The sequence below is a fragment of the Glandiceps talaboti genome, chromosome 9 (assembly GCF_964340395.1).
Source record: "Glandiceps talaboti chromosome 9, keGlaTala1.1, whole genome shotgun sequence".
In the NCBI taxonomy this organism is placed as follows: Eukaryota; Metazoa; Hemichordata; class Enteropneusta; family Spengelidae; genus Glandiceps; species Glandiceps talaboti.
Genome location: NC_135557.1, coordinates 7,604,408 through 7,734,208, shown reverse-complemented (window position 1 = coordinate 7,734,208; position 129,801 = coordinate 7,604,408). Strand labels below are relative to the sequence as shown.

Here is a 129,801-nt window from a genome sequence, read left to right as displayed (position 1 = left end):
TTGGGTTAAGATGTTATTACATATTGGGTTAGTATTACATATTGGGTTAAGGTGTTATTACATATTGGGTTAGTATTACATATTGGGTTAAGGCGTTATTACATATTGGGTTAGTATTACATATTGGGTTAAGGTGTTATTACATATTGGGTTAGTATTACATATTTGGTTAACGTGTTATTGCATATTGGGTTAGTATTACATATTGGGTTAAGGCGTTATTACATATTGGGTTAGTGAAATAAATTGACTTAAGTGTCAAAACATATTGGGTTAGTATTTCATACTAGTATAAGGTATTATTACATATTGGGTTAGTGAAACATATTGTCTTAAGTGATAAAACATATTGGTTTAGGTTTATTACATATTGGGTTAAGATGTTATTACATATTGGGTTAGTATTACATATTGGGTTAAGGCGTTATTACATATTGGGTTAGTATTACATATTGGGTTAAGGTGTTATTACATATTGGGTTAGTATTACATATTGGGTTAAGGCGTTATTACATATTGGGTTAGTATTACATATTGGGTTAAGGCGTTATTACATATTGGGTTAGTATTACATATTGGGTTAAGGTGTTATTACATATTGGGTTAGTATTACATATTGGGTTAAGGTGTTATTACATATTGGGTTAGTGAAATAAATTGACTTAAGTGTCAAAACATATTGGGTTAGTATTTCATACTAGTATAAGGTATTATTAGATATTGGGTTAGTGAAACGTACTGTGTTAAGTGATAAAACATATTGGTTTAGGTTTATTACATATTGGGTTAAGATGTTATTACATATTGGGTTAGTATTACATATTGGGTTAAGGCGTTATTACATATTGGGTTAGTATTACATATTGGGTTAAGGTGTTATTACATATTGGGTTAGTATTACATATTGGGTTAAGGTGTTATTACATATTGGGTTAGTATTACATATTGGGTTAAGGTGTTATTACATATTGGGTTAGTATTACATATTGGGTTAAGGCGTTATTACATATTGGGTTAGTATTACATATTGGGTTAAGATGTTATTACATATTGGGTTAGTGAAATAAATTGACTTAAGTGTCAAAACATATCGGGTTAGTATTTCATACTAGCATAAGGTATTATTACATATTGGGTTAGTGAAACATATTGTGTTAAGTGATAAAACATATTGGTTTAGGTTTATTACATATTGGGTTAAGATGTTATTACATATTGGGTTAGTATTACATATTGGGTTAAGGCGTTATTACATATTGGGTTAGTATTACATATTGGGTTAAGGTGTTATTACATATTGGGTTAGTATTACATATTGGGTTAAGGCGTTATTACATATTGGGTTAGTATTACATATTGGGTTAAGGCGTTATTACATATTGGGTTAGTATTACATATTGGGTTAAGGTGTTATTACATATTGGGTTAGTATTACATATTGGGTTAAGGTGTTATTACATATTGGGTTAGTGAAATAAATTGACTTAAGTGTCAAAACATATTGGGTTAGTATTTCATACTAGTATAAGGTATTATTACATATTGGGTTAGTGAAACATACTGTGTTAAGTGATAAAACATATTGGTTTAGGTTTATTACATATTGGGTTAAGATGTTATTACATATTGGGTTAGTATTACATATTGGGTTAAGGCGTTATTACATATTGGGTTAGTATTACATATTGGGTTAAGGTGTTATTACATATTGGGTTAGTGAAATAAATTGACTTAAGTGTCAAAACATATTGGGTTAGTATTTCATACTAGTATAAGGTATTATTGCATATTGGGTTAGTGAAACATACTGTGTTAAGTGATAAAACATATTGGTTTAGGTTTATTACATATTGGGTTAAGATGTTATTACATATTGGGTTAGTATTACATATTGGGTTAAGGCGTTATTACATATTGGGTTAGTATTACATATTGGGTTAAGGTGTTATTACATATTGGGTTAGTATTACATATTGGGTTAAGGTGTTATTACATATTGGGTTAGTATTACATATTGGGTTAAGGCGTTATTACATATTGGGTTAGTATTACATATTGGGTTGATTATTACATATTGGGGTGATACAGTGACCCCAGCACATGGTTATGAAAGAAAGCCTGCAACTAGATACTTGGCTAGCCGCGTCCGGTCCAGTTTCTCAGGGTTTGTTTTGAAGTTAGAGACGTTATTTCTGTACGACTTGAAGAATTTTACAATATATCTGATTGATAAATATGGATTACATCAACACGTGGATAAATTTAACCCGACACGAATGTGCGCTGTGCTCTCCCGATTCCATACGTACATTGTACATACACTGCTTCAGCTTTGATCGGCGGAACTATCCTAGTATAAGCTTACTGCCGCGGCCGCGGTGACTGCACAAAACTTGACAACACTACCCCTCTACCGATATATAATAATCACCTGTATACCGTGATAAAAACAAGCAATAATTCGAGTCCCCAACAAGTCGATGAGACCTACTTCTGTTCTGTCCGATCCGAATGCGAGTTTCTTAGGTTTTATATGGGTTTCAGACTCGGACTAGAGTATTACGCCCTAGACAATAATAGACGTAAACTTGTGTTCACAAGCCAAACATGTGACAATACAAGACCACAACGAAAACTGTGAAAAATTTACAGGTCAGTCTCATTTTATACATGGACAACAAAATTAGGTCGGTCACAGTTCCATTTACATGATGCAATGACTCGGAGCGTACTTCCATATGCTCGGAGCAAATCGAATCAATTAGTGTATTATGGGACGAACAAATATATTGTGGCACATGTCCCGATACACCTTCTTGAAGTTTCCCATTGGTATTCTAATAGCTAGTATATTTATTAGAGATTAAATATGTTTACTTTGTTGTTAAATGCACTGTTCAAAAGGCGACGCGAGTACGATTGGGCTAAAATATGCTGTCCTTGGCCCGGGGATGCCGTCAAATGTCACGACGGTATCGTAATGCTTCTTGTCGGCAAATAATAAAAATTAGATAAATAAAAGTCAATGAATGTGAAACACGCGACATTACAAGAGTTTATATATATCTAGTCTAGCCGTTTTGATTTATTTTGCCATAATATGGGGAGATCATATTTTAGCATTTATACCCACAGACACTGCCAATTAGTGACAAAGTGTGAGTAAATATCAGTAAATGTTGGTTAATAAGACATGTAGAGTGTAGTTTTTGTTTACTGATGTCTATTACAACCACCAGCAATGCAATGTATTTTTTCACAATACTGTTGAGTTTTATTCACCTGTTGACTACGCTCGTCATAGTCTACGTGCTAACCATGTCTCCTTATGACGTCATAAAATCCCGTGGTCTAGGTGGGACCGGAAATACCCGAAAACCCTCGAAGTAAATCCAAAGGGAAGTGACTGAAAAAAGGTCATTTTAAGGTGTTTGCAGACGCTTTTGAAAAGTTTTAAAACCAGAATGCATTTCACAAACATGTAGTCTAGCAAATTAGCGATAGTGAATGTGAGCATTTTGAATCACCTTTAAACCTAACTTGTAAATTTATCATACATCATAATGTTATGTGTGTGTTGTTTAATTACTTCCATCAACCGAAAGTTGGATGATGGACACATTTTATGTCTTCAACCCATGTTTATCTGTCTGTTGTTAGCAGGATGTCCATTTTGCAAGCACTACCAAGGAGAACCCGACTTAATGAATTTTGAGTAATTTATCTATTTACTATTGCAACCAAAATGTGAAGAATTGGAAAATTGAATAAAAGTGAAAACTGTTTGTAAATAACATACTAAATGAAAGGTGATATTTATGTGAACAGTCGGTCTGAACTTGCAGTCAGGATGAGTAAGATGTCAATTATCGTCACCGATTTCGAAGATCAGAGAGAGGTGGTCGACGCGTGTTTGCCCATTCTGATTGGGTTTGGTCGTTATCCAAGACACAGAGAATATCTGTACTCCATTTGCTCATAACTTGGTTTCAAGCAAAGAAGACGGCTAGAATTGACGTCAATGACAAATTTACTTTTTGTAATCGTGTACATGTATATGGCACACTATCGTGTTTTCAGCTATTGTGTTTATTTTGGAGATGTAAGCATCATTAGGATTAGTTCGTTTGGTGTACTAAATGTTGATTGACAGCTGCGTAAAGTTATAAACGGCAAAGTCGGCGTAACTTTTCTGACGTCTGACCGAAAGTAATTTCGAGAAAAGTACCTCAGATTTCCATTCTTATTGAAAACGAATGTGGTATATTGGTAATTACATACGTCATATATTCATAATGACTTGGTCACAGTACGGTAGATGTCAATGGTCGGAACACGTGCAAAACTGCAGTTTAGCGGTAGCTATCGCTAGGTTGTTACCACTTCCCTATTGTTTAGCAAAATTACCACAAATAAAAGGGCCTTCAACGTGTAGATATGGGATAATATATGCGCTATCAATGGGGATACTGCTATGGGATGATGGTGTTGCCTACGCTGGTAATGTTAGCTGTATCGAGAACGATCAGAGCGACTTCATAGCCCGGGCTTCATAGGCTATGGACTTGCCACTTCCTGTCAGTACACTAACGAAAACATCTCTCCCAGAGACATTAGCATCTATAATTCTTCTCTGATAGTTTTTCAAGTGTTAGAATCCAAGTTTCTTCAAAGCGTCTGGATATGTTGACTCGCTTGGTGACTCCGGCGACACCATGTTAATTTTGATTGACAAGCTTTGTGAACTATGACCTAAATGTCAAATAGTCAACAATAAAAAATGTCCCTATTGTTATCGTATGAGGGCGCGGCAAGGAACAACAGCCTTCGGCACTAATTATCAGTAAGCATATGCGATTATAGTGGTGTTGCGCCGGATCGGAGCGCGGCAACGACTTAAGTTTATGATAAAACGTAGGAAAAAAAGGCGCGAGCGACTGTCGACAGTTTAACATTGTATAGATGAGTACATATACATTGTATAGATAGGGACACATACATTGTATAAATAGGTACACGTGCATTGTGTATATATGTAAACATATATTGTATATATACGTACACTATATATAGCACATATACACTGTATATATATATATATATATATATATATATATATATATATATATATATATACGTATACATAGATCGCATCGGTGGGTATACATACATTATATATATAGGTACAATACATTATATAGTTAAGTATACAGACACTTTATAGCTTGTCGAGGCAGACATTTTGAGCTTAGCAAGGCAAATGTAAATATCACGCAGCTTCGCATGCATAAATTGAAAATTTGTCATATTTACTCAAACTGTGTTCTGACAGTAGTTAAAGGTGGTGTCAAAGGAACAAAGGTTTTAATTCGTATGAAATGCTGTCCTGCTGAGACTCGTTTAATGAGAATGTATGTCTATTTGTAGCTACATATACAGAATGATTATGAATATGTAAGAACTGGAGGATGTTACTGACATAATATAGTCATAATGTCCGTTGATTTTAGCTGGAATATAATGAAGTTATTCAAAGTGGTATAATTATTTTACAAATATAAACATACATTATATTTTGTTAAAATGGATGACAATGATGTAACTGGATCGTGGTGTAACTTTTTTGAAATTTTTTAATCGAAGTTTTCATTTTCTTTTTTTTAATTGCTTCGCTACCCCATTGTTTACATTTTCTCGTTTTGAATGGTATGTAAGTTTTTTGACATTTTTTTTATTGTTACTAATCAAGGGAAAATGTACATTTCACACCACTAACTAATCTCGTACAGTTCACGAAAATCTTCCAGAAATATCCCAATACTTACTATGAAGATCATTTCCCATCATATTCTTGTGTATAAACTAATTATCTTACGGTGACACACATTCGAGCGAATTCAAAAATATATATTTAATAATAATAATAATAATAATAATAATAATAATAATGGTTTATTAATCCCAGCCATTGTGGCCAAAAGGCCAAATTACACTGAGTTACAAAAAAAACATATACAACTGAATCCAATTTAAAAAGGAATCTCTACAAGGTAAAACCACAACAGCATAAAAATTTACACAGAACCCAAAACACAAATTACAGAAATACACAAAACCAATTTAAAAAGGAATCTCTCACATGGTAAAACCACAACAGCATAAAATTGACACAGAACTCCAAAACACAATTTACAGAAATACACAAAACACGAGAACGCAAGGAAAAGCATGTAGTTTAGCGAAACCAGTGGTGGCAAGTCCCTTGGTGAAAGCCTTTGGTACAACTAGTACTTAAATAGTGAAAACAAATAGCAGAAATGAAAATAAAGATAAATATCGCTATCTGATAGCCAGAAATGAAAATAAAGATAAATATTGCTATCTGATAGCCATTCAAGAACTGTCATTTTCACGATTTCCGAGTCATTGCTCCTGCCCAGAAAAAAAAATGTCGAGTGTCGGTATTAAATCCAAGCTACGATTACACTCGCACATTCTTCGAGATGATCGGAACTATTGCTGGATGAATCGGGAATGACATAACTAGTGATATCAGAAATAAACTTAGCTAAAAGACATATATTTATATTTTGATTGATGATGACATCGATATAGATATGCAGCAGTGTTTAGTTATCTACATGCGACGAGTACTCACACTAACTTGTAAACTTGTGAATTCAGAAGGACAGAAGAAAATTCAACATGCACATGCCGATATGGTGTTGTTAGTGCGACATAAACTATACGAAGACAAAGTTCTTATAGGATTTGGAGCAGATGTTACGTCTGACAATCTCGATCAAAACAAGAATGAATACATTTTATTCGGGGAAGAAGTAGGGCAATAAGAATGTATAACTTCACCGCATTACAGTTGTTAAGCTTTTACGATGCTTACCATGAAGTATGTAAACTTTCTGATGCGTATTGTCAATGTTATAAGCGTTTGAATTTATTGTATTATTAGCCGTTGAAACGTGTGAATATTCCGGGTATGTAGGGGATAGCGAAAGTGGAGTGAAGTCGAGGATAGCAAGTTTACCTGTGTTGAGAATAGGAATCGGGCATTTGAACAACATTGTTGACAATTAACTTTGACTGGGACTTGAAAAAATCACAGATGTATATCTAGCGTTAGTTAAATTTCTGGCATAAATCATGAAATTGCAAGACCACCCTTACGGAAAACATTCAGTTGATATCTGGTGAAATTTTGGTCTTTGATTTAAGAAATGATTAAAACCCATCAGTTTTGATAACACCCACGATTCTACCAAACAAATTACACCAAACTATTGAAAATACACATGAAATTCAACTCACAACGTTTTGCTGCTAAACCATGAATATTCCAGAAGATACAATGGAATTGATACTCCTTCCTTTCTGTTGAACTTTGTTCGATATAGTTATGTGCATTATTTACAGTTTTACTATCTATATCGTGTTTGCTATGGCCTCTGTCGTCATACTAGCTTCTGCTGGTCCATGTTCTATGTAAAGGTCGAATATCATAACATACACTATCATACACAAATATGGCATCTAACATCCGTTTTTCTTGGCCTCGTGACACTTCTCGATGACGTTCAACTTTACGCCTGGCATCCTTTCCTCTACTCGTGAAATATCCTGTTATTTTGACGCTCTTAACCTTTCAATTCTTTGCCAATTCAAACGTGTATTTATGTTGCTGATAACGAGCAAAAATACCGATAATCGGTTAAGGACGAGAGTGTTCATTTGTAAACCGGTGTACACGTTTGAATGAATTTAATGGTATCACACTACAGATATATTGTAAAAAAAAAACAGGGACACATACATTATATAGATAGGTAGGTAAACACACTGTATAGATAGGCAGACACAAATAGGTAGGTACAAATACACTGTATAGATAGGTACACATACATAGTTTCACATACATACATACATACATACATACATACATACATACATACCCACCTACATACATACATACATACATACATACATACATACATACATACATACATACATACATACATAGTATACATTACATAGTATATATGGGTACACGTAAATTGTATAGCTAGGCATGTACACGTTGTATATAGATAAGTACACACATTGTACAGATAGGTAGCCACACACTACATGGATAAAAAATAAGTACACATCTGTTATATATACATAGGTAAATGTACACTGTTTACATAGGTACACACACACTGTATAGGTCGCTACATATACGTTTTATAGATAGGTACACACACTATATAGGTAAGTACACATACACGGTATAACTATGTACACATACATAGTATAGATTGGCATAAGTATATAATTTAGATAAGTACAAATACGTTGTATACATTGGTACACATACATTGCATATATAGGTACCTATACACTGCATAGTTACGTATGCATAGATATTGTAACATGTGAAGTCAGACATGTTCAGTTTAGCACCTCAAATATATCTCGCAGTCTGGCATGTAGAAGTATACGTAGACATTTAAAACGTTAAAGTGTATGTAAATAGGTTTCCAATTTTTCCGACTTTTTGCCTCCAAATGATGTAGTTTTCATGGGTGATTAAAGATTTGTATGACATTTTTGACAAAACTACGATATTAATAATGAAAAATTGTTTTTTTTTGGAAATCTGCGATGAGCATTTTGCTTCGGGAGTCTTCGGAAAATTGCGTCACAACCAGAACACGATCGCTGTGTCCATGTTTTTTTTTACCATGCTTAAACGTTGCGTGGTAGAGGGGGCCGTCAACGATTGAGTCTACACTGATTTTCTCACAAAAGATTTGGGAGTTCTAATCAGCAGCCTGCTTCTTTTCAACATACAGAGGATAAGTTTCCAAACGTTTTCAATGATGTCTTAGTACTGCACAGCTCTCAAACTCACGAAAAACGATCATGAATTATAACATGTTGTGTCCTCGTGCATGGTGTACTACATACATATTACGGCACTAGCAATGATGAAGTTTCTTTTGTTGGCTGTGATTACGAGTCCTAATATTGAATTGAAAGTTATTTTACCAGATAAGAAACATAAATTACACTTTCAAAGAACATACTAGTATAACATTACGAGCTGGTACCACATAATGGGAATTTTTACTTGCAGTAGTCAACGTCTTCGTAACGGCCCACTGCTCGGATGAACAACACAAACGAAACATGCTACGGTACTTTTCACACGTACAGTGCACTTCCTTTTAGACATATTCATGGCCTTATTGTATGACTTTGATTTCCTTGTCAGTGAATGAAGACCAGTCATTTATAAATGCAAAATTTAATGCATTGTTCGCAAGATTGAGAGCAGTTGAATGTGACTGAGAGTGAGATCAGAGCCAGAGGTTCGTCGGGCTGTCTAGCGTGTTCTCCAGTCCGGAGCGTGTCTAGTCACACGTTGAGCGGCTGTACTGGGTGCTGTAGCGGTAGACCTCCGTGTCGCCCTGCTACCCTGGCACGCAGTGTATCCTCAGTGCTCACCGTCAATAAATTATTTGGCCGTTCCTGAACTGTTCTGATTTTTTCTGGTAATGATGATTTCACAAAATCCTTTAAAGATTGACAACCGATCATACCTTCAATTTTACATAGACGTTCACATGAAATATACGAATGGCGGTTCAAACCACAGGCATTTGTTTCCCGAGTTATGTCTCAGAATATGTCTATCAGAATACAATAAAATGTCGATAATATCGTTAATATTGACGTATTTAGCCAAGTATATATGGAAGGGGTAAAATTACACTTGTTTCTGTGATCGCACAGGTTCACTCACCGCGAAAGGGACAGAAGGTAAAATGTTCGAAATGTTTGCCCTCTACAACGGCCGGTTGAAAGTTCATGTACTTACGGTAATATACTAATGGCACTATATACTAATGGCGGCCTGTCTTCTTTCGCGGCGAGTGAACCTGCGCGATCACAGAAACAAGTGTAATGTTACCCCTTTCATATATAGTTGGCTAAATACGTCAATATTAACGATATTATCGACATTTTATTGCATTCTGATAGAAACATTCTGAGACATAACTCGGGAAACAAATGCCTGTGGTTCAAACACATGTCAGTGTACACAATCATATTGTGTAGTCAGTAAGTCGATTATAATCCAACTAAACTAAATAGTACTACTGTTACGGTGTTACGATCTCAATGGGACAACTACTTTCGAAATTTCGACCCAATATTTTCCTTCATCTGCTGATTTTAAATATCTACTTTTTATTATCATAACTTACCAGTCAGTATTATTTAGTCTGTCGACAATAACATCGTCAACAACCATTATGAATGTCTGCAGCTGGGGATTGCTGTTTGGCTGTAGTCGTGGTTTTGGTAGTGGACCATATAGAAACGGTACAATACCAATCTGATTAAAATCCGATGTAGATGTCGGCTAATCGTTCATTGCTATTTTACCTTCGTTATTTTGCCTGAATTGACCTTCTTGGTACATGTTTACATTTTCAGAGGAGGCGATCAGGCTAAAAACGTAAACATCTACTACAGAGTCAATTCAAGCTAAATAACGATGGTAAGATAGCAATGCACGATTAGCCGACATCTTCATCGGATTTTTAATCAGATTGGGTACAATAAAAGCATCCCCCACTACCGCATCATCTTCGTCATCACTAGTACTCCATTTATTGTTGTCATTGTCAATTTTGACTTCTAAATAGTGGAACGTGGTTCCACTAGAATGGCTATCCCATGTTATGCAATCGGACATATTTGAAGTTGGTTCTGGTTGTGACGTCATGAAATACATAAACAACTTCGGCAATTTCCGGAATTTTTCCAAAAAAATCAATTTTTCGTTATTAATATGGTACTTTTGTCAAAAATGTCATACAAATCTATAATCACCTATAAAAACTTTGTCATTTGCAGGCAAAAAGTCGGAAACTTTGGAAACCTATTTACATACACTTTAACATTTTTTTTAGATTAATCAAACTGTGTACTCACGATAGTGAAATGTGGTGTCAAAAGAACAAAGGGCTCAATTTCTATCTAATGCTGTCTTGGTTAGACACGTTTACAATGAATGTATGACTATTTGTAGCTACATATAAATAATGGTGATGAATATGTAAGAAGTGATGGATGTTCCCGACATGATATAGCCGTAAGGTCAGTTCATTTCACCTGGCATATTAGAGAGCTATTAAATTTTTTTTTTCCGGCCGGGGATGGGGGTGGGGGTGTGGGTAGGGGGTGGTGGATTGGTGGGGAGGTCACCCGGTTTTTGAAATCGGCAGTAGGGGGTCATGGTATTTCGAAAATTGTGGATGGGGGGTGTCATTTTGTTTTGGATTGTGAGGGAAAACAAACTTTTCTGCAGTGGCATATACCCTTATTTTAAATGTGGTACGTATAAATATTTGTTCTTGTCAGTTTCTTATGCATACACACAGACTCGGACACAGACACAGACACAGACAGACACACAAAAAATATGCACATATATCCCATGTTATGCAATCGCGTTATTTGTAATTCACTATGAAATAATGTGAACAAGGTTGAAGATTGTACATACATTTGAAATAAACGTAGTAATATATACACATTGTGGTTTAATGATGGCATCACTACAAAATGAGCGACTTCATTCATCTTTTTTTAGTCATGTTGGGACTCGATTAGAAAAAATGCATGTCTAAACAGGCATAGTGGATTATAATGGGATCGAAATGTGCCTGTTACACCATAGGCTTTTTTAGATGAACTATTACGAAGCAATTCAAAGCAGTATTGTTATCCCTCTGTACTGAACAAGAACAATCTAATACCAACGATCGTAATTATTATGTCAGGTGAATTAGTATTTTTATCAATAATGCTAAGCATTGCTAAGAAATGAGAAGAGAAACTATGTTCATTAAATGTTTTGTCTTTGAATTTGTTGTTCATAAAATCATTTACAAGTGTCTTCATTCCAAAGTGTCCAGGGTGTTATTTAAAAGATGGAACAGCACTTTACTTCTATAACATGTCGAACGGGATGATGGGAATATAAACTATAAATGCCCTGGCACAGCAAAAAGTTTACTCAGACCCGACTTGTTTGTAGATAGGAAACTCTGAAACAGCAGGTAAGTCACTCTAAATAATATATTTCGTTTTTTTAAATGTTTTAAATCTCGATTATGATGTTCGTACATTAAGAGACAGGTTGAAAGTAGAAGAAAATCAGCGTGAAGTAGCAGTCACAAGAGACTATCATAGTCTAGATTTTGTAGAGTGCAGTGATGCATTTTCATTAAACTGAGTATCAAATCATTGGGCTTTGCTTACTCTTGCTTGCCACCTTAAAAAGGGACAGTTTACACATTTGTGTTCGAATCCCATATTTCTGCGTTGAAGATTACACAAAATTGGGCATCAGTCTATACGTATACAACAATACAAACACCGAAACAAAATAATCCAGCTGTTGTCATCTAATGAATTTCTAATTGATAAAAAAATTCGGTATCTGCATCGCTTCATTGACTGTACGCAATGTGTAACGTGGGAAGCGTTTTTTTTTAATTGCCGCTATCGATGGACTTTTTGCTCTAAATGTGCAACTGAACTATATGGAAGGCAATGGTTCCATGTTAAAGATAATGCTAGAAATAGAGACATAAAAACATTCGGACCCCGTCACTACCAAGAGTGAATCTTCTGTACTATCAAACGTGACGACAAATTGGTAGGAGAGAAATTACAAATATACACTCCAGCTTAATTTTGTTAAACTATGAAAGCATCAAGATTTAGAATTCGTCTTCATTGAAAGGACGTCACTGCTACACCCTTCGTACACACAGCTAATATTACAATACATTTTGCAATACATCACCCACAATTACCACTACCACCACCACCACCACCACCACCACCACCACCACCACCACCAATACCTCTACCATCGATCGTCATCATCAGTAGCAGCACCGTAAACCGTATTATGTAATAGGTATACTAACACAGCAGGTAGTGTATTCTAATTGCCCAGATGCTCCGTTAATCCAATATATATTTTTAATTCAAACTTACTTCGTTGTGGGTTTCTTTCATTTGTAGGAAATCTATATAATTGGTTTGACATGAAAACATATAGTTAGTGGAGATCAATAGTTTCAATGTATTCTAAAAACGAAATTGAATTTCATTTTCTTTTGGGTGTGGTGGGTTTGTTGAGATATTTTAGTTGTGATGCTACAAAATCGATTTTACTTTAAATGGATGTGCTGTACCCAAAAATACAAATTTTTCTTTAAAAAATGACAAATTGAGAAATGGTAGATCTTTTACTATAATAAATGCATGGCACTAAAATAAACTGTAAGTAAAGTGTCAACAAAAGACCTATTCTTTACTCACTACATACTGGCTTTATATTCACAGCACTGTATTTTAATACATACTACTTTGAAATCTATTCACGGTTTGAAGCAATTTTCAATTTTTCAATTTTATTTAGAAGGGGGGGGGGACGTCTGGGGTCTAAGTATAATAATTTAGTTTGTTATCATACAGTTAACTGTTGATCTCGCCCTTATCAACTTGTCGGACTGATTCATTGACAAGTTAGGCCAGTAGGTTTTTTTTCTGGTAGTTTCACTGTATTAACTACCCAGTTTGATTAAAATTTATATATCACTTGTTTACCTTAATTAAGACACGTTGAGTCTGCAAGGGTTTCAGCAAGTAAAGCTGTCGACCACATTTAGACAATATGGATATAACGTATAGTAATGTTCCTTGTGTACCTATACGGTTTGGTAAAAGTCTCGTCTTTATCATATTCCCTTTAATACTAGGATTTATGGTAAGCTGTTCGCGACTACCCAGCTTGCCATCAATGGTATAAGTGGCTTGTCTGTCGACGCCCTTCGCGTTACACGTTCCACGTCTAGTCCTTCATTTTTTTTGTAATCTTCAACTTCTAAACCAGTTGTCAGATTTTTATGTTATTTGGAGTACATTCCTATTGAAGAGTCCTCTTAGAGGATTTATGTTTTCTATTTTTTTTTCAAATAATGTTATATAGTCAAACATTAATTGCATATTTGGCCAAAAGTTTCACATCGATATAACCACTTACCATTTCAATATATTTACTGTGTATGTTCATTAGACTGATACTGATCCCAATACCGTAGCCTGAGGGAGGGAGGGAGGGAGGGGGTGACAGCTCCCCTCCTTTTGATTTTGGGAGATTTGTTTTTAAAAATGCAATTTTTCTAATACGTAGCCATATTATTGAATTTGTTATTTACGTGAGGATTCCTATCGCGCGCGCTTTGAGTTGATGATTTAATAAAGTCATAAGTGACTGTTTTTACACTGACTACTCACTAATATGTCTCTCTAGTGTATGCTGGCTTAACTTTGAATAAAAAATTTGTCCAGATAATTCTTTTTTAAATATATGCAGTGTGGCTAATTAAAATCTTTTGTGAGGAAAATTGCAAAAAGCGAGTACATTCACTGTGCATTTACTGCGAGTAACTGTAGTCTTGGACGTCTCCTTTATTTGAAGACCTACTTTCTATTGACAATAGTTCGTCGTTGTCTTTGGCTGAAATGTTGTTTGATATAATTATCTCACTGCACTGACACTAGTACTAGCGTTATTGAGCAATTTGTTTTTTGAAGAATGACTCTGATTTAGTAAACACAGCTGTACCATCGACATCAAAATCCAAGGTTCAATTTTCATTATAATTATGATGACAGTGAGAATCCACTGAGTTCACCTTGTATTTCGACATTAAGTATGGCCGTAAAAATGTTGGGAATGACAGAAAAAAAATATGTTCAAAATGTTAGTTTACTTCTATCCAGTTACAAAGAAAGACACCTGTGTTTAGCAATGGCAACTAAGGAGGAAATAAGCAACAAACAATCTTCTTGACAAATCCAATATGGCGTCAGTCAAAGCGCCCTCACACATCGAAAATTAGAAATACAGTTGGCTTTCTTCAGTGACAACTGAGTACTAGAAGGCTTGATATCCTTCTTTTATTTTGTTGTTGATACTTTTTCATTGTATATTACTCCATAAGTATTTAAGGACATTAACTCATCAGTGTGAAAAGTGTAAACAAATGTGAGAAATGGTGGTAAAAGTAGACCAGGAGCCACATTTTAATGAAATAAATATGAAAATATTGATTTGTTGTAATTCAATTAAATATACAAAAATGAGTTAAAGTATAGTTATTTTGTTATACAGGATAAAATGCACAATTATAAAATCCACTCTCCCACCTCTGACCCATTTGAAAAAATCTTTACCTGTTGCTTCCAGAATACCTTTTGTCTATAGCAATGCCGTATATTGAACGCATTCATGGAAAATCCAACTGCTTGACATATGATTTGTTAATTTTAATTTGAAACATTTCTCACACATTTATATAAACTCAGAGTGATTTATTTAACAATTTCTTTATAAACAATATTTATATTTTAGTCTTGCTGATAGTGAGTATAGATGTAGAGGCCAAAATCAGGGATTATGGGTAATCCATGGATTACAAATTTGACAAGATATTGAACAAAGGTTATGGCTGGATTTTGACAAAATATTGGTGGAAAGACTGTATATGACAGTGATTAAAAAAAGTTCAATGTAAACCCGTCCATTATATTATAGGAGCTGACATCTGGTCGCATTATTTATTTTTTTATCAGCGTTATTGATAATCATATCTCGATTGAAAAGTTCTCTTTTCATTTAACTTCTTCCCACATTTTTTCCCACACATTTATAAATAACTTTTGCCATCTGAATATATGAACAGGTTTACTATATTTTATTTATCATTATAACAACATACTGCCTTATAGCCAGAACCACAATCAGTACGTCTTTGATACTTATCAATATATGATTTTCATTAATTGATCATTCTTATCCCTTATATTCCACCACGGGTTATACAATTTACATTTGCAATAATCTGATATGTTTATACCCAATTAGTGGTCCATTAACCTGAATAGTTACACCGTTAGTACTTTGATTGACATGAAATAAATTTACATAAATTGTCATCATGATACTGTATCCATATAAATAATAGTTATATAATGACTTCATAATAAGATTTACAGATATAACTACAAAATTATAGATTGGGTGATATGCAAAATATTGATATAACAGAAGTAAACACTAATACAAACCACAATACAGATCATGTGCTGTAACGGTCATTTCTTTTATTTATGTTAGTTGCAGTTCAAGATCATGCACATTCTAATAATCATGTTAATTTAGATGATGTGGATGAAACAGTTGTAGAAATACAACAAACACATAACGTACCATTTGTTTATTTATGAAATAATGTTTCGCAAAAGTAAACTGTATCAGATATTAGATATTATCATATACCTATGCTCGTATCAATCACTCCTTGTGATGTTTAACGCAAACTATTACTTCTGATATCGGCCGTTAAACGTTATTATATTCACGTTATGTATCATGATATTCATGATAAACATCATCAACCACCTGTGTTTAGCAATGGCAACTAAGGAGGAAATAAGCAACAAATTATCTCGTTGACAATCCAATATGGCGTCAGTGAAAGCGCCCTCACAAAGCGAAAATTAGAAATACAGTTGGCTTTCTTCAGTGACAACTGAGTACTAGAAGGCTTGATATCCTTCTTCTATTTTGTTGTTGATACTTTTTCATTCTTTATTACTCCATAAATATTTAAGGACATTAACTCATTAGTGTGAAAAGTTTAAACAATTGAAAAATGGTGGTAAAAATAGACCAGGAGCCACATTTTAATGCAAAAAATATGAAAATATTGATTGTTGTAATTCAATTAAATATACAAATTCAAAAATGAGTTATAGAGTATAGTTATTTTGTTATACAGGATAAAATGCACAATTATAAAATCCACTCTCCCACCTCTGACTCAATTGAAAAAAATCTTTACCTGTTGCTTCCAGAGTACCTTTCATCTATAGCAATGCCGTATATTGAACACATTCATGGAAAATCCAACTGCTTGACATATGATTTGTTAATTTTAATTTTAAACATTTCTCACACATTTATATAAACTCAGAGTGATTTATTTAATATTTTCTCTATAAACAATATTTATATTTTAGTCTTGCTGATAGTGAGTATAGATGTAGTGGTCAAAATCAGGGATTATGGGTAATCCATGGATTACAATTTTGACAAGATATTGAACAAGGGTTATGGCTGGATTTTGACAGAATATTGGTGGAAAGACTGTATATGACAGTGATTAAAAAAAGTTCAATGTAACCCCCATCCATTATATTGTAGGTGACACTAATGTTTATATTTGTAAATTTCACCAATATTTTTGTTGCCATGGAAACATATCTTCCGGGAAATGCAATGAGTTGGCAATGTATAGCTGAACATGGCAACCATTCATTATGATTTATCACGAAAATCTAATGAAATAGTCCTTGTGTCATAATATTTTGCACAACAATCCAACTATTATGAATTTTTAATATTTTTAATGACAATTTATTTTTAAATATTACCAATTTTGTTGCCATGGTAACCACAAATGTTCAACAAATTCTAATAAGTTGTTTGTGTGTCATAGATAATCTAGCCACAAAACTGTCAAAAAAGAGAATAATTGCATATTTTTAAAGATGTCCTGTCAAATTTGTAATCAGTGGATTGTTCTGATTTCTATTTTAGAGAACACATACATGCACTTGTATATTAGAAATAGTATTAAAATCATCCTCATGATATAGAGAAGGTAACATTTGATTACTGTTTTGATTAACTGTAATGTGTTGTTGGTAAATATACAATGTACAACTTCAAATGAGAAAAAGAAACAATTTCAAATAATAATGAAAATCCACCATGATAATTATATAATTTATTAATAAATAATTATTGCTGTAAATAAAAAAGAGAGCTAAATTTCTCAAGAAATGTTCACTGGATAAATAAAAATGAGAAAATCTATTTTAAAATACAATATGGAGGTAAATACAATATCATACAAGAATATACCAACCATGCAAATATTGTGTGCATGCATTCACATGTTATCACTAAAAATTATATTTTATGTTATGATGTAACAACTGAAAGTTAAATTCAAACTTGCACAGCTCACATTTGTATCATAAACAGTGTGAATGGGAAGTTGGACAATTTTTTTTCTTCATATTTTCATGAATTCATTGGAGGTGGATGTATGAGGAATCATGTAGTTTTCTATTATTTACCAAAAAATAATATGTAAATGTAACTGTACAATTTTTAATATGATACAGCTTGATTTATCAAGAAGTTGCTAACATTTATTGGTGTATTTTGACTAAAAGATTACTCACCTAGCCTTTAGTTTTAAGTTACATAAAACTTCACTTTCATTATTTACTTTTGCCCTAACATGCTAAGTTGCCTATTCTTCATAGTTTGAAATCTTAAAACATCTCTGGCATATGCTGCAAAATGACTTCAGCAGCTTTATCTGGACAAATGCATTGTTGCTCAGCTCTACCAATGACTCACAGCATATTGACTTGTGATAAAGGCTGGGTTGATTGAGAGGGTAAGAAGTGATTGAATAATATACATGTGATTAGCTTGTACTTTCACTCTTCTCTTCATGATACTTCAAATTGTGCATGGGTACAGTCAAAGTACAACCTCCACTTGCAGTCACAGCTAACCTCTATGTTACATAAGAAGATTGGTGAATATACTAGTAACAGTAACAAACACACAACTGCACCACAAGTGATAACATCACACCATTGTACAGGACAGTGACATAATCTGTCAATTACAAAACCATTAAGAACAAAATGTGTGACATCCATCATAGATGATTGGAACTGCTCAGTCTGTACTTTCTTTGTAGAAAGGACATGCCAGTTTACTGCATTGTAGCTTCACCAACTAAATTTGTATACATGAAATATAAATCACATATCAGCTTCATCACTGTTCTTTCTTTATCTTTGACAATAATAATTAATAGATGTTGATGCTGAAGTACTTCCTCTATCTTTAAAGATTTATTTCAATAAGTGCTTTCCTCGTTTCTCAGTGTTTTGACCACTCTGGTATATGTGTCCCTAGTATGTATGATACCATGACTTTGACTATCTGTGATTTTTTTTCAAAGTAGAAATAATGATCTTACAACATAAACAGAATCTACATATATTGGATGACTATCTTGTGTATCTTCACTGACATCTGACAAAACAATGTTGAACTTGAAGCTTGTCAACAATATTAAAACAGTTGTAGCCTGTACCATGGAAGTGGTTGATGTACTTCTATGCCTGTACTGAATACTTTCCTAGCACAAACACGGCATTTTTTAAAAACGAGTTCCATGAAATTCATATGACATTTCCCTTCTGGCTCAGCATACCATAAATCAAAACCACAAGAGTGTCACTGACACCATATGTTAGGAAGAGGCGCCAAATTTGGAGACGATGTCGGTCGACGTGTAAAAATAATGTGTAGTGACGATATACGAAAATCGTCCATACACACGTAACACCACCCATTACAAGAAAAAAAACTCAAACGACAGAAAAAATACTCAAGACATATAACACCACAAACTATGATGATAAAATCACAAGGAATACATCTAAATCGGTTTCAATAACTTTAAAATTGATTATCACGTCAAAAATTGACGACAAAATTACATTTCAGGGTCACAAAGCTAACTTACTGAGTTGTGTTGTAAACAGCTGAAGACGCCTACACGTCGAAGTTCTTTGTTGTACTGTCAAACATTGCGCGGCGGAATCGCGTTTATCATCTTGTCGGAGTAAGATAGGACTATGGTTTATTAAAAGAGTTAGTTGAATCGATAATTTATAGCGTTTTAAATACAAATTTCGGCAATTATAAATGACGATCGCGCTCCGCCACTTACGTCGGCGGCAGCCATGTTGTTTTTGACAGAGTGAGAGTTGTTTGATTGTTCGAAATTATTTCCTCAACCTAAGTTGCCGCAAAGGTCGTATGCGAAACACAGGTGAAGACACTATGACTTCATTGTTTACTTGCATAGTTAAATAGAAGATTCTATGTCTTCATTGTTTACTTGTATTCAGTAAGACACTGTGACTACATTGTTTACTAGCATCAAGTTACATATACAAAACACTATGATTTCATTGACTAATAATATAAAAAACACATAATGTAAACATTGATTTTAAAGTAAACGTTATAGAAAGTCGAGAACGGAGAACGGTCCGGGAAAGTTGAGATAAAGGTACCATCTCAATCTTGGAGAGAAATTAGCAAACTACATGTCTAGATCTCGGTCTGGTGAACTATGCCCAAGTGCTCACAGTGGTTTAAATTGTTAACGTGATATGCGATAATAACCATTTATTGTTTCTGACTACAACTAATGTATATGTTATGGGGTGATTAAGTTATTAGCTAATACATATGTTAACTTATAACTAGCGACCTATACCATCCATAAGCAGTGACGACCCATGTTGAAACTGCGATCGTCGTTGAGGGCGCTGAATTGTACCTGAGAGAGGACACAAGCCCTGGGACACATGTCACATAATAGTCTATGGCTTTGATGTTTACATTAATTTAGAATGTCGCTGACGATCACATTTTGTGTTAATTATCATAATTATTTATCATATGTTCTTTGTTTACTGGCATACAGTTACATAGATGACACTATGACTTCATTGTTTACTTGCATCCATGTCAGTTACATCGGAGACACTATGTCTTCATTGTTTACTTGCATACAGTTAAATAGTAGACACTATGTCTTCATTGTTTACTTGCATACAGTTAAATAGTAGACACTATGTCTTCATTGTTTTCTTCCATCCAATGCCACTATGGCGTCATTGTTTACTTGCATCCACTTACCTTCAAGACACTATGATTTCATTGGCTAATAATAAGAGAAAAAACATGTAATGATAACACTGATTTTAAAGTAAAGTTATAGAAAGTCCAGGAAAGGTCCCGGGAAGTTGAGATACAGGTACCATCTCAAACTTGGAGGCAAACTGCATATCTAGATCTTGGTCTGTTGAACTCTTCCTAAGTGCTCGTAGTGGTTTAAATTGTTAACATGATATGCGATTATAACCATTTATTATGTTTCTGACTACAACTAAGGGATATTGAGGGATGATTTAGTTATTAGCTTATACATAGCTTTCACATTTTTTTTCAAAACACTTTTGAATACATACTCACTGTTACTCACTAGGTACTAAGATAGTCACCATTTATTCAATATATTACTTTGGATTGTAGTTTATTTACACGTTTATGTTACTCATTATACAGTTAGTTACTTTTGATTAGTAAACTTTTATACTTGGCTTTATTATTTTTAGCATAGTAGTTATAAATCAGACTGTTATAATATGTTATTTAATAGTTTATTATATTTACAACTGTATTTGTTTGCATTATGTATTGTACCCCAGTCTGTATTTTAACAACTTATACGTGTGTTTTTGTCGCTTTAATTTTGGGAGCTGTTTATTTGAGAACAAGATATTTAATTGTTTTCTTTATTAACAGTTTTGTTATTAGTTGAATACAATTAGAGGTTTTCGAGATTGTCATTGTTTGACTATTTACTCCGAACATAAAACTATTTTTATAGATATATTACTAAATTACTGATTGATAGCTCTCAATATTTTCATATTGTTTATATCTTATTTCTTGGTTTATCTGCACTCTTGTCGAGAAATGACTTTCATTCGTCACAAAAACATGTTATACCCCCCCCCCCTTTCCTAATTAGTTACCAGGGGCAACTTTTCCTAATGGAGGGGAATATGTTACGGACCAATATTTGAATGTTTATTATTTCGACAATTTTCGTCCACTTCTCTAAGCTTTCAGACAAATAGTTTTAACTCTGGTTATTATTATTAGTTGAATGACGATAAAGCTAGACATTGACATATTGTGATCAGTTGATGGTAAAAATAACCGCATTGCTTTGTTACAAAATTGTTTAATGGAAGTATATGACTTTATTGTTAACATATAAGTTACATTTTAAGTTAATTATGATAAACAGCGTGATGACACCATCATTTACTATGACGTCATCATTTACTTGAATGCAATCGCATAGAGCGGGACACTATGACGTCATCATTTACTTGAATGCAATCACATAGAGGACAATAAACTACATCGACAAGCCATGAATGGGCGCTACATTAAACACTGACACAAAAACAGTTTTGTATTCTGTGAAATTAGAGGATATATCATCACTAATAGCTCAGAATGTCCTCAAAACTTCTTCCAGATGTAACAAGGCAAGCTTGTTTGTGCAGCTTACCCAATGATATTGAAACATTGAAACCCTAAACACATTATTATCACAAGAATATTCCTTTCATTTTCAGTTTATGTGGTCAATGAAGTTGGTTTATTTTCACCTTCATCTAGTTTCCATGAGAAGTATACTTGCACAGATCATTTATTTAGTTTAGACGGTGATGTACATTCGAGAGCCCAGGGTCTTTTCAGTATCCACTACCCTTTGATCATACTTTGTAATGAGCTCTCGTGTATTCATCCACTAGCTAGTGTCATTTTGGTCACTCGATACCCACTGTGCCCAAACTTTCATCATATGAGCATTTAGGCTGTATGTAATAATGGAAGATTATGCCAATGGCATTGTAGAACAATTGTACGATTTGTGTTAATATTTATCCATATGGGTATCCACCCGTGTTCTTTATTTACGTGTATTACATGCATATACATAATTTTACTTATGCTGTGACCTGTATGCTCGTGATTGTGTATATTAAATGTACTGTATGTCTATTAGCTTGCCTAGCAACCCCTGTTGTCATCTTTGCAATATACATCATGATTTCACTGTTACCGTGGACTTGGTCTTATTACTAGGCATGTATATGTCCATCATTTGAATGGTTATCTATTTTCCCACCCATCCCTGTTGTTATGTTTACAACATACATTGCTAAGGACGTCGTCTTGTCGCTAGAAATATTTGAATACATTTGTTGAATGATTCATTATATGCACAGGCAATAATATTATCTTTGCCAACTATATTATGTCTGGTATTTGACAGTTGCCAAGGGCATGCCCAGGGTTGCTAGGACTACTTGTGTCAATGTGTCTTGTACAAAATCTAAATATCTTCACCAAGTGTTAGCCCCATCCATTAATAAGTTTTTGAGATATAAGCAACTGATCAAACTTCAGTTTCAGCCCCAAAATGAGCATATGTCCCCATGTATATGCACTAGGTAGTTCCTCCATCGTCACCTCTGGTGTTGAAAAAAGGGACTGGGATTTCTGGGGTGCACACGTATTTGTACGGGAAGGGTCACTATTGTTTGTGCAATGTTATTGTTATCACAAATATTCAAGGACAGATAGAGGAGAGACGAGGTCAGTGAGTTTTGTGCAAGTAAGGTCTCGGGGAGGCAACCATTTTTACTCGCTGGAATTCTAGAAAACACTGCCCCCAACCTAATGATTTATGTCCAAACCTAAACATGCTAAAATAACCACTGATGTGTTTGAGTGGTCGTGGTATGCAGGAATAAGAGAACATTAATTCAAAGCCATACAATGTAATTAGTGTCAAGAACTTGTCAAAGCATAGACATCATGTACAGGAGCCAGGATCAACAACAGTCTTTACTGACAGTGTGCTATTATTATGTTATAATTAGTACAGCTGATAGTTTTACATTAAATCTTCCCCAGCTATACAAAGATTGAGAAAAGTGACCCGAGCCTACACCTGGGCTGCTCCTTGTTGTTTTTGTTATCCAATGTGTTGCTATTTTATGTAACTTCGTCCATTCACGGTCTTTCCTTAGCTCACTTCATGCAAGCAAACAAACAAACTGGTGTTTTTGTCATTTTTTTACAGGTGGAAACTAGTGTGTTGTTAAAACATGTTTCCATTTCGATTGATCGGATCGTTGCTTGCTCTCATCTTTGTATTCCGAGTAGAAACGGCACCAGTCGAATCTACAAAACCTGGAATGCAACATGATTTCAGTAAGTTGAAATTACTGCTAACACATGTAGGATACACCAAAACTTCCATTAGAAATAGAACACAAAGATATATACACACGTACATGTATATATATATATATATATATATATATATATATATATATATATATATATATATATATATATATATATATATATATATAATATATCATACCACACGCGCGCACACGCGCACATACATACATACATACTTTACTCTGTGGTTCGAAATCTTAATTTAGACTGAGGTTTATTAACAAAATATGGAAAACCATGAATGCAATATTTACCGTAAGTTAAAGACGTGTTGCTCTCCTGCTGCCCCACAAGATCTCTCCGTATCAGTCGGCCTTTCAGCATACACCCTACATTCACATTTTTTTTAAATTCAAAGCATTATTCCGTAATACAAATATGGTTAGTAAATAACATGTTTACAGTAAACTTAAATTCTTTTCCTTATTTAGGAAGTGTGTATGAACTACAGTTAATTTAACACATAGATAAACAGTTTTGAAAATACCCTTTTCTACTATAGTTGAATTCATTAAAAGTTGTGATTTATCACTTATAGTGACACTTGCAACATTCACTTAATAACATATAATAACATGGCCTAGCTCGTGTTACTATCTCATTAATCAATTAGACTTCACACAGTCAGGTAGCCTAGATACAATTACTGTTTTTTATAATACAATTATATACTGCTGACTTGTTCTGTTTGCCACGACCACACATTAACCAATAAAGAGCAGTATATTCTACACTAAGATAGAAAGACAGCAACGTCCGCAATTTCTTTAATCCTGGATCAATTAAACACCTAAAACGTACTGCTATAAGACACAGGCATATGGGCACCAACGTGTTGATGTCTGCATTTGAGGTCTGTATGGTTGCAAGTTAGTTCATTTCATTTACACAGCATGCAGCAGTAAATTGCTTTCCTTCAATCTTGTTGCTGTGAAGTGTAACATGCGTGATTGCATCCGCAACCGATGAAAAGTAACTTTCAACACTATGTCTGTAAGAAGATCAATATGTTTAGGGAAACTACTGTCTGGGCAAAATGACCTCCAACCAAATGTGTACGTTCAAACTATCCTTAGTACCAATGCCAACATGAGCATTCAAAACTAATGTTTACTCCTAAGCACTATTGCTTATTTACAGAAATTCCAGATCACGTACACGACCATTTTGTCGGGGCTTCCTCGCAGACCTCTAGTGTTGCAGATGAGAATGATGAGACATACCAACCTGTACACAAACAGACACGTGAAGCACCCAAATCTAACATGGATATGGTTGGCAAAATGGCAGTTGCATTAATAGGTGAAATTGGCGGAGACGGAGGTGGAGACTCTGGGTATCGGCAAAGTAAGGTAAGTTTGTTTATTATCGCACGTTTTTTAGTTTTCATTAGCTCCGTTTGATATCAAATGCAGACATCAATACATTGTTGTCAATGTGTCTGCGTCTCTTGCAGTATGTTTAATAGTTTGTTTCATTTACACACAATGTAGCAAAATATTATGATCTAGTTATCTTGAAGTGTAGGGTGTGCTGTTTATTACTGGTTTCTGTCAACCCCAACATGTTTTATTAACATTTTTCATATCATTTTTCATATCCATAAGCTAGAGATCACCAAGTAAATATCGTTTATCATCGGAACAGCTCAGTAATACTTTGTTAATTTCATAACTGCCTAACTGATAGTTCATACTTCTAATTGTTTTCATGATGTGATGCATCTATGCACTATCAACTAATGCATCTTACTAATTCCTATGGTGTATTTGCTTTTTCATAGCATTCTTGCTAATACATTAAGCTGTCCTGCCATCAATGTTATCATCTTTCATATATGAATGAATGTTGGATCTTAGACTAACAAATTTTACAATTGTACACAAGGTGCGTCATCGTAGAATTTTTCAACAACCGTTTTTCGTATCTGTGAGCAATATATGAAACCCCTCCTCTCATTCCTTTTTCAATAAATTGATGCATATCAACAATATCAGTTAATAGTTCTACGTTTACATCAGTTATCTTTAACATTGCATCCCAACCAAGCCATGGACTTGTCAAATAATGGCAATGATCTAGGATTTAACATTGGTTTTTACAAGTCTTCTGAAATTTTCAAACAAATCGGCCAATTGTAATACATCAATTTTTAGATATAAAAATCATGGTATGCACCCATAAGTTTTTATTTCAAATGTTTTCAATACATGTTCAGCATGTTGGTAATCTTCATTGATTATATTTTTGCCATTCATAAAAATATAAAATCATTTTTGGCTGGCTATTTTTTTTATCTTGAAATGTTTCAAATCTATCGATATAGTCAAAGTAATACGTACTTATTTTCATCAATTGGAATTTATCTTTGAACACATTCTTTGTGTATCTGCATTATTGTCAAGGATATATTATAGACTGGAACTCATAAATTGAAAACTTTCTATAAATAATAATTGTTTACCCGACATAAAATACATACACTTTTCCACATTAATTGGTTTTACATTTTTATCTTAATGATTAAACCTACCAATCCCTTGTTTTATACTATAACTATCATATCCTCTAATCTTATGAAAGATAACTTGTATTTACAGTTACATGATTTATAAGCTAAACTTCTGTACCTACTTGTAATGTGACAAAGGTCTCTTACTTTAATATCTTTATTGGTATATTTTTATTACAAAGCTGACATCTGGTCGCATTATTTATTTTTTTATCAGCGTTATTGATAATCATATCTTGATTGAAAAGTTCTCTTTTCATTTAACTTCTTCCCACATTTTTTCCCACACATTTATAAATAACTTTTGCCATCTGAATATATGAACAGGTTTACTATGTTTTATTTATCATTATAACAACATACTGCCTTATAGCCAGAACCACAATCAGTATGTCTTTGATACTTATCAATATATGATTTTCATTAATTGATCATTCTTATCCCTTATATTCCACCACGGGTTATACAATTTACATTTGCAATAATCTGATATGTTTATACCCAATTAGTGGTCCATTAACCTGAATAGTTACACCGTTAGTACTTTGATTGACATGAACTAAATTTACATAAATTGTCATCATGATACTGTATCCATATAAATAATAGTTATATAATGACTTCATAATAAGATTTACAGATATAACTACAAAATTATAGATTGGGTGATATGCAAAATATTGATATAACAGAAGTAAACACTAATACAAACCACAATACAGATCATGTGCTGTAACGGTCATTTCTTTTATTTATGTTAGTTGCAGTTCAAGATCATGCACATTCTAATAATCATGTTAATTTAGATGATGTGGATGAAACAGTTGTAGAAATACAACAAACACATACCGTACCATTTGTTTATTTATGAAATAATGTTTCGCAAAAGTAAACTGTATCAGATATTAGATATTATCATATACCTATGCTCGTATCAATCACTCCTTGTGATGTTTAACGCAAACTATTACTTCTGATATCGGCCGTTAAACGTTATTATATTCACGTTATGTATCATGATATTCATGATAAACATCATCAACCACCTGTGTTTAGCAATGGCAACTAAGGAGGAAATAAGCAACAAATTATCTCGTTGACAATCCAATATGGCGTCAGTGAAAGCGCCCTCACAAAGCGAAAATTAGAAATACAGTTGGCTTTCTTCAGTGACAACTGAGTACTAGAAGGCTTGATATCCTTCTTCTATTTTGTTGTTGATACTTTTTCATTCTTTATTACTCCATAAATATTTAAGGACATTAACTCATTAGTGTGAAAAGTTTAAACAATTGAAAAATGGTGGTAAAAATAGACCAATAAACAATATTTATATTTTAGTCTTGCTGATAGTGAGTATAGATGTAGAGGTCAAAATCAGGGATTATGGGTAATCCATGGATTACAATTTTGACAAGATATTGAACAAGGGTTATGGCTGGATTTTGACAGAATATTGGTGGAAAGACTGTATATGACAGTGATTAAAAAAAGTTCAATGTAACCCCCATCCATTATATTGTATGTGACACTAATGTTTATATTTGTAAATTTCACCAATATTTTTGTTGCCATGGAAACATATCTTCCGGGAAATGCAATGAGTTGGCAATGTATAGCTGAACATGGCAACCATTCATTATGATTTATCACGAAAATCTAATGAAATAGTCCTTGTGTCATAATATTTTGCACAACACTCCATCTATTATCAATTTTTAATATTTTTAATGACAATTTATTTTTAAATATTACCAATTTTGTTGCCATGGTAACCACAAATGTTCAACAAATTCTAATAAGTTGTTTGTGTGTCATAGATAATCTAGCCACAAAACTGTCAAAAAAGAGAATAATTGCATATTTTTTAAGATGGCCTGTCAAATTTGTAATCAGTGGATTGTTCTGATTTCTATTTTAGAGAACACATACATGCACTTGTATATTAGAAATAGTATTAAAATCATCCTCATGATATAGAGAAGGTAACATTTGATTACTGTTTTGATTAACTGTAATGTGTTGTTGGTAAATATACAATGTACAACTTCAAATGAGAAAAAGAAACAATTTCAAATAATAATGAAAATCCACCATGATAATTATATAATTTATTAATAAATAATTATTGCTGTAAATAAAAAAGAGAGCTAAATTTCTCAAGAAATGTTCACTGGATAAATAAAAATGAGAAAATCTATTTTAAAATATAATATGGAAGTAAATACAATATCATACAAGAATATACCAACCATGCAAATATTGTGTGCATGCATTCACATGTTATCACTGCAAATTCTATTTTATGATCAGGAGTTTATCTAGATTATATGATGTAACAACTGAAAGTTAAATTCAAACTTGCACAGCTCTCATTTGTATAGTAAAGTGTCAATTGGAAGTTTGACATTTTTTTCATATTTTCATGAATCCATTGGAGGTGGATGTCTGAGGAATCATGTAGTTTTCTATTATTTACCAAAAAATAATATGTAAATGTAACTGTAAATTTTTTAATATGATACAGCTTGATTTATCAAGAAGTTGCTAACATTTATTGGTGTATTTTGACTAAAAGATTACTCACCTGGCCTTTAGTTTCACGTTACGTAAAACTTCACTTTCATTATTTACTTTTGCCCTAACAAGCCTTGCCTATTCTTCATAGTGTGAAATCTTAAAACATCTCTGACATATGCTGAAAAGCGACTATAAAGCAGCTCTAACTGGACAAATGCATTGTTGCTCAGCTCTACCAATGACTCACAGCATATTGACTTGTGATAAAGGCTGGGTTGATTGGGAGGGTAAGAAAAGATTGAATAATATACATTTGATTGGCTTGTACTTTCACTCTTCTCTTCATGACATTTCAAATTTTGCATGGGTACAGTTAAAGTACAACCTGCACTTGCAGTCACAGCTACCGGGTAACATCTAGGTTACATAAGAAGATTAGTGAATATACTAGTAACAGTAACAAACACACAACTGCACCACAAGTGATAACATCACACCATTGTACAGGACAGTGACAGAATCTATCAATTACAAAACCATTAAGAACAAAATGTGTGACAGCCATCATAGATGATTTGAACTGCTCAATCTATACGTTCTTTGTAGAAAAGACATGCCATTTTACTACATTTTAGCTTTACCTACTAAATTTGTATGCATGAAATATAAATCACATATCAGCTTCATCACTGATCTTTCTTTATCTTTGACAATAACAATTTATATGTTGATGCTGAAGTATTTCCTCTAGCTTTAAAGATTTATTTCAATAAGTGCTTACCTCGTTTCTCAGTGTTTTGACCACTCTGGTATATGTGTCCCTAATATGTATGATACCATGACTTTGACTATCTGTGATTTTTTTTCAAAGTAGTAATAATGATCTTACAACATAAACATAATCTACATATATTGGATGACTATCTTGTGTATCTTCACTGACATCTGACAAAACAATGTTGAACTTGAAGCTTGCCAACAATATTAAAACAGTTGTAGCCTGTACCATGGAAGTAGTTGATAGATGTACTACTATGCCTGTACTGAATACTTTCCTTGCACAAACATGACATTTTTTAAAAACGAGTTCCATGAAATTCATATGACATTTCCCTTCTGGCTCAGCATACCATAAATCGAAACCACAAGACAGTGTCACTGGCACAATATGTTAGGAAGAGGCGCCAAATGTTGAGATGTTGTCGGTCGACGTGTAAAAATAATGTGTAGTGAAGATACGAAAATCGTCCATACACACGTAACACCACACATTACGAGAAAAAAATCACACGACAGAAAAATACTCAAGACATATAACACCACAAACTATGATGATAAAATCACAAGGAATACATCTAAATCGGTTTCAATAACTTTAACATTCATTAACATGTCAAAAATTGACGACAAATTTACATTTCAGGGTCACAAAGCTAACTTACTGAGTTGAGTTGTAAACAGCTGAAGACGCATACAGGTCGAAGTTCTTTGTTGTACTGTCAAATATTGCGCGGCGGAATCGCATTTATCATCTTGTCGGAGTAAGATAGGAATATGGATTATTAAAATATTTCGTTGAATCGATAATTCATAGCGTTTTAAATAAAAAATTTCGGCAATTATAAATGACGATCGCGCTCAGCCACTTTCGTCGGCGGCAGCCATGTTGTTTTTGACAGAGTGAGACTTGTTTGATTGTTCGAAATTATTTCCTCCACCTAAGCTGCCACAGAGGTCGTATGCGAAACACAGGTGAACAAAACACCTCTCTGATTGGGCATAACGTCGATTCTGAACATAAACAGATTAAAATAAAATGGCGGCCGATCTGAAGTTAGGGATATTGAGTATGCCACAAAATGTGGAATTTTCAAAACAAGGAAATTTTGACCAAAACATCAATGATAAACTATTTAAACACATATCATTAAGGTGTTTGTACTGACAAACTTTGGAAGCTATCCTTAAAAGGTGGCTTTTTGGATACATCTGATGGTAAATAGAATAGAATCCCAAGAATGACATTATTCAAGTTGATAATTATGATGTGGAATATGCTATACATAAAGCGAATGAGAGAGTAAATGTTGCATATGTGCAGGGTTTGTACTCAACATGATACATGCAAGAGGACCAGGCAATTTTCGCATTGAAAGTGAGTGTACATCTCACAAAGTGTTCATCGAATGATTGGACTGATACAATTGCAACACGGCATCAAGACATTCCGCAATTGCTATTAACATCTGTAAAATCAGTAAAGTGGAAACGGGTCTATAATATATTGGTGAATATGTCGTGTAGTGAACGATTCGTTATTTGTCTGAGAAAACAGGATGTGTCCAAAAACTACGAAGGTAAATTGTGGTAGTTGTTGATTTTGAAATGTGAAAGTGCAGTAGAAATGATAATTAAACGTTTGGTTTTGAATTTACATTTGGGGATATCCAACTGCGCTTATCTTTCCAATGCTCACTCCAGTAACAACGGCGAATCCAATTCATTCATACAAAAGTAGAATAAGTTGCAGGGAATATGTAGACTTACTTAACAATGATTCGATATTATATTTCTACCTTTGCACAGGCATCCATTGATGTGCAGCCACAAAACGGCTTTCAATCAGATGGTTCATATGCGCCTCCTGCATGGCACATTGATGTCGAAGTTAAAGAGGAGCATGGAAAAGAAGAATCATCATCCCAGCCAGTCTTTGGCTACCCGATGGGCATTGGTAAGTGGGAAAGTATAGCTTCAATTGTGTTCATTGTACTTGTACATGTACGGCGCTAATATACAAAACAGCAGTTCTCAGTTGTCAAACGTTCGCACGCACGCACGCACCCACACACACTCACACACACACACACACAAATAAACAGAGAGAGAGAGAGAGAGAGAGAGAGAGAGAGAGAGAGAGAGAGAGAGAGAGAGAGAGAGAGAGAGAGAGAGAGAGAGAGAGAGAGAGGGGGGGGGGAGACTCACACATAAATCAATCTTAAGCAGCCTATATTACAAACTATTTGAAAAGCTGCCCGACTTACGATTCTATATAATCTATACATACCATACACACGAGCACATTAGTCCATCCATCCACCTTAAATGTTGTGTAGTCTTATCACCACAATATGAATGTACACCATTTATTTATTTCATTCTTTGTTCAATTTTTAAGGGCCTATGATGTTTAATGGATGCTATGGCTCTGGATACCTGCCTGGAGATCCATGTTATGAAAACAGAGTACCTTCATGGTCAACATGTGGTGTAAGTATGCTTAAGATACAATGGAAACCATTCAAGCTGATATTCAATGTGGCCTGAACATTACATTTTTTTAGCTGCAGCAGGCTAGACGAAAAGCTCGCGTGGAATCATTATGGTATAATTGTTAGAGTGACCTGCTGGGAATCTGATATGATAGAGATTTCAATATGAATGATGTAATCCTATCATTACAGAGTATTTGGTTAGTTTAGGAAGTATAATAGTCATTGTGCCTTAATACATATTATTATTACTATTATGGCAAAGGGCAAAGGGCCACATTTTAGACCAAACAAAATCAAATATAAGTGGACAAAGTGGACCCGTTTTAGACTCCTGATGTCATTCGCCTTGCGCGCACAAAATGTACCAGTCGCCATTTTTCTTGCACTGGACGCCTCACAAGCCTCATGATTGAGAATTTCTGGATAATTTATCAATATTTCTGTAAGAATGGATGTTGCCGTGAGTGCCAGGTGTCCTCAATGACATGTATGATATCCAGTGTCTATTATCGTCTGAATTTGGGACCCAGAATATGTACACACGCATGGACGCACATAGAGTTGTCACTATAAAATGTCAGTTGGAGAGCAGCAGACGATCTTCAAAACGTGTCGGATTTTAAATTTCTATCCACATACAAATGATATACAGTATCGAGTCGCCTATGTCAACTTGTACTCAAATGTATGTGTACACATTTGGATATTTTGTGATGAAAGACAGAACCAAGTTGTATAGATCGAATTCTCAAGGACTGCTGATAGTTTAGGTATTTACAATTTATTCTGGTGATTTTAGAGTTTTAGAATTGCATAAGTTTGATACAGAAAATTTCAAAAATCACGAAACCTTGTTACAACAGATATCACCAACCCATACATTCCAACAGTAATGATGTTTTTCCTAAATTTAAATTTTTAAAAGTGTTTTGTGTCTAATTTTTCAAAAATCCAAATAATGTGGTTATTTTGGTTAGCATGGCAACTAATGTTCATTTAATGATAACTTTTGTGAACTCAGCGCGATAAACTACACTTTGTAGTGTGGGCAATGTGCAAATAAAAATATATTCATCAGATTTGTTATTTGTGAGATGTATGTGTATATAACAAAAACATAGTTTTCGCATCTATCATACATTTCCATGGAAACAGCTATCCAATTTATACAATTTATGTTACATCAGGTAGCACTCATACATGCCAAAAAGAAGGATTTTTTCACTAAATTTGAGAGACATTTCAGAAGAATGGTGCCTTTTGGTCATATCGTCAATAAAATGTTTCCGTTTGAGCATACATTTGCTATGCCAGCTCATATTTGCTAAGCTGGCAGACGTTTGAGGGCGCCCTTTCACACCTTTATCTGTACATACTGCATTCAATTTGAGAGAGTTTAAACTATAATAAAAGTAATTTCAAAATTGTATGTCAGCAGAATAAAGAGGGGTTTAATATTATATAATTACAATAAAAAAAAATATTAGGATGAAGTTTATACGTCCCTGGTCGAACCTCTCATGTTGTCGACATACAGCACACTACTTTCTAAACACTGCTTTCTCAATATAAAATTTCACTGTTGTACTCAGCAAACATTTCATAGATTTTCCATTCCCTCACTTGCCAGTTACCAAATGTAATAACCTTCCGATAAATTGTTGTTACAATCGGACCATATATAAGATATCAACCGAATTCAGACGTCATGTAGAAGAATTCAAAAAGACAATTTTTTTTTCTAAGTACCTTCTGAGAACATGATTGGATAATGACGTTCACATGGTAAACAAAGAGAGTTGCAATCAGCCGTAACATGCAAAATAGGTAGTTAGATTTATCTTTTCTTGCATGAAAATCAAAGCATATTAATTTCCTTTGAAACAATAGCGTTAAAGTGCAATGAAACAAATTTTAAAGCTGATAGAGGCACATTTCTTAGATAAAACTATATTTGATTATGTGTCTGTTTAAATACATAGTTGTATATATTGTGTTATTTAATCTGCATAGCAGGAACGACTTTCTTTAGGATGTTGTTGACATAGACGAGTATTGGTAGAACAAAATGTTACATTTTAGTAGGAATACACTCGATGTCAAGTGCTGGATTTGTGAGTTTACAGTAAGCATTTTACAATGCAAACTGAACCGGACCACTTTAAGATTCAGAGTGGTCTATTATGATCAATACCGGATATATTGTGTATAATCGAAAATATGCAATGGATAAGTTTATTCCTTTGACCTAGATGGGGTTGATGGTGGTGGAGGTAGGTTAGAATTGATGGGGGTCAACCTGTTTTTACCTCCCACAAGGGGGTGTTAAGTTTGCATTTATGTGTGTGTACGTGTGTGAGTGTGTTGTGTCCCTCTATTTGTGGACACGACATATATCTCAAAGACTGCTTCATCAATTCTACCTAAAATTGTTACACATCTGTATTATCATAACTAAAAGAGCTGTTTAGATTTTGATAAACAGTTTAAGAATTATAATGATTAATTAGGCTAATTAACGATTTTTATTAATTAGACAATATCAACATAGTACAAATTTCAAACTCTATATAATTTGGTACATACATTTGTGATATGAAAGTTTGTTTTTTGTAATATTGGTAATTTAGATGGAAATGAATTTCATTTTGATTTTTATGCCGTGTAAATAAAAAAAGAGTTATATATCCCACAATTTTCCTTTCAACCTCCTTCACAATTTAAATTTATATTTCAATGTGAGAACAATTCATGTTCATACTCGGAATAATTCTGCTAAGTTTGTATTTGTTGTTTTCCTTTACGTCAATGTATGATAGCCTAATTTTGGTTTTATCTAAAGTGTACATGCAAAGGTACATACTTTTTTTTCGTAATTATGTTTATTTTGCTATAGAAATAAAGGAAATCGGGTTTGTAATAGTACAATATAATTCTAACACGAGAAATTGCGCGAAAATGAGGCACTCTCGGCTCAGCCACAGAGAACCTTCAGGTAAGTACCTCTCATTTGCATATGGATAGGACAGGATTTGGAACTTTATGACGTCAATGCAGGAACACAAACGCGTTCGTCAGTGTATCTTTACATGCAAAGTCATTATGGTCGAACCTGAAGGTCAACTTCAAAACCCGTTTTCGCCATAACCCGACGTTGAATATTGGTCAGATTCGTCAAGCGTAGAGCAATACACTCCAGCATTAACATCTGATGGTGTGATTTAGCCAAATTCATTCGAACCGACCGCTAGCAGTAATGATAGTTCCTCTGGTAGTGAATGAGTGAGGAAGGTGTGGTCAACCACAGAGACTGAATGACACTGCTTTATAAGTTTTTTTTTCGATGTAAATTTCACAGACAGATGTCGTCATGGCTAGTACACATTATATGTAATAGTATACCGTTTAAATATCCACCATGCAAGTTTAGTGCTTGTTTTCTGACTATGCCTTGCTGTCTTATACTACGTATTGTTTATGTCCTAGTGAAGCAGTTTTGTTTACATAAAGTGAAGGCTGTTATCAGCGTCCTTTGTTGACATAACTATTCAATGGGTGAAAAACAGCTCCTACAGACAATGTGATCGAAACGATAATTATCTAGTATTTCCATACCCATCAAACATACAGAGATCGAATGAGAATGGCTTCAAGAGTTCCCCATAATATTCTCTCAAGTTGTTCAAATGTAGCATATATCCTAACAGTACATTCGATCTATGACCATTCAAAATCTTCGCGAAAGTAGACCCACAAATTCGTTAGAGCAGAACGTTTTGTTGGATAACCATCCCTGAGCCTCTTGAAAGCTATGTGTACACATACTTTATCGCATTTTTTACTGCGTTCATTACCATCCACACAGTGACATGAAGTGGTTTCATTTTTTTTTCAAAGCACAGCCCATGTTCACTGAAGCTGTGGTGTATTGTGTATTGTCTCCGACCATTTTTGTTTGAGTTTTTTATGGATAGACATGTCTTACGTTGTGGAAGTTATTTGACCTGGGAGCGTGAAGCTTAGTGCTGACTGTACTTTGCTGTGTCCATCCACTTTTGACATGTGATTGGCATGACACAGTAATTGTTCAGGTAGACAAAACAATGGAAACAAAAATAGCAACATTATAATGAGCGTTGCGTCTTTTTACTTTGATATGATTCCGACGATGTACATGTGATGTATCACAATGAAAACGATCGACTCCCAGTAACATGGAAATCAAAACATACAATCGGACTACGCATTGTTTAAAAACAAATGCTATCGTAGTGAAAATATTTTATGAAGCTAACTTGCTTTATTGAAAACATCATTTCAAATTATTTCATTTGTCTTCCTTTTTTCGCTTTGATCATGGCTACACCGGTGGCGTGGAGAACCCCGGCCCCGGTAACATTTACCGGCTTTCATTGTATGGCGTCACTGTCCAGTTTTTTACATGATTTCAACTGCCTTCACCAATTATTACCTACTCAGTTATATCACTCGGAAATGTGTGTAGGGTGATCGTTTCACTGCGGGTGCTGCCGACAAAACACCAAGGAACCATTGTTGTCGGAAGACTAAACTGGTACACCCCAATATGTACAGTTACAGATAATACTATATGGCAAGCGTAATTAGTAATTCATAAGTAAACATTACACAAAGGCTTAGAAGGCTTTTGTAACAGGTGGGACCTCGACACCTTTCGTGAGCTGGTTGAGGTGCCGAAGTAAATCGAAGCACAGGGGATTAAGGGGACAAGTATTTTTGCGACTTTCTTGCCAATGCGCGCAATATTTAGAGGTATGAATGCAATTTAATTTATTTTTATGGCAAAATAAACATAATTACGAAAAAAAAATATCAAACTTTGCATGTACATTTTAATATTATCATATGGATTTATGTGTGCCATTGCTGTTTGTTACAACAAACCTCTACATTCACCCGCAATGATAGTATATTAGCAATGATCAGTATACTAGCAATGATCAGTATATTAGACCGATAGCCCTGATACTATAAATACTGCACATTGTTATTATTAAAAAGAGAAATTTCAACCCTATGTAGTTGCTAATTATATGTTGATGCTGTCTTGTAAGGCTTGGTAATTATTGGCTACAAGGTTCTAAATAACCTAAAGTTAGCTTGAAATGAAACAAACAAACCCAGCACTTCTAGGAAGACCTCCTAGGAGAGTGGTGTACCTGTTGATATCTCAGGCCTTTCTCCCTATGTTTCACTGGTAAGATGCATGTACTCATTGTGGAACATATATTACCCTGTTTAGATGCTAACTGTATTGTGGTACTATCTTATAAAGCATTTTCGAGAAATAGTCAAGCAGTTCACCCTGAGCTCCCAGTCACGATACAATAATTCATTTTAATATGATATATAGGGGGGGGGGGAGGGGTAATAATATTTTAGAATTAAGTGATGTGTTGGAGATTTTACATCTTTTTCAGGTCAGTGACCTTTCGACAGGACTATTGAAAAACTATAACCCCCCCCCCGGGCCAGAAAAAATACTGACCGATCCCTTAGAACATTACAGTAATAATGAAATTATGGGATGACATGTATAAATGAATATATTCCAGAATATGCTTGATGCAGCCAACTTTATTGGTGTTGGATTTGATGGACGTGGAGAGTACAGTCCAGATAGCCGTAAAATGAGTCTTATCCAAAGAAAATGTGATGGTTCTTTCAAGTAAGTGATTGCAGTACTTTTTTTAAATAAAGAGGACGAGACTATTGAGCTGCTTATTCCTTTCAATTAGTGGAAGTGATTTAAAAATCCAAAAGGGACGTTTCTGTACGCAAGTCATCGTCATTTCCACTTGCATGAAAAAGTCATTAAAAGCAAACGATTCCAAACCGAATATTGGTATTAATATGATGTATAACTCGGTAAACTGACTTCTGGACAGTGATGATCATGATGACGCCGCCATGTTGGAAGTAGTGTGATCATTTGGAGCAGTTTCCTAATAATAGTGACACAGAGACTTACCTTTTGCCACTTGGTAAGTTCTAGATACTTCAATTTACTATTTCAAAAATGGATTGCAGTGATTTTTGTTGATTCTGATTTAAGTGCACACCGGTTGCGGAGACACACTATGGCCGCCACGGGCTACACAGGCTACACCCGTCTACGTGTGTCACTGTTACCTGGCCTAATAAATAACATGGTATAAAGTGCGAACCACTTGAATGTGTTGCAGTTGAAGTTTACCTTCAAGCAATGGCAGAAATCACAGGACCACATTATAATCTCAGCATCAAGAATAAACGGGTCCATGTTCGTTTACTTCAACTCGATGAAATGGGTAGACACTATTTGAACGAACGAACTACAGTAGTACAGGTGGGCGTAAGGTAATCATATATGCCGGACACACCATTAAACTCTTCTGAGATATCCTCATCGGCAATCAAATTTTTTTCATCGAAAAATGCTTCGACTTCAGTCCTTACTAGAAAGATCTTTCCAAAAGTTTACTAAACTATCGCTCAACTGAAACAATGAGTGTCACACAAAAAGCACGCATTTACAAAATGGTAACTAAAATTTTATTACACATAAAAACAACAGGTAGAGCAACTATCGTCCGAACATTCCACGATCAATGCGTTCAGTACAGCACAGTAACTGTTCACTTACAACTTAAAGGTTTTTCCCCGTTACTACATGTACCGTTTTCACCTATGTATTTGTAATTATAGAATCTTTCGAGACACTATAACCGCACCGTGTACTCCCTGCTTCCCGTGTTTGTATTTGTATCCTGTTTTAATTGTAACAGGGTACAGTTTTTCTTTTCTTTTTTTCTCAGTTGTGTATCATTTCTTTTTGTATATATGAAATAATATGAAAACAGGAATAAACATTCCTTTAAAAGATTATGATGATGATGATGTTGATGATGATGATGATGATGATGATGATGATGATGATGATGATGATGATGACGACGATGTTTATCATTATTTATTAGTATACCCTTGGGTCCATAGACAAGGCTGAACGCCTGTCTATATATGGATAATATGTTTTTCACCGTGTTTGCAATTCTTTAGATATGATGGCTATGATGTGCCTGATTCGATGAAAGTATATGGTATCTATGATACTTCAACCACCATGATGACGTTCTCGAAACGAAGTGAATACACCAAGTACTTAGAAACAGAAGCTGGTATATCTGGTGGTTTTTCGTCCTTCAGTGCTGGAGTAACTGCTGCGTACGGTTCTACACAGACTTCAAAGCAACAACAGTTCATGTCAACACTTGATATTGACATCAAGAAGTGGGTTTATTTCACTTGTTTCACAGAGTTATCCTGAGAGAATGTTTACATCTTGTTGCTTATCACTACCCACACATGTATGTATGTATGTATGTATGTATGTATGTATGTATGTATGTATGTATGTATGTATGTGTGTGTGTGTATGTATGTATGTATGTATGTATGTATGTATGTATGTATGCATGTAAGAAAGCATGTATGCATGTATGTATGTATGTATGTGTGTATTATGTGTGTATGTATGTATGTATGTATGTATGTATGTATGTATGTATGTATGTATGCATGCATGTAAGAATGCATGTATGTATGTATGTATGTATGTATGTATGTATGTATGTATGTATGTCTATCTGTTTGTGCATGTGTCTATGTCTGTGTTTGTCCTGCATATGTGTAATATTGGCAGTTTCACACAGCAGACTTTCCATTTTGACGTTAATTCTCTCTTTACAGATATGAAGTTTCCAAGGACGTGACTACAGCAAATGACCTGTCTACTAGTTTCCTTAAAGAGTATATGAATTTACCTAACAGCTACATAGGATCATCAAATCCACTTAAATATCGTTAGTACATGATATCGTTAGTACATGATATCGTTAGTACATGATATGCCCAAACTTTCACAGATGCATACACTACAATGTTCAATAAGAAACAAATTATTTCTATACCACCAAGTATATTACTTCAAGGGTTGTATCTTAGCAGAATTTACAAGTTTGGCTGTCATCTACAACTCAATTCCCAATTAGGGGCCTCGTTGTGTTTTTATAGTTTTTAAATATGACAACTAATACTATATTTTGGATTATGTGACGCGCCAAGATATCTTAAATAGCGTTGGATCCATTTGGGCAGTAGGCCTGTCACACTAGAGAGGTTTAGATAGACGAATTTACGTGATTTATATACGTGTTGCTTCATAGTCACCTGATTTGAAGCAACTCACACCTTGTGTATCTGACGACACGTCAAAATAGTGATCTACTCGTAACTGTAAATAGATGTTAAGTTTTTGACTTTGTTCTTAAAACTAAAATAATTGTTCTGTTTTTCGTCTGGGTAATTGAGGGGAAAATGCCAAAAATACCACCATGTTTAGAAAAAAAAAATGTGTGTGGCCTTCTGGACAGGCGATGCCAACGCTTATATGCACATTCCACTGTCATTCGTACTTGTGTTCTGAGCGAGGAACAGAAGACAACTTTGTATGCGTCATTACGTCACGTGTACACCTGCAAGATAATGCTCCTGTAGGCGTTCGGACGTATATCAAAATCTCTCAATGTCAGAACACTTTTCGTCCACATTTAAATTAACTGTGGTATTATAGTCGGTAATATATACGAAACACAATTGTCATTGCTGAACGGGATAAATGTTTTGGCACATACTATTAAATAGCTATTCACCGACTATAATTTCTCAATTTTTAGAGCTTATTTTTCATTATCTACATTCCTACTTGGGGTTGTTATTATTGATGACGGGTACATTCTGTGCTTTGTAATATTTGTTGATTTTCAATCTACCATGATTTATACTTACTTCATTTATATGCAATGTAACAATGTAATGACAATAGATTTGGATTTCTACTTGCCTATGACACTCTACAACACATATATAAATGCGCAAAGCTCCGTGTGTGTGGTATTTAATGTTTTCAAGAGAGATATTGCTTGAGCTATTTGGAGTATTTGCAGACGTTTTCAACAGAATATGAAAATATTGGAGTATTTACATTGTTCATTGTTTGTGAAAAGGTGAGATTTGCCATGAAATCTAATATATACTGGTAATAAAAAATGACGGATCGTTGGATCCGAATGTGACTCCAAAAAATAAAATTTTGTTGATAACTGACATTTACCGACCGACAGATTGATACATACATACATACATACATACATACATACATACATACATACATACATATATACATACATACATACATCATCCATCCACACACACACACACACACACACACCCACCACCCACCCATCCATCCATCCATCCATCCGCACGCACGCGCGCGCACACACACACACACACACATAAATAAATAAATAAATAAATACACACATACATACATACATACATACATACATACATGCATGCATGCATGCATGCATGCATGCATACATACATACATACATACATACATACATACATACATACATACATACATGCATGCATGCATGCATGCATGCATGCATGCATGCATGCATGCATGCATACATACATACATACATACATAGTTATGTATGTATGTATGTATGTATGTATGTATGTATGTATGTATGTCAGCATCTTTACAGAAAGAATGTATACTTAGGATAACAGGATACTATATTAATCTGCTCACAACATATCGGAACACAATCAGTTATCGCAGAAATGAGAATTGTATCACTTTCTGTCCACAGAGGATTTCATTCAGCGATGGGGAACACATTATGTTAAATCGGGTGTGTTTGGTGGAAGGCTGGAAATTCAGAAAGTTTCATCAAGTTCAGTTTACAGCTCTGTCGAGGAGTTCGCCGTTGAAGCAAACGTCCACTACCAGTCAATCTTCGCCAGTTTTCACGCTTCGTTATCTACTAAAGGTGGTTCGTCATCTTCACAGGAAACTGGCTATTCATCAACTAATGTAAAAGCACTCGGTGGACATCCAGATATAGCAGCCATTGTAACTGATTTCAATAGCCCGACGATCAAGACAGGTAAGACATTCAGCTGCGAGATGGGGAAGGAGGGGTGTACTTAATGTGAATGAAGTTAATACATTTATCTATGTCATTCATAATTATTCAATATAATTATTGACAAGTATGATAGCCTACACTTTACAAATTGTTTCAAAATTAAAACTGAGTAAACCTATTTGCATTAACCTTTATAACATTATCACATTATCTTCCAAACAATCGACAACAGATCTTTTGAACTGGTTGCACTCTATTCGAGACTATCCCAAAGCATTCAAGTTTGGTTTGGCTCCTATTACCGACCTCTTATACTTCCAAATGGATGAGATATTTCCAAATGCAGAGTTTGAGTCATGTACTGATAGGACAGACTTACAGTTGGATGAACAGACTGGGAAATGGTATTACCTTGTGGAGAAGACAGTTGGAAATCTTACTGTCCATGAAAGGGTGTTCTGTAAATTCATGTCCAAGGAGGAGTTTATGAATGACCTCGCTAAACGAAGAGATTCTTTGGAATATGCAATAAGTATTTACATGTCCGAGGTAAGTAAGAAACATCATCCGGGTCATTAGAGGCGTGTATTGCACGGATGGCTTTTATTTTTTACCCCGGCTAATTGATATTTTGCAAGATGACATGCTGTGATTCAAAATACTCTCATTGACTAAAAATTATATTTTGCTAGATGGGATGCTGTGATTTTAAATACTCACATTGACTAACATTGACATTTGTTTAGATGACATACCGTGATTCTAAGTATATCCGTTGAGTAGTTCTATTTAGGTAGATGACATACTGTGATTCTAAAAAAATAATAATATTAAATTCAATTTCACGACTTGTATTACGAGCTGGTGGCCTAAAGTACGGAATAAAATAAACCCTAATATATATATATATATATATATATATATATATATATATATATATATATATATATATATATATATATATATATATATATATATATATACAATGGAAAATAAATGCCCCTCAAGTTATTTTTTCAGAGTTTCCATTGACATTTTAATAGTATATTCTGCTGTGTATCTGGTGCATATCAGGATTCGGTTTGATGGAAGTTATTTCAATACCAATTGCTGTCTGGTGTCTAACATGACTTAACATGTTTGCTACCTGTTTTTTTTTTTAAATTATTCAACTATCGAGATTCAAAATTTAAGAAATTGAAATGCTATGATCAGTACTGCCTCAAACCAGTAAATGAAGGGTCTGAGGTATTGTCAAATAGTTCAGCATGCCCTTATGAAACCTCTCTCTCTCTCTCTCTCTCTCTCTCTCTCTCTCTCTCTCTCTCTCTCTCTCTCTCTCTCTCTCTCTCTCTCTCTCTCTCTCTCTCTCTCTCTCTCTCTCTCTCTCTCATACAAGTTATGATTTGCTAATTGTACTTACCAGGGACTGGTGTCAAACGATGAAATAAGTGTTAAAGGTGGCAATAAGTATTGTGAGTTGAATGAAAGAGAAGCCGAAGAAGACTCTAAAAGGCCTGATTGGAACTACATTAAGAGCGGAAAATCATTTAGCATAGCTTTTGATATGGACGAGGACATTGAAGGTGGCCGTCGTGGTAGCACAATACCAAAGGACCAAATATTTACGGTCAGTCAAGTTCTATATGCCTTTATGAAAATAACCAATAATAGTCCAGTTGTCATGCCAACCGACATTCCATTGTCTTAGAGAGAATATGGTTGATATGTGTACTCCAGGGTGTCCTGAATAGGAATCTGACGGTTGCCACTTTTTGGCAAATTTTTTTAATTTTATTTGTATAAATTAAAAAAAGAAAGATTTATGTTAATTTGGCTAGCTAGCAGCACATATATATATACAACACTAGCATGTATAAGTGAGATTTATATTGCATACATCTTTACCTTAAAGTTATAAAAATAGCAATGGGCTAAAATAACACGGGGAATAAAATAAATCAATTAAAATATAATTGCAATTAGCATAATGTGCATGAATTACATAGAATAAAAACATTTTGAAACTAACATTTAATATCAGACAGTATTTGTCTGATTCAGGAAATCTAAATCATTTAAATCTAATAAATGTTTTGAAGGAATGAAACAAGAAATAATGTATGTTAATTGGAAATAAGGAAAGGAAACTTATGAGAAATTTGCATAAATTACAGACAAATTATACTTGCAGCATACCTTAATATATATATATAGTATCAGGCAACATTGATCATTGATTCACTAAATCTGAATAATTAATTTGAGTAATTATTGTAAAGGTATGAAATAAATAAAGAATAAAGATAAATATTGAAATAAAAAGAATTAACAATTCATAAAATAATACTAGTAGCTTAATTCATATAATTAACAGATGCAGTCAACGAGCTGCGCTGAAAGCCAGAACAGCTAGAACAGTTGCGTTTATTCCACTGTTTGGTATATGATGTTTTGTGCAATGTGTTGCAACTATGTGGACTTGTAGAGTTACATGGTAGACAGAGTTCTTGTAGTATTCCTTTACAATCTTAGTGGTTTTCCATGGGATTGATTATCACTTTTGAGTTAGTTCATCATGTTGCACTTTACTGACTGGATGTGACTGGATATGTGATACATTGATTTAGGAGTCAAAACGCAAGGTCTTGTGACAACGCAGAGTTAAGGCAGGTGTTTATCAAGTCTCTAGGCTTCCATGTAAAATATCCCCGTTGTTTACTAGGTCTAATAATGATTTCAATTCTATCTGGTCCGACATTTATAAGTACATCCTGTTCCATTTTACACAAATGGCTGATTTCTATAGGTGTATAATAGGAGATACAGCTTTTTGTTGTTATACTCAAGAAACAGTATGCTTGAAGTGTATGTGTTAAGCAATACGCTTTTCTGTATACTCAAAAGTTGTACATGGCATCTACCATACATGCATACTCCGTAGAAAGTGCTCATGTCAATTGTTATTAGACAGGTAACTTCACTTGTAAGAGAACTGAATGCTTTACCCCTTATAAATATGTATATGTGTGTGTTCGATATTTCAATCTTCGGATGTATGATCATGTAGCTATATAATCAGATTAAATTAAGCTTATATGTGGAAAGAGAGCAAATTCAAAATGTATATTTCAGAGAAAGTGCCTGCTTGACAATGAGGCAAATTTCTATCTAATGGATGAACAAGTAGGAAATTTTAATTAGAATATAACTCAACTTTTGTCGATTTTATAAAGTGACAAGATAAGTCAGCCACGTACACATTTCGCTGTGAAGAACACGTGCTTCACAGCATCGATGCAGATTTGAGACCCAACATCATTATGTACAGCCGTGTCACATCTTTATACTAAATTTCAGTTCATTTTTACATTTCATCTCAGGTTTTTAAATGATGCAACAAGTGTTGAATATATCCAAGTATAGCATTTCAAGTATGTTGAAAAATTACGAATATCACACAAAATACCGATTTGAGTTTTATGGAAATTAGCTTGTTTTTATCTTTGGAAGTTGCTAATTATCAAATTAGTACTTACATTGTATTGTATCATTAAAAGTCACTTTTTAAAAATATATATATCAAACTATTGCATTTCATGTACATTGAAAAATGACAAAGAACAAACAAATACCCATTTACGATTTATACAAATTATGTAAATTAGGTTGTTTTTTAACTCTTGAAGTTGCTTACTATCAAATTAGTATTTACACTTTATTGTATCATTAAAAAGTATTTGTTTTCAAAAGAATTGGCCAAAATGGCCGAAATTATCATAAATTTATTATTTTTTGCAAATTAGGCATATATATTACTCAGTGAGTATCAATCTGCTAAGACAGTGCTCTATACCACAGTGGCGGAGCACAATAATTTTGGTAGTTTTGGAACTCTTTCTTGGTTGTAACTTGGAGTTTCACGCATAGTGCGATCATCAGACAACTGTAAGATCAAAGTATATAGTCATTAAAAGTGTAAGATAAAAGTATATGATCACTAAAAGTGTTAGATCAAAGTACATAATCACTAAAAGTGTAAGATCGAAGTACATAATAACTTAAAGTGTAAGTTCAAAGTCCATAATAACTAAAAGTGTAAGATAAAAGTATATACTCACTAAAAGGGTAAGATCAAAGTACATAATCACTAAAAGTGTAAGTTCAAAGTACATAATCACTAATGGTGTAAGATCAGAGTATATAATCATTAAAAATGTAAGATCAAATGTTGGATCCCAATGGCAATTAAAAGTGAATTATATAGTTTCCCCGGTAATTTTAATGTTGCAATATTACGAAGTTAACTGTTTGGCCAAAGTAAATGGTAATGTTACAAAAGGTGCTCTAAGTGACAGATTTAAATATATCATCAGAGATGACTGTTATTGTCACAATGGTAATGAACGAGATAAAATTGAATTAGCAGTATCATAGTTAAACAAAATGACCAAGTAGCGTTTGGTTTCTGAAAGTGTCTGATCAACTGACACTGTTACGTAGAAAGTGAATTACATGCTTAAATTCACAACTCAAATCTGTTTTGACAACTTGGAAAACATGTACAATTTGTTGGGTATGAATACTAATTAATGTAACATAATCAATGCATGATTACCATATGTGTACTGGTTTGCAGATGCACTACTTTGCTAGCAAGTGGTTTGTTGAGAAAGACACTGGCAAGGCACGACTTACTGATGGGTACAGTAACGGGGGCAGTGATATCCCTGTAAACCGTAAGATCTCCGTGAGGGGTTTGGTGTTAACCTTCGAGCCTGAGGCTGGTTATTTTAAGTTAAACGACGAAGATTACGATGCATCCCTCGTTTTTTGGAAATCCATCTTTGATGGTCTAAAAGGCAAGTGTCGAATTAGTTAATCGTACTGCATAATGGCAAACTGTTAGTGCCATCATATTGTGACTACAATTCACATTTTCTCGCAAAGTATGCTGTGTATGAATCTATATTTACACAAATGGAATATATTTCGATAAACACACAAAGACGACACCACCACCACCACCACCAACGACGACAACAACAACAACAACGATAAAAATAATGAAAATGAGACACAATGGAGGTCACCTAATATAACTTGGATCTAAATGAGTTGATGGAGAGTAAATGCTACCTTGATCAGTATTATTCTTGTTATGGATAATGAGAAACTAAATAAGAAAGGTGAGATAACTTTATGTTAAAAACATGCCATTCCACACTGGGAAATAAAACTTACACATCTTCACATTTCAGGTCAATTCATAGCACAGGTATCGTGGCCAATGAGTATTGAGGCTGCTAACACAGAAGACCTAGAGGGGAGGTTTATGGAGGGAACAGTGCAGAGAATTCCTTGTAATATACATTGGTCAAACGTACAACTTCTTGATACGACACGTGAGTTAAAAATGCCTCTTATAACAAAGATTGCGTTTAATAAAATGATGTAGTGTTGTTTATAACAAGTATACATCACACATCCAAAAGAAAATTTCTCGCATAATTACCTTCAGTAGTTACAACAACCACTCTCCCCCTTATTTAAACGCCTCCCAATGCTGGATGTATACAAGCAACGTGATTACTGAATAGGAATTTTTGTTCACGATGTGATCAATGACAGAGTTCCGCCATACTTCTCAAATTTCTTTTCCAAGATAGGTCATTATTACGACACCAGGAAACATAAGCGAAATGATTTAAGCATCCCAAAATACAAAAATAATTACGGTCAATTTAGCACAAAGTTCAGTGGGGCCAAAATTTGGTACTCTATCCCTTCCCGTATAAGAGACACTCGAAGTCGGAGTACGTTCAAAGCTAATTTCAAGAGCCATCTTCTTAGCCAGTATTAGTTGATGTATACCATTTTGTTCTTTCTTTTAAGATTTGTAATTGTTTCCAGATTTAGTTAAATACTTCTCCGGATGTGTGTGATATGTATGTTTTTGTTTTGTTTTGTTTTGTTTTGTTTTGTTTTGTTTTATTTTGTTTTGTTTTGTTTTGTTTTGTTTTGTTTTGTTTTGTTTTGTTTTGTTTTGTTTTGCTTTGTTTTGTTTTTTTCTCTGAAGGACAAAACTCGATTAGTTGTTTCGTCAACTATTTTTGCCCTCATTAAAATAAAGTATTTTTATTATTATTATTATCTACCATTCAACATCTTTATTTTCAGATGGAGGAGTGTGCCTGTTCTTCTCAGCCGTTAGTGAAGGTACCATTTATGCTGTTTTCTCATCAGTTCCGAAGGACACGACAACTTGGTATTTTGTGGAAATATCGCCTGTGTTAGTAGCCATTCACAAGGTATGAGATCATATGTGAAAATATAATATATTAATAATCCTGTTATATAGCTGTATGTTTTTGTTCGAGTATGTGCATTTTAAACATATGTAGCACATATTATGAGTTATTTCGAAATTGGAGAGTACTTATGTAAAATTGTTGCTGTTTGAAATGGAAAGGTAAACTGTGCAAAACCAGATGTAAAGAAAAAGCCTTCAACAAGGTCAAAGATTTTTTTTTAATTGTGTACAGTAATAGTTAAAAGGCAAACATCTGAGATATAGGGATCATACATGATATGCCCCTTCATTGGCAAACTTAATTATACAAAACTCTATACGGAAAGTGATATTTGACCATGTCTTTCCACCGGGGTAAATCTTGGGTAGAGAATGTGTACACTTAGTGGGTATGAGACAGAGTTTCAATTTTGATTTAATTTACCCCGTGATCCCTAACCTTGGGATTGTATACAGTCAAAAGTGGTACGTGTCTCGTACTACCCCTGGACAGAGACGTAGTTAGATGGGTAACATGTAGGATAAAGGTTGGGTAAAGGTGGATACATTTGTCTTTTTGTATAGTGTTAAACTAAATGAAACGTGAAGCTTGCATACTTGCATACGATATTGTCTGAATACCGAATTAATTATGCAAATGAAAAAAATACGCAAAACACGAGAAATTACACTATTCACCAAGACTTAATTCAGAAAGTCCCAACCCTGAATGTCAATATCGCGTCCGAGGTGCTAGATGCTAGATAGAGGTGGACCCGGGTTGTTGACCTTCGCCAAAGTGCATCAAGCATGCAAGCGTTACATTCATAATATACCACAGTGTAGACCTATTACAATTCCGGGAAGATGGTGTAGGCTACCACGTCATGTCAAAACACACTCCAAAACATGCAGATCACAGTCACATCGACCGTGAATTTACGAGTATTTAGGTAGAAAGTGACAGAACAGTAATGTGCAACATGACGAACCAGACGATATAGTCTTGCATTTGCGTTGGTGCATTGCCGCCGGCGATACTAGATCGATGACACATCGAAATGTATGTACAAGATACACATGGATGATATACTGCATGTAAACTCTATCATCCTGAATATTGCCTTTGAGTATGACGAACTGTTTCCATTTTCAACAAAGTCAAACTCCTCGAAGTGAAGAAGCCAAAGCTAGCAAAGGTCAATTGTATTACTAGTATGTAACATAGGACGCGTTACGTCGCCGTCGCTCAAACATTCTTTTTCGATGTGCTACTTTGCTTAGAAAGCACTGGGATGAATTGAATACCGCGGAACACGACCACACAACAACACATTGTAAAGATATACTAGTACCAGACAGGACAGGACACTATAGAAGACAACTTTAGTATCAATTCTTGTTCAAGTCTGTCTTGATCTTGTGTAGGTTGCCTGTTAAGATCATCATCGCAGGAACCACCCGTAAAACTTTCGCATGTACCGTCGGGTTCAAAGGAATAGGGTTCAATGCGGCAAAGATGAAAGCTAGGCTATGATCCTCTTAACTTGAAAAATCTGACGAACATTCGCTGCCCCATTCGAAAGATACAGTTTCTAGAACTTGTAGTTGTGACTTAGGCTACATAGCAATGCATGTTAGGAAGGTGAAGTTCAAGGTTATGTTTTCCTACTATGACGACATAACAAATGCTTTCATGTGCAAATATGAATACTCACTCAGCAGAGATTGTCATGAATGTCGAAGCAGCATAACTGCTAACGAGATTTTCAGTATTCGTGGTCAATTTTTTCTCCTCAACGCTATAGAAATGTGTTAAGTGGCTATTTTTTATTGATTTGATGAAAAGTGAGAAACATTAATTGTGCAAACTACTTAGTAGTTTTTAAGGCTACGTTGACGAGCTTTATAGGACAATTGCACTCTGTTAACATTAATGTTAGACTGCAATATACGTCATGTTGTTCAGCCTTACCATGATCCTTAAGCACGACTGTACTAATCTATCCAATTTCCCACATCAGCAACCAAACTGGGTTGCAGCCAAAGAAATATAATTATCTTCTAATAGGTTCAAGCTGACCATAGTGTTAACCTTTCAATGCTGATCTATGAAACCAGCCACTTAATCGTATGCCAATAGTAAACATATGTTTTCTGGCTAAGATCTAGTATTTCATCAAGCACAAACAATTAACAAGTATTCTCAAAAATGCATTCGTTCATATAATCAGAAGAAGAAACTATCCTGTCTATTTGATTTCCATTGTTCATAATGACATGTGTGTGAACTTCTAATCACAAGTTCAAGGAGTGGCCTAAATACTATTATCAAGAAGGCATAGTCCCATACAATAGTACAGAATACGAGTGATGGCTGATAGTGTGGCAGGAATGCCTGTATCCTACAGCCTACATTAATGAATTTTCCAAAATTACATGACATTTACAGCATGTGGTATTACAATATGGCCAAATTATCCAAGATCGTTGTTATATAAATGATACCGAATTAATATACATATAAAATGTTTTCCAACTCCTGTTCAGTTCCAGTGATCCTGTAATGAATATGTGTAACAAATATCGGCTGAATTGAGCCAGCCGTTCTTGAGAAAATGACAAAGACACTGTCAGGCAGACAGACAGACAGACAGACAGACAGACAGACATACAGACAGACAGACAGACAGAGGGACATAGATAATAGACACGCCATGCGCGTACACACGCACACATATACATGCATGCATACATACACCCCTCCCCACACACCATAGTTTAAATGTCTCTGATATGATAATTACTAATATATTTGTTATCACATTTCTTCACGCATGATTTTTATACCCCTTCAACCATAACTACAATTTTTTTTTAACGTTTGTCAGTTTAACCATGTTTTGGCTGAGACAACCATCAAGAATGCCAGAGGACTTGGTGATGCTGTCCTACACCAGGGTTACTTCATCTGTATTGCTACCTTGACGTCAGAGAAGGAAACCCTTATAGAATACGGAAAATACAGTGGTGATGAGAAGAAAATTACCTATCTCACATACATAGACAAACACTCAAACATTGTACCAAACTTCTACGCCATTGGCAGTGGAAATGAGTAAGTATTGACATTATTGTTGATGACGTCATACGTTGAATTTATTCATCCTGCTTCAATTTCCAATAGATTGATGTTTTTGATTTTCCCTGACTGGGACTATACATTTCTTTCCATTCAAAAGCGTTAAGTAACGAAAGTCATTTTGTCCTTCATATACCTATGTTTTCTTTTTTTTATAAAGAAAGAAAAGAATAGATAAACAATATTACATTTTTGCCAAAGTATAATTAAATCCGTTACATTTATACAGGGATGTTACCCTATATCACTTGAGACTGCCGGATCGTCGCCCACCAGAAAGCACTCAATGTGGCCAAGGAACTCGATTCAATGTTGACAAACAACTTTGTGAGTTGGACTGCGATGAACACTGTCACCCCGATTATGGTAATTTTACATTCTTGTGTTGAGATAAACAATTTTCTTCACCCATTTACATCTTCAAGCTAACTTATTTTGAACAATATATATGATGTTACTTAGATGAATTCGTCAAACGTTTTAAAACTATGCATACCACCTTATTAGGTTTGCACCCCAATAACTTTAATATCGAAATATGTTACAGTCATCTTATGAACATCTTCGTTATTTCACAGGTTGCATGATCCTTGACTCGGGAGTGCCGTCGCCGAGACTCTGCAACGAATGCAAGGATATTAAAGTAATAACAAGAACAGGATTTGAATGTTCATCAACATGCCCGTTTAGTACCACTAACGTTAGTGGAAAGAGGTAAATGACATTGATGTATATATATACATATATATATATATATATATATATATATATATATATATATATATATATATATATATATATATATATATGTGTGTGTGTGTGTGTGTGTGTGTGTGTGTGTGTGTATGTGTGTGTGTGTGTGTGTGTGTGTGTGAATGTAAGTGTCTCGCTGGAGAGAACAGTGCTCGATGCAAATATCAGTAGGTGAGCATTATAGACTTAATTAAAAAGAATAAGGATGTAATAAGTCGTTACTCAGAGTTTCACACTTCGAGCGATCTTCTTGAAACGTGAAACTCTGAGTAACGACTTATACTGAAGTCTATGTATATAATATATATAGGTCGGTATGTACACGTAAATGTATGTGTAACAAGATGGTCGGACTAAACTATTCCTTACGGTGGTTTGCTTCTATATTTGGTTGAAGATCTGTTTTTCAGTGCATCATTGTAGAAAGGTGCAGCTTTTTAAAACCTGTTTTTTCTGCACCTTTCTACAACGACCCACTGAAAAACAGTGGTCATTAGAAATATATAATATTTACGAAGAACACCATACATAGGGAATAGGAGAACATCATATAGTTAAACCGACCATTCAGCTAGGTTGGTAAATCTATAATCAGCTGGATATTTCTCCGTCTTAGAGTCATTTCCCCTCAAACACCAATATATGTAGAAAGGTGCAACTTTATATATATATATATATATATATATTGGTGTTTGAGGGGAAATATATATTGAGGGGAAAGTCAAATCAATTTCGAGCGATCAATTTCGAAGGTAATAAGAACGTGTATTTGACGCCGAAACACGTCGTAATGGAGGATGAAGGACACTCCTGTCAAGAGCACGACCTACTCGTGACAGGCGCCGGGTACGAGCACGACGTGCTCGTGGCCGGCGCCTGTCAGCAGACTCGGCCAAAAAAATAAAAGTTTTTAAAAAAAAAAGTTGAATTTTTTTTTTTAAATTAAAAAATAAAATAACTTTAACAAAAAATATATTTTGACTTTCAATTATATATAATCCTTTAAAAAATTCTGGTTTGACGAAAAATAAAACAATATTCTCAATCAATTAAAATAATGTAACTATGGAATAAAAGTACATAAACCGTTAAAACTAGTTTGTAAGTACGACAAATATAAAATACTATAGCTAAAATAAAAAAATACTTTTGGCCTGAACGGCTTCCCATATATATATATATATATATATATATATATATATATATATATATATATATATATATATATATATATATATATATATATGTTGAGGGTAGAAGAAAATCAAGTCGGGTTTTTCTTCTCTACAAGCCTGTTTCGTGAGTAAATCACTCGTCAGGAGATGTTGATGTACAGTATATATATATATATATATATATATATATATATATATATCCAAATCCAGATCTTCTGGTGTGAAGTGCTCGATACGGATGTACAGCTTGATAAATAAGTAAAAAGGAATGTGACTTGGTTACTCGTTACATTTGATTCTCCACTACAAATTTGTTTCTTTTGTCCAGTATATCTGGTCACACTGGTCAGGCGGTTGAATTGGAAGTGACACAGAAAAAGTGTAGTTATTTATGGGGTTGAACCCAATCAACCCAAGACATTAAACTACTACAAATGTTCTGAGTGTAACAAACTATATATATATATATATATATATATATATATATATATATATATATATATATATATATATATATATATATATATATATGTGTGTGTGTGTGTGTGTGTGTGCGTGCGCATGTGTGTGTGTGGGGGGGGGGGTGAGCATTTTTGATTAACAGCATATTATGTTCAGCCTACACAAATGAACATACTTTTTTTATAGAATTTGTCCGTGTATTTGGTTTGAAAATAATTGCGTCCGGGAATGCCCAAGTGGAATGTATCCTGATCCTGACACAAGACAGTGTGTGGGTAAGTTATGAATGTGTTATATAGCCATCAGAGGATATGGCTACTGGGAAGTGATATAGGTTTTGCAGTACAGGGAATTAGTTTCCTTCAACAAAAAAGTTAACCACTATGTTAATTTTTTTGGAAAAAAAAACATAGTTTAACATAGTGTTCGTTGGTTCGAATCCCATGCAGCCAGCGTATTATTCTTTTAAACCATCAAATCCACATTCCTGCATGCATTTTACATACTGAATGAGCAGGCTGTATTACTCATGATCAGCTATGTCTCATTGCAATATATTGTGTATCCTCCTACAGAAACTTAGTTTAGGTCTACATGTATTCGTCGGCATAAAATGGAAAACCTCATAACCCAGCACACACCCAAAAAAACTAACATTGTTTAATGATATATCAGACATCAGAAGGGACCATAATTATTTGTAAGGACGTGATCTCAGCTGCAACCACATTAATGGTTATAAAGGCATTGGTTGTTTCTTAGCATTACCACCTTAGTGAGTTTGTCGGAAGGCACTGCATTAATTAGTACCCGTGTTTGAATCTACTTGAAGAACGAAAGTCCCAAATATTACATGAGCACACTTCGAATTTTGCCTGCACTCAGCTGGGTCAACATCTCCTCCTTTCACCACATAGTCCTCACTATCATAAATTATCATACTGTTCCCCTTTACTCCTAACATCACACCAGACCACACCACACCACACCACACCACACCAGACCACACCAAAACTAAAAATTGATTCTCAGTACCACGGTGGCAATGTCAGGATGTTCCAGCATTGGGATTGTAAACGAGTGGCAGCGTTGGGGTGACAAATTACAAACAATACAAATATAGGTAATAAGAACTTATAGTGAATCAAAAGCAAAATGTGACTCTCCCCCTATATTTTTCGTTCAGCTTTTTTTTTTTTTTTTTTTTTTTTTTTTTTTTTTCTTCGGTCGGATTGTTTTGATATTTGGTTGTATATACCTTGGGGGTCTATCTAACTTTGTATAGGCCAAGATGGTATATCACTTTCACCTCTCGTAAGAAGGAAAGGTAATATAATGCGGTGACAAATTCTATGTGTATGTTATTTCTGTCTCCATAACTACTCAAGTGATCGTGATGAAACTCTGACAATTATTTGGTAAATTTATGGCGAGAACTGATTAGGTTTTAGAGAAAATCCATGGGCTGGTTAGTGAATGTTTGTTTGCTAACTTATGGTGAGTCACCATTTTCCTACTTAAAACCTGGCTATTGATGGTCCTTTGTTCTCGATCCTTTGTTGAACCTTACCTTAAGTAACTCTGCTCTGATACATCCATGCTCAGATTAAATCTTGCATGTTGTTGAAACAGCTGGTTACCATGGCCTCTTGAGTCCTATTCTTGCCAGAATCTGACTTCAATTTATAGAAATGATGGGATTTCCGGTTCATACTTCTCATTTAGAATTGTGTATACTTCTTCACACATTCCCCCTATCATAGAGGGACTGTGTTCATAGAGGGACTGTGTTCTATCATATCTCCCCGTATTATCCTAAATGCAAGCATAGTTAATTTCAGTGTCGTCAATCTCCCTGGATAAGACATATCTTGAAAACCTGGTAAACTGTGAGTTGCCCTGAGCTGCACATTATCTATACTTTAGATATTTTTTCTGTTTATAAAGACTCCATATAGGACAGGTATAGTCTAAATGACTTCTGACTAGTGACTTGTACAATGTTTACTATTTTATAATACGCTTATCAAATTCAAGTTATGAGTCAATGGTTACCACTATTTCTTTTTCCCCATCGGTTTCAAAGACTTCTCCTCTTTGATCACGAGGTATATGCAAAGCTATCTTTCTTATTACTTCCCAGAGTCACGGATTTACCTCAATCTGATTAAAATCCGATGGAGATGTCGGCTAATCGTTCATTGTTATTTTACCTTCGTTATATTGCCTGAATTGACCTTCTTGGTTCAGTAATAATTTGTCTATTTAGCAAATTTTATTCGATACTTTCGTTCAAAACTGGTATTTTAGAATTCTCCTTTAACACCGGTGACTGGATTGTTTTTTATTTAATATTTAGTTTGTAATTTTCTGTTTTTGGCACATATTTGGTGTAAATTGTAACTTGTAAAAAATATATATATTCTAGCAATATGAATGGCAACTACAGTAGTGAACAATTTTCACCACTCTCAGAAAGACTAAATGTATTTTTATAAGCTAATTAATAAAACCAGCGGAGCTATTTCGACAACTATATGGCGTATCTTTAATATACCCAAAGAATAGATTTGTAAAAAAGCGAGTTCCCTAATCCATATTAGGGAACATTAATGATGTAAAATCGTACACTGTATATGTAAAGACCAACATGTTTATTTAATAGTAAAAGAGTCCGATCCTTGGAGAGCTGACCTTCGATGCGGATCCGCCTATCCCCAAAGTAATGGAAGTCCAACACAATGTAACCCTGATTCAGTATACTATTGTTGCTCAGACGGTGGTTGGTGTGGTAGCAGTCAGTATCACTGCGATTGCAAAAAATGCATTAATTATAAAGGTATTGTATATTTATGGTATTTATGGAAACAAAAGCCGATTTATATCTTTGTTTTCCATCTTCTGTCTTCTATGACACTATATTAGTCTGCTTAATAGTGAAAATTGATTTTTTTGGAAATCAGCGATGAGCATTTTGCTTCGGGAGTCTTCGGAAAATTGCGTCACTGCCGGAACACGATCGCAGCGTCCATTTTTTTCTTCCGTAAGGAAGAGATATATTTAGTGGATAGAAGTCGAAATTCTGAAGACGTATTTTGTAAGGTAGTGGCAAGACTTGATTAGGTTTTGGTAAAAATCCTGTGAATATTAATGAGCAATTTACATAATTAATGGTTTTCGGGAATTAGGCTATATCTCAAGAATGCACGCTTTAAATTCATTATACCTTGGTACACATTATACCTTGGTATTTGCGATACCAAAGCCAACTGAAAATATTACTAATGTAGCTTTTAGCTTTATTAAGTTATTGGCATATTTTTTGTAGGCCACTAAAAGGGAAAAAATAGTTTCTCGTCAGGAAATGTTGTCTAAAGTGGTGAGACAATGTGCTTATTTTCTGTTAATGATGATTTCACAAAACCCTTTAAAGATTGACATAGACGTTCTCATGAAATATATGAATGGTGATTCAAACACAATTAGCATACATACACACACTGTGTAGTCTGGTAGTCAGTAAATTGATAAAACCCCACTAAATAGTACTACTGTTACGGTGTTATGATCTCAATGGGATAACTACTTTCGAAATTTCGACCCATTTTTTTTCATACATCTGCTAATTTAAATATCTTCTTTTTATTATCATAACTTACCGGTCAGTATTATTTAGTCTGTCGACAATAACATATAGTCAATGACCATTTGCAACTGGGGATTGTTGTTTGGCTGTAGTCATGGTTGTGGTTCATACATATATGGTACAATACAAGCAACCGACATTTGTAATAATTGCCGAAATTTGTAATAACGCTGATCTTTGTAATAAAAATCACGTTTTTCATCTAATAAAACCGACATTTGTAATAATTGCCGAAATTTGTAATCAATTCTATGAACGACAAATGTAATAAAAATTGCCGATATTTGTAATAAAAAATGACATTAAGGAGGGTCCTTCCTTCCACACTAAACAATGTGTTATCTAAAGAAATACAAGATCGCAAAAAAATCATGTCAAACGAAAGTAGATTTAACAAGCATTAATTGAATTGATTAATATAATAATTAATTTAACAATTAACCAAGTTATTATTATTTCAATCAATCCGCATATATATATATATATATATATATATATATATATATATATATATATATATATATATATATATACTTTGCAATTCGACATAATATAGTAGAAAATATTTGTTCGCATGACATTTACATGGAGTTTGTGATATTCGCCGCCACTGAATGAATTGATTTGACTTATACCGTCAATGTTTGAGTACAGCAGCCCCCTTTCATATCATTACATTGATTTTCTATTCTTCACCAAGCTATTCAATTTAGTGGCGTTTTCGAGGATATCGATGTTCATGGTTTAGTGAGCAGTGCACTTTAGGCAGTAGTTCATAATTTTGAATCTGATAGGGAAGGGATTTCAGGGATAGTTGACCAGTAGAGCCGAGAATGAGTTCATGAGTTCTGAAAGACAGAAAAAAGGGGAGAATAACGTCTCCGAAACCCTTTCTCTAAAATAATAGAATCTTATCTCCATTTCAATTAAATCATTATATTGCCGACATTTGTAATAAATTGACATTTGTAATAAACTAATGACATTTTTAATAAAATTGCCGATATTTGTAATAAACTGACATTTGTAATAAAATTGCCAACATTTGTAATAAACTAACGACTTTTGTAATAAAATTGCCAACATTTGTAATAAACTAACGACATTTGTAATAAAATTGCCGACATTTGTAATACACTACTGACATGTAATAAAAATGACGACATTTGTAATAAACTAACGACAATTGTAATAAAATTGCCAGCATTTGTAATAAACTAACAACATTTGTAATAAAATTGGCGACATTTGTAATAAACTGACATTTGTAATAAAATTGGCAACATTTGTAATAAACTAACAACACTTGTAATAAAATTGCCAACATTTGTAATAAGCTAATGACAATTGTAATAAAAATGTCGACATTTGTAATAAACTAACGACATTTGAAATAAACTATCGTAATAGAATTGCCTAGATTTGTAATTGACATTTGTAATAAAATTGACATTTGTAATAAGCTAACGACATTTGGAATAAAATTGCCGACGTTTGTAATAAACTAACAACATTAGTAATAAAATTGATGACATTTGTAATAAACTAACAACACTTGTAATAAAATTGCCGACATTTGTAATAAACTAACGACATTTGAAATAAACTATCGTAATAGAATTGCCTAGATTTGTAATTGACATTTGTAATAAAATTGACATTTGTAATAAACTAACGACATTTGTAATAAAAATGACGACATTTGTAATAAACTAACGACAATTGTAATAAAATTGACATTTGTAATAAACTAATGACATTTGTAATAAAATTGCCAGCATTTGTAATAAACTAACAACATTTGTAATAAAATTGGCGACATTTGTAATAAACTAAAAACACCTGTAATAAAATTGCCGACATTTGTAATAAATTAATGACAATTGTAATAAAAATGTCGACATTTGTAATAAACTAACAACATTTGAAATAAACTATCGTAATAGAATTGCCTAGATTTGTAATTGACATTTGTAATAAAATTGACATTTGTAATAAGCTAACGACATTTGGAATAAAATTGCCGACATTTTTAATAAACTAACAACATTTGTAATAAAATTGATGACATTTGTAATAAACTAACGACATTTGTAATCACATTGCCGACATTTGTAATACAATTGCCGACATTTATAACAACATTTGAAGTAAAACTGACAATAACATTTACAATCAATACCTCATCTTCATCAATCCTAGATTTCAACAAATTAAACATCTGAATCTAAGAAACTTTATTAAAATTCCCTGTGTAATAACTTATACTACAAGTTAAGCCAGGGAAGTTTTGCGCCGGTATTTAGCATCAAAAATTGATACAGAACTATACTATTATGCATTTACTTCTATGATTCAAATCCAAAATTCTTTCTTTACATATCAGAGTTTATCGTTGGTTGGCCTGTCATAGGCTTGTCTTAATAAAACCATCAGACAAATATTGGAAAGCGATTACGTTTCTTTTTGTACATAAGTACAATTAGTTCACAGACCAACAATGGTCGAAACTGGAAACTGGTGTGTGTGTGTGTGTGTGTGTGTGTATGTGTATGTGTGTGTGTGTGTGTGCTCTCTAGACTTTGATGAGATATAGCAATATACAGTATCCATAACACCAAGTGTCTGTAATGTATGATGTCTGAAATATTCGCCTTTATGCATATTAATCTCTTCACATGGGCAATAATATGTCGATGTAGACTTATTGATATACTAACTTGTTTTTAAAAATTACTGTTAACAATTACTTCTCAAGCCATTACGAACCTTTTAATTTTTGCCCTCACATGCACCCCAAATGACTTTTGGTTGTGAAATCGCTGTTTCTATGTTTTCTAGAGAAATCAGTTTGTTGGTAGTCAACCAACCAACACTTGTCCACAATGATTAAAATATATGCATTCGATAATACAAGCACGAAGTGTTTATCAAGTGTGAATTGATGATGCTAGTTTGTATATTCACTCATCAATCAGAAGCCTTCACAATCACAAACAACTCATACATTCGCCGCTTGCACACTAGAGGAAGTGGCATTCAATAACTAGATAAATTCAGGTTAGAAAACAGATTGAAATTACTTTTTATCCTTCGTAAGCCCGTCGTTCCATCTGCCGTCAGTCAGTCAGTCAGTCAGTTAATCAGTCAACCAACCAACCAGCCAGCCAACCAACCAACCAACCAGGTATCTTTTGACAAAGTCAATTTAACAACACGTCCGCCAATGATCAAAATTTACAGTCGTTCAATAAAGCACAACATGTTGATCAAGTGATGGAATTATGATTTGAACTGATGGGTTGGTACATGAGTACTGCTGGGTATATCATTAAGGTGCTAGTAGGTAAGTAAGTAGATAGGTAGATAAGTAGACTTATTCATTGATTGTTCATATTCATTATTATTATTATTGATTGATTGGTTGATTGATTGATTGATTGATTGATTGATTGATTGATTGATTGATTGATTGATTGATTGATTGATTGATTGATTGATTGATTGATTGATTGATTGACAAAGACTCAAAGGGCCAAGTGGCTGACATAATTGTTGTAAATTAATTCTAGGAAACCTGTAATGACGATATTTTATATCCCTTCTAAGTTTAGGATGAGTAACTCCATTTCTTTGAAAGTCAGAAAGGAGCCCCCTTAACTTTTTTTAATTACAAATTTTGGCAGGTTTATTACACTTTTTTTCTGAAATTTATTACAAATATCGGCTATTTTTATTACAATTGTCGTTCACAGGATGTATTACAAATTGTTGTCAGTTTATTACAAATATCGGCAATTTAATTACAAATTTTGGTTTATTACAAATTTTGGCAATTATTACAAATGTCGGTTGTACAAAGCATCCCCCACTACCACATCTTCCTCGTCATCACTAGTACTGCATGTATTATTGTCATTGTCAATTTCGACTTCTAAATAGTAGAACATGATTCCACTAGAATTGCTATCACATGTTATGCAATCGTACATATTTGAAGTTTGCTCCGGTTGTGACGTCATGAAATACATAAACTTCGGCAATTTCCGGAATTCCCCCCCCCCCAAAAAAAAAAAAATCAATTTTTCTAATTAATATCGTACTTTTGTCAAAAATGTCACACACATCTTTAATCACCTATGAAAACTACATCATTTCCAGGCAAAAAGTTGCAAACTTTGGAAACCTAATAACAAACACTTTAGGCCAGAAGAGATATAAAATCCTCATGACAATATATACAAGCAGTTTGCATAAAGAATTTTAAAGTTGCCTATATCGTTCGACATAATAAACACACACTTTTTTTTTTACATTTGTCCAACACAGCAGGTGAGACAAACTAACTCAATATTTCTTATACACATAATGTGTTAAGTCATTAGATTAAAACTGATATCTTGGTAGCTGATTTGAGTAAAATGCAAATGTTCATCTAGTTTTAAGCAAGAAAAGATATAAAATCATCATGCTATTATATACAAATAGTTTCCATAAAGAATTTTAAAGTTGCCTATATCTTTCAACATAATAAACACAACATTGTTTTTTTTTACACTTTTCAGATTCTAACACAGCAGGTAAGACAAACTAACTCCAGAAAGACTGCTTTTGTTTCTTCTATTGTCTTCTATGACACTATATTTCTCTGTATTCAGGCATTGTTACACTATTTTTTTTGTAGTAGTAGTGGTTTCCTCAATATTTCTTATACACATAATGTGTTAAGTCATTATATTACAACTTATATCTTGGTAGCTGATTTGAGTAAAATGCAAATGTTCATCTAGTTTTAAGCCAGAAAAGATATAAAATCATCATGCTATTATATACAAATAGTTTCCATAAAGAATTTTAAAGTTGCCTATATCTTTCAACATAATAAACACAATTTTTTTTAACACTTTTCAGATTCTAACACAGCAGGTAAGACAAACTAACTCCAGAAGAACTGCTTTCATTTCTTAAATTGTCTTATATGACACTGTATTTCTCTGTATTCTGGCATTGTTACAATAATTGGTTACTATAGTAATGATTTCTTCAATATTCCGTACATGCCTAATATTGTTACTGAATGTTTGAAGCAGAAAATCTGTCCCCATTTTACCCAGTATCGTCAATACAAAAATATTAATGAGATTTTATTACATTAGTGGGATGTCGAAACTGGTATTAAATGTGCTTTATCCAAATTGAAATCTGATACGATTATTACTGAAATTGAAGTGCTTAGTAGAAATGCCAAGCTTACCAAAAAATCACATTTGACGTAGACAAAATAATCTCAGAAAAAAAAATTAAGGAGTATAATAAACTTGTCCCAAAAATGTTCAACTGCAGGACACATCCAGAGGAGATCATATAAGTCTTCCTTTTTAGCTTACTAGTTGCAGCAAATGATGTCTCTCATTATCCATGTATTAAACGATTTACGATATAGTAAAGTTTTCTTATAGTATTCAAGTCAAAATAAATGTGATCAATCGCAGGAGGAATCCCGTGTCCCCGGTACAGTTGGAGTTTAAAAAACAGTGTAATTACGAATTGTGTACTTCTTTTGTAGTAACATTATCAATTCGTTTTCTCTCAAAAATATTAAAGACAACGGAGATATTTCGACCACCGGATTGCATGTCTAAACTATACCACAACTAACTGATTTATAAAAAAATGAACTCCCTAATCCGACCAGTATTATAACTGAAGACTCCCTAAAACTGCATAAAATTATATTATATTACAAGTTGCATAAATGAGTAATATTAATGATATAAAGCCGTACCTGATTGTGATTGCACAAACAATATGTAAAGTCCAATATCTTTATTTACTAGTAACAGTACCTGATTTATGGAGAAGTGACAAACGTTGTGGACCAGCCTATCCTCTGTCTGATGGAAGTCCAGCACAATGTGACCCTGATTCAGATATGCCATGCTGTGCGCCTTCTGCTTGGTGTGGTATTTCTCAGTATCACTGCGATTGCAGCGAATGCACTGATTATCGAGGTATTGTATGTTATGGTATTTAAAGAGACACAAGCAGATTGTATAGCTTTTTAGTTCTGAGAAACTATTTCTCTCTGTATTCTGGCATTGTTTCAACAGGTGGTTACATAGTAGTGGTTTTCTCAATATACTGGCTACGCCTAAAGTTTTCCAAGAAAGTAAAAAGTACCCCATTAGGGTCAAACAAATCTTTTATGTAAAAATATACCCCAATCATAAAAAAATCGCTTTCCTAGCTGTTGAAACGTTCGCCTAATATTAAGCAAGACAGGAAATATAATCGTTGTGATATTGTATTCAAGTAGTTTGGATCAAGAATTTTAAAAGTCTTGGCGAATAGAAATATATCGCAAAAAATGTCCACACAGTGTTCACATATTAAAAAGCCTTGATAATGCAACTTATTAAGTCTTGATATATTGCTTTGTAAAGATGATTTACAGATATTTGAAGTAGTGAATATAAATTAGATTATATTTGATATAAAGTTGATCTGAAGTTGTAAATTTAAACAGCACTTTTGAAGCAGAAATTAAACGTTTCATATGGCCTTACAGTTTGACACAATTTCAAACGCACACAGATAGTGTATACTTTTTTAAACAAAATATGAATTCACTCTAGGTAATTTTCATCATACTCACCACACCGATAGGTAAGACAGTGGCAACCCCTCGAAAATTAAACTACAGTTTTCAACGTGTGAGAGATCTCAAGAACATGTTGAATTGGTAGAGCAAATTTTAAATTATTATATTGTTATCTGAAGATGATTACATTGAGCTCATTGAAAAAAAATGTTTTGAAATTTCTCTGTATTACTTAGCGTTATAATTTCAACGTAACAACGTATGCAACATAAAGATAATTATTCACACCTCGATCACCAAATCTATACCAATGTATACCTTTAACACACGCTGCATTACAACTCCATGTGGCACTGTTAGTTCGGAGCCAATGAACTCGCAAGACAATTTCAAATATGGCCTGTTCATAGTATCACAGTATCATGTCGAAATATTTAAATTTGAAATTACTTTTATTATATTTTAAACTCACAAATTGAATGCAGAATTAAGTATGTACAGATAAAACTGAAAGGGTGTGCTCAAACGTCAACCACCATAGCAAATTCACACAATGCTTTATTATCATATGATATTAAACTCCTTAACTTCTAATAATGATGATGATGAAGATGTTAATAATAAGAATAATAATAAGAATGCATAATACATAATCATTTTAAATTTACTTTATTTATTATGTTTCTATGCTTCCTAGGCTAAGGAATCACTCGACTTTGTTGTGCAGCTGAAGGTGAAACATGGACACAAAATATCGCCTGGAAAAAAAGAAACAGAAAGTTACGAATTATGCTAAGATAATGTATTCATTATTTCCATAGGATAGGTACTGTATGGATGTAATAAAAGCTAGAGTAGTTATAACTATATATTTTATTTGCTTCAAAGTTAACATTATCACAAACAGGCAGAGCCAGACAGACAGACAGAGACAGACAGATAAACAGATAGACACGCATGCATGCATGCATGCATACATACATACATACATACATACATACATACATACATACATACATACATACATACATACATGTAGATAGACAGCCATACATACATACATACATACATACATACATACATACATACATACACATACATGCAGCTAGCTGCGCACACAGACAGAGAGACATCTTCTTGGGATATAATAAGACTTTGGTATTTTAACTTTCAGTCTGGTATAGAACTTATATCGCAAAATAAAGTTGGTATATTACCTCAATCGTCTTTCGAGTCAGTCCATTACAAATAACCACAATACTTTTGATAAATTTCAAACTACAGCGACACACTATATTTTGCTGTCTTTCTTAGCCTCTATCGCTTCTGAGATCACTACAAGTTTTCTTTCCTCTAATCTGAACAAAATACCATTTTCAGTTGATTTAATTGCATGTTAACAGCGGAAAAAGCGAGTATGTGTATGTATGTATGTATGTATGTATGTATGTGTGTATGTATGTATGTATGTATGCATGTATGTATGCATGCATGCATGCATGTATGTATGTATGTATGTATGTATGCATGTATGTATGTATGTATGTATGTATGTATGTATGTATGTATGCGTGTGTGTATGTATGTATGTATGTATGTATGTATGTATGTATGTATGTAAGACTCTAATGACTACATGTGTGTATGCCCGTGTGTGTGTAATTTATTTGTCTGTATATATAAAATTTTCATACTGAGATTCAATATCCATTGATGCTCGGAAGTTGATTCACACATAATGGTACTTAGAGTTGTTCATATGGTTATGAGCATCAACACACACACACACACACACACACACACACACACACACACACACACACACACATACATACATACATACATACATACATACATACATACATACATACATACATACCGGTGTGTGGAATGACCAGAATTCAGCCATCACCCTTCTGTAAGTTAAAATATAACTAAAACATTATTACACGTTGTGGTTGGCCGTACGATCGCATCTGCAGGTAATCATGCTGGAGAATCCGCCTACATAACTTCATACGATCTCTGCACTAATTTAAAATTGAAAATCATGTCGGTGAAATATGCTCCAATGTCGGTGAATTCTATAAATATCGGCAGGTGACATTCAAAATTTACTGTACAGGTATATAAACAGTGAAATTTCAAATTTACCGACATTTTACAGGTTTGAAGGTCGCACTTGCAAAAAAAAAATATACATCGCAGTGTAGACGAATTATCTTGACTGACACACTCTGATTCCACTGTTAGTATCAAAATATATGAAGACAGACAATGTTGTTGACGTTAGTTTTCATTTACACTTCCATTAGATAACGAGGGACGACCAATCTTTGAGTTCCTGTGCCCCATGTGAATAACAAGATTGTATTTTCCCACCACATGTATATACAGATAAACAAGCCACTTTTTACACCCCGTCAATATTGCCAACTTTGAGTTCCTATTCCCTATGTGAATAACAAGGTTGTATATCTACCTATGAACACATTTTTCCAACCACATGTATATACAGATAAACAAGCCACTTTTTACACCCCGTCAATATTACCAACTTTGAGGTCCTATGCCCCATGTGAATAACAAGATTGTATTTTCCCACAACATGTATATACAGATAAATAAGCCACTTTTTACACCCCGTCAATATTGCCAACTTTGAGTTCCTATTCCCTATGTGAAAAACAAGGTTGTATATCTACCTATGAACACATTTTTCCAACCACATGTATATACAGATAAACAAGCCACTTTTTACACCTCGTCAATATTACCAACTTTGAGGTCCTATGCCCTATGTGAATAACAAGATTGTATTTTCCCACCACACGTATATACAGATAAACAAGCCACTTTTTACACCCCGTCAATATTACCAACTTTGAGTTCCTATGCCCCATGTGAATAACAAGGTTAAATATCTACCTACGTCTTATGGTTATAGGTGTCACTATGGTAGCTACACCATCCTGGTCAAAGGTGATATCAAACATGTTACTGTGAATAAGGACAAAGATGGACAAAGATGGGCAAACATGACACTATTACCACATATTTTACATACTTTACCCACCCTGGTAAATCTGACTTTTCGTATAGTTGTTTGTCAAAAAACTCACACATTTTTGGCTACTAAATCTTAAAGCGTGATACAGACTCCAGTGCAGTGATGTGTCGATGCCCATTTTATTAAAAGTGTTGTTTTTGTTACCATCATGCTGTCTAAACCTTTTTCCCTATAATAAAGGAATTATGAAAATAGAAACAAAAAGACCTAGTCATGTTACAGAATTATAATATGTTTTTTATATACTAGCAAAGCAGATAGATTTGCTGTATAATAGTTTGCAATAGGAGTAATAGGATTTCATTGATTATTCCTTTCAGGCAATCCACAAATTAACCTAAAATAAAGGTAGTGCTGCAGACGTATTCACTGTTGTCTACTTTCGCAACCTACTGAAGTACACAAATGTGACCTGTAAAGTTAAAACTTGATATCGAGCCAATAAATGATTGTATTACCTCTTACACGATGCACAAACATGTTTCATGCTCATGAAAGAATTGGACATGTATTCAGTGGAAGACTGCATAGAATTGCCGGAAGATGTTGATGACAGGTTTGCTTGGTACAAAGAATTATGTCATCATGTCTTGGTCAAGTATTTCATGACAGGACCAGATATGTACTCAACAGTGAGAAAGAGTCTGGATGATGAAACAGAAAATGAACACTCTTGGCAGAAACAACAAAATGAAAACAACAGGTACATATTAATGTAAACAATGTCAGGAACTTCAGTCTCACATGACATCTTGATAATATGAAGCAACATTGCAACTAGACTCACAATTGTACTTTAACAAATATTTATTAATCTATAGGTTTCTTCTTGACAAAATTGGCTTATTTTCATCAATAGCTTGCGATATGCAGGATGGTGACAACAATGTTTCCTTGGCTTTAGAAAAGAAGCTACATTACATGTAAACTTTACTACATTCTAATCTTCCTATTATAATACAATTGACACTGGTTATTTTTCTTCTTCCATTTTCATATGTACAGATACAAGTGTCATCACTGTAACAGGACTTGTGCAAACCTTGCGAGTGCCATTGCACATGAATTGGACATGTAGTCAGTGGATGACCGCATAGAATTCCCGGAAGATGTTGATGAAAGAGTCTAGATGATGAAACAGAAAATGAACATTCATGATGTTATCCAACAAGTACAAAGACTACACAGACCTGTGAATACTGGTGCTAGTGACGACATTTACAATTACCAGTTGCCTTTTTTTTCAAATTGCTCCTATTTCATAGAAATCTTACAACGACAATAGATGCTGGGGATGGAGAAAGAGCAGTCACATCTTCAAAATATGAACTGTCAATTTACAATATGACAAATAAAGTGAAATACATGATAGCTTGTATTCAGTTACAGACTTTGGTACAAGCTAAACTTAGTGCCAGTCAAGCACATAGACTGACGTGGAACAGGACAGTTAATGTCAGGGTGGTCAGAACAATAATGAAGCTATTGATGGCCACATTGAGTTAATAAACAGAGAAGTGAAGAGATTGTGCAAAGGAAATCAAACTAAACAATCTTGCATGAACCAAGCAGCACTGTACAAGGTACAAATGTCAATGGTAAAACACTTGGATGAGATAGCTCATTATCATAGGAGAAAGGACATTCATCATGTTCCACGCTGAGATGCTGACCTTCGAAAGGTGCTTTCCAACTTATGCCAGAACAGAGCTTTAGAACGTATTCATGGGCGGACAATGACATGTACTAAATTAAGGAGTACTGGTATTGTGTGCTGCAGTTCCCACAAAAAAACAACAACTGGTAGACAAGCTTGCTAGGCACAAACAGAAGTTGTATGTATGTCGTTATGTATAGCATGTAGTATATTTAGTGCATGTTAAATGTTAAAGAGGTGAAAAGTATATTTTGCAAAACTTATACTTTCTGCAAAATACAATGTCAGGCTATCAAAGGTACGAATGTTTAATTGTATTTGCAAAGGAGTTATAGACGTCAGACACTGAAAGGGGAACTCGTGTCAAGTTGAGATAAAGAACACATGCTGCAATGATTCTTTCCTCCATTCAGATCTGTTCATGTACAGATTTTGTGTAGTGTAAAAAAAACACAGATTCATGTAATTGAGTATAGAAATAGAGTATACTGTATTTAAATAAAGAACAATTTTTACATTAAAATGCTGTGTGTATATATATACACCTGTGTGTTTGTGTGTGTGTGTGTGTGTGTGTAACTTGATGCATTTTAAGCTGCTCAGTGTTTGATACTGTTGTAGGATAGTAAAGTAATATGGACAAGAAGCAGAACCCTCAGTGTTGAATTGAGCTATCATTCGACAATTTGATGATCACTCAATGTGTGAAATTCAAGTCACAACTAAACAAGAGTCCTCTTCCATACTAATAGTACTACATATAATACACACACACAGATGCACACACAACAATGAACATATCTTTAGTTGTCAATATAAATTAAATTGGCTGAAAAGATTATCTATACACTAAAGTGATTTTCAGTCAGAGCTACTAGAAGAATTATCAATTACTGCATCTGATTCACAACTGTTGTCACTAGAAGTACTCTCACGCTCTGTATCCGCACAGTAGTGTATCATGTTTTTTCTATGTAACTAGCATCTGATACACAATTTCCACAAGTGCAATTCTTTTCACAATTGTCACAACAACTGTGGTGTCCATTCTTCTGCTTTATCCTTAAAATTTCTTCGCTGGTGGCAAAGTTTTCAAATAACTTAACCCTTCTACAAGTTTTTACATTCAAAATGTCATTCTTAAATTTAAGTTTGGGGCAAATGTCACGTAGCATTCTACCACGGTAGAACAATACTGCATGAAATGGGTTTCCATCCCTTCCGACTCTGCCGGATTCTTGAATTGAATGTAGCTTTCTAAATCAAATGACACTCCATAATGAATGACATGATGGGTACCTTTAACATCAACGCCCATGCCAAGAGCTGTTGTACAGAAAATAATTCTTAATTCGGACTTTGATTCTTTCCGTATCTCATGTAAATGTGATTCCTGCACTCTAGAGTCAGTTTCACTGTGGTACATCTCGATATACTTGGCAGATTCTGGAAATTCCTCTTCGAAATAGTGGTAAAGTGAAGCAGTAACATCAATAGATGAACAGTACTCTATTGTTCGAGGAAACAAACCCCTCTCGTCATGCAGTTTGTCCATCATCCAATATAACGTTGAGGGAATATCACTGTTGATTTTCAAGATACCGTACCTAATATTTTTCTTATCTGGACAAACATGTATTATCTTATAATCGTTAATGACAAGAAAGTTCTGTATTTGTAATTGAAGTGTCCTTGATGCTGTGGCTGTCAAAGCCAGGACTCTCACATCTGGGAAAAAAGATCGCATTTCTCCAACATGTGAAAAATAGGCTCTAAATGCGCCCTCCTAGGCATTCCATCTACCCTTGTTAGACACGTCTGGGTTTTCACCCCTGCCAAAAAATAAAAATCCAGGTTAATCTCTACCACAATTATTTCATCAACAGTTTGGAACACTTGAATTTTATATTAAAGATTATTTTAAATAAATCATTGCATGTTTCAAAACTTCCCATGTATATGAGACAAGTGGCAGATCAAGAATATTGCATGAAGACTTGTAGCTACACTCTGTTATAATAGTTACATTTCCACTTATATCCAATGCTCAGCTTTAGCTTGTTAATTATCATTTTGAAAGTTGTACATACCATTTGGTATTGTGTGGACCTCGTCGACCACAAGCAGAACAAGCTTGTCACTCTTGGTTTGCCTTCAATACCTCTAATGTGTTCTGCTTGCCTGACAGGTAATCTTCAGGCGAGCCAGATACGTACATCAGTAATTCTTTATCGTTGAAGATGTCTTTCACTAATTCAGCATGAAATCCATGGGTTGTCAAAATGCTATCTAAATTGATAAAAATAAAGCAAGTCAATAAATAACAATATGACACTTACAATGCACAACTTGTATGATTTAAGGATGCCTTTTTCAACTTGAGGGAACTGTGTTATCAACGTGACACTAATATTATGCTAATTATTCTGGAAGTAATAAAACAATGGTTTAAAGAAGAAAAAAACATCAACACACAGAGCTGCCCTGTATAAAGAGGATTATGGCTAATCTATGCACATGCGGGAAATTGAAACAGTCAGTACAGAGCACTAGCTTCTGAGTCTTGTTTTCAGCATTTTTTCTGTGCTCCGAGAAACACACATATCATAAATCATGTATGTACACATTGTTTGTGAATGTCATAGGATGGTAACTTGATACATTAATTAGTTGAAGATCAATCAGTTTGTATCATAGAATGTAAAAAAAAAATCAAAATGAGACAAATTCTCCTGCAAACAGCTGTTTAGATTGTTTGTCACTCAGGCTTATTAACATATTTGCATGTGAACAACCCAGATAGGGATTGTTTTAATTTTGGTGATTACTTGCCAGCAAGTCACCACAAGTTCTCCACCTCCAAAACATACAGTCAGTCATATGCAAAATAGGGACCAGGGAATTATGCCTTCAACAAAAGATGACATTGATAAGGAACTCACTTGGTCTTTCATCAGTGAAACTAGTGGCGAAACTATCAACACAGATCCGCTTGAATTCAACATGTGGGGTACACATGGTATACCAGGGATTTTCCATACCCTGTTGGTAAGATTGCAAGGATATCGTCCCCTGAAAGAAGGTGCATTAGGGCGTCTTTCTGTGCTGGCTTTAGTTCACTTACACCAAATCATGAGGACTACTTACTGGAAAATCACGTTCTCCGTGGGCACTAGAAGTGATACTGCTGCTGCTTACTTCGGAAGACGCCATGTTTTTTTTGTTGATATGCAATGCGCATGCTCATGAAAATTCCCATAGTACTTCAGTAAGACGCAACCTGGTTGGTTGCGAGGCTCTGTGAGCAGAAATTCGTTTGAATGGGCGCCATCTCAGATGGAGAGGAGGCGATCAGGCTAAAAACGTAAACACGTACTACGAAGGTCAATTCAAGCAAAAAATAACGATGGTAAGATAGCAATGCACGATTAGCCGACATCTACATCGGATTTTAATCAGATTGGTACATGTAGCACCCTCCTTGCGCGTGACATGTTGTAATGTAGTCGGGCCCGGCCCATCGAAATTTGGGATCGTAATTAAACCTTGTAATCAGCACAGATCGTCTGACCTACATGTTAAGCTTTTACGACCAATCAGCTTGTCACTAGTTGCATATTTTATTTGGACTTAGAGTAACAAAATATTTGGTGTTTTAACAGCAAACCCATTCGTTTCTAGGTGTATGTCAGATGTATTTTCTTTTACTAAAACATGACATTTGTAATGTAAGCGTATTTTATGTTTCCATGAAAGCCACTATCTAATTTTAGATAATCTGTTTTCCATTGGATAGCACTAGTGCATATATCCCAAAAGTAAGGAATTTGTTTTTTGTAAAAAAATTTTGTTCTTCTAATTTTACATACATTTTGCCAAATAATGCATAATATGGTAATTTAGATTACCATGGCAACAGATGTTCCTGAAATGATAACTATTTTTTGAACTCAGCATAACAAACTAACCAATATAGGGTGGTCAATATGCAAATAAACTATGTTATAATTAAATTTATCATGTTATTTTAGATATGTTTTATTGTTTAGTCTACTCTGTTTCCTTGGAAACAGCTGTCCTATTTTAGATAATTTGTGTTACAACAGATAGCCCCATCTCATACATGTCAAAAACAAGGACAATTTTTCATTAATTTATATTTTTTACTATGTTTGACGTCAAATTTTAGAAAAAATCATCCACATATTATGGTGATTTTGGTTACCATTGAAACGGATGTTAATCAAAATGTCATGTAAAAAACTATTAAGAGGAATGGAGCTTTCAATAAAATGTATCCGTTCGAGCTTATAGAATATATCTATTTTAAAGGGATCATAAGATATGGACATTTTTCCTTTATAAAGCTCAAAAGCTCAAAATGAATAATAAACAGAAAACGTGTGTGTGTGTGGGGGGGGGGGTGCCAGACCCAAGTTTGTCATTGGAATTCTGCCCTCATCGGCCGGTTCATATTTGGTTGGTTGGTTGACGTTTGAGGGCGCCTTTTAACAATCTCATCTGTGCACATATTAATTATGTAATGCAAGTCTAAAATTGTTATGTAATTTAAAAATTGTTATGTAAATTGTTATGAATAATTACAATTTTACAGTTGATAAATATTATTAGATTGTCTACTGAATCATAACAGTACAGAAAAGAATGACAATTACTCTGTACCTGACATGTTATTTGAAGTTGTTTGGGCAAGAAAAATGGACATGTTTGGAACAGTTTTGCTTCATGGTAGATTGCACAGATTAGTAAATATTACTAGTATATATGGAGTGTGTTCGAAACTTTTCAAAGTCACGTTTCGAGGTTTACGCTACAACAAAATGTATCCGCCTGAGAAAATAACGCCTCGGACCGGAGCCTTAATGTATAATTTTAAAATTGTGTTTGAAAGTTCAGTATCATACCGAGTCCCAATAATGGCAAAATCAATATGTTCAAACAACGAAGAATGTAGAGGAATGGCGAGAAATCAAGCGCCATGTGAGAAATAGTACACAAAAGAATAAAGATATTGTGAACTACAACTGAAAAAAATGAAAAAAATCAACAGACAAACTGTACGACATAAAAGACACGACAACAGCAACACTCACGAAGGAAGAGTAATTATTCGCCTGATATACACCAACCAACGCACATTCCGAGATACCACAGATCCTGAAAAAATCACTTCCACATCCTACACAAATCACAAGGCTGGGTTTTCTCAACTAGCCTCCACCAAATAAACAATGATCTTATGGAGAAATGGCCAAGATCTGGAATCTATCCTTATCTACAAGATACATAACAGACAGCGATGTCTCATTACAAGATGAGTGTTAATTTGAGGATTCTACATAACTCTGTCAAGTAGTCCCAAGCTAAGTTTGTGTAACCTTTCTGCAAAAAATTTGCTTGTGTCTACATGTATCCGTCAACATATATCAGACATGAAAAGGGTCAATAGTCATTAGTAAGGAAATGATTCCACATTGCAGCAACCTCATAATTTAAAGGCATCGGTGGCTTCTTACTGCTACTACTACCACCACCACCACTACCACCACCACCACCACCACCACCACCACCACCACCACCACCACTACAGTGAATTTGTGTGAAGGCACTGCATTAATCAGTACCTGTGATTGAATATTATTGGTAGAGCAGAAGACAGGAACTCCCTAACTTGCTCACACCACCACTACCAATTGATTTTCAGTACCACGGTGGCAAGCGTAGGATGTTCCGGCATTGGGATTTTAAACCAATGGCGGTGTTGGGATGCCAATTTTCATACAATATAAATACAGATAATGTAATGAATCAAAATTAAATGTGACTCTCCCCTAACTGTATTTTTTGTTCAGCTGTCAGCGAAACCTGAGTCAATAGTGTTAGGTTTATTCTCCGTCGTTGTCTAAATTCTTTTGCCTGTTGTATGTCCTTTGTCAACTTTTGTTTTCCATTTACATCTTCTCTGAAACTGGCTGTCAGATTGCCTTGAGATTTAGTGTGCATGTCCCCCCCCCCTCGGGGGGATTGAGTTCTGTTCATTGCAAGTGGATGTGAGCTTTGTATTAGTTAGTGATTTTTTTCGTCAATGTGATAGTACGTAGTTATTGACTGGGTTTTCACAGCATAAGACCCGCGTGTGTGTGTGTGTGTGTGTGTGTGTGTCAAACTGACTTGTCAAGACTGGTTTCGTCCGCATTTCTACCCGTATGTACTATTTCATTGTTTTCTTTATGCCACAGCAAATGTAGGAAAATGTTTTTTGGTTTGCTGTTAGAAATCAACACAAATTTCAGTGTGACCGTGCAGTGTTTTATTATTGGCGAATTAACTATGTTGCAACAAATATAATTGTATTAAAGGCATAATATATTGGGGCGAAAATACAGGTTTCATATCCTTCTTATCATCCCAAAGGAAAAAAATTACGGATCTTTATATTTAATTATATTTACCAATTGTTACACTATACTACCCTCTGTGCGTGGTCTATAGTAATTGATTCAGACTTTTGATATATATACCCATCTGTTGACAGAGTACGTGCAATTTCATTGTTTTCGATATGCTGCAGCAAATATAGGAAAGGGTTTTGTGGTTTGCTGTTAGAAATCAATATAAATTTCAGTGCGATCGCGCAGTGTTTCGTTATTGGCGAACTAACAACGTTACAACAAATATATATTAAAGGTATAAGGTATAGGGGGAAAATACAGGTTTAATATCCTACTTTCTCATCTCAAACGAACAATTTAATTACAGATATTAATTATATTTACCAATTGCTCCACTATACTACCCTCTATGCGTGGTCTATTGTCATTGAATCTGACTTTTGAATTAATCAGAATATTATCAAATAAACTGATGGATTCGGCTACACCACTGTCTTTTGTACTCAATTAAGAAATGGTTACAGATTACCGGGTGGAGGGGGGGGGTGTTTTTTGGAAGGAAAGACTTTTTTCATGCAAGTGTTTAAAAGTAGGGTTACCATTGTTGTGCAATGACATTTTTGATAACTCTATATTCATATTGCAGGATAGGAAGGAGAGGGTCAGAAATGTCTGTCGAATGCCTTGGGGTGTTCTTTCTTTTTTACACACTGAATATCTACATAACACCACCCTTTCTAATTCATGTTCAGTCCCTCACTTTACTTCAGAAGATTCCAAAAGTTTATTTACACTTTTATTGAAAACACTATGTATATATTCTTCTAACAAGATTATTAAAGACACACCTATCGACATCAAATAAAATAAATAAAAGAATCAACAGTATAATGACGTGTTCTACTTTGATGACACTCTCAACTGATACAAAACATGTCTATACCTTGTAGTGCAACTTCGACCTGTGTGGCTGACTGTGACAATATGGTAGATCTTGCTACTATGTCAGCATAGAAAGAGTTATTTGTGTGTGTGTATGCATGCATGCATGTATGTATGTATGTATGTATGTATGTATGTATGTATGTATGTATGTATGTATGTATGTACATACATGTGTATGCGTGTGTGTATGTATGTATGTATGTATGTATGTATGTATGTATGTATGTATGTATGTATGTATGTATGTATGTATGTATATTTGTTGGTAATCATTAAAACAGTCCTGATAAATAAATACAATCCCGACATTTCAAATAAATATTATTTTTCAAAGGATACCAAGGCAAGATAATAGTAGTTTACAACCTGACAAATATCTTTGTGTTATAAAACAGTGTGGAACACAGCAAGAAATGTATGTGAAAGATAATATAAATCCCATGCACCAAAATAACCCCAAAACTCGCCCTGAAAGATAGAATATGCATAGGTACATGTTGGGGAATGTTGTCAAAACCTATTAATCTCTTTAGATTGTAAAATCCTGAGATGAATAGTAATTTCCTCCTCCTTCAACCTCAATTTATCTTCATTTCCACAATCTTACAAATCCCTGAAACAGAGATGTCTGATACAATGTGACCGTTAGTAATGAAGTGCACAGTTACATGATTGTTCAAATTCTTTTGTCTGGTAAGACGAAGATGTTCCACGAAAAGATGACTAAGACGATGTACAGTCGAACCTATTTGTAAACCAGATTTAAACTGAATGCCTTCTGTAAGGGCAAACTTGTTTAGACTTTCGTTCCTGCACACAGTATATTTTGGAATGCAATAGAATATATTAATAGTTATGCTTGCAGTGTGTACCAAATGTATATATTGAGTTTGGTGAGTGCAGTCTTACTAAATAGCCTAATTACTAAAAATCATTAATTGTACAAATTAGTTATTAAACCAAAAGCAACATTACAACTTATAAAACTTTACATGGTATATGTACTTTGTTACCATCAATGTATGTACCAAATTATATTGAATTTGGAGGCTGCATTTTTAAATAAAGCCTACTTCCTGAATATCGTTAATTACGCATTTGTTCATTAAAATCATAGGTACATGTATATTGTATAGACATGTACACATACACTGTGTATATATGCATATACATTGTATAGATGAGTACATATATATACATTGTATAGATAGGGACACATACATTGTATAAATAGGTACACGTGCATTGTGTATATATGTATACATACATTGTATATATACGTACACTATATATAGCACATATACACTGTATATATATATACGTATACATAGATCGCATCGGTGGGTATACATACATTGTATATATAGGTACAATACATTATATAGTTAAGTAAACAGACACTTTATAGCTTGTCGAGGCAGACATTTTGAGCTTAGCAAGGCAACTGTAAATAACTCGCAGCTTCGCATGCATAAATTGAAAAATTGTCATATTTACTCAAACTGTGTTCTGACAGTAGTTAAAGGTGGTGTCAAAAGAGCAAAGGTTTCAATTCGTATGAAATGCTGTCCTGCTGAGACTCGTTTAAAGAGAATGTATGTACGTATATTTGTAGCTACAGATACAGAATGGTGATGAATATGTAAGAAGAACTGGTGGATGTTACTGACATAATATGGTCATAAAATCCGTTGAGTTTAGCTGGAATATAATGAAGCTATTCAAAGTGGTATAGTTATTTTACAAATATAAACATACATTATATTTTGTTAGAATGGATGACAATGGTGTAACTGGATAATAGTGTAACTTGTCTTTTAAAATCGAAGTTTTCATTTTCTGTTTTTTTTTTTATTGCTTCGCTACCCCATTGTTTACATTGTCTCGATTTGAATGGTATGTAAGTTTTTTGACACTTTTTTATTGTACATTTCACACCACTAACTAATCTCGTAAAGTTCACAAAAATCTTCTAAAATACCCCAATACTTACTATGAAGATCATTCCCAATCATATTCTTGTGTAGGTAATCAGATTTTTGCACAATATACAAAAAAAGAATTTAGTATGGTAAGGTTTGGCGTGACTTTCTAAAATAGACAATTAAAGATAAACTTTTTAATCAACAACAGAAAATAATTCAAAGCATTTACTTGAGCCTTCTGATATGGAAAATTGGACTTTGTAGATATACCCAAAAGACCATCTAATGGTGTAAATTATATGGTAATATAGCTACTGTTTTGCAGTTGCATCTCTATTTGTTACCAAAACTCGAGAATATATTCACATTTAAAAACTAATTCATGACAGCTGAGTGTTCATGGTGACGTCGCAAAACATCAAAACTTATATCAGAAAGTTGTATTCTGTCATCCGTAACAATAGCAAAGGGTAGAACATAATACAAATTGTAGTCTAATTTCCTGAAAAAGTAATTCCCAATTGTACTGACACCTCATAGGTTTCAAGTGATCATCTAAGTACAGTTCTAACAAAGCAATATAGCTCTTTTTGCAAGAACCTTTTGCAAGGAAAATATTTGGAGGTAGACAGTTTCCCTCAGACACTCCGACTTGACGAATCTCTCTCAGCCACAGACTTGATATGATGCTGATGAAAAAAAAAGTATTTAAGAATGTTTGGTGTAATATTATAATTATTACAAATATGTGTGAATTGCAAAATAGCACCCGAATCGTCCACTGAGTCGGAGAGGTAAGTAACCTCATTTTGATACCAATGATGATAAAAAAATGTGTCATGTTTAACTTTGAATCCAGGGTTAAACCAGATAACATTTTAACAACCGTAATCCAGTCTAGTGTCTTAACACCAACATTCTCAACGATGAGGATTCCCAACTATTTTGGCACAAATGGGTCAAACAAATTTGCTGGAACATTGGCAAACGAAAGATAAAACAGCTTACACAACAGTATTGTTACCATACACATAACCGTAATAAAATGGAGGAAAAGAATCTTGAAACAGAAGTGGCCCATTTCCCATGTCCACAAAAAAGTCAGTGAGAAAAACCCCACCCTCTCCTTGAATTTGCAGCTTAAACGGTTAAACCCCCATCTCTCTCTCTCTCTCTCTCTCTCTCTAAAAACAATTATAACAGGCAAAGTAACATATTTGCACAAACTATAAATATCTCCAGTGGCTTGAACTCTTAAAAATGTTTTGGGTCTAGGCTTTGAATCATTTTTCGGACCCTGAAAATACTATACCAAGATAACTTTGGGCGGAGGGATACCTTAACTTGCTCACCACTATTTATCATATTTTCTAAGGCTCCCATCCCTTCTAAAAACAATAATGTTGGTCTTCTCAATTTCCACTTACTGCAATACTTATGCAAGTTATTCAGTAGGCGTTCTAGCCTATCCTTGTGGAGCCGACGAGTTCAGTGTTACATTACAAAAGGTTCATTCGCAAATGAGACAGGTAACCGCACCGGTAAATCGATTGGAGCTACTCAGAGTCTCACTCATTTCCTTTAAATATACATTAATACTTCAAAAAAGGGGGAAAGTTCTGAACTTTGTTGGACGCAGCACCTACATTCTGTGATACATCTAGTTGATGAAACACAAGATTTAACTTCCTGGTACATTGTACATAATACACTCTATTCGTTTTAATATTGTCCTGTTCAGACCCATTTTTAAAATGGGTGTATGTCTATTTGTAGCTATACATACAAAATGATGGTAGAGATGAAAGAACTGATGGATGTACCTGCCATACTATGGGTCGTAAAGTCTGTTTAGTTGCATGGTTTATTTAGGCATACATAGATAAATCATCTTTTGTCAAAACGGATGAATTCCGGAATGGTGTAACTGGATGGTGTTCAGTTTTCATGTTCTTGTTTCGTTATTTACGTCGCTAGCCCAATGTTTAAATTGTCTTGTTTAAAACATTGTGTAGCTTTCCTTACTCTTAAAAGACCCAGGTGAAAAAGAAAACAGCTTCTCTCATTTCCCGGCTACCATGTTTAAGAAATAATTTCACTTCTACTATTACTGTTTCTACTACTACTACTACTACTACAACAACAACAACTAGTACTACTACTACTACTACTACTACTACTACTACTACTACTACTACTACTACTACTACTACTACTACTACTATGTAGACGTGGGGTAGTGGAGAGCCCGAAAATCGACGATTATCATCGTTACAACCATCCATCCGCTTCTCTTTTCTACCAATCTTCCTTCGTAAAGGTATTGGTTTCCGGATTGTAAGTCAATTTCTTCTTATTTCTCTGTTGTTTCTCTGAATTTTGAACACTTTTGGATTGCCACAGACTTTGGTTGGTGCAACAAAGATGGCCACCTGGCCATCAAGCCAAACTCGAGACCCCACAGCCAGCTTGTCTCGGAAACATGGGATTAAGTTTTCACCCATAGACGGAATTAAGGTCGAAACATACGTTGAGAAAATAGCAGAGATTACAGGACCCAGGAATATTATTGCTGCGTCCAGAGCAAACGGAAATGTATTGGTTTATTTTGGATCTGTTACATGGGTCGATACGATGGTCTTGCGTGGATTGACTATCGACGGCACATGGGTAAACGTTGAGGCAATAGTTAAACCGGCAACAAAGGTCATATTATCGGGTGTACCCCATTTATACCTAATGATACACTAAAAGGAGAACTTTCCCCGTATGGAAAGATGGTCAGTGAAATGAAAACCATTCCTTTAGGTTGCAAGAAACAAGAATTGAAACACGTACAGTCATTCAGGAGACAAATATACACACTTCTCCATAACAAAGACGAACTCGAAGGCCATTTACATGTTACCCATGACAATAAGGTTTACCGTATATATATTTCAACATATGAATTTAAATGCTTCAAATGTGGAGCACCAGGTCATATACAGCGCAACTGCCCCAAAAATGCTGATACACAAGCAAACGAAACCAACAGTCCGGGTAATAACACTCAAACTCCACAAAATGACCAACAAGGAACAACAAGTGACAGAAACAACACGCAAAATACCACCGACAGAATACAACCAAATAGCATAACACACACCACAGATGACCCTCAACACACTAACGTTACCAATAACAAAACAAACAAAAAAACAACACGTGTTGACACAGGTGACAATGGCCAAACTGTAAACCAAGACATTGCTACTATTCAGGGCACTAAAGACGACGCTCTGTTAAACGACAGCAACGAAACAACATCTGACAGAAACGACAAACACGGAAAAACTACGAAAAATATATCAAACTGTAATGACCAAGACACCAACGCTATAACTGACTCTCAAAACAAAACAGAAAACACACCATCAGATAACTACGAAATGGCAGAAGACACCACCGACTTACACCACGTTACAAATGATAATAAGCGAACCAATGACATCGACAACGAAATTGAAATGATCACTGCAAATACAAACAACGAAGTTACACCCGATGAAGAGAGGGTACGAACCCCTCCTTCAACTTTGCCATCACCTCCATCCCTCTCCACCCCTCCCTCTTCCTTTTCAAGCTCAAATCCTTCCCAACCCCAGTCTTTCTCTCTTGATCTTTCTGACTCTTCAATTCCATGTGCTGCGGAACTCTTTCCAAATGTTGACACCCCATTCGAACGATCGCAAGACCTCTTCATATCTTCCGCACCTCGTACTGACACACAAGATGCTGAACCTACACAGGATGGCGATGACACTGAATCCATCATGTCCGACGTGTCAGAGCTATCAGTGACCGGTGATATAAGCTCACAATACACATTAAGCCCAGAATCGATCAAAACATTCCTACTGGATACCATGCACTCGAAGAAAATTATTGAAAGGTGTGCCGAGTTCTGTCCTGATTTAAAGAAACTCATCTACAGTTTAAAACACTACCGCATGAACGAACCTCTTACAACCGCAGAGAAAGCAAGAGTATATAAGATAAAAAGTAAACTAGTTAAACACGTCAAAGTAAGCAACCTGACAACAAAGAAAACTACTTAAATCTCTTCAAATTCTCTGGGTTATCATGGAACGACAATACATTATATTCTTCTTTACTTTAATCTTAATGGTGAGCGTTACATGCACAACACTCAATATAAGAGGTGGGCGAGACCCACTTAAACGCTACCGGATTTTCGATTACTTGAAGAAAACCCACACAAGTGATGCCTACTTCCTGCAAGAGACACATACAGTAGCAGCTGATGAACCCGCCTGGCGAATTGTATGGAGGGGTGACTGTATTTTTTCCCATGAAAACACATACACTGCTGGTATTGCAATTTTGCTAACACCAAACAGCAATGCTGAAATCTTATCAACAAATGAAGTCATAAATGGTAGACTCTTACACGCTCATGTACGAGTCAACGGTGATCCAATTCATTTTATCAATATATACGCACCTAACAATGGTAACGAAAGACTACAAGTCTTCCTGAAATTAAAACAATTGTTAAATGACTTGAATGATGACCCAATAATTCTTGGAGGTGACTTCAACTGTACTATAGAGCCAAAAATTGACCGTACAAGCCAACAAGAACCAGACATTCGCACTTCACTCAGCCTTGACAAAATTCTGCACACATTTTAGTTAGTTGATGCCTGGAGGTATCACCATGGCAACATAAAACAATACACATGGCACAATGACCACAACACTACAGCTGCTAGACTTGACAAAATTCACATACCTAAACACCTGGCCACACGAATACATACTGCAGAAATTTATACAGGATCACAAGCCTTCACTGATCACTCTTTGGTGAAAATAAAAATCACCTTCACTAAAATAAAAAAACACCTCCCCTATCTGGTGTTTAAACACAGAACTTCTTGAAGACAAAAATTACTGTGAACTCATCGAAGAGTTATGCACCCAATGGAAAAACAAAAAGACAAACTCTCCCAAAATACAAGATTGGTGGAACATAGGAAAGAACAAAATAAAATGGCTCACTCAGCAATATTCAACACAAAAACATCGGTCCTTCAAAAACTCAAAAGAAAACCTTGAACGTGAACTAAAAGAAATCGAACACATGATCTCTGACACAACACACACAGACCCAAACCTCATTAATTATTATAATGACAAAAAACAGATATTGACAACTTATATACGCACTGAAAGTAAAGGAGCCGCAGTACGAGCCCGTCAACAACTCCTCCATGAAAGTGATGCTTCCACAGACTTTTTCTCCAGTCTCGAAAACAAAAGAACAGTCGCAAAATTCTGACACAGCTACGACGTAGTGATCAATCAATAACCACAGACCAAACAGAAATCCGCAAATTAACACACAGTTTCTACCAAAATCTGTTCACACCTGACCCTATTTCCACTTCAGAGCAAAACAAACTACTTGCAAATCTTCCAAAACTTGACAAAGACAAGTCCGACTACTGCGACACTGATATTAGTCTTGAGGAACTAACACATGCTGTCAAACAGCTTTCAAACAACCGCTCGCCTGGTATCGATGGAATCCCTAACGAGTTTTACAAAATGTTCTGGCCTATGATCAACCAAGATTTCTTAGAAGTCTTACAAACATGTATTAAGGATGGCGAACTCCCACAGTCTAGTCGAAGAGCTATAATTAGTCTGATCCCGAAAAAAGGTGACAATACGCTTCTGAAAAATTGGTGCCCAGTCAGTTTGTTATGTAGCGATTATAAAATCTTTACTAAATGTTTATCCCTTCGTCTTCGAAACGTGATAGGGAGCATTATCCACATTGACCAAACGTGCAGCATACATGGGCGCTGTATAGAAGACAATATCAATCTAATTAGAGATTGCATACACTACTCCAATGAAAATGCTTTACAACTAGGTATCGCAATCGATCAGGAAAAAGCCTTCGATCGAGTTAACCACATACACCTCTTCAATACGTTACACTCCTTTGGTTTTGGCGAACAGTTCATTCAATATATCAAACTCATCTACAACAATGCCCAGTGTCTTGTACGTGTAAATAACAACTTAACGGCTCCTATTGAATTCAAACGAGGCATACGCCAAGGTTGCTCGTTATCAGGCCAACTATATATACTCGCAATTGAACCATTTCTACACAAAATCCGCACCGACAGTGAAATAAAAGGACTCTGTTTGCCTAACACAGAACGACAAATACACTTATCAGCCTATGCTGATGACGTGGACTTCCTTGTTACACATGATGGGGATTTCACAAAATTAAGTAAATGGATCCAGGTGTACGAAAAGGCTACAAATGCAAAAGTCAACATTTTGAAATCCGAAGGGTTATGGTGTGGGAGTTGGCGAAACCGCGATGACTTCCCGATGAATTTAAACTGGAACAGTGAAGGACTGAAAGTCCTCGGTATATACCTCGGGAACTCAGATAGCTATGTAGACAAAAACTGGAACGAACTTGCCCACAATGTCCAAAAAAAGATTGAATTGTGGTCTAAATATGTCACTGCAATGTCGTACCATGGTCGTATACGTGTAATCAATCAACTAGTGGCTACAAAACTAAACCACAAATTCGCATGCCTATGCCCCGCAAAAGAATTCGTAGAATTTCTCCAAAAGACTTTCCTAAACTTTGTCTGGCAAGGTCACCATTGGGTCAATGCGGAGAGATTACACCTACCTCTTGAAAAGGGAGGACTTGGTCTAACTCATTTAAAGTCTAGATTACAATCATTCAGATTACGTTACCTGCAAAGATACCTTTACAATGATATTAAACACTCAAAATTCTACTTCACAGATTTCTATTTTAGTAAGGTGGGCAACCTTAACTATACTAAACAACTACTGGCTACAAAATTTGTGTATCCACTCAAACACACTCCTCCCTTCTTCAAAGACGTATTGTCTTGTTGGCAACAATTTGATATCAAACGAAAGGGAACGCCCGAGTCTATAAAAGACATACTAAATGAACCCTTGTTCCATAATCCACTGATATTACATCCAGTTCGCAGCGAGACTTTCTTCCTCCAGCATTTAGTAGACGAGGGTATAACTTGTATCAAAGATCTGATAGACGACAGAGCGAAAGAGTGGCGTACCAACGATGATTTATATAGATCCATAAATATCCACTCAAAGAGAATCTTAGATCTCACAATTGAGACCCTCCACAAATCGATACCGATAAAGTGGAAAGACAAAATGAACGAATACTTCCTTGAAACTCATAATTTGGAATCTTCCCCTATAGCTACATACTATAGCTTTGACCTGTACGAACATGACAGCCTTAACCTGGCACTTTATAAAGTAGAGAGAGGGGCCATTTACAGATTCTTAACGGAACGCTATTTCAATATCAGAAACCCAGACGCCCTCGACACAGTGTGGAGGGATATATTGAGCCTTCCCAATAACCTTAAACCTAACTTCAAAGACTGCTATTCAGTACCTATTTCAAAACGTGAAGGGGACTTCATGTGGCGTCTTTTCCATGGTGCTTATCCCACGGGTTCGTACTTACACAGCTGTAAACTTCAGAATCACGACAGTTGCCCTTTTTGCGGCGAAAAAGACACTTTATTACACGTTTTTCTAGAATGTCCACATATTCAACCAGTTCTGCAATTATACAACAATTTGTCCACTAGACTCTTAGAATCAGAAAATCCACTGCCATTGTGGTGGTACATATTGCTACCGAAATACAAAGAGATCTACACGCTTTGTAAATAGACAGGTGTTTAGATTATTTGTCTACCTCACCTGTACAGTTAAAATGTCTATCCACCTGAGTCGCTGGAATAAAATGAATGACAAATCAATAACTGATCCAATTGAAATATTTCGTTCACGAATTCGTTCTAAAATAAAGACAGTACATCAGATTTCTATCACTACAAAATGTATCAATCACTTTAAATTGGGATGGGGACACAATGAAACCCTTTGCCAAATTACACGTGATGAAACATTGGAAATCTTTGTCTAGGCTTTTGTTTATCAGTTGCAATGTACTCTGGGCACCGTACTCCTCATGGGGTCTGTGGATGTAGGTGTGACGTGGCAAATGACGTCACGTCATACTGCCATCCACAGATCAGTACTTTGTAACTTAGCGTAGGAACACACACTTAACGAATTCTGCTTTGTTTCAGAACCGAAGACATTGATGTCGACACAATGGTTCGAAGTATATATATTGAACCCGCCTGGAAAGGTTACTTCCACTCTACAACTATCATGAGGCAGCACTGAATGTGACACATCTAGTACAATAACGCGATATTATACGAACATTACGAATCATTGTTATTTCCGTTTATTTTGCTCGATTCCCTGTTTTTACTTTCCAATGTATATTTAGGAATCAGTGAAGAATAAACGTTTTATGTAAAACTACTACTACTACTACTACTACTACTACTACTACTACTACTACTACTACTACTGCTCCTACTACAACTACTGCTACTACAATTACTGCTACTACTACTACTGCTACTACTACTACTACATCATCAATTAATACTACTACTACTACTACTACTACTACTACTACTACTACTACTACTACTACTACTACTCCTACTACTCCTACTAAAACTACTACTACTACTACTACTACTACTACTAATAATAATAATAATAATAATACTATTGCTGCTGCTACTGCAAGGTAGACGTAGTGTAGCGGCGCTCCCGTGAATCGTGCATTATCCGAGCTTCTAAAGGCCATCCATCGTTCTTTCCGCCTCAGTTAACGTCTTGAGTACACTGTGTTGATTTGAGTAATAAGTTGATTTTTCGTTGCTTGTCTTTTTCCCCGTCCTTTCGTCGTTTTTTTTTTGTGTTCGTTGGTCTCTTGTTGACGTGGCCAAGCTTGCCGCGCTTGACACAGGCCAGGGTCGGAACCCTTTTCAATGTTTGACCAGAAAACATGGTATATGTTGCCTGTCTGTTGAAGGCGTAAAAATAGCAGACATTACAGGGCCCGGAAATGTTCTCACTGTTTCGAGAGCAAACGGTGCGGTGATGGTATTTGTGAATTCAGTGACATGGGTTGAACATGTTTGTACTAAGGGTGTAGATATACACGGAGTTTGCGTTCACACTGAACCACTTGTAAAACCCTCTACAAAAGTAATTTTATCAGGTGTGCCCCCTTTCATACCAAACGAAGTACTCGAAAGGGAAATGGCCAGATATGGTACGCCAGTTAGTTTTCTGAAACCAATACCGCTTGGGTGTAAACTAGAAAATCTAAGACACGTGAAATCTCTTCGCCGTCAAATATATATTATACCCCACTCTGATATCGACAAAAATGACCTACAGGGTATGTTTCACGTTAATTTTGAAGGCAGACAATACCGTATTTTTATTTCTACCGATGAGCCCAAATGTTTCAAATGTAATATGATTGGGCATTTCAAGCGACAATGTCCAAATAACACACCTGAGAATGATACGCGACGTATAACAACCCAGTAAACAATGACAAACACCCAGACAATGACAATGAAACAAATTCCAACGACAACTGTATGACATTGACAGCTGAAAACGTAAATCAAACGAATGACCCCCAACGAGAAGAATATCACGAAAATGACGAAAAAATAACCGACACTCCACAGGAAATTAATGCTACTACTACTACTAATAATAATAATGATAATACTACAACCGACATTCAAATTAACACGAATAATGAAACTAATTACACTGCACACATGGAAATAGCAGATGGTCAAGAAGTTATAAGAGAACAAAACAGTGTTGAAACAACCCAAAGTCCAAACATTGACAATGACAAAAATAAAAATATTCATCATGAAAACACAGACGAAGAGAGGGTACGAACCCCTCCTTCACCCCCTTTCTCACCCTCTCCCCCCATCCCTTCTGATGATTGTTCTCCAGTTTCTAGCCCCACTCCGATTTCCTTCGAATTATCAGGGCGTGTTACTACAATCCGTACCACAAAGCGACCAACAATCACAAGACGTATTTGTGATACCAGAAACACAAATGACAACAAATAATGACGAACAACACGACGAAAATACCAACGAAGACGACACCGAATCGCTTACTTCAGAAATGTCAGATATTTCTCAAATCAATGAAAATGACCCCACAGAGCCAACTGCGGAACAAATACACGAATTCTTGTTTGACACTTTGCACTCAAAGAAACAAATAGACAGATGCAGAGAATTCTGCCCAAATCTCAGAGTCTTTGCAAACAGGTTGAACAATTTTCGAACAACACAAACACTTACTTCGGCACAGAAAGCGCGAGTTTACAAAATTAGATCAAAGATTTTAGGATACATTAAAACGACAAGTTACCGTGACGCACTTGACCACTTCTAATCGAGAATTAATATCATCAATTTACTCCATTCATGGTATATATTAAACTTTATTTCTTATGCATAGCTATGGCAACAGGCTTACAGTGTGATACATTAAATGTTAGAGGGTGTCGAGACTCCCTAAAGCGTTACCGAGTCTTTGGATACCTGAACAATTAATATTCGTGCGGATTTTAATTTGTTAATCCAAGAAACACACAAAACTCCACAGGACGAAAATGCCTGGCAAGTCATTTGGAGAGGGAGAGGAATATTTTCTCATTGTGAAGGTACGGTAAATCGAGGGGGTATAGCCATTTTATTTTCGCCAAATTCAAAAATTTATGTGTTATGTAAGAGTGCACTGATACCTGGACACCTCCTTTATGCTCACGTGATCGTTAGTGATCTCAAGATTCACAAAATTAAGATATACGCCCCTACGAATGGCAAGGAACGCTTAGATTGCTTCACAACTCTTAAACGTCACCTTAACTCTCTTAACGACGACGTTCCAATAGACATAAGAGGTGAGTTTAACTGTACCACCGAACCATCACGTGACCGTAAAGGAGATACCGAACCCACATTAAACCTTTTATCCAACATTCTTCGTCGTTTTAAACTCATTGACGCCTGGCGAAATCAAAATCCAAATATATCAAACTACACCTGGCATTGCCGAAATACCCATGCACGTTTATATAAAATATACATTAGCAATCTTCAAATCACATAAAAAAAATTCTCAATTCCTCTTTAGCTTTTTCTGATCACTCTCTGGTAACTCTAATAGTATCTCAAAAAAGTGTTAACAACCATAATCCAATCTGGTGTCTTAACACCAACATTCTCGATGAGGAGGATTAGCAAAATATTGTGCGCTCTCTCTCTCTCTCTCTCTCTCTCTCTCTCTCTCTCTCTCTCTCTCTCTCTCTCTCTCTCTCTCTCTCTCTCTCTCTCTCTCTCTCTCTCTCTCTCTCATGCAATGTTCCTTATTGATGCAATTAAATCATTATATTTTATCCTCATCCTCATCCTTACAGCTTCCAACAATTATTAAATTATTGTATAGTCAGTGTACGTAACATGTTGTTGGTGATTTTTTCTCCATCACCCACGGGATAGAATCTCTAAACTCCAGAACAATAACAGAGAATTGCAAGAATTTCACAATCAAGGATTTAAAAACAATTATAACACGCAATATAGCATATTTGCACAAACTAAAAATAGCTCCAGTGGCTTGAGCACTTAAAAGTTTGTTTCGGTTTAGGTTTTGAATCATTTTTCGAACCCCCAAAAATACTATACCAAGATAGCTTTGAGAGGAAGATACCTTAATTTGCTCACCACTTTAAAACTATTTATCATATTTTATTAGGCTTCCATCCCTCCTAATAACAATAATGTTGGTCTTCTCAATTTCCACTTACAGCAATACTTATCTAAGTTAATGAATAGGCGTTGTAGCCTATCATTGTGGAGCCGACTCGTCTTACAGTATTAAAAGGTCATGGGCAAATAACATACACATCATCTTAATGAGACTGGTAACCGCACCAGTAAAGCGATTGGAGCTACTCAAAGTCTCACTCATGTCATTTTAAAGAAAGATACTTTAAAAAAGGGGGAAAGTGCTGAACTTTGGTCGACGCAGCACCTACATTCTGTGATACAAGTAGTGGATCGAACACAATCAACTCTCTGGTACATTCGACATAATACACTCTATTCATTTTAATATTGTCCTGTTGAGACTCATTTAAAACGGGTGTATGTCTATTTGTAGCTATACATACAATATGATGGTAGAGATGTAAGAACTGATGGATGTACCTGCCATACTATCGGTCGTAAAGTCTGTTTAGTTGCATGGTTTATTTAGGCATACATAGATAAACAATCTTTTGTCAGAACGGATGAATTCCGGAATGGTGTAACTGGATGGTGTTCAGTTTTCATTTTCTTGTTTTGTTAATTTCGTCGCTACCCCAATGTTGATATTATGTTGTTAAAAACACTGTGTAGCTTTCATCATTCTTAAAAGACTCTTAAATTATTACTACTACAGCTACCACCACTGCTACTACTACTACTACTACTACTACTACTACTACTACTACTACTACTATACCATTGTTACAATTTACAATTTACAATTGGAAAAGTTGTAAAAGATCACCACGATATTTGTAATTTCAATATGAAATAATGTGAACAAATTTGAAGATTTGAAATACATTTGATTTGAACGTAACAATATACATAATATGGTTAACGATGGTGTCACAAAAAGGACGACTTCATTCATTTCAAAGATGTAGATATTCTGTTTTTGAAATTTGTCCAGTAGTTGTAAAAAATATTGATGAATGAATTGTTATTTTCCTATTCTATTGCATATTTCTTCTTGTAGTTTGCAGTGAATTAATTCAAAAGTTGTTTGCAATTGCAGGTTGCCATACCAGGTCTTAGCATAAGCTTAGGGGCAGTTTCTCAAGTTCTTAAATCTACTTGAGAACGAATGCGTTCATCTTTTAAAAAAATGTTGTTACCAACAAAGCGAAGTTTTTTTTACACTATCACAAAAAACGTTTCATTTCATCATAGAATGCAGCATAATCACCAATGCACATATCTAATGCATTTGCTCCACTACTGCAACCCATGTTTCTAAATTACATGAACTGCATTGTTTCCTTTTTATTAACCAGCCCTCTACAGTTTTATTTACATTTCTTCGTCTAAATTATACAAAGATGTATCATTTCTAAATGTAATCAGCATACAGTTCACAATCCGATTAAACCCTTTACACTCACTATCGTACCCTGAGTTCGTCAAGCACTCTGAATCTCAACGAGGACTTAGGTCAGCCTCAACTATTCGTTTCATACCACTAGCAACACGTTTGAGCATAGTCATCAGCTGCTTGGTCAATATTCAGATTATCAGCAAAGGTGTCAAAATTGTACATTTGTCCTCTTGCATCCATCGATTCCAAAAAGTCGAGAAAAATGTTTTACATGATTGTTTTAATTTCTGTAATTTAATTTCCAACAATGTTGGTACGATTTACTTTATTGATTTAGTTTGGCCATCAAAAACATTTATATTTAGATACATATCGAATAATAAATGCAGCTTATCATATTCAACTCTAGTATCAACATAAAACTGACATATTCAAATAATTACATTAACGGAGATAGTCAATAACTCACGTACCAGACTCATGTACGAATATTGCATGCCGAATTTTGTTTGAATTAAGCCAGCTGTTTGTTTAGAAAATGGTGATACAGACACACAGACAGACAGACAGACAGACAGACAGACAGACAGACAGACAGACAGACAGACAGACAGACACACAAACACACACGCAGATACGTTTTGCTCCCTAATATATCCGTAAGGAAGGGAAAAAATGACCCAGGTAACTAGGCAACGTCTAATTCACAGACTGAATTATACACTTGACATCCTTGAAGACGATTTAACGAAATTTACTATTCATTTCCAAGTTCACAATTTTATGTGTGTGTGAATTTTAATGCCCAATCTGTAATGATAATGTAGCTAGATTATTGTTTCCATAGGATGTTGTCTTATGTTTTGTAAAAGAGTCGATCTACGAATTACAATGGTAGATTGAAAGAATTGCTCAATGGTGAATATAAAAAAAAAACGTTTTCTACACCATCTACAAAAACGTTTTATTTCATCATAGAATGCAGCATAAAACTCATTTCTTTTATCTAGCTAGGTACGAGTGATGAAAATGACGACCAACCCGCTAATCGCAACATGATAACAGGCAACGTTTCAAATTTGTTGGCTTGAAAATATCAATCGTCACAGTCTGAAAAATCTAAAGATGTAAAATTGGCATGATGGCTTGAACAATTTGAGTGGATGAACATCCATACCAGTGAAGACAGAACTATATGATAGTATTTACAGAGTATGGTGTCGATATTGTAAATTCTCCAAAGAGAAGTCTGACGTTGCATTGGAACAGGAAAATTGGTTGAAAAACAAACTTTAATGGAACACTAAACACACTCCATTTCGGTGACACACATTCGAGTGAATTCAAAGATATATATTTAGCAAAACCAGTGGTGGTCAGTCCATTGGTGAAAAAAAGCCTTCGGTTCAACTAGTACTTAAATGGTGATACCTAAATAGCAGAAATGAAAATAAAGATAACTATTGTCTATCTGATAGCCAAACAAGAACTGCCATTTCCACTATTTCCGAGTCATTGCTCCTGCCCAGAAAAAATTGCGAGTGTCGGTATTATATCCAAGCTATGATAACACTCGCAAATTCTTAGAGATGATCGGAACAATTGCTGGATGAATCAGGAATGACATAACTAACGATATCAGAAACAAAACTAAAAGACATATATTTATATTTTGATTGATGATGACATCGATAGAGCTATGCATGAGTGTGAAGTAGTCTACATGCGACAAGTACACACAACAACTTGTAAACTTGTAAATCAGTAGGACAGAAGGAAATTCAACATGCACATGCCGATAGTGTTGTTAGTGCGACATAAACTATATATGACGAAGTTGATGAAACTTGGAAGCAGGAACTTATAGGATGTGGAGCAGATGTTGCGTCTGAAAATCTCGATCAAAACAAGAATGAAGACACTTTATTCATGGATGAAGTAGGGCAATAATACTGTATAACTTCACCGTATTACAATTGTTAAACTTTTACGGTGGTTACCATGAAGTATGTAAACTTTCTGATGCGTATTATCAATGTTATGAGCGTTTGAATATATTTTATTATTAGTTATGGAAACGTGTGTAAATATCTCGGGTACGTAGGGGATCACGAACGTCGGGTGAAGTCGAGGATGGCAAGCTTTCCTGTGTTGAGAATAGGAAGCGGGCATTTGAACAACATTGTTGACAACTAACTTTCACTGGGACTTGAAAAAATCACAGATGTGTATCTAGAGTTAGTTAAATTTCTTGCATAAATCATAAAATTGCAAGACCACCCTTACGGAAGGCATTCAGTTTATATCTGGTGAATTTTTGGTCTTTGATTTAAGAAATGATTAAAACCCATCAGTATTGTTAACAAGTCTTTTGACACCCAGGATTCTACCAAACCAATTACACAAATATATTGGAAATACACATGGAATCCAACTCACAACGTTTTGCTGCTAAACCACGAATATTCCAGAAGATACAATGGCGTTGATACTCCTTCCTTTCTGTTGAACTTTGTTCGATAGAGTTCTGTACATTATAAATGTTCTTTACGGTTTTACTACCTATATAGTGTTTGCCATGGCCTCTGTCGTCATACTAACTTCTGCTGGTCCATGTTCTATGTAAAGGTCGAATATCACAACAGACACTATCATAAACAAATGTGGCATCCAACATCCGTTTTTCCTGGTCTCGTGACACTTCTCGATGTCGTCCAACTTTACGCCTGACATCCTTTCCTCTACTCGTGAAATATCCTGTTATTTTGACGCTCTTAACCTTTAAATTCTTTGCCAATTCAAACGTGTATTTACGTTGCTGATAACGAGCAAACATACCGATAATCGGTTACGGACGAGAGTGTTCATTTGTAAACCGGTGTACACTATTGAATGAATTTAATGGTCTCACACTATAGACATATTGTAAAAATAGGGACACATACATTATATAGATAGGTAGGTAAACACACTGTATAGATAGGCAGACACACTATATAGGTAGGTACAAATACACTGTGTAGATAGGTACACATACATATATACATGTAGACACACATACATACATACATACATACATACATACATACATACATTCTATACATGGGTACACGATAATTGTATAGATAGGTAGACATATGCTGTATAGATATGCATGTACACGTTGTATATAGATAAATACACATACATTGTACAAATAGGTAGACATACACTGCATGGATAAGTACACATCCGTTGTATAGATAGGTAAATATACAATTTTTACATAGGTACACATACAATGGATATATGTACACATACACTGTATAGATCGCTACATATACATTGTATAGTTAGGTACACATACGGTATAGAAAAGTACACAAACACGATATAAATATGTACACATACACAGTATTGATTGGTATATGTATATTGTTTAGATAGGTACACATACATTGTATAGATTGGTACACATACATTGCATAGATAGGTACATATACACTGTATAGTTACGTATGCATATATTTTATAACTTGTGAAGTCAGACATGTTCAGTTTAGCACCTCAAATATATCTTGCAGTTTGGCATGTAGAAGTAGACATTTAAACATTAACATTTTTATTAGATTACTCAAACTGTGTACTGACGATAGTGAAATGTGGTGTCAAAAGAGCAAAGGATTCAATTCTTATCTAATGCTGGTGTCTTGGTGAGACACGTTTACAACGAATGTATGTCTATTTGTAGCTACATACTAGTATACAGAATGGTGATGAATACATAAGAAGGAATGGGTGTTCTCGACATAATGTAGCCGTAAAGTCAGTTCATTTTGCGTGGCATGTTGTTGACCTGTCAAGTTTTTTTCGGCCGGGTGTGTGTGTGCGCGTGGGGGGGGGGGGGGGGGTCGCGGGTGGGTTGTGAGTCGGTGGATTAATGGGGGAAGTCACCCGGTTTTCGAAATCGGCAGTAGGGCGGGGGTCATGCTATTTCGAAAATTGTGGAGGGGGAGGGGGGTCATTTTGTTTTGGATTGTGATGGAAAAAAACTTTTCTGCAGTGGCATATACCATGTGGTATGTAGAAATATATGTTATTGTCACTGTTTCTTACACATACACACAAACACACAGACCCACACACACATACACACACACACACACACACACACACACACACACACACATATATATATATATATATATATATATATATATATATATATATATATATATATATATATATATATATATATATATATATATATATATATATACATGTAATAATAAGCTACCACACTAGTTACATAACATGTCATGTAGATGTTTGGCTGTTCCACAATCAATCCTTCACTTATATTACAGTTTGTGGTCAAGCAGAACTTCAATGTTTGGTAATGGTAATCTTCATACATAGTTTATGAGGTGTAAATGTTCCCGTATGTATATATGTATATGTGTACACTGCCCTACCCCAACCCCCTGGCTGAAGAAACTGACAGGTCCCTTATAGGGCTATTCAAAGTTGTATAGTTGTTTTAGGAATACATACATACATTAATTTTGTAAGTATAGATGAATTCCAGAATGGTTTAACTGGATGGTTTTCATTTTTCATTTTCTTATCTTGTTAATAGCTTCGCTACCTCAGTATTTATATTGTATTCTTCTGATTGGTATGTAAGTTCTCCGAGGCTTAAAGGAACCATGTGGAAAACAGCTGTTGTTATTTCCTTGCTACCATTTGTTAAAAATAATTTCATTGTGTACTACTACTACTACTACTACTACTACTACTACCACTACTACTATGACAACGACTACTATTACTACTACTATTACTACTACCACCACCACTACTACTACCACTACTAATACTACCACTACCACTGCCACCACTACTTCTACTACTACTACTACTACTACTACTACTACTACTACTACTACCACTACCACTACCACTACTACCACCACTAGTACTACCACTACCACTACCACTGCTACTACTACTACTACTACTACTACTACTACTACTACTACTACTACTACTACTCCTGTTTACTGGACAAGAAGAATAATGTAACATCATGGTTACAATTTACAATCGGAAAACCTGTAAAAAGGTCTCCGCTTCATTTGTAATTTGAATATGAAATACTGTGAACAAGGTTGAAGATTGTATATACACTTCAATTAAACATAATATTATACACATTGTGGTTAATGAAGGCAGACACATTGTATAGGTAGGTACACATACATATATACTTGTATAAATACATACATACATACATACATACATACATACATACATACATACATACGTACATACGTACATACGTACATACATACATACATACATACATACATACATACATACATACATACATACATACATACATTGTATACATGGGTACACGTAATTTGTACCGATGGGTACACATATACTGTATAGATAGGAATGTACACGTTGTATATAGATAAGTACACATACATTGTACAGATAGGTAGACATATACTCCATGGATAAGTACACATCCGTTGTATATATAAGTAAATATACACTGTTTACATAGGTACACATACAATGGCTATGGGTACATATGTATTTTAAACATAGGAACACATACACTCTATATATCTCTACACATATTGTATAGCTAAGTACACATACATGGTATAATTATGTACATATACATAGTATCTATTGGTATATGTATATTGTTTAGATAGGTGCACATACGTTGTATAGATTGGTACACGTTAATTGCATAGATTACGTATAGTTACGTATGCATAGATTTTGCAACTTGTGAAGTCAGACATGTTCAGTTTAACACCTCAAAAATATCTTGCAGTTTGGCATGTAGAAGTAGACATTTAAAACATTAACATTTTTATTAGCTTAACCAAACTGTGTACTGACGATAGTGAAATGTGGAGTCAAAAGAGCAAAGGATTCAATACTTATCTAATGCTGTCTTGGTGAGACATGTTTACAACGGATGTATGTCTATTTGTAGCTACATATCGTCGCGTCAGTGCAGTGAGGTCGTATCTGCAATGCAATTGTATAGGCAGATACGACCTTACTGCACTGACGCGACGATATACAGAATGGTGATGAATATGTAAGAAGTGATGCATGTTCCCGACATAATATAGCCGTAAAGTCAGTTCATTTTACGTTGCATATTATTGACCTGTCAGTTTTTTTTCGGCCGTGTGTTCGGGAGGGTGGGGTCCGGGGTGGGGAGTTTTGTAAGTATAGATACATTCCAGAATGGTGTAACTGGATGGTTTTCATATTTCATTTTCTTGTCTCGTTAATTGCTTCGCAACCTCAGTATTTATACTGTCTTGTTTTGAATGGTATGTAATAATTTCACTGCATACTACTACTACTACTACTACGATGACGACGACGACGACGACGACGACGATGACTACTACTACTACTACTACTACTACTACTACTACCACCACCACCACCACCACCACAACTACTACTACTACTACTGTTTAGTGGACAAGAAGAATGTAACATCATGGTTACAATTTACAATTGGAAAACCTGTAAAAGGTTATTTGTAATTTGAATATGAAATAATGTGAACAAGGTTGAAGACTGTATATACATTTCAATTGAACGTAATAATATACACATTGTGGTTAATGATGGCAGACACATTGTATAGTTAGGTACACATACAATGTATAGATAGGAATGTACACGTTGTATATAGATAAGTACACATACATTGTACAGATAGGTAGACATACACTTCATGGATAAGTACACATCCGTTGTATAGATAGGTAAATATACACTGTTTACATGGGTACACATACAATGGCTATGGGTACATATGTATTGTATACATAGGAACACATACACTCTATAGATCGCTACATATACATTGTATAGATACGTACATATACTGTATAGATAAGTACATATATATATTGTATAATTATGTACATATACATAGTATAGATTGGTATATGTATATTGTTTAGATAGGTACACATTCGTTGTATAGATTGGCACACGTACATTGCATAGATAGGTACATATACACTGTATAGTTACGTATGCATAGATATTGTAACTTGTGAAGTCAGACATGTTCAGTTTAGCACCTCAAATGTATCTCGTAGTTTGGCATGTAGAAGTAGATATTTAAAACATTAAAACATTAACATTTTTATCACAAACTGTGTACTGACGATAGTAAAATGTGGTGTCAAAAGAGCAAAGGATTCAATTCTTATCTAATGCTGTCTTGGTGAGACACGTTTACAACGAATGTATGTCTATTTGTAGCTACATATACAGAATGGTGATGAATATGTAAGAAGTGATGCATGTTCCCGACATAATATAGCCGTAAAGTCAGTTCATTTTACCTGGCATATTATTGACCTGTCAGTTTTTTTCGGCCGGATGTGGGGGAGAGGGTGGGGTCGGGGGTGGGGGGGAGGTGGGGGTCGGTGGATTGATGGGGAAGGTCACCCGGTTTTTTGAAATCGGCAGTAGGGGGTCATGCTATTTCGAAAATTGTGGATGGGGGGGGTCATTTTGTTTCCGATTGTGATGGAAAAACTACTTTTCTACAGTGGCATATGCCCTTATTTTAAATGTGGCAAGTAGAAATATATGTTATTGTCACTGTTTCTTACACATACACACACATACACACACAGACAAACACATACATATACATATATACATGTATTACTAGGCTACTACACTAGTTACATAACATATCATGTAGATGCTTTGCTGTTTTTCAATCAATCAATCCTTCATTTATATTACAGTTTGTGGTCAAGCAGAACTTCAATGTTTGGTAATGGTAATCATCTTACATAGTTTATGAGGTGTACATGTTCTCGTGTGTATATATGTATGTGTGTACACTGCCCTACCCCTCCCCCAGGCTGAAGAAACTGACAGGTTCGTTATAAGGCTATTCAAAGTTGTATAGTTATTTTAGGAATACATACATACATTATATTTTTTAAAGTATAGATGAATTCCAGAATGGTTTAACTGGATGGTTTTCATTTTTCATTTTCTTGTCTTGTTAATTGCTTCGCTAACTCAATAGTTATATTGTCTTCTTTTGAATTGTATGTAAGTTCTCCGAGGCTTAAAAGAACCAGGTGGAAAACTACTATTACTAACACCACCACCACTACTACTACTACCACTACCACTACCACTAAAAATGTGTTTAAAATAAATTTACTGCGTACTACTACTACTACTACTACTACTACTACTACTACTACCACTACTACTACCACCACTACCACTACCACTAAAAAATGTGTTAAAAATAATTTCACTGCGTACTACTACTACGACGACGACGTCGATGACTACTACTACTACTACCACTACCACTACTACTACTACTACTACTACTACTACCACCAGCACCACCACCACTACTACCACTACCACTACAATACAATCACTACTTCTACTACTACTACTACTACCACTACCACTACCACTACTCCTACTACTACCACTACCATTACCACTACCACCACTACTACTACTACTACTACTACTCCTGTTTATTGGACAAGAAGAATGTAACACCATGGTTACAAATTACAATCAGAAAACCTGTAAAAGATCCCTCTTATTTGTAATTTCAATATGAAATAATGTGAACAAGGTTGAATATTGTATATACATTTGAATTGAACGTAATATTATACACATTCTGGTTAATGATGGCAGACACATTGTATAGGTAGGTACACATACATATATACTTGCATATATACATACATACATACATACATACATACACACACACATACATACATACATACATACATACATACATACATACATACATACATACATACATACATACATACATACATACATACATGCATCGTAACTATAATAATACATACATTGTGGTTAATGATGGCTTCACAAGAAAAAGAGCGACTTCAGTCATTTTGTTTTAGTCATGTTGGGACTCGATCAGAACAAATGCATGTCAAAACAGGCACAGTGGATTAAAATGGGAGTGAAATGTGCCTGTCAAACCATAGGCTTTACTTTCGATATGAAATATTACGAAGCAATTCGAAGCAGTATTGTTATCCCTCTGTACTGAATAAGAACAATCTAACACCAACGATCGTAATTATTATGTCAGGTGAATTTGTATATTTATCAAAAATCCTAAGTAGTGCTAAGAAATGGGAAGAGAAACTATGTTCATTAAATGTTTTGTCTTTGAATTTGTTGTTCATAAAATCATTTACAAGAGTCTTCATTCCAAAGTGTCCAGGGTGTTATTTAAAAGATGGAACAGCACTTTACTTCGATAACATGTCGAAAGGGATGATGGGAAATATAAACTATAAATGCCCTGGCACAGAGAAAAGTTTACTCAGCCCCGACTTGTTTGAAGATTGGAAACTTTGAAACAGCAGGTAAGTCACTCTAAATAATATGACAATATATTTCGTTTGGTGAAATGTTTTAAATCTCGATTATGATGTCCGTTCATTAAAAGACAGTTTGAAAGTAGAAGAAAATCCGAGTGAAGTAGCAGTCACAAGAGACTATCATAGTCTAGATTTTGTTGAGTGCAGTGATGCATTGTCATTAAATTGAGTATCAAATACTTGGGCTTTGCTTACTATTGCTTGCCACTGTGAAAAGACAGTTTACTCATTTGTGTTCGAAGCCCATATTCCTGCGTTGAAGATTACACAAAATTGGGCATCAGTCTATACGTATACAACAATACAAACACCGAAACAAAATAATCCAGTGTCAGCTGTTGTCATTTAATGAACTTCTTATTGAAAAAAAAATTCAGTATCCGCATCGATTCATTGACCGTACGCAATGTGTAACACAGGAAGCATTTTTTTAATTGCCGCTATCGGTGGATTTTTTTCTTTAAATCAGCAACTGAACTATATGAAGGCAATTGTTCCGTGTTAAAGATAATGCTAGAAAGAGAGACATAAAAACATTCGGACTCCGTCACTACCAAGAGTGAATCTTTTGTACTATCAAACGTGACGACAAATTGGTAGGAGAGAAATTACAAACATACATTCCAGCTTAATTATGATAAACTACGAATGTATCAAGAATTAGAATTTGTCTTCATTTAAAGGATGTTACTGCTACACCCTTCTTACACACCGCTAATATTACAATAAACTTTGCAATACATCACCCACAATTACCACCAACACCACCACCACCACCACCACCACCACCACCACCACCACCTCCACCATCGATCGTCATCAGCAGCAGTAGCACCGTAAACCGTATTATGTAATAGGTATACTCACACAGCGGGTAGTGTATTCTAATCGCCCAGATGCTCCATTAATCCAATATATATTTTTAATTCAAACTTACTTCATGGTGAGTTTCTTTCATTTGTAGGAAATCTATATAATTGGTTTGACATGAAAACATCATATAGTTAGTGGAGTACAATAGTTTCAATGTATGCTTAAAAAACTAAATTGAATTTCATTTTCTTTTGGGTGTGGTGGGTTTGTTGAGATATTTTAGTTGTGATGCTACAAAATCGATTTTACTTTTAATGGATGTGCTGTACCCCCAAATACAAATATTTCTTTAAAAATGACAAATTGAGAAATAGAAGATCTTTTGCTATAATAAATGCATGGCACTAAAATAAACTGTAAGTAAAGTGTCAACAAAAGACCTATTCTTTACTCACTACATACATGTACTGGCTTTATATTCATAGCACTGTATACTAATACATACTGATTTGAAATCTATTGTACGGTTTGAAGCAATTATCAAATTTATTTAGAAGGGGTCTAAGTATAAAAATTTAGTTTGTTATCTCACATTTAACTATTGATCTCGCCCTTATCAACTTGTCGGACTGATTCGTTGAGAAGTTATGCCTATAGGTTTGTTTCTGTTAGTTTCAGTGTATAAGCTTACAAGTTTGATTATAGATTTATATATCACTTGTTTAGGGTTAATTAAGACACGTTGAGTCTGCAAGGGTTTTAGCAAGTAAAGCTGGCGACCACATTAGACAATATGGATATAACTATATTCATATAGTAATGTTACCGTTCCTTATGTACCTATACGGTTTGGTAAAAGTCTCGTCTTTATCATATTCCCTTTCATACTGGGATTTAAGGTTCGTTGTTAGTGACTACCGAACAGATCTTTATTGGGATATTAAAGTGGCTTGTCTGTCGACGCCCTTCGCGTTACACGTTCCACGTCTAGTCCTTCATTTTTTTGTAATCTTCAACTTCTAAACCAGTTGTCAGATTTCTTTGTTACTTGGAGTGTATTCCTGTGGAAAAATGACCTCTTAGAGGATTTATGTTATGTTTTCAAACAATTTTATATGGTCAAACATAATTTGCATATTTGGCCGAAAGTTTTCACCTTGATAAAACCGCTTACAATTTTACTATATTTAGTGTGTATGTTCATTAGACTGACACTGATCCCAGTACCTTAGCCTGGGGGAGGGAGGGAGGGAGGGGGGTGACAGCTCCCCTCCTTTTGATTTTTGACGATTTGTTTTTAAAAATGCAACTTTTCTAATACGTAGCCATTTTATTGAAATTGTTATTTATGTGAGGATTCCTATCACGCGCGCTTTGAGTTGATGATTTACTTAAAGTAGAACGCGCCTCGGTTATTTTGGAGTTCTGCGCATGTGTATGCGCATCCCCAGTGAAAGAAGAACTATCACTCCCCGGTATAAACATGTCTAGTTTTCTAGGATAAACGTACAGTCCATCATGCATCTAAACTGAAAATGTACCCATTCCATTCAGAGTTTAGCCGTAATGTAAAATTAACCACATCTTCTGTTGCTTTTGTAGATCGATCACGAGCTAGATCCATCTATTTCATGGTACATTGAAATTATCTAGGCGTAGAGAATGGACGACGAACAGATCGACGACCAGCACAAACTCAAAATTGATCTGCAATCTGATCATACTCCCTGTATGTATTCAGTAGTCACAACATAACCCCGACCTATTTTAATTTTGTAGCTTTTGAAGTACGTATTTAGACAAGGGTGCAACTATGTAGCAGTACGAGGATGCCAAGTCATTTTTTTGAGTTGATGCTATGACTATTATTGTTCATTATTTGGAAAGAGGAAAGTAAAAGGACAAAAACAAAACAAAAATTTTGAAAATCGCATGAACCTTTCAAAAGTTACAGCAATTTTATTCCCTGAAAAGTACCGAATTGTTTAGACATTTTCAACAAATTATGCAAATATCTGAAAATTTTAGTTTTCCACCAGTTTCAAGGGCCTGGTTGAGTAGTTTCCAGGTGTGTAAGACTATAAAAACTATATATTTAAATCAATAGTGTCTATATTTGCAGGAAAATAATAAATGAGATATGATTAACTCATATTTTAACGAATGTCATGTGGTTAAAAATGAGTGAAACTGCAAAATATTTCTTCACATAAATTCACAAAATGGCCGGCACCGCGCAATATGGTTGAGTTTTTGGACATTTTGACAATTTCAAATGTTCATAACTCCAGTTACATGTTACAGAATTGAATGAAATTTGATACAGGTGTGCAGCACCAATATTTATAGCTATATAATAAGTAAAAACACTATATAGTGCTTTGAAATTGGACAGCTAGTTATTCAAACGTCATCCAAAATTGAAATTTCTAGTTTATCAAGATATGCCGTTTCTCAACATTTTCACAATTTCGCAGGATAATAACTCCAGAACTGTACATCCAAAATCATTGAAACTTTCCACATGTGTTAAACAAGTAGGTACCTCTGAATAAGAATGAGAGCAGTTCTGTACAGCAGGTGGAAAATATTATTTACTTATACAGAAATCACATGAAAATTAAATTTGTCAGTTCAACATAGGTGTCCACGATATAAACATTTTCACAATTTCGCGGGAGAATAACTCCAGAACTATGCATTCAAACTTTCCATAACTGTTAAACAAGTAGTTACAACTCTGGATATGAGTGAGAACAGTTCTCTACAGTAGGTGGAAATTCTGTACCTATACTTAAATAACAAAGTAAATAAATTTGGCAGATTTATATACGTTTCCATTCATGACTATACATGTACCATTTGTCATCGGAAAACCAGCCGGATTATCTACTGTTGTATGCGTTATTACAGAATGTCATTATTTGCCAAATTTAATTAATCCAGAGTTTTCCTATTTTTGGATTGAGTTCATAAGTTCAAGATTGAGCAATGCATTTGCCTACAAAAATGTTCTACTTTCGCTTTTTTTTTGCCGGTGGCTGTGTATGTTTCAGTCTTTGTTGTAATGCTCTCTCTTTCAGTCTTTCCTTCAAGTCTAGTAACTTCTGTCTTCTTTCCTCTGTTGTTGTAGTATGTGTGTCCATTTGTTCACAGTTATCTGTAGTTGTATTCTTTATGTTGTGTTCAATTATTTGTAAAAGGTGACCTCGTAAAACATCTGTATTGTGACATTTTCCATTTTGTGAGAAGAAAAAGTGTTCTTTCGGTACCCCCTTTACTTGTATTATAGTTTTGTAAAAATTGATTTGATCTTTTAAAAGTTCTTTTTTCTTCCCTTCTGTCTTTCCGGTCAATAAGGTTTCAATATCTTTATCACATCTACACTGTCCACCAATCTGGGTCACTCTGTCAAGTAAACCCTGTCTTGTGTCCTGTTGTTTTTTCTGTTTCTTTTCCCTTGCCCCGGCTTTTGCTTTCAATATCTGAAGTCTGCCTTCTCTGATTGCCTTCTTTCTTGTTTTATAGTTGTCAACAAATTCTGGTGCTCTTCTTCGAGCTAGGGTGATTACATCTCTTCTTTTCTCACTGTCCATGTCTTTAAGCCACTTGTTTGTTTTGTTGTTTGTAAATAAAATTAAACCCTCCAGAGCAACGGTGGATGCATTTGGCTTTTCTTTCAGAAGCCGGTCAAGACAACCGAAGCTGTGCTCGGTTGAAATGTTTGTTTTGGGGACACTAGTAGTCTCTTGATGTTTCACTTCAGTTACTGAAGTATGCTTCCCTCCTGGGAGGTGGTCAGTGAGCATTCTTTCAGTGACAATCAAAAGAGCACTACACAGAACTCCTAGTACCATTTCTGTCATCTCATCCTCTTCTTCTGAGTCAGACAGAAACAAATTATAATACACCACATCTTTTACTGGGGGGAAATCTGGATACAAACATGTAGACTGGACAAGCAGATCTGCCGGGTTATCCTTCCACTCATACAACTTGTCACGAAGCAGGGAGTAATACCTGTTCATATCAAGGACATGCATTTTACTGTCCAGTAACTGCCAAAGGGGTGATGTTATGACTCTCTCCAAAATGCCAAGAGCTCTAACAGTGCTGGTAATGTTCTTGCATCGGATATCAGCATTGATGGCACGCAACATTTTGTTGGATTTCTCAGACTGGTCAAGAAGATGTAACAGGTCAGCCGTATGGTGATAGACGGCACTTGCATTTTCAAACAAAATATTAAACCTGTTTCCAACAAAGTCTTGTAAGTAGCACTTTTTGCCATCTAAAACTGCGCGGAATGTTTCTGGCTGTCCGACTTGTTGGTTCGAATTCCTTCCACCAGAGAATGTTTCACACACATCCCTGATCAGTCTGTAGGCGCTGGACTGACTACCAATATTCCATGTTTTAAATTCTGGAAGTGCGGCCATGCCAAGAGAAGTACCCTCTAACTGATCAATTTCCTTCATTGTGGACTCCACATAATCGGCCATACCAACTACATAATGGAGTCCACAATAAAAGTCATTGATGTTGGTTAGAGAGGCCTTTTTCTGCTTACTCAAATTTTGCCAGTCATCAACAACGTCAGGTAGGACCTTACTACGCCATTTTTCCAGTTCAGCAACATAGTTTTTGTTTACAATATGCCTATCAGACATTGTGTTCTTGATTTTACTTAGGAGTGCTTTTGATGTAGTGTCATCATCACTGTCTATTAGGCTAGCAAGCTCATCAAAGACAGTCTTAGTGGTGTCAAGTTGTGTCTGTGTGTCCCCTCCAAGCGCATCATGCATTCATATGGTATAAGATCCTCTATCTGTGGACACCTCAAAATCCAGGAATTTCTTTTCATGTTTTGAAGTACCATCAAACATGAGTGTGTGGTGTGTTCCATCAAGCATGGCTTCAGCTGCCTGTCGCTTAGCTAGAACATTAGCTTCTACGCTCATCAGCCTTACCAGTGAAGCTTTTGATAGTCTATCAACATCTATTTCACATAGATTCTTTAAAACTGTGCGAATGATGTCTGATACATGATTGGCACCTACACCCTGTTTGAGAAGTTCATAACATGTTATGCGTACTTCATCAGTATATTTCCCATCATGGAAAGATGTTAGTTTTCTTCCCTCTTGCAAGGCTTCAATTATAATTCTCAGGTCATCATTGTCCACTTCAAGTTCTTTAATCTTCTTCTGTAATTCTGTTTCTTTCATTTTATGTTGTACTTCTGTGGTTCTCAACTTCTGTCGTTGCCTGGATAATTCTTGTGCTGCTCGTCTTTTCTTTACACTCTCAACATTACATTTGTTTGTAAGTAAATTAACGTGTTCTTCAACTTTCAATCTTTCATCCTCCATTTCCTCAATTACTGTCAAGTGTTTAATCTTCATGTCTTCAACTTGCTTTTTGTTATGACTTCTGAATTCATCATCTGCTTTAATTTTATCTTGCTGTAATTCTTTACATTTCTCATCGCTGCTGGTCTTCAGATACTCAACCTCTTTCTCAAGCTGTTTTATCTTGTCATCTTTTCTCTTTAGTCTTTTGTTAACATTTCTTGTGTTGTATATTGATAATTTCTTTCGTGCTTCTTCATGTGTGTGTATAAGTTTCTTGTGGTGTCTTGTGATTTGTTCCAAATCTTTCTTTGTTTTATCAAGCTCTTTTTTTGTTGACTCTGATTCATGAATGTACTTTACTTGCAGGTCATCATACTCTTCCAACATTATTTCCCCTGTCCTTGTGCACATGTTGATACGAGCTTCATAATCATCTAATACATCCTCATCCATTTCAAAGTCATCCATTACCATTTCATCATAGTTACTCTGACCCAATGTTGTATCTTCAGTCTCCATGTCTTGTGTATTCATCATTATGGCTTGTGTTGTCTCTGTTTTATCACTGTCAACTGATACTTTCTGTTTCGGTGCATGGTACTCACTGTTCAGAAATGCCTGTTGTCTCTTTTCTTTCCCTCTGAATCTCAGTTTTGACTTCATCTTCATTACACGATCAAATGATGATTTTAAGTGTCCCTGGTGATATTGTCCCTTTCAAACTAAAAATAAACTCTATCCACCTACTGACATCTAACCAGCTATAATTGTGTTTCTGCCGAAATATACTCAGCTCAACTACCATCTTGTTGGTCAACTTGAAGCTTGGGGAGAAGTCACACTGCACCAATTTTTCTATGGTGATGTCCAAGGACTGCCAAGTTTCCCCGAGAATACAACCAGTTTTCAATTGTAGTTCAAGACAAGGTTTGAGTAAAATTTCACGATTGCCTGAGACGGTAGCCTTTTCTTTCAATCTTCTAATTTTTTTAACTAAATCATATATATTCTCTGGGACTGACACATTGTTTGACAGCTTTCTCAGAACAGCAGGTACTTTATCCTTTAATGACATTCCAGCAGCTTCCACTGCTTCAATAATTTCATTCACCATCTGATATGTGAACTGTGATATATTGCTTGGTAGGTTTGCTATACAAACAAAAACATACAGAAATATCTAATCAGATCAATGATCACTTCTACCTAATAACTAATTTACCTTCATAAAATCAATTTTATCTATCATCAAGTGCAATAAATTATTGTATTTAGTCATTTACTAACAATCAATTTTTGTAACTCGATCAACTATATACAATTTGTAAAGTGAATTTCATCATCATCGTCATCAATAGCAATCAATTGTTAATATATAAAACCAACTGTATTTATTGACTACAACATTTGAAAAACTTGTATTTATTATTAATAGACATCATGAAATAAGTAATTTATAAATGGATGATAAGTATGTTGAGGAAATACTGAGCGAGTCAAAATTTGTGTACAATACACACTGTAAAACCAATCTCTATTTCAACGTCTGCGAGGGCGCTGTCGGTATAAACATCGCGATCGTTTCGAAAATGATGGCTAAAACTAGAAATAAACACTCAAATATACCTTTTCTGATATCAAATGAATCAAAGTAAACAAATCAAACACTTACAATCATGACAATCATGAAGGAAAGTCACTATTTGGTCCCGTTGTAGCACTTGTACGCTGTCAATACCTCCACACTGTGACTGTGAGGTCGCCATTTTGAAAATGCAGGTTCACAAACTGAAAACAAGACAAAAGTTTATACTCAATAAACATGTTCTGCCCACTACAGATTTCACTCAAATTTGGTACGAATTAGGTTGATATACTATTTATCCATTAAATGATATCGATGTATGAAAATCTTTCACGGATCATCAAAAAATTCGAACCGTAATTTCTGAGCATCACTCACCTCTCGATTGCTTGCATTTTACCCCTGAAACAACACAGTCGACTGCACCTAGATGATAATGGTTTGATCCTCCAGTTGATTGCCAAATATGGTTATCCTACGTTAACGACAGCACATGTTCCTAGCGGTTTCATTTAAGGATAGGTAGCACCAGGTTAGGTAAAGTGCGTGCCACATCTTCGTGGTTTTTGACCGGAGCGCCTGTTCCAACTGCGCTCTCGCCAGTGCGTCAAGCAGAGATACTTGATATCAAAAATTCAGAAAAGTCAACTCTCAGGTTCTGTGCACTGCGCGTCGTGTCAATGTCGCAACATTTCATGGGACGTTTGGCATCCCTAGGCCGCCAACAGATACAGGGGCTTTTTGTAGCAAAAGCATTCTGTGACTAGAAATAAATACGAGTGTAGTCAAAGGAATGCGAATGCCAATTTGGGTCTCTCGTTATTGTTTTCGTGTTGACCCCCTGATCGTTGTGACTGCAAAGTTGAATTCGTACGAATATCGCTCCGAAGTATCCACCAACTTTCTCTATGAACTACCGATCAAACTCGGAAGTAGACACGAAAAAAGTACAATGTCACCATCACAGTCCACTTCTCTCCCGGGACCTTTCATCATATTTTCCACATGTGAATTGTTGTAATTCAGCAGCGGGTACAGTCAAATGTAGTCTAATACCCTCCTTCATCGAACCTCAGGATCTCTCTTTACAAATGTGAAAGATAAAATGAAGAAAACCCGAAGGTAAGTTTCAAACTTGCTGTACGCTATGTGGTGTATAAATTACGCATGCTATGTGTATACACTTGTGGAGTAGTATAGTTAATTAATACACTAGTGAAGATCGTATCAATTTTGCAAGCGTGGGATTCCAAAAAAAAAGCATTCCTTTAGACAGAATGGCATATAATCAACTATTATATGCCATTATACGCTATGTGGTGTATAAATTACGCATGCTATGTGTATACACTTGTGGAGTAGTATAGTTAATTAATACACTAGTGAAGATCGTATCAATTTTGCAAGCGTGGGATTCCAAAAAAAGCATTCCTTTAGACAGAATGGCATATAATCAACTATTATCAAGCGAAACCTCAGATTGTGGAAAGTTTAGAAGTTATTGTATTTCTAAAACGTGCACATTGATTATTACCGTCGCATTGGAACATGATTGAGTGACAGCCATTTTGTTTTCATTCAACAGATATGTACATTCCACTCGGGAAACAAACAACATTGAATATGGGGATGATTCATGAAGAGAAAACGTACCAAAAATGAATACCTATCGGCTGTCACATGTGCCATACACGTGAGTACTACAAACCTCTGCCACAAACAATCTTATTAGACACGGTTTAGAGTGGATAGTTTTGCCCTCATGATGAAATGTCTGTGGTCTCTTCCTTGAAACTTTGAAATTTGAACTAATAATTGTAGCGTTATTTATTTATTTATTTATTTATTTATTTATTTACTTATTTATTTATTTATTTATTTATTTTTAATTTTGTTTCTTTTAGTTTTTTTTTTCTTAGCTCATCTGGGTTTAGCACTCAAAGATCATGAGATCACATAGAGAGATTTAGACCACATTTCCCACTAGCATGAAAAAAAAAATTTTTTGGCTGCTATATTTTGACTATTGGTAAAAAATAATAATTTCACTTTATGAATACTAGACTGATTATAACTTTGTTTTGTCTATCATACAGTTTTGTTAGGAGACATTGCTTTCCACATGTAGATGTATATCCTTCAGTTACAACATTTAAAATTACAATTATGTAGTTTATGAACTTTATAAAACTGCTCACTTACTGAAAGATTCAACAGCTTTTTGCAAATTTACAAAGTAAACATCATTTAGGTTTACTAATTTGTTTGTGTTGATGGGATGATGTTCTGTTCATGTGTGCATAATATAGCCATATCTCCAGTGTCACTACTTCAAGTAAATGTATGAGATAAACTTTAAATATTATTATAAGTATTTTATTTCACTGACAGAAAGTTAAGTTTGTTAACTAATTTTATATCATAATGTAAGTTACCAACTGATTAATGTCTGTCATGTTTTTATTTTCTATGTAGGGCTTACACATGTACAAATGCTGACAAATTCCACTGCAAGAAATGGACTGAAAGTGATGTGTCAAGTGTGATGTTTGTGGTGTCACCCCACTAGTGGTGACACTTGTATTAGCTTAAAAAAACTTACATCAGCTATTGCCAGGCCAATATTGAGATGTCAGCAATCTACCACTAGTTAACCCAGTAAACATGAAGATTACATCTTCATCCGAGTGTCTAAGAAAATTTTTCATTCACTTTTCTGGTTCAAATTCACAAAGTAAAGATCAATTTAGAAACCAGTACCCCACTCTCTTCAGGAGAATGTGTACACAAATGTTATGGTTACTGAAAAAGTACAGCCATTTACAGTTCAACAGTGGTAATGATAATCACACATTCTGAATACCATTCAGTTCTGCAAGACTGTTCTCATAACATGCCATCTAGTGTTAGCAAATAACTTTGTGAAAACTGATGCATGTAATATTTGATGGACTAAATGTATTCCAATGCCAGCATCACCTAAACTTGACAATTCTTAGGCTAGAGGCTCCAATATTTCTCTCTCTGTAGGGGTAATTTTGTTACACAATTCAAGTGAAGGTAATGTGTCTTTTATGGATGTTGTCAATATATGTGTCCTAATGTTGCTTAGATTATGTAACATGACACATGCTTTCTATGCTGTGACTGTTGAATTCACAATATTACAGTACTGAAATTTGTGTTAGTTATTAGTTCATGGTTAAAAAATAGTCATGCCATTGTTTGGATATTTATGTAAAGTTTAGATATAAATATGGCTCAGATTTGAACGTATCTGATTTTTGGCAATAATTGTCATCTATTTGATGAAATTAGAAGACAATGTTATCCTCACTTTCATAAAAAGCTGTCATATTTTCTAGTTGTTTTTAATGTTAATAAATATTACTTTCTATTTGTCAAAATTTGCTGATGGTTGCTAATTTGTATTTTGATTGATTGCATGAGTGTTCATTGTCTGTATATCAACACAGGCACATTGTGGTTTTGTAAATGATCAACTTCTTCTCCAGCAGAATTCAGTTGCGATGAGGATACTCCATGTTTAATAGTTAGCACAGTCTTACATCTTTTCATTACATTACTAGCTGAGACAGGAATAGTTCTCATTTATGTATACACTACAAACACATCAATCATGACAGAAAAGTGGAGATAAACTACCATGGTATTGATTGAGATGGTCTTGATTGTAAGTTCTATTCATTTCTATACAAACTGCTTGCCTGAATAATATTACAAATATATTATAATATCACATCCAAAAATAAAATAAAATACAAGTAGTTTGTTAAAATAAGGAAACAATGAAATTAACTTGAAGCAAAACTGAAATCTGAAAAAAGGAATAAAAATGGTCTTTGAATGATTGGATCAAATCAAGTCTTCTGTTTCTTGGTTTGTGTACTCTGACTGTTGTAGCCTTTGCCTGTTCAAGTTTTACTGCATTCTCTCGGGTTGCAAGGCAGATTGGTGGTGAAGCACACAGAGACAGACAGACAACACAGACACACACACACACACAAATAATTGCATACATACATGCATTGTTATGTTATGGTTGTTCGATCCATACTTCCAGTAATTGTAATAGGGGAAGCCATCTTGGTTTCTCGCAAGGTGTATGTTTCAAGTTGTTTTCTTTTATAATAACTATAATTACACACATCTATAGTTTTCCAACCAAATCTCATATTAGGAGGGAACATTAGTTACATCAACGATTACCACTATTTACTGTTTCCATGGCAACCAATTTGACGACAAGATACCATAAATACCCATTGGAAGACATTGGAATGCATTGTGACCCTGCGAATTTGATGTAAAATATCTGAAAAGTTTGTATGGCTACCCCAATTTTTTTTTATTTATTTGATTGGCATGATTAGGTTTATCTTTCGTCAAATTATTTTAAAAAGTTAAAACGGACAAATAGTAAAAAAAAAATAAAAAATAAAAAATATTTTTTTCCAAAAAAAATATGGCGAAAAGTTTTTCATTTTTGATTGTTAATATCTTGAAATAAAATACAAATATTCCTATTATTTGACATGAATGTAAGCATCATATTATTGAGAAAGCAAAATGACCTGAAAAAATTATATTCATCGAAAAATGATATTGCCAGGGATTCATTTATTGACATATGCTTTTTGTTGACCGAAACCAGAACAATGAAACTCTAGAGGGCACCCTCCTTCAAAAACTAGACAGTGGATCCCCATTTTTTTTCCAAAAATATAAATCTTCCAACACAATCTACCACTGGTGCAAATTTGAAAGTGATCCGACGACTTTCAAAGTCGAGGTGCATTTCGCCTTAAGTCATAAGTGACTGTACTTACACTGACTACTCGCTAATATGTCTCTCTAGTGTATGCTGACTTAACTTTGAATAACAATTTGTCCAGATAATTTTTTTTAAATATATGCGGTGTAGCGAATCAAATTCTTTGTGTGTAAAATTGTAAAAAGCGAGCACATGCACTGCATTTACCGCGAGTAACTGTAGTCTTGACCGTCTCCTTCATTTGAGGACCCACTTTCTATTGACAATAGTTCGTCGTTGTCTTTGGTTGAAATGTTGTTTGGTATAATTATCTCATTGCACTGACACTAGTACTAGCGTTATTCCGCAATTTTCTTTGAAGAATGGCCCTGAATTAGTAAACAGAGCTGTACCTTCGACATCAAAATCCATGCTTCTTTTTTCATTATTATTATAATGACAAAGAGAATCCACTGATAGGAACATAAACTTACTGCCTGTATATTGTACTTGTTACTTTTTGCAGATCGAATTAAAACCTTTTATACGGTTTTCAAAACTCCTCTGCCTGTCATTTGATTCACATTCCTTGAGGGTCACAGACAATATGACTTCATTGTTGACTTGCATCCAGTTACACAGAAGACACTGTGACTTCATTGTTTACTTCCATATAGTATATAGCAGAAATTATCACTTCATTGTGTATTTGCATCTAGATACATAGAGAAACACTATGACTTCATTGTTTACTTTCATCTAGATACATAGAAGACACTATGACTTGTTTGTTTTCTTGTATCCAATTACATAGAAAACACTATGACTTAATGCTTTACTTGCATACAGTTATGTAGAAGAAACCATGATTTAATTCTTTACTTGCATACAGTTACACAGAAGACACTATGACTTCACTCTTTACTTACATACAGTTAGGTAGAAGACTCTATGACTTCATTGTTTACTTACATACAGTTAGGTAGAAGACTCTATGACTTCATTCTTTACTTACATATAGTTAGGTAGAAGACTATGACTTCATTCTTTACTTACATACAGTTAGGTAGAAGACTCTATGACTTCATTGTTTACTTGCACCCAGTTACATAAAAGACAGTGTATATTAATTGTTTACTTGCATCCAGGAAGACACTGTGACTGCATTGTTAATCTGCATCAAGTTACATATACAAAAACACTATGACTTCAGTGACTCAAATGTGAAGAAAAACACCCAATATAAACACTGATTTTAAAGTAAACGTTATAGAGAATCGAGAAGGGAGAAAGGTCCATTAAAGATGATATAAAGGTACCATCTCAATCTTGGCGGCAAACTGGCAAACTACGTATCTAGATCTTGGTCTGGTGAATATTCCTAAGTGCTCACAGTGGTTTAAATTGTTAACATGATATGCGATAATAACCATTTATTATGTTTCTTACTACAACTAATGTATATATTACTGGGGTGATTAAGTTATTAGCTTATACATACATTAACTTATAATCAGGGACCGATATTATCCATAAGCAGTGACGACACATGTTGAAACCTCGATCGTCGTTGAGGGCGCTGAATTGCCTGGCCATGAGGGCTATATCACCCGTTTATTACACCCAAGGGAAATAGCATGTGATTCTGGTAACTCACAGTCACGAGGGGGTAATGAACGGGTGCTACAGCCCGAATATAGGCCAGGCAATATGTGTTTTATAATATACCCCATGCTGTGAACTCGCGGTGGCAGACGACATCGTCAGAAGCTGCCATTTTGACCTGCTGCGAACTCGCGATTGTCACGTGACCATGTAATAGTTGATGGAACTATTTCCCTTGGGAAATAGTCATTCTATTTTCCTGTCACGTGACTGATTTTAGCGAATCATGGCACAGCATTATCACTAGGTATATTATAATAGACACTATGACTTCATTGTTTACTTGCATACAGTTAAATAGTAGACACTATGACTTCATTGTTTACCTGCATCCACTTACCTTCAAGACACTATGACTCTATTTACTAATAACAAGAGAAAAAACATGTAATGTTAAATCTGATTTTAAAGTAAAGTTATATAAAGTCCAGGAAAGGTCCCGGGAAGTTGAGATACATGTAGCATCTCAATCTTGGATGTAAACTGGCAAACTACATATCTAGAAGTCGGACTGTTGATCTATTTCTATTAAGTGCTCGTAGTGGTTTAAATTGTTAACATGATATGCGATAATAACCATTTATTATGATTCTGACTACAACTAATGTATATATTGATGGGTGGTTTAGTTAATAGCTTATATATAGCTTTGACATTTTTTTCAAAACACTCCTGAATACATACTCACTGTTTACTCGCTAGGTACTGAGATAGTCACCATTTATTCAATATATTACCTTAGATTGTAGTTTATTTACAGGTTTATGTTACTCATTATACAGTTAGTTACTTTTGATTTGTAAACTTTATACTTTGTTATTTTAGCATAGTAGTTATATATCAGACTGTTATAATATGTTAATTAAAATTTTATTATATTTACAACTGTATTTGTTTGCATCACGTTTTGTACCCCAGACTGTATTTTAACAACTTAGACATTTTTTTCGCTTTAATTTTGGGAGCTGTTTATTTGAAAACAATATATTGAATTGTTTTCTTTATTAACAGTTTTGTTATTGGTTGAATAAAGATTTTCATTATTTGACAATATACTCTGAATATAAAACAATTTTGCTAGATATATTACTAAATTACTGATTGATAGCTCTCAATACTTTCATTTTGTTTATATCTTATTTCTTGGTTTAGCTGCACTCTCATTCGTCATAAAAATTGTTATATTTCCCCCTTTCCTAATTAGTTGCCAGGAGCAACTTTTCCTAATCGAGGGGAATATGTCACGGACACATATTTGAATACTTATTATTTCGACAGTTTCGTCCACTTCTCTCAGCCATGAAACAATCGGTGGAATGGCGATAAAGCTAGACATTGACATATTGTGATCAGTTGATCGTAAAAATAACCACATTGCCTTGTCACAAAATTGTTTAATGGAAGCATATGACTTTATTGTTTACATATAAGTTACATTTTAAATTAATTATGATAAACAGCGTGATGACGCCATCATTTACTATGACGTCATCATTTACTTGAATGCAATCACATAGAGGACAATAAACGACATCGACAAGCCATGAAATATATAAGTGGTGTTATGTCATGACAAGATTTTGAACTGAATAGAACACTACATGAATGGGCGCTACATGAATATTGCTTTAGGGAAATTTAAAAAGAACAGGTCTTTCCCAATAATGCAAAATGTGATGGGTCAATATTCTATATCACATCATTTGATCTAAAACAATCACTGAATTCTATACAAAAAGGATGTTTTATTATCTTTGAAAAATTTGCATAATAACCAATTAGAGGATATATCATCACTAATAGCTCAGAATTTCCTCAAAACGTATTTCAGATGTAATGAGGGAAGCTTGTTTGTGCAGCTTATGATATTGAAACATTGAAACACTAAGCACATTATTAACACAACGATATTTCTTTAATTTTCAGTTGATGTGATCAATGAAGTTAGTTTATTTTCACCTCCATCTAGTTTCCATGAGAGTATACGTACACATATAATTGATGTAGTTTAGGCAGTGACGTGAGTTCGAGAGCCCAGCGTCTCTCCAGTATCCACAACACTTTGATCATATTGTAAGCTCTCATGTATTCATCCACTAGACATGTGTCATTTTGGTCCCTCAATACCAACTGTGCCCAAACTTTGGTCAATACTCCTGATCATATGAAGCATTTAGGCTCTATGTAATAATGGAAGATTATACCAATGGCATTATAGAATAATTGTACGATTTGTGCCAATGTTTATCCATATGACTATCCACCCGTGTTCTTTATTGACGTGTATTACATGCATATACATAATTTTACTGTTGCTGTGATCTGTATGCTCGTGATTGTGTATAGTAAATGTTTATTAACTTGCCTAACAACGCCTGTTATTATCTGTGCAATACACATCATTTTTGTGTTAATGTTGACTTGGTCTTGTTACTAGGCATGTATATGTCTATCGTTTGTATGGTTATCCACATTCCCACCCATCCCTGTTGTTATGTTTGCAACACACACCACCATTTGAGCATTGGTAAGGACGTCGTCTTGTCGCTAGAAATATTTCAATACATTTGATGAATGATTCTTTACATGCATTGGCAATAATGCTATCTTTGCAAAATATATTGGTATTTGGCAGTAATATTATCTTTGCCAACTATACTCAGACTGGTATTTGGCAATTGCTAAGGGCATGCCTAGGGTTGCTAGGACCACTTGTGTCAATATGTCTTGTTCAAAATCTAAACATCTTCACCAAGTGTTAGCCCAATGCATTAAGAAGTTATTGAGATACAACTCAGTTGTATAAGTAACTGATCAAACTTCAGTTTCTGGCTCACAATGAGCATCTGTCACCATGTATATACACTAGGTAGTTCCTCCACCGTCATCTCTCGTAATGGAAAAAGGGGCTGGGATTTCGGAGGGGGGGGGGGGAGGATCACTATCTTTTGTGCAATGTTATTTTTATCACAAATATTCAAGGAGAGAGGAGAGACGAGGTCAGTGAGTTTTGTACAAGTAAGGTCTGGGGGAGGCAACCATTTTTATTCGATGGAATTCTAGAAAACACTGCCCCACCCTGATAATTTAAGTCCAAATCTCAACATGCTAAAATAACCACTGATGTGTTTGAGTGGTCGTGGTATGCAGGAATGAGACAACATTCATTCAAAGCCATACAGTGTAATTAGTGTCAAGAACTTGTCAAACCATAGACATCATGTACTGGAGCCAGGAACCGCAACAGTCTTAACTGATAGCGTGTTAATATGTTATAATTAGTACAGCTGCTAGTTTTACATTATAACTTCCCCAGCTATACAAAGATTGAGAAAAGTGACCCGAGCCTACACCTGGGCCGCTCCTTGTTGTTTTTGGTATAAATTGTGTTGCTATTTTACGTAACTTCGTCCATTCACTGTCTTTCCTTAGCTCACTTCATGCAAGTAAACAAACAAACTGGTGTTTTTGTCATTTTTTTTAGAGGTGGAAACTAGTGTACTGTTAAACCATGTTTCCATTTCGATTGATCGGATCGTTGATTGCTCTCAACCTGGTATTCCGAGTAGAAGCGGTACCAGCCCAATCTACAAAATCTGGAACGCAACATGATTTCAGTAAGTTGAAATCACTGCTAACACATAAACGATACACCAAAACTTCCATTAAAAATCGAGCACCCAGAGATAAATATATATATATATATGTATATATATATATATATATATATATATATATATATATATGTATATATATATATATATATATATACGCACATCACATCACATACATACATACATACATACATACATACATACATACATACATTCCTAGAAAGTTCACCTTTACTCTTACATTCCGCATACGTTTCTTTTTTCTTTAACTAAATAAGTATATTGACTGTTCACACAAAGCTATTGCAATTAAAAATAACGTTATGTATTACAATTCCACTTTTATAAAGTCCAATGTATGTTATTGTAGACTGGCTCTGTTTGCCAAGACCACGCATAAATAAGGAGCTGCGTATTCTACACTAAGATAGCAAGACAGCAATTTCTGCAATTTCTTTAAGCCTGGATCAAATAAACAACTAAAACATACTGTTATTAAACACAGGCATGCAGGCACCAACGTGTTGATGTCTGCATTTCAGGTCTGTATGGATGCAAGTTAGTTCTTTTCATTTATACAAAATGCAGCAGTATAAAAGTACATTTATTCAATCTTGTTGCTGTAAATTGTAACGTGTGGTTGCATTAGCAACCGATGAAAACTAACTTTCAACACTGTCTGTAAGAAGATCAAAGTGTATTGGCTCTGTATTACATATCAGCAAAGGTGGCCAGTAGAGGTTTTCCCTTGTTTAGGGAAAGTGTCGTCTGGGCCAAATGACCTCCAACCAAATGTGTACTTTCAAACTATCCTTAGCACCAATGCCAACATGAACATTCAAAAATAATGTTTACTCCTAAGCACTATTGCTTATTTACAGAAATTCCAGATCACGTACACGACCATTTTATGGGCGCTTTCTCGCAGACCTCCAATGTTGCAGATGAGAAGGATAATACCAACCAACTTGTACACAAACAGACACGTGAAACGTCCGATTCTGACATGGGTATGGGTGGCGAAATTGCAGTTGCTTTAGTAGATGACGCTAGCTATCTGCAGAATGGGGTAAGTTTGTTTATTTTCACACGTTTCACGTTAGTGTTCATTGGCTCCGTTCGATACCAAATGCATACATCAATACATTGTTGTGAGTGTGTATGCGTCTAGCTGCAGTATGTTGAAAAGTTTGTTTCAGTTAAACACAATGTAGCGAGAAATTATGATCAAGTTATCTTGAAGTGTAGGGTGTGCAGTTTATTATTGGTTTCTGAGCGGTTGTATGAACCCCCAATGTGTTTTATTAACATTTTTAATATCCATAAGATAGAGAACATGTACCATCACCAAGTAAATATCGTTTATCATCGAAACAGCTCAGTAATAATTTGTTAATTTCATAACTGCCTAACTGATAGTTCATACTTCTAATTGTTTTCATGGTGTGATGCATCTATGCACCCTATGGTGTACTTGCTTTTTCATAACATTCTCGTTAATACATTTAGCGTGCTTACCATCAATGTTATCATCTTTCATATATGAATAAATGTTTGATCTCAGACAAACAAATTCCACAATTGTACACAAGGTGCGTCATCTTAGATTTTTTTCAACAACCGTTTACTGTATCTGTGAGCAATATATGAAATCCCTCCTCTCATTCTTTGTTCAATAAATTGATGCATATCAACAATCTCAGTTAATAGTTCTAGGTTTACATCAGTTATCTTTAACATTGCATCCCAACCAAGCCATGGACTTGTCAAATAATGGCAATGATCCAGGTTGTAATGTTGGTTACAAGTCTTTCTGAAATTTTCAAATAAACCAGCCAATTGTATGTTCATTAATTTGAGATATAAGTCATGGTATGCACCCATAAGTTTTTATTTCAAATGTTTTCAATACATGTTCAGCATGTTGGTAATCTTCATTGATTATATTTTTGCCATTCATAAAAATATAAAATCATTTTTGGCTGGTTATTTGTTTATCTTCAAATGTTTCAAATCCAACCATATAGTCAAAGTAATACATACTTATTTTCATCAATTGGAATTTATCTTTGAACACATTCTTTGTGTATGTGCATTATTGTCAAGGATATTTTATAGACTGGAACTCATAAATTGAAAACTTTCTATAAACACTAATTGTTTACCCGACATAAAAGACATACACTTTTCCACATTAATTGGTTTTACATTTATATATTGATGATCAAACCTACCAATCTCTTGTATTATAAAGTAACTATCATATCCTCTAATATTATGAAAGATAACTGGTATCTTATTTGTTAACTTAAATTATAAGTTACATTATTCATAAGTTAAACCTCTGTACCTACTTGTAATGTGACAATGGTCCCTTACTTTAATATATTTATCGGTATATTTTTGTTACAAAAATGTCATCTGGTCGCATTATTGATTTTTTCATCAGCGTTATTGATAATCATATCTCGATTGAACAGTCCTCTTTTCATTTTACTTGTATGGAATGATGTGGAATATGCTATACATAAAACGAATGAGAGAGTAAATGTTGCATATATGCAGGGTTTGTACTCAATATGATATATGCAACAGGACCAGGCAATTTTCGCATTGAAATATGATTGTAAATCTCATAAAGTGTTCGTCAAATGATTGGACTGATACAACACGACACCTAGTCTTGCTGCTAGACGTTCGGGCTTTCTTTCGATGCTATAACTATAAGCGAACGAAGTTCGCATGTGAGGGCTTGCCCGAACAGTCTAGCGAATGTCATTTTCAGACCGGAGATTCCTTTGAGATTACGATAAGCGATGGGTTGGGCCATATATACATATATATACTTTAATATATTCAGTCTGCATGCAGGTGTTGACAAACACATTTATGTCATTACTATGTTTTATCAGTTTATGGTAATTGTGTTTGATGAGTGTGTAGATGTTGTCATTCACACATTTTAGTTAACGCATTGATGGTTATTTTTACAAGCCCCTCCTTAAGATGAATATGAATGAAAATATAGCTATTGTCCTCTGTTTGTGCTTGTCGCTAATACGGTTCTCTGATTGGCAGTTATTTATATCCTGATGACATTCGCTAGCGTTGTTCGGCTGTGTGTCGTATTTTATCAGAAGAACATCCGAGGGCTAGCTGATAGACTACACGACACCCAGACATTCCACAATTGATATTAACATCTGTAAAATCAGTAAAGAGGAAAAGAGTCTATATTGGTGAAGATGTTATCGAGGATTTGAAAACACTGTATGATGTTAATATTCGTGTCAGTGCATTGAACTCTGATATGACTATCAATAGTACTGTGAATACTCGATGATCGTGGACGAATCGGTATTTGTCTGAGAAAACAGGGTGTGTCCAAAGACTGCGAATGTAAATGATGGTAGTTGATGATGATTTGAAAATGTGATAGTGCAGTAGAAATGATAATCAAACTCAAATTCATTCATACCAAAGTAGAATGAGTCGCACGGAATATGTAGACTTACTCAACGATATTATATTTTCACCTTTGCACAGGCATCCATTGATGTGCAGCCACAAAACGGCTTCCAATCAGTTGATGTATTTGCACCTCCTGCATGGCACATTGATGTCGATGTTAAAAAGGAATATAACAAAGAAGAATCATCATCCCAGCCAGTCTTTGGCTACCCGATGGGCATTGGTAAGTGGGAAAGTATAGCTTCCATGGCGTTCATTGTACTCGTTAGTACATATGTGGCTCTAATATACAAATCAGAAGTTGTCAGATTTCAAAAGCAATAACGTAGTCATGCATGCATGCACATGTGACATGCACATGTTCGCACGCACGCACACAAAAAGACACAGAGAGAGAGAGAGAGAGAGAGAGAGAGAGAGAGAGAGAGAGAGAGAGAGAGAGAGAGAGAGAGAGAGAGAGAGAGAGAGAGAGAGACTACATTACAAACCCATAGAAAAGCTGCTCGACTTACGATTCTATATAATCTATACATACCATGGCCATACACACGAGCACATCAGTCCATCCATCCACCTTAAATGTTGTGTAATCTTATCACCACAATATGATTGTTTAACATTTATATATTTCATTCATTCAACTTTTAAGGACCTATGATGTTTAATGGATGCTATGGCTCTGGGTACCTGCCTGGGGATCCATGTTATGAAAACAGAGTACCTTCGCAATCAACATGTCTTGTAAGTATGCTTAAGATACAATGGAAACCATTCAAGCTGATATCCGATGTGGCCTGAACATTACATTTTTAGCTGCAGCAGGCTAGATGAAAAGCTCGTATGGATCATGAAGGTATAATTGTTAGAGTGACCTGCTGGGAATCTGATATGATAGAGATTTCAATATGAATGACGTAATCCTATGTCATTACAGAGAATAGTCATTGTGCCTTAAAACATGTTATTATTAGTATTATTACTACTATTATTATTATTACAAGTGAAGGGGTTTAATATTATATAATATTGAAAAATGTTGGGAGGACTTTAGAGGAATATCACTTATGGTTGTTGTGTATGAGGTGTAAAGGTTGACGTTTTACACCCACAATTAACTGTTCAACATTTCCCATTCAAGCTTCATGACATAACAATCGGGAGCTTGGTACTTGCTATGTATATGAATAAAAGTATAACGATATTATTTTATTTAAGACTAAATTGGCACTAGCGCTGTGGCCCAGCGAAGATCTCAATTGTCCAGTATTCCCCGAAGCATTTAGGCACTAATATTTGATTGACAGCTATGGTAGCGGTAGCGATGACTCAGATGTTCACAAAACCCCTATGGTCTCTACTTACGATTTTTCAGACAGATTGGTGTGCATTTAAGAAAGTTAAACATGAGCTGAGCGAAGTTTAGTTGTCATAAAATAATGATGCATCGTTTAGTGAAAAGAATATCGATTTCAATTTTTTCTGATATGAGCGCAGTAAGCTTAGTACTGATTGTGGTGAGTGTCCGTGTATTAAACACATATCGCTACCCCCCCCACCCCTGCCAGAAAAAATACTGACAGGTCCCTTAGAGAATTACAGTAATGATGAGATTATGGGATATCATATATAAATATATTCCAGGATATGCTTGATGCAGCCAACTTTATTGGTGTTGGATTTGACGGACGTGGAGTGTACAGTCCAGATAGCCGTAAAATGAGTCTTATCCAAAGGACATGTGCCGGTTATTCCAAGTAAGTGATTGCAGTACTTTAATATTTTGACAGCTAATGTTGAGGCACCTAAGACACACATTACAGACTACTACTGTGGAATCTCGACCGAAAAAACGCAAATGAGGACCAACAACCCTGTCAGACATTCTTAAAGAACCATTTTTCCAAAATCTTTTAATACTACACCCTATCCAATCGTACCTTAATCCACTTCGTAGACGCAGGTATTCCAACCATCGCCGACCTTATCGACACTGACAACAATCGCTAGCTGAATACAACAGATATTCAACACAGAGTAAAAATACACACCAATCGTATCCTCACCCTCTCCATGGAAGTTCTACACCGAGCAATTCCAACAAATCGGTGATTTCTTGAGTAGCAACCTCCCCAACGACTCCCTGAAAACAACCTATGCATTCGAATTACGTCATTCAATAGGAATAAACCTAGCGCCGCTTTAGAAAATAGAGAGAGGGGCTATCTATAAACATCTCGTATCGGTACTACATGAAAACAAACTACCTACCAAACTCGATACAGTTTGGAGAGACATACTGAGTCTGCCAACATCGATGAAACCTTGAGCTTTAAAGCATGTTATCACCCATCAATAACAAAGAGAGAGGGCGACCTACAATTATGGAGGATTACACACGGTGCCTACACCACTGGTAACTTCCTTTATAATGCAGCTAGGACTACGATCAGATCCAAACTGTTCACCGTGTGGCAATGCAGACTCATTGCTGCATACATTCTTAGAATGCCCAAATATCCAACAACTGCTCGTCTTCGTAACCAGGATATCAACACAACTTTCCACCAACAATCGCAAAATCCCAGGACACTGGTTCCTAATCAACCCACCAAGTAAGAGTAGAACATTTCCAGACAAACGAACACTTCACCTGTTCACGTATATATTTTACATATACAGCAAAGATGTCAATCCACCTAGCAAGAGGAAATTAAATGAAAGACGCGACACTAATAGACCCCATGGAAATCTTGAAAACACACTTTCGAGCAAAATTATCGTTTGAATATCAACACTACCGACAAGAACATAGCATACAACTGTTTGAATCAACATGGGCTATCAACGGCGCAATATGCAAAGTCGCCAACGGTCAACTCCAGATTGATTTTTAAACACAACAGTATAGCAACTGTTCACTTACAACTTAATGATTTTTCCCCTGATACTACATGTACCGTTTTCACCCATGTATTTGTAATTATAGAATCTTTCGAGACTTATAATCACACCATGTACTCTACTAGAGTACGTTCGCCCTGCTTATGTAGTTTTAGCCTTTTTAATTGTAACATGGTACAATTTTTATTTTATTTTCTTCTCAGTTGTGTATCATTTCTCTTTGTGTCTGGTGAAAATAAATATTATGAAATAATATGAAAAAAGGAATAAATGTTCCTTTAAACGATGATGATGATGATGATGATGATGATGATGATGACGACGACGACGACGACGTTGATCACTATTTATTAGTTTACCCTTGGGTCCATAGACAAGGCTGAACGCCTTCTATGTATGGATAATGTTTTTCACCGTGTTTGCATTTCACAATTCTTTAGATATGATGGCTATGATGTGCCTGATACGATGAAAATATATGGTATCTATGATACCTCATCTACCATGATGACGTACTCGGATCGTAGTGAATACACCAGGTACTTAGAACTAGAAGCTGGTATATCTGGTGGTCTTGGGTCCTTCAGTGCTGGAGTAACTGCTGCGTACGGTTCTACACAGACTTCAAAACAACAACAATTCATGTCAACACTTGACATTGACATCAAGAGGTGGGTTTATTTCACTTGTTTCACAGAGGTATCCTGAGAGAATGTTTACATCTTGTTGCTTATCACTTCCTACACATTTATGTATGTATGTATGTATGTATGTATGTATGTATGTATGCATGTATGCATGTATGCATGCATGTATGTATGTATGTATGTATGTATGTATGTATGTATGTATGTATGTATGTATGTCTGTCTCTCTGTGTGTGTATGTATGTATGTATGTATGTATGTATGTATGTATGCATGCATGCATGTATGTATGTATGTATGTATGTATGTATGTATGTATGTATGTATGTATGTTTGTGCCTGTGTCTGTGTCTGTGTCTGTCCTGCATATTGACAGTTTCACACTGCAGACTTTCCATTTTGACATTAATTCTCTCTTTACAGATATGAAATGTCCAAGGACGTGACTACAGCAAATGACCTGTCTACCAATTTCCTTAAAGAGTTTATGAATTTGCCGAACAGCTACATAGGATCATCAAATCCACTTAAATATCGTTAGTACAGTCTAATAACAAAGTTACACAGATGCATACACTACCATCTTGAACAATAAACAAATTCTTTCTATCCCACCAAGTATATTCCTTCAAGAGTTGTATCTTAATAGCATTAACCTGACTGTTTGGCTGTCATTGACAGCTCAATTCACAACTAGGGCCTAGTTGTATTTCATAGTTTTTAAATATGACAACTTATACTATGTTATGGATTATGTGACTAGCCAACATATCGTAAATAGTGTTGGATCCTTTTTGAGCAGTAGGCCTGTCACTCTAGAGACGTTTAGATAGACGAATTTACGTGATTTATATACGTGTAGCTTCATTGTCACCTGATTCGAAGCAACCAACACGTTGTGTATCTGACGACACGTCAAAATGGTGATCTACTCATAACTTTAAATATATGTTAAGTTTTTGTCTTTGTTCTTCTATTAAATGTAATATTTGTATATCAAAATTCGGTAACATAACTTTAAACTAATTGTTCGTTTGATAACTGTATCCCTTGTATCAGGGAGCAATACCCAATGCACGTTAAAGAACATGATATACTTCTCGAAAAGAGTTGGGGATAAACCTGATGTAGTATTTTAAACCCTGTTTGTGATTATTTATCTTCAAAATTATTGCTGTAACACACTTAATTTTATTCTGAGCAGCAGCGAACCAATTTGATTGGCCATTTAGGAAATCTCTTTGTCATTTTTTAAAACTGAATTGGCTATTGTTCGCAATTGCGCAACATATGTGAAACTAAAATAATTATTCAATCTGTTTTTCGTCTGGGTAATTGAGGGAAAAATGACAAAAATACCGACATGTTTAGAAAACAAAATAATGTGTGTGGCCTTCTGGACAGGCGATGCCAACGCTCACATGCACACTCCACTGTCATTCACATTTGTGTTCTGAGCGAGTAACGAAATACAACATTGTATGCGTCATTACGTGTACACCTGCAAGATAAATGCTCCTGTAGGCGTTCGGACGTGTATCCAAATCTCTCTAGTATGTCAATGTCAGAGCACCTTTCGTCCACATTTAAATTAATTGTGGTATTAGGGTCGGTAATATATGAAACACAATTGCCATTACTGAACGGGATAAATGTTTTTGGCACATACTAATAGCTATTCCCGACTTCTTTAATTTATCAATTTTTAGAGCTTATTCTTCATTTCCAGTCTGTTAGCATAATCATACATATCTACATTCCTACTTGGGGTTGTTATTATTGATGTATGATGAGTACATTATATGCTTTGCACTAATAATAATTGTTGATTTTCAATGAGCATATACTATCATTTATACTCACTTCATTTGTATGCAATGTAACAATGTAATAACAATAGGTTTGGGTTTTTACTTGCCTATGACACACTCTACAACACATATTATATAAATGCGCATGCTCCATGTGTGTGGTATTTAATGTTTTCAAGGGAGATATCAGTGGTAGGTAACAAATATTAGTCTAGAACACGATCGATAAAGTGACAAGTACAAATATAAAAGTTGCGGGAAAATTCTACATAGTACCTGATACAAGTCGTTCAGTTACAAGCCAAGTCTATATTGCGACGAACACAAAGTCCTGATTTTCCCAGCGTCCATTGCATATTCAACATGGCGGCATGCAAGTAACATCGAAAATCCTGAAGGTAAGAATCAGTCGATTTCTACTACTAAAAATCGAAAATACGTATTCCAATAGCGTGCGTTCTGGGAAGAATGGGTTGGAGGAACAACAGGGAAAATTTCATTGATCGATTCCACCGTTTGTGGGAGGAGTTAGCGAAAAACTTGGATGGATGTCCTATTCTAAACACATGTCCATATATGAATGTGTGTACAATATTGTCAGTAGTACTATATTTTATGTAGACAGAATAACAAACCCATATGTTGCCTGCAAATTCTATGTAAAAAGTAAAGCATACAATATTTACAGCCAGCCAGCAAACAAACCCCACAGTACGCTGATAGAAGATCAGTGGTTCAATATACGTATGTACATGTATTCGTATAGGGACGTGTGTTTAGAATAGGACATCCGTTGGTAGAAAAAGTTGTTCGCTAACTCCTCACACAAACAGTGGAATCGATCAGTGAAATTTTCCCTGTTGTTCCTCAAACCCATTCTTCCCAGAACGCACGCTATAGGAATATGTATTTTAGATTTTTAGTAGAAGAAATCGACTGATTCTTATCTTCAGGATTATCGATGTTACTTGCCACCATCTTGAATTCGCAATGGACGCTGAGAAAATCAGGACTTTGTGTTCGTCGCAATATAGACTTTACTTGTAACTAAACGACTTGTACCAGGTACTATGTAGATTGTTACCGCAACTTTTATATTTGTACTTGTCACTATATCGATATCTGTTACCTACCCCTGGATATTGCTCGAGCTGTTTAGAGTATTTGCAGACGTTTTCAACAGAATATGAAAATATTGGAGTTCTTACATTGTTCATGGTTTATGAAAAGGTGAGATTTGCCATGAAATCCAATATATACTGGTAATAATAAAAGGACGGATCGTTGGATCCGAATGTGAGTCCAAGAAATAAAATTATGTTGATAACTGACATGTACCGACCGACCGATTGATACATACATACATACATACATACATACATACATACATACATACATACATACATACATACATACATACATACATACATACATACATACATACATACATACATACACACACACACACACACACACACACACACACACACACACACACACACGCATGCATGCATGCATGCATGCATGCATGCATGCATACATACATACATACATACATACATACATACATACATACATACATACATATATACATACATGCATACATACATACATACATACATACATACATACATACATACATACATACGTACATACATACATAATACATACATACATACATACATACATACATACATACATACATACATACATACATACATACATACATACATACATACATACATACATACATACATACATACATACATACACACACACACACACACACACACACACACACACACACACACACACACACGCACGCACGCACGCACGCACGCATGCATGCATGCATACATACATACATACATACATACATACATACATACATACATACATACATACATATATACATACATGCATACA

At 34.9% G+C, this 129,801-nt stretch overlaps 3 protein-coding genes and 1 long non-coding RNA gene across 4 annotated transcripts in view; 3 read left to right on the top strand and 1 right to left on the bottom strand.

Annotated features, from left to right (window-relative positions):
• The first annotated feature begins 12,072 nt into the window (after positions 1–12,072).
• LOC144440089 (uncharacterized) lies at positions 12,073–65,493 on the top strand. Its single transcript, XM_078129347.1, has 23 exons — positions 12,073–12,134; positions 24,003–24,133; positions 25,310–25,521; positions 31,788–31,935; positions 32,380–32,471; positions 38,071–38,183; positions 39,557–39,787; positions 40,247–40,359; positions 42,226–42,522; positions 42,737–43,053; positions 43,931–44,134; positions 47,144–47,366; positions 47,766–47,909; positions 48,685–48,815; positions 51,688–51,914; positions 52,168–52,304; positions 52,517–52,652; positions 54,515–54,603; positions 56,994–57,167; positions 62,540–62,554; positions 62,886–62,900; positions 63,812–63,985; positions 65,273–65,493. Exons 2-23 carry the CDS (start codon positions 24,028–24,030, stop codon positions 65,275–65,277), a joined length of 3,303 nt encoding a protein of 1,100 aa, XP_077985473.1. The 5' UTR covers positions 12,073–12,134; positions 24,003–24,027; the 3' UTR covers positions 65,278–65,493.
• A 2,578-nt stretch (positions 65,494–68,071) lies between these two features.
• LOC144439697 (uncharacterized) lies at positions 68,072–68,749 on the top strand. The gene is made up of 2 exons (XR_013481141.1): positions 68,072–68,348; positions 68,651–68,749. It is a non-coding gene; the product is annotated as an uncharacterized LOC144439697 (long non-coding RNA).
• A 1,679-nt stretch (positions 68,750–70,428) lies between these two features.
• LOC144439742 (uncharacterized) lies at positions 70,429–71,049 on the bottom strand. Its single transcript, XM_078128977.1, has one exon. The coding sequence runs from the start codon at positions 71,047–71,049 to the stop codon at positions 70,429–70,431; it is 621 nt and encodes a 206-aa protein (XP_077985103.1).
• Positions 71,050–101,165: 30,116 nt separating this feature from the next.
• The window catches only part of LOC144440088 (uncharacterized), a 58,506-nt gene continuing 29,870 nt past the window's right edge, over positions 101,166–129,801 (top strand). Inside the window, exons 1-8 of the mRNA XM_078129346.1 lie at positions 101,166–101,225; positions 118,916–119,048; positions 119,927–120,114; positions 122,592–122,739; positions 123,166–123,257; positions 124,158–124,270; positions 125,858–126,088; positions 126,488–126,600. Of these exons, the coding sequence (XP_077985472.1) occupies positions 118,943–119,048; positions 119,927–120,114; positions 122,592–122,739; positions 123,166–123,257; positions 124,158–124,270; positions 125,858–126,088; positions 126,488–126,600 (991 nt within the window). The 5' untranslated portion in view covers positions 101,166–101,225; positions 118,916–118,942. The remainder of the gene's footprint in view (positions 101,226–118,915; positions 119,049–119,926; positions 120,115–122,591; positions 122,740–123,165; positions 123,258–124,157; positions 124,271–125,857; positions 126,089–126,487; positions 126,601–129,801) is intronic.

Coding starts and splice junctions, on each gene's coding strand:
- LOC144440089 (XM_078129347.1), top strand. CDS start 24,028: ATGTTTCCATTTCGATTGATCGGATCGTTGCTTGCTCTCATCTTTGTA. Junction 48,816..51,687: donor TGTTAGTAGCCATTCACAAG/GTATGAGATCAT, acceptor AACGTTTGTCAG/TTTAACCATGTTTTGGCTGA. Junction 52,653..54,514: donor ACTAACGTTAGTGGAAAGAG/GTAAATGACATT, acceptor CTTTTTTTATAG/AATTTGTCCGTGTATTTGGT.
- LOC144439742 (XM_078128977.1), bottom strand. CDS start 71,049: ATGCGATCTTTTTTCCCAGATGTGAGAGTCCTGGCTTTGACAGCCACA.